The following is a 144,179-nucleotide window of genomic DNA, read 5'->3' as shown; positions in this document are numbered from 1 at the left end:
TTAGTCTTTTCAGCCTGTTATAACAAAATACCATAAACTTGGTGGCTTATAAACAACAGAAATTTATCTCTCACAATTCTGGAGGCTGGGAAGTCCAGGATAAGAGTGCCAGCAGATTTGGTGCCTGGTGAGGGCCTGCTTCCTTGTTCGTCGACAGCCATCTCTCTACTGTAACCTCACACGACGGAAGGGACAAACAAGCTCCCTTGGGACTCTTTTATAAGGGCATTAATCTCATTCACGAGGCCTCATGGCACCTAATCACCATCATGACCCAATCGTCTCCCAAAGGCCCCACGTCCAATTGTCATTACATGGGGGATTAGATTTCACATATTAATGTGGGGGGGCACAAACATTGAGACCATAGCAGGGCTTCCATAAACCAAAGCTCTGCCTTAAACTGCCTTTCTCTCAAAGGAAATGTTTTCCTTGCTAAAAATGCAAGACTAGAATTGGGGTAAACTCCAGGCACATTGTATTAGTTCGAGGATTCCTAGCAGCAAGCAAAAGCAAACTCACAGATGATTAAATACTGAGCTCCAAACACAACCGAGATTTATTTCTTACTCATGTGAAGCCTAATTCAGGGTTCTGATTAGCAGGTGTCCCGTCTCCAAGGGGTGATTGAGAGGTCTAGGCTGCTTCCCTCTTATGGCTCCCCTATCTTCAACATGTGGCTCCCAATGTCACCATGGAAACTGCATCAAATATACAGAAAGGGAAAAAGCACAGAGGATGGGCTGGGGGCTGCAGATGAGGAAAAAGTGTCCATCACCTCCACCTACAATTTATTGCCTAGAACCCATTCACAGGTCTGCACCTAACCACAAAAAGAGGCTGGAAAGCAGTCTGATGGCACACCCAGGAGAAAGGGAAAGGGGCTTGGTGAGGAGCTAGCCAGCATCTGCCCATAGGAAGGAATGTCAGAGGCTCAGCGGCTCATTATGTCCTCAAGTGCCTGGGCTCTCTCCCTTTCTGCCCACAGAGACCACTCTGCCAGTGGTCCAGTCCACCCCTGGACTCACCCTGAACCCTTCAAGCTTTAGACCCTATAGCAAATCCATTAGCAAATCCCTCTGGTTCTGCCTTGGCATCTCCAGACCCTGGCCTCCTCTCCATCACTCTGGTCCATGTCACCATCATCTCTTACCCGGGTAATCCTGGTTGCCTCCTCACTGGGACTGCAGCTGCTACCTGCTCCTCCTCCAGCCCTTTCTCATCACAGCAGCTTGAATAATCCTTTCAAAACGAAATTGGAGATCTGGTCTATGCCAAAACTGCCCATTAGCAACACATCTCACTCAGGCCAGCATCTTCGAAGTGACCTAGGGGTCCCTGCACAACCCATGTTCTCTTAGACCTCATCTCCTCTCCATCCCCCTTCCCCATTCACTCTGCCCCAGCCCCACCGGCCCCCTCACCATCCCTCCAGCATGACAGGCGCAGTCCTGCCTCAGCCTTTCCATGAGCTGTTCCCTCTCCCTCCAGCACACAGCTACATCCCTCTCACTTCCTTCAACAGTCATTTCCTCAGCAAGGCCCATCCTAGCAACACCATCTGAAACTTCAGTGTCCTTTCACTGATTTAACTTTTCTCCTCGACGCTTATCACCAGCCAGCAAACTACAATCTCACTTACTTTCTGCTTCCCCTACAAGAATGTAAACTCATAAGGGCAGAAAGTTCTGTCTATTTTCTTCCTTGATGTATTGCCAATGTCACAAACATCGTGGACTCTCAGTGAAGTCTTGGCTGGATGAAGGAACAAAAAGGCTGCAAGGGCAATTGAGGCTGTATGCCTCCTGACTCATGCCCACAGGGCAGGGAGAGGGGGTGTATTAGTCCATTTTCATGCTTCTCATAAAGACATACCTGAGAGTGGGCAATTTACAAAAGAAAGAGGTTTAATGGACTCACAGTTCCACGTGGCTGGGGAGGCCTCACAATCATGGTGGAAGGCAAGGAGGAGCAAAGTCACATCTTACATAGATGGCGGCAGGCAAAGAGAGAGCTTGTGTGGGGTAACTCCTTGGAAAACCATCAGGTCTCATGAGACATATTCACTATCATGAGAACGACATAGGAAAGACCTTCCCTCATGATTCAAATACCTCCCACTGGGTCCCTCCCACAACACGTGGGAATTCAAGATGAGATTTTGGTGGGGACACAGCCAAACCATATCAGGGAGTTTTTAGAAATATTCCTTTGGCCATGAAATATAGACCCTCCTTTTCCAGTTCTTGAATCTGGGCCCATTTGGGAAGCATGTCTACCACAAAACTAAAAGCCACCATCCTCAGTGAGGTTGCTCTTGTTTTCATGATTCTCCCCATGGTTGCAAGATGGCTGCCATGACCCCAAGAATAGCATCACACTGCAGCCCCCAAAGCAAGAGGCAAGAAGGGGCACTCCCCATATCTACCTCTTTATTCTCATCAGAGAAGGAAATCCTTCCCAGAAGCTTTTCTATGAGTTTCATCATCCAAACACAGCACACACGACCACCCTTAGTTTCAAGGGAGCCTGGGAAAGGGCATGTTAGAGTCTTTGGGCCTCTAGAGTAGAAGGTAGGTGAGGTTGAGGTGAGTTTTGAAGGGATGCTACCTAGGCAACTAGTAAGATTTGCCAACAGCCTTGCTTAAGCAGTCTCAGAAGTAGAGCACTGCAGAGCCTGCACAGTGGAGGCATCCAGGCCAGCCTGTGAGGGGGGCCAGGCAAGGCCAGAGTTGGCATGGTCTGCCCAAGTTTCCCTATTTAACTAAGGGAGAGGCAGCCTGTACTAAAGTCTCTCATGGCCCAGTCTAGCAACCTCAATCCAGTTCCCATAAGTCCTACTCCATGAGAAGTAAGTGGGGAAGTTCTGGAAACAGGCCATGAGGCAAACATCATAGGTCACAGCTGCTCCTCCTTCAACAGAAGTGCAACAGAAGTGCAAAGACAGAGATAGAACACTTGGCTGTGAATAACAATCGCGCCTTTGATCAAGCCCTGCATGTTTTGCAATGCTTGTGGTCCTCTCTGAAGTCAGCAGCACATTGACTGAGGCAGGAAGGCTGCGGTGCCAATCACCCACCCACAATATCCACCCGGAGTGATTTTCTCCCTAGTTCATTTCCCCTCCTTTTGCCACATGATAAAATATAGTACAATATTTTTTCCTGGAAAAGACAGCTGTTTTATCAGTATTACAAAGCACCTTCAATTTGAACTCAACTTGTAACCACAGCCGAAGACTATTTTGCTTTTAGTCACTATTATGTGGAATGTTATTCATTACTTTTTTTTATTTCCAGCAATATGTTTTCTATCAATGTGTATCTTTGATAACTTTTTTTTTAACATGAATGAATTTCTCTCTACCACAATATTATGTGAGTAGACAACAGGCATGCTAAACTCGAGTGTCTTTGACTTCTTGGGAAAGAAAAAGCAAAAGAGAATTGAATTAACTCTCTTTTCCCTGGGCCCTTCCCTAAGACTTGCAGAAGCCCGACCTTCTCCACTCTTTCCCACCCTCACGTGCCTAATGAGAATGAAATTCCACAGGCTCAACAGGGCAGGGTGGATCTTTGTGGGCATCCCAAGCTTTGGGTGGCTGGGGTCTGGGATGGAGAAGAGTCTGTAACTCTGGACAACAGCACCAAGTATCACCCCTGCTCCTGCCATGAGACTGGTTACAAGCATGAGGAACACATGGGGTCAGGCTCTAGATGCAGGCTTACATTTTTAGAATGGGTGACCTTGGAAAAGTCACATAGCCTCAGAGATCCTGGGTGAGCCCTAGTGCCTATCTCTGCAGAGTGAAATCACCCTGCAGGCTTGAGTGAGAGCTGCAGTCTCTCCTTTTCAGTGTGCTTACCCAACTCTGAAGGCTCTCTACATAGGAGCTGTGGTTGTTCTTCAACAGAAGCAGAGTCCCCCAACTTGATCACTGCTCTCAGGACCTTACAGTTTGGGAAGGAAGGCCAGAAATCCTTCTCATCCACAAGGCCCTGGTCTCATGCCGTCTCCTCCAGGAAGCCTTCCTTGTCCCTTCACACCTGCTCTGTACTCAGGCAGCACCTGGGTCTCATGCTGCCTCCTCCAGGAAGCCTTCTTTGTCCCTCCATACCTGTTCTGTGCCTGGGCAGCACCTGGCAAGTTGCTCCCTGTTGCCCCTTTCACATTACACTTGGTGCTAGTCTGAGTGCCTCTGCCATGTCTGAGCTTCCCCCAATCGTCTCTGGAAGCCCAGAGCCTAAAAGCAACTCTGTGCTCAGAAAATACTAGCTGGCTTGATGGAGACACCTGGGGCACAGACACAGGGAGCTGTTACTAAACAAGAATGCAAAGTTAAACATGCCAGCCTGGTGCATGGAAACTGCAGAGCTGAAAGTGGGTCTCCTGAGTGGCATGAGCACTCTTTCAAAATGCAGCTCCTTCAGGAACTGCTTTAGGGGAAGGCACAGCACACTAAGGGGCCAGGTCATGGCAGGGTGCTCTTTTGGCAAAGCTAAATCTTCCCATATCCACATCACACTGAGAACCTGTAATTAACCAGTGCCCAGAAGGCACGTGGCAGTTTACAAAGAGCTCTGGGGGATAGAAAAGAAAAACATATTTGAAACATCTAAGTCAGCAGTGGAATAGATCTAGAATGTGCAAGAAACTCTTGCAAATAGATAAGAAAAAGTAGGCCTAATGGGAAAATGGGCAAAAGAAAAGAACAGGCAACTTACAGAGGAAGAAAACAAAAGAACCAGCAAGTACATGAAGAGACACTCAAATGTATTAGCAATTAGAGAAATGCTATTTAAAACAAAGATCACTGTACACATATTAGACTCACAAAAATTAGAAAGATGAGTTGTGCCAAGTGCTGGTGAAGATACACCCTGGCACAACTTAGCCAAACCAGATACCTTGTGCCACAAACAATTCCACGTCCGGGTTTACAGTCCACAGGAATTCCCACAGTGGGCTACATGGTGACTTAGAAGGCCATTCTGCAGGTGACTGTATTCCCTTCAAACCAAGGCTCATTCCATTGTGAGACACACCAGTATATTATGTAACACTAAGAAAGGAAAAACAATGAAAAAATACTCTCTTGTCAGAGACTTTTTATACAATTGGAATTCAAAATGCTTATTTTGAATCTTTTAACCTTATTGATTTTTTTTCAAATCATTTTTCACCCTTAGGCATATAGAGAAAGAAAAATAGAAGTAAAACAAATTGAGTCTTCTTAGCTCTCCCTCACATCCCAAGCCCAGCTCTCTAAACCACCTTCTGACCCAGAGTTGTCAGTGTCCATCTTTACCCACACAGTGCTGCCTTCAAGAGTGTGATCATGAAGCATTTCTTCAGCATGCTGCACTATCACCTCCTGATATGCTTCCAGGTTACAGTTGCCCCTTAAGCCAGTTCCAACATTAATACTGATAATATTTGTGCAGGGCAGATAGTGGTAACTGTCACAACTGAAGATAGCGAGCACAAGAAGCCACCCAGTGTGAAATGTTAAAATAACCAACAATGTGCATCTTCGAATCTCTAAGACATGGTGTTTGTGGATTTGGCAGCCATCTGGGAATGACAGTGATATAGTTTTGATTTGTGTCCCCACCCAAATCTCATGTTGAGTTGTAATGCAATGTCGGAAATGGGGCCTTGTGGGGAATGACTGGATTATGAGGGCTGATATGGTTTGGCCGTGTCCCTACCCAAATCTCATCTTGAATTGTAGCTGCCATAATATCCATGTGTCATTGGAGGTACTTGGTAGGAAGTAATTGAATCATGTGGGCAGGTTTTCCCAAACTGTTCTCATGAGAGTGAATAAGTCTCACGAGATCTGATTGTTTTATAAAGGGCAGTTCCCCTGCATGTGTTCTGTTGCCTGATGCCATGTGATGAAGGACATATTTGCTTCCCCTCACGCCATAATTGTAAGTTTCCTGAGGCCTCCCCAGCCCTGTGGAACTGTGAGTCAATTGAAACTCTTTCCTTCATAAATTACCCAGTCTCAGGTATGACCTTATAACAGTGTGAGAATGGACTAATACAAGGGTGGTTTTCTCCCTTTTGTGTTGCTCTGGTGATAGAGTTCTCATGAGATTTGGTTGTTTAAAAGTGTGTGGCGCCTCCCCCTTGCTCTTTGTCTTCCTCCTGCTCCAGCCATGTGAAGACATGCCTCCTTCCCCTTTACCTCCCACCATGATTGTAAGTTTCCTGAGGCTTCCCCAGCCCCCATAATTCCTGTACAGCCTGCAGAACTATGAAAGAAATTAAACCCCTTTTATTTATAAATTACCCAGCCTCAGGTATTTCTTTACAGTAGGGTGAGAACAGACTAATATAGATGAGGAAATGAAGTGGAGACACGCCATGGAGCTCTGTGTAGCAGCTAGAAGCACTGGACAGAGGGCACACACACACACAACTGTTCACGTAAATCAAAACAGTAATTTCCACAAAACTTACTAGACCAGTCGCTTATATGGAGGGAAGATAAAAGGAGAAGAGAGTGGAGAGAAAGTGGAGTAACTACATGAGTAATTAACAAGAACGACAATGACAAAAACAAGAAAGGGGTCTTGCAAAAGTTGAGAGATCACATGTTACACTCTTAATACTCACAACTCCTACATCTGCAGTGCAAAGATGAGGAAACCAAGGATCTGAGAGAGTGGAATAAGGAACTGAGTCCAGGAGAGGGAGACCTACCATTTATGAGCACCTACTGTGTACGGGATTAACCTCATGATATGCTTAGCCTCACGACATTCTGCCAAGGCAGAGAGATTGCCCTCACTTCACAAGGGCAGACACTAAGGTTCAGAAAGGTGAACTCTCTTGCCTGGGGACCCACAGCTCATAAGAACCAGCTGAACTGTGAGCCCAGGTGTGAGGCTACAAAACTTACGGTCTTTCCACGATGAGCCTTTTTCTCCGTGTACCTATCAAAAGTTCAGGACAGAAAAGGGCAGCAGAAGAAATACCAAGGAACTGGAACCCAAGGCCATGCCTACAAGAAGTAGAGAGGCTCTGTATATTGGGAGAACATGGGAGGGGGTGCAGCAACCAGTGGGGACAGGGGAAATCCCATCTCATGCCGTGAAGCTACATGGCAGTCACGTGGCCTCACTGGCTGGGGGTAAATGTGTGGATGAGCAGGCATGGCTGAGGAGAGCTCAGCATAGGGGCAGGCTTGCTGGAAAGACCATCACAGGCATCTCTGCCACACCCTCATTCTGTCTGACCTCTAGGTAAGGCACAGAGCTTCTGTCCCCGAGCCACTGTCCATCTGCCCTTCCTTCCAGCCACTCTCCTAACAAACTGATTATTTTGCTTATTTACTTGTTGTCTCTTTCTGCCACCAAAGACTGTAGAATCTATGAGGGCAGGGATTTTTGTGTGCTTTCTCCTTTGCCACGTTCCCAGTGCCTGCGCATAGTAGACCTCAGTAAAAGCTTTGTTGAATGAATGAAATCATGAAAGTCCTTATATCCCATACCAAGGATATATCCCATGCCAAGCTTGCTTCCTGAGGCACTGGCTGGCCACTGGAGGGTCTGGGCAGACCTGTGACATTCCAGACCTGCCTGACAGCAGCAGTGGGTACAATGGTTAGGAGTGTAGACTTCATAGCCAGGCTGCCAGGTGCGACCCCTGTCCCCACACAAGCCTTGTAACCTTTTGCAAGTCCCTCAATCTCAGCTTCCTCATCTGCAAAATGGGGATGAAAATAGTACCTCCTTCATAAGGTTTTGAGAAGATGAAATGAGTTCATGCGTGTGGTGTTTAGGGCAGTACGTGGTACGATAGTAACATAACAGTCATGTATCAGTTTTTGCTGCATAACAAGCCCACCAAAATTAGTGACTTAAAACAGCAATCTTTTATTTAACTCATGACTCAGTAGTCTGGCAATTTGGGTTCATCTTGATCAACTATGAGGTTCTTCTGCTGGTCTTGGCTGGGCTCACTCCTGCTCAAGTTGGCAATCAATGACCTCACTCGCATGTTGTATGGTTATCTGGCTGTAGCTGGGGTTACAGGGTACCTGGGCCATATGTCTCTCTTAATGTCCAGCAGACCATTTCAAGCTTGTTCATGTGGTGACAGTTGCAGTGTTTCCAAGTGCAAAAAGATAAAGCAAATCCCAGTGTACAAGCACTATACAAGCTTCTGCTTGCATCATTTTGCAAATATGTCACATTGGCCAAAACATATCACATGGCCAACCCAACTTCAAGGAGTAGAGAAACAGGCTCCACCCCTTAATAGGAGGGGAAGAATTTGTGACCATTTTTGCCATTTTTGACTGCCCTTGCTATTTCAGAAATGGCAAAGGCATCTAAAGAGAACTCAGGAGGCCTCTGCTAAAGACCAGATTTGACAAAAGACTGGAAGCCCTACTGGGTGTGAGAAATAGGAAACCAGCCTGTCCCATCCCATATCCCTACTTGCCAGCCCTCTGTGATAAGAACTAATTATTTTGAGTGGCAAGTGGGCTATGCCAGAAGTAGTTTCTGCTGTGTCTCAAATGGCCCTTGAACTCTTGGGGATGAAGGATGGAGTGCAGGCTTAGGGCAGATCTTCTTTCAGAGAGTGGTCAGAGCTGTCCGCCTGTAGCACCGTCTGAGGGTGGCATCCCCAAGCCTCAGCCTCCGCAATCCAGTCTGTAAAAGCCTGATCTCACTTAGCTCCTTCTCAAACAATAATTTGAAATCAACGAATCCTGTGCTGACATACTCCTCCCCTATGATTACTGAGCTCTAGACATGAGGAAACAGGCATTTCTCAACCAAGCCCTCCATCAGTGATTACCATTATTGCATAATTGGGGACCTCGGAAGCAACAGAGTGCCGTGAGCTGCCAGGCCCAAGCTCCTACTCAAATGACACTCTGAGTTCAGCTGCTAGAAGACAGGAAAATGTGGCTAATTGAGACTAAAGACTGCTCTGAGTAGCTGTCTAATTTTCCACAGTTAGTTCCTTTTTATTCTGCAGTGGTATCCTTTTGGTAATTGACTTTCAAATAATACTTGTTACATATCACACTTAAACAGGAGTATTTCTGGCAGGGTTGAGCTATACAATGGATCTAGAAGTGGATTTCATTAAAGGAACCAGCTCTACAGATCTGAGGCACTCCCACAGTGCCAGCCACACACTAATGTTCAAGAAACATGGTCCATGAGATACGTCCACGCAGTTATCAGTGTACGGAAATCGCAGCATAATTTGAGTGTGCATGCAGCAACCACGCAGATGATCACAGAATTCTCACATCTTTTCTCTCATTTTTCAAGACCCTGTGAGTTTAAAAGAACAAGGAACACATGAGGACACTGACGTTCATCAAAATTGGATCACAAAGCATGTTACTACACATCTACTATATGCCAAGCATTGGAAATGCAGACATGAATATGGCAACACCTGCCTTCAAGATGTTCATAACATGGGGGTATGGATGGGGAAAACCAAAAAGCAAACAAATTATAATAATGGAGCAGGAAAGTCAACATTACAGAGATGTATACACATGCAAGATGGAGCACAGAGGACAGTAACTCTCTGAGGATTGAGAAACTGAAAGTCAAGTTGAGTCCTGAAGGATGCCTAGAAGTCAACCTGGTGAGGAGGAGGCTAAGACATCCCAGTTAGAGCAGTAAACAAATGCTGCCTATTGCAGGAAAGGAAGAGGTTTTCCAGGACCCATGTGCCAAGGGTATATAGCAGAGTGTGGTCTAACCTCAGGTTCCCAGCCTTGACTCAGCATCCATAGTTTTCATGCTTGTGTGTTGTCCAATTGTTTGGCAAATATGTCCACTTCCATGCTTCCACGGAAGCTTTCATGACCTCTTCTTGGGAAACCACATACTCATTTCACTGGGGCTGTCATTGCTCCAACCTCACTTGGATTCTTATTTTAGAATTGCCACTGGAGTCCATTTGTAAGCCATATAATGCTTCTGTTTTTACAGCAATACATTGTTTTTGATCCCAGGTGCTATATTCCTTGGCACAACTATCCATTTTGTTGCTAAATTTGGCTCTAAAGAATTTGGAACCATTTCCAAACATTAAACGTACCCTCAAAGGTTGATGATGGCCACTGCACTGAGCGTATTCGAAGAAATGTGCTCTTGTAGGAAGAGGGTACATCTCAGTCTGCCATCTTTCTCACCCCTGCCCAGGGGAAAGGAATCTCCATCTTCAGCTACTCTGGGCAGGGTGCCTGGTGCTGGAAGGATAAGGACTATGTCTGTGGGTGACACTTGACCTCCATTCAGTGGGATTATTAAGCTGATCCTGTCACCACCTCTGCCTTGAGGACTCAGCCAACATATTCACTCTCATCTCAACATGCTCATTTTCACTTCAGATTCTTGTAGCGTAAGGCCTGCCAGAGGAGCCTAAAATCCCACAGTTTGGATTGGGAGTTAGGGAGCAATAGAAGACTCTGTTTACTTTGACAGACCCCATACTGATTAAGATGCAAGCAATGTGGAATATTTGTTTTGAAAAGTCTGATCATTCATTAAAAGCCACACCTTGTATATGGTCAGTACCAGGGAGAGGAACAAAGCACTTTCCATTAAAAATGTGTGCAAAATCCTTTTTAAGAAGGGAGCAAGATTCTGAACCCAGATAGACAATGGGGACCAAGAGCCCATTTCTAAACCAGCATACTAGTCACAAGCTTCTCCTCCTTCAATGCATTTAGCACCTGCCTTCATGTACAGAGGAGCCTCTCCTACCCCCACGCTACCTCTCTGATACTGGTCTGTAAGCCCCAGTCCAGAACCGTCACCTCAAGGAGGAAACGATGGTTCTACAATGTCCACTTCGGCTCTCAAAATTACATGCTGTGAACTATTGAAAACAAAACCCCAGAATCACACAGGGCATCACAGAAAAAGACTGGCATTTCCAAGCTGGGGACTGCAGATCGAGGCGCCTTGGTGAGGTCTACAGTTCCTGCTCCCGAGGGCAACCAGGGCGGCTGGCTGCCCTGCTTTCCACAGGAGCCGGCGAGCACTGTGACACTGTCACTCACCAAGAAAAGTCACTTCCCAAAATACCACACGCTGCAGGTAAACGGAAGAAAGGTCAGAATGATGTAGGTGTGCGTGCTATAAACCATCTCGTACATAAAAATTGCCTAATTACTGGGGAGATATGAAAAAGCATATATTACTCCTCAGATCGGCTAACCCTCGGGGAAGGAATAGGAAGCGGGGCACCTCTCGGAGCAGCTCAAATACATCAGACCTCAGGCCTCCTCTAGTTGCAGAGAAAATACCAAAATTTTTTATGCCCCCACCCCTGCCAGATGACTACATATGAAGCAATCTGTGAAAACAGCATGAAAACGTCATATCAACTTGAATCTTTGTATTCATTTCATACTTAAAGAATGTGACTAATCATTGTTTTTTTACCCTTGGTCCTTGAATTTTCATTACAGAGATTGAAAAGATATAAATTTCATCCATTAGATTTGGAAGCATACATAGTATGCTATTTGAATGAATTAAATTTTGTTGACTTCTGTCTGTTCAGTCAGATTTTGAAATAAGGTGAGTGAAAATCACTTCCTCCATTGTCTCTTGTTCTTGCTCTTTTGCTTGGTATCTAATCTATGCCTCCGCCCCGACTCTGCAAATATGGGTGCTTTGTCATTCAAAGATCAAATCCATTTTGAAGTGATACAGTTCTTTTAAAATCATTTGGTTATTCATTTGTACCGCCCTCCAAAAAAAACCATTTGTTGAGTGTCCACTATGTTCTAGCCATTGAGCATCGAAGACTAAGCCAGCAGACAATTATTGTTCCAGTATTTCCATGAGTTTGTTGGGGCAAAATAATATATATCATTATAAAAACAGTTGTAAAAGAGGGAGCAGGTAGGAGAGACTCCTCACCCAGAGTGATAGGATTGGGTAAGGCTTCCCAGAGGAAGTGATACCAGACTCTTAAGGAATTAGTAGGAATTAGTTAAATGAAAAAGAGGAGAAAGGGATTTGGGGACAAAGATTGTGCCACGTGCAAGGACTCGGAGGCTTGAGAGAGAGAGCAGCTCATTTGAAAACCGCAATTCGTATCTTTAAGATGCATCACATCGATATGAACTATGAGTGGCAAGTCCCTTATTTCTAGTTGGTTTTCTGTGCAATAAATAGAGGACTTCCTTGAAATCTTCCTCCTTTTTCCCCTTAAGTTATGTGTGTAAACCAATGTCCCTAAGTTTATTGTATCTTTGTTTTGGAAGATAGGCAATATTAGAAAGAACACATATGCCAGGGTAACAGAGGCTTCTAGAGAGATGAATGGGAGTTAAAGGACTTATGGGAGCAGAGAAGCTCCTGGAAGAACCTGGCAAAAGAAGGATCAAAGGCCTTAGGAAGTGACTCTGACTATCACAGAGAAAACAGTAGATGCCAAATCCATCAGAGGGCTTGAATTCTACAGTCCCATCTCCCTGAACGCGTGTTTGTGTGTGTGCAAACACACACAACTAGGGGACACTGGGGGAGGCTCTTGGGTCATTTATGCAGGCAGAGGGCTCACTAGACCAGTGACAGTTGTTGCATGGCCTGGGAAGAAAGCCCAGGAATAAGGGCCACTTGATCAAAACCAAGTAATTGCAGACTGGAGGCTGAGTTGTCTACATCACAAGCATTGCCAGGATGCTGGTCACAGAAGCAAGGGCATCCCCACGATTCCACCTGCCCCCTCAGGAGAGGAAGTGTCTGTAACTGTGGGGGAGGGGAGTGACTTTGCCCTCTTGAGGTCTTCCAGAAGTGTTGCTTCTTTGTGGTGCCCACCCACATAATGTGTAATACAACTATCATCTAGCACTTTCCATTCACTGGAATTTTTTTTTCTTTTTTCTTTTCTTTTTTTTTTTTTTTTTTTGAGACACAGTCTCACTCTGTTGCCCAGGCTGGAGCACAGTGGCACAATCTCGGCTCACTGCAACCTCCACCTCCAGGGTTCAAGCAATTCTCCTGTCTCAGCATCCTGAGTAGCTGGGACTATAGGCACATGCTGCCTCGCCCAGCTAATTTGTTGTATTTTAGTAGAGACGGGGTTTCACCATGTTGCCCAGGCTGGTCTCGAACTCCTGAGCACAGGCAATCCGCCTGCCTCAGCCTCCCAAAGTGCTGGGATTACAGGCGTGAGCCACCGTGCCTGGCCCTGGAATTTCTAAATCTGTAGTAACTGCATTGTTTTCTTAATTTCTTGATTTCCAGTATTTCCACTTCCCCAAAGAAAAAGGAAATACAGCAACTGGAACGCTTCCAAACTCTTCCAAAAAGTCAATTACCCAAGGAAATTCCTTATCAAATTTATTGATTATGCCAACGCACTAGTTCTACACTCAACCAGTCTCTCTTAAAAATGAGTGAGCTAGGCTAGCTGCTTTGTGATCACAGAAGAAATGGAAGGCATGGGCCCTGTGCAAATGAACTCTTGGTCCCAGGTGGGAAAATGAGATTTCACAAAGGAAATAAGACCACACAACAGAATATAGCCAAAAGCCTGAAATGTACGAATTGAACTAGAGATCTAGTCACCAGATCTTTATTGAGCATTTATTTAATCACTGGTTCATCCATCTCTCTCTCTGCCAATGTTTACCAAGTGCCTTCTAGGTTCCAAAAAAACATGGGGAATACAAAGGTGAAAGAGAAGCAAAGTGTTTCTTGCTTAGGAAGAGCAAGAAGTGGAGACATGACTGCAATGTTAGAGTGGCACTACAGAGGGCTGCACGTACGGTGCTATGGGAATTTAGAGGAAGGAGAGCACCACCCGCTCTCACCTTAAACAGGGTAGATGTTATGTGGGTGAAGTATTCCTTCCAGACCTTGAAGGATAGGGAGGAACTGCAGAGACCCCTGATTCTCAGGACAAATCCTGGAATCTTACCAGTCCCCGATCTAGGCATACATGGTCCTATGGCAGCTTCACACTGGAGACGTCCATGACATGCTTGGCAATGACTCAAACATCTATGGGATCTGTGTGTGTAGTGAGAATAGCAGTCTTGGACTTGCTCAGGAGGACCTGGTTGGATTCCAGACCTACTGCTGGCTTCCAGTAGTAGGTGATACAGTGATGTATCACCCCAATGCCCCTGCAGGACTGACGTGTCTTCCTCCAGCTGTTGGGAATATAGGCACTGACTGCTGAGAGTTGCTCAAGAACTGCCCTTGGTGGAAGAGAGCTGCTTTACCTTGGGGCAGCCCATATCTTAATAACAGTCCATATGGGGAAAGGGGGCATAAAGGTTCTATCCTTTGCCTCAATTTGGGACTTCGCTGAAGGACCATCACAGTTCAAGCTTCCTGGGATTGGCCAAGGCCTTTCTTGTGACTGCCCTATGATTTAATTTCTCCCTCTGCACCGCCCGGCTTCCCTCACCCACCCCACAGGCAGTGGTGTGCTGGTACTGATGGCACCAGCTGGTGACAGCTGATTCCGTGCACCTCTTCCCAACACCCATTCAGTGACATCGAGTTGGTAGCTTAGAAATAGGCCATGGTGGGAGAATTTACACTAAAATTGATGAACTCCACAAATCAAGACCCCCAATCCCCATGCCAGAGGATTGTTAATCATTCAGCAGCACACAGCTGTCCACACTGTGAATCCCAAGGCTCCTCAGCCAACTCCAACGCGAGACTCCTTCCCATCTCAGGGTCTATTTCTTGGGGACCCAACTTAAGACACCAGATGACCTTAAGTGAGATGTATCTGCAAATCAATGTCGTCACAACCACTGTGACTTTGGACATTTTACCTCATCTCGATGAGCCTCAGTTTTCTCATCTCAAAGTGAGAGACGGGGCCTGGATCTATGTGTTTAGGGGCTATGCTAAGTGGATGTTGAGTGTTCAGGGCATCTCGAAGTTTATGGAAAGGATAATGAATCTCCATGTGGCCTGAGAAGAAAGCATTAGAGGCCACATCTATCAAACAGGGATAAACCTCTTAGGTGGCTCTGAGGAGTAAATGAGACCCGGGAACAGAAAGCTCCTACTTCAGTGCCTAGCCCAGTAAACCCTCCCTACAAATGAATGCAAAATACTGTGATACATCAAATGCTCCTGGACTGTGGTCCCAAGAGGGGAGGATTCATTACTCACCCAGAACCTAATGCCTCAAAAATATGTCAAATGATTCGATGAAACAGCTCAGGTCTGTCTCTTTGCATAGCAGAACACAGCGCGGAGAGAAACGATGACCAACCAATTCAAACGTAAGATTTTTCACTCCCATTTTTAATCTGTTGCCCCCAGAAACACAAGGACAGGTTTTAATGGGCAAAGAGTTGAATGAAACCACCTCTTTAGAAGCATTCTGTTTTGCCTCCCACCGTTAGGTTACTGGCTCGTGTACAGAAAAGGCTCTGCCTTGGGTTTTGGCATCATTCTCTTGCTTCACGGAGCAGATTAGTCTTACCCCTATCTACCTTCATCCAGCTACAGTTGAGGGCTAATTGTTACCTTGGAGTGTGTTTGCTGCTGCGGTTCTCTCCTTGTGGAGGGTAATGAAGAGGATTTCTAGTAACCCAAGACGCAGAATCATGCCTTTCTTGGAAGCAGATGAAAGGCATTGGTCTTTAGTATTCTGTTGTGCACCTTACTGATTCCCAAATTACGTGTTCGGGAATACAATCTGAGACATTGCAACCATGTCGCTGTTTGGCGTGCACTTTCCTGAGCTCTGTCTCCTATCATTTGAAAATTAGAAGCAGTTGCATTTTAGGTGGGGCTTGGCAAGCAGAAATATAGGACGCCCAGTTAAATCCGAATTTCGGATGAATAATGAACACTGGTCTTAGTATAAGGATGTCCTAGGCAATATTGGGGACATATTTATACTAAAAAATTCTTCGTTGTTTATCTGAAATTCAGATTTAGCCAGGCATCTGCTATGGTTTGAATGTTTGTGTCCCCTCCAAAATTCATGTTGAAACTTAACCCCCATTGTGGCGGTATGAAGAGGAGGGGCCTTTTGGGACGTGATTGAGACAAGAGGGCAGAGCTCTTGTGAATGGAATTACACGCCCTTATAAAGAGGCTTCAGAGAGCTCTCTGGCCCTTTTGCCCTCCTGCCACGTGAGGACAACACAGGTGCCCCCTGCCATGTGAGCACACCAGGGAGGAGGCACCATCTTGGAAGCAGAGGATGAGTCCTCACCAGACACCAAATCTGCTGGCACCTTGGTCTTGAGCTTCCCACTCTCCATCATTGTGAGAAATAAATTTCTATTATTTATAAACTACCCAGTGTGAGGTATTTTGCGGCAGAAATCAACTAAGACAGCGTTCTGTATTTTATCTGGCAACCCTAACTGTAGCAAAATTCGAGAAATCAAAAAGAGTAAGAGAAATTTGTGAGGTTCCACTTGAAGCAGCTCTGGCCATGTTCCTTATTTTGGGTTCAGAGGGATGGGCATCACTGTCAATCATGCACCCTTGCCAACCCTTCTGGCTGGTGGGGAGGGGCATATACAAGAGCAGATGAACAATGGCAACATTTTAATGACTTGAAATTACAACATCTTACCTTTGAAACATCATGAATTTTAGAGGTATTCCTATATCCTGTAGTAGGAAAGAAAGTGGAGAAAAAAGTCCCCCTAAGCTTCACATACATAGAACACAACTTCTGCCATCTGGAATGTCTCCTAACTGACTTCAATTACTGCCCCATCAGTAGTTCCTGCCACTTTATCCACCATATCTATGTTCTGAAAATGGCAGGGATCTATCAGTCAAGGTAAGAACCTCTGCCCTTTTACACATTGGTTTATTTCTGGATTTGGTGCCTAACTTTCCAAACAAGGATGGAGAATTATTTTATGAGTAAGAGTGGAGGAAAGGAGAGAGAGGATCTGAGACTGTGTAGACACAGGACTTATCCCCTCTGCTATAGACAGAAAATGCTTGATGGATGCCCACCTATGTTCCCATATCAAATGCCAGACGCCAGAAGAGAGGCATGGAGAGGACCCCAAAGTTCCTACATCTCAGTTGACTATAGCAGCAGTGATAGCACAGCCCACCCTTCTACCACCAAGGCTTATTGTCCAAGGGAGCTACAAAATGAGAAAGTCCATGGTAATTATAAAACAAGAAGACATCGTTCCATAAGCCACAAGGGAATTCAAATCTTATTACTTAACATGCATGCCATTTAGGCCATGATCTGACACCAATAATTTATTACTTTACCTTCCTATTTCATAGGTGTGAAAGCCACTCGTTGGTCATCACGTATATCTGCTCTGGGAACAGAGCAGCCTAGGTCATGGGACATGGAAAAGAGACAAATCCTTGTGACTTTTCCCCCCAAAGATGTTATTTTTCCTTTTAGGGTAGTTTTAGGTTCACAGCAAAATTAAGAGAGAGGTGCCTGCCCCTCACCTCCTGCCCCCATATGTGCTAGCCTCCCCCTCCCCCGCTGTTATCCACTTCGCCATCAGAGTGGTGCATTCATTACAATTGACAAATCTCACTGACACATCATTATCACTCGAGGTCCACAGCGTACATTAGGGTTCACTGTCAGCATTGTATATTTCGATGGGTTTGGACAAGTGTATAATGACATGTATTGTTCATTATAGTATCAGTCTTGTGTTTTTTTTTTTTTTTTGAGACGGAGTCTTGCTCTGTCACCCAGGCTGGAGTGCGGTGGCGCGATCTCCACTCACTGCAAGCTCCGCCTCCCAGGTTCACGCCATTCTCCTGCCTCAGCCTCCCAAGTAGCTGGGACTACAGGTGCCCACCACCACGCCTGGTCAATTTTTTGTATTTTTTAGTAGAGATGGGGTTGCACCGTGTTTGCCAGGATGGTCTCAATATCCTGACCTCATGATCCACCCACCTCGGCCTCCCAAAGTGCTGGGATTATAGGTGTGAGCCACTGCGCCTGGCCAGCCTTGTGATTTTTAAGCCACAGGTTTTGGAATTGTTTGTTATTGCAGTAGGACTTAGCTCACACTCACTAATACAATCAGGGTCGAAAATATTTGGGGGTTACAAGGGCCACACTGCAATGGCTGTACATGGTATCAAGTCGGAGATTATGGCCACAGGGATAGCTGTGAAGAGGGTGGCTCTGGAGTCATATGAGTTTGGGCTCAGATGCTACTGTACAACTTATTAGCTATGACTTCAGGCAAGTCACTTGACCTCTTTAAGCATCAGATTCCTAGAAAATCTTAGCACTCCTGTCACAGGGTTGCTAATGGAGATTAAATGACATAATGTATATAAAATAGCACAGTGCCTGGAACATAGCAAGCTCCCCATAATAGTTAATATTAATGCTTCATAATTTGATTATTAAAAGATGGAGGCTCTAATATAATAACCCCCACAGCAATACATACAGCAATCTCTGCTTGAAGTTTCCAAAGGTGTGTTCACAGCATCTTAGGTCTTCTGGTTCCACTAGAACTTAACTACCTATCAGTGACACTTCTGTACTGAGACATCTCCCTTTACCTTGCACCTCACTGGGCCTAGTTCTGCCTTCTTCAGTGACTCTGAAGAGTCGTACTCTTCTCTCCTGTAACAGACTTTTGAATATCTGTAGACAATGGCCTTCTCCACCACATTCCCCATGACCACCTCTGTGTGCCTCTCTCGAGGTCTCAGTTTTTCCATTTCCTTGTGTAACGGGTTTCTTAACCATTCTCCATGCTGCCTGCCCTCATTTGGAGCCACCTCAATTCTTCCAGGTCCATGCAAATCAGGGCACCAAGATGTGGTCCACTGGGTACAGAGAGAGCACATGGGCTAAGCAGCCTCCACCCAGCCTAGGAGGCCGCGATCAACACAAGCCTCCCTGGCCGGGCGCGGTGGCTCAAGCCTGTAATCCCAGCACTTTGGGAGGCCGAGGCGGGTGGATCACGAGGTCAGGAGATCGAGACCATCCTGGCTAACATGGTGAAACCCCGTCTCTACTAAAAAATACAAAAAACTAGCCGGGCGTGGTGGCGGGCGCCTGTAGTCCCAGCTACTCGGAGGCTGAGGCAGGAGAATGGCGTGAACCTGAGAGGCGGAGCTTGCAGTGAGCCGAGATCGCGCCACTGCACTCCAGCCTGGGTGACACAGCGCGAGACTCTGTCTCAAAAAAAAAAAAAAAAAAAACACAAGCCTCCTGCTCTTTCCCACACCATCTGCCGTTAGGCCACACCTCCTTCAGCCTATTCTTGGGTAATTGCTATTCTTTTTTCTTAATATAAATGTTTGGCAGATTGATTTCATTTTCTAGTTTTCCTCATCTCCCAACCATTCATTCATTTATTCAACAAATATTTCTCCTGCACAGTCACGTGTAGGAGCCAGACACTGTGCTTGGTACAGAGGCTAAAAAGATCAAGAAACAAGAGGTTCACAGGTTGCTGAGGGAAACTGATTTGGAAACAGAAACATCCTCCAGAATCTTCTGACTCTTGATATCATGCAAAGTACAAACCGTTTCATTGGCAAGCATGAGCCTGACTTCAGTGTTGATATGGTTTGGTTGTGTCCCCACCCAAATCTCATCTGGAATTGTAGCTCCCATAATCCCCACGTGTTGTGGGACGGACCCAGTGGGAGATAACTGAATCATGGGGGTGGTTTCCCCAGTACTGCTCTCGTGGTAGTGAATAAGTCCCATGAGATCTGACGGTTTTACAAGGGGAAACCCCTTTCACTTTCTCATTCCCTGTTTTCCAAGCCATGTAAGATGTGTCTTTTGCCTTCCTCCATGATTGTGAGGCCTCCCCAGCCACGTGGAACTGTGAGTCCATTAAACCTCTTTTTCTGTATTAATTACCCAGTCCAGTCTTGGGTATGTCTTTATCAGCAGCGTGAGAACAGACTAATGCAGGTGTCTTCACATAGAAATGTGATGAAAGTGTGAAAATAAGGACTGAGCGCCCACAGCGGAACAGCGACTCCTCTGGATGACTGTGTCCTAGCTACAACTCCGCCTGAAGCTACCACGCCAAGATTTTGCACTTTTTCCAGGCCCCTTGGTCTCATTAAAAATAAACTTTCACTCCTTTTATTCCTCCTAAGTACTAGCAAAGTAAATAAACTTTCACTCTTTTTATTCTCTCCTAAGGGAGAGAAGGAAGGAGGAAGAAAGAAAGAAAACTTAACAGAGAAGAAGAAAAGACTTAGGTTACCATCATATATTTAAATACGTATACCCAGAATATTATAGGGCATTGACGCTTGAAAACGAGTAGAATATTTTCCCATTTCAGGTCTCTGACACTGTTTACATTTTCTGTGATTACTCAGAAATCCCTAACAGTGTTTCGGCCATCACACACCAGCACACTCTAGCTGTCCCTGGTGTGCAACAGGCCAATGCTTGGACACTTGGGTTCTTTTCAACTGCATAACTATCCTCCTGACATCATACTTCTCTTGAGCTTTCAGCATCCCTTAAGGAAGTATTTTCCTTTTAAGAAAACAGAAACAAATTAGCAGGCAAATAGTTCTGCTGGTCTTTTCATCTATCAACGTTTACACAGTGCCTGGCAGAGTTTGAAAACCCAGTAAATGTTAGATAAGTGCATTGTGATCGATAAGTAAATATGTTAAATAAATACATATTTGAGGAGAGGATGGAAGAGGAGTAATGGATCTAACACAGCAGAAGCAGCCCTTGCAGGGCTCTCCTGAGTGACACGGCCCTCCAGGTTCCTCTGGGAGCTGGGGACAGGGCACAGGGTTGAACATAAGGGGGCTCACTTGGACCCTAGCCTTCCTTCCCCACTCTGCAAGACCTAACCCTCCAAAATCTTATTAAAACATCTCTAAAAATGTCGAAGGATAAAACGAAAATGTCTCAAAAAAATAGAATGAAAAAATAAAGAGAAAAAAACAGGAGAGAAGTGCAACAAATAATTGCTGAGAGTTCTAGGAACATAGAACAGAGAAGCTGGAGGGAAGGAAATCATCAAAGAAGTAATACAAGAGTATTTCCCAGAACTGAAAAGCACAGTACGCTGGTCTGAAAGGGCCACTGAGTCAAAACCCACCATAGGAAAGTCTGAAACAGCCTCCTCTGCGGTCACGCTCCTACAACGCATATTCCTCTCCAGTCTGTCCTCCCAGAGCCGTGTCAAGCAGAGCCTCTCGCCCCTGTGAGTGTCACTTTCCAAGGGTTTTTCACTTCAAATAGGATAAAATCCAAACTCCTTTCAGTAGCCCTGTGTGATACGGCTTCTGCTGGACTCTCAGACTTCCTGCCTGGCACTCCTTCCTTACCCACTCCAGGCACACGGTGCTCTCTGTTCCTCCTGCACACCAACCAGTCCTTTCCACCTGCTTCTGCCTCCATCCTCTATCTTCCCCAGGAGCTTCTTCTTTCTCGCCTCTAGGCCTCAGCACTCACATCGCCTCCTCAGACAGATCTTCCCTGGTCACCCTAACATAGCACCTACAGTCCAAAAAACATTCCTCAACTTCCCTTTTCTGTTTTATATTCATCGTATTTGTCACTGACTGAAATGATTATATATTTCTTCTCTTTTTTCCCCTACCAGATTATAAGCTCCATAAGGTGAAAACCTTGTCTTATTCACTGCAATATCTCTGGAGTTCAGAATAGTGCCAAAGTAAACATTCAATATTTGACAAATAATTGAGTTACCAACACAACAAATGACAGGAAGCCTCATGAAGGTGCATGGCCATGAAATGTTGTCACAGAAGGACAAAGAGAAGATCCTAAGAGTTTCAAAGTGGAAAGGGCATCAGAATGCACTAAGCTTCCCCCTAGGCAACATCAAATGCTAAAACACAATGAGTGGTGCAACATCTTTCAAAAATCTGAAGGAAAACAATTTTCAAACCAGGTTGCTATACCTAGCCAAACTATCTAACAGATGTGAAGGTAACTCAAATATTTTCCGACATGCAAGGATTAAAAATAATAGCCTCCCATACATCTTTTTAAAGAAGCTTCCGCAGGATGTACTAGTGCAAAGCAAGAGACAAAATCAGGAAAGAAGCTACAGAAATCAGGAACGGGAGATACAATACAGCAAAGTGGTAAAGAGAAGTCCAAAATTATGGTGAGGAGAAGCTTTAGGTGAAGCTCTGCACAGGATCCCCAAGACAACTTGGTATCACGTGGAGCAAAAAGAAATACTCCAGAAGGGAGGCATCCAATTTAAAAAGAAATTGATAAATGTTCTGATATGACTGAACATGTGAAATAAAAAAGCTACTGGCGGGTGTTATAATAGATCTGATGGAATAACTGTAAATAGTCAAAAATATGTAGAAAACTTAGAAAAAAATTAATGAGGCCATTTTTAATTCCAAGAGAAGCAAAAAGTTTTACCAAAAAAGGAAACGATATCACCATACACTGAAGTAAGTAATATCTACTTAATCGAAACAATGTAAACACTGACTACCAATTTATCTAAAAATACCTAATTGTACGAAAGGATAGGGGAGGGGCAAGAGTACAAGAGAGCCAAGATCTCATCTACCATAATAAAAACTCAATACTTAAGTTTTAAAATTGATAAATAGTAAATTCATCAGTGTGACAGCATGCAAGTTCAAAAACACAAAATTCAAAAATTGTATTTCTTTACACTAACAATGAATCTGTGGAAACTAAAATCAAAAACAATACCTGCCAGGCTCGGTGGCTCACACATGTAATCCCAGCACTTTGGGAGGCCAAGGTGGGTAGATCACGAGGTCAAGAGTTTGAGACCAGCCTGGCCAACATGGTGAAACCCCATCTCTACTAAAAATACAAAAATTAGCTGGGTCTAGTGGCGCATGCCTGTAATCCCAGCTACTTGGGAGGCTGAGACAGGAGAATTGCTTGAACCCGGAAGGCAGAGGTTGCAGTGAGCTGAGATCGTGCCATTGCAACCCAGCCTGGGTGACAGAGTGAGACTTGGTCTCAGAAAAAATAATAATAATTGTTCTGAAACAATTGGATATCCATAGGCAAAAAGCAGAATCTTGACTCAAAACTTACAGCTTATTAAAAAAAAAAAAAAAAAAAACCCACCCTCAAAATAGATCAAAGCCTTAGATGTAGAACACAAAACTATAGAACTTTAAGGGAAAATTGAAAAATCTTCAGAATCTAGGGCTAGGCCAAGTTCTTAGACCAGACACCAAAAGCATAATCCCGAAAAGGCAAAGCTGATGAACTGGATGGTGCTCTCTTAACTATGGTCTTCAAAATTCAGCCCTCTGGGCAACAGACAGGACCTTCTCTAGGGAAATAGACCAGTCCGAGAGAAAAGACCTTAAGGGAATCATACGGTGGCACAAGAGGTGCCTCCTGTACTGTGTGCGGTGTCAAATCCTCACTCATTCCAGACCAAGTGACGTCAGCCAACTCTGCCCAGGCTTCTACCAGGTTCCTGAAGGCCCCTCTCCTTTCCTTCTCTAGGGCTTGTATGCGATGCCTGCCAGAACATTGCACTCCACATGTGCAATTCAGGAGCATGGGAAAGTTAGCACCCAAAAGCAGGTTGTGAGACGCATTTCATGGGCTCCTTGGAAGGTTCTGCAGGATTTCAGTCGTTTGGCTGACTTAATGATGCCTCCCCATGCTGGCTCTCCCTTCTTACTCCTTTGTCCTTCATTTCTCCTCCCCAGGATCACATTCACAAATAAACTAACTGCACGTAAGCCTTTGTCTCAGGCTCAGCTCTCTGAAGATCCCAGGTGAAAAGAGAAGTCCTTCTAAAAATGGCCCACCTGAGAAGTTAAAAAGAAAAAAAAAAAGACAGCTCCAAAGCCCCACCCCACCACATGTGCACACTCTTGCAACTCCCAATCACCTGTTTAATGGCTGACTCATATACAGACAGACAGCTAGAGGGTCCTCTTACAAATCACACAGGAGGCAGAGGTTGCAGTGAGGTGAGATTGCACCACTGTACTCCAGCCTGGGCGACAGAGACTCCATCTCAAAAATAAAATAAAATAAAAATAAAATAAAATCACAGCAGGGCTGTTCCTGCTTTGTCTTCCATAGGAGAAGCCATCAAACTCATTTCTTAGAGAGTTTCTGACATGATTTTCAAAGCCAGTTTTATTTTTATTAAAGCCCAATTAGTTACATATACAATATTAATTTTACTGCATTATAATCTTAACATGGATAAAATGACCTCTCTTGTCCTTTTCTATCAGCTTCTGGTATAGAACAAAAATCACCAGAGACCATCCAGCATTGCTGTTGCTTTGCTAAGACATGTGAAGCTTTCACCTAGTCAGTGAGGCCATACTTTCACTGACGTTGCCTCAGCCATCTAGCCAGAGACTGAAAAAGTAAACCTGGTTGAAAAATCCCATGTGAATGTGGGCTACTAAAATGGACATGTAATTTTAGTAGAATCATCTCTACCCAGATTTTGTCTGCCACGTGGCTTTCAGTAAGGAAGACAGCATCATCAAAGACAAAGCTTGATCACAGTCCTGGGGGTGATAGAGAAAGCTATCTGTGGAAGAACAGTCAAATAGAGGGAGATGGAAAGTATTTGACCCCTCTTGTGACTTTAAAAAATGTAAGATTAAATACAATTTCTAATAGCTTCTGAATGAGGCAATAGAAAAAGCCATCATTTGGTGTCTTAAAAAATCTGTAGATTTTTGAAATAGAAAAATTATTCTTTTCAAAATAGGACATTGGCAAAATGGGGCAGGGTGGGGGTGGGGAGCAGTTTCAGTTGCACTCGACTGAGTAAAGGTGACAGGATGTATTTGCCCACTAGTTTCTCTCCATGTCTTCATTCCCAGGGTACTCACGATTCAGAGATGAATGTATACTGAATGCACCCTGTACCAGTCTAATTTCTTTTGACAGCCTGCATTACAAATTATTAAAATTTTTTTAATTAAGTATCTTTGAAAATGGAAAACTGAACTAATGTTCCAATTTGGAGGAAGGGGGACTCAATGTAGAAATTAAAATCATGGTAAACTAATTTGCCAAGGGTGGGGGAGTGTTAGAAATGGTCTTCTGACTTTAACCATAATAACAACAAGGACTATCAATTAGGCAAAGAGTGCTCTGAGCCTATGTGCTGGCTCCACTACAATTTTTTTTTTTAATGTCTGGCAGCGTGTTTTACAAACTAAACCCAGCGAGACTACAATTCTACCAGAAGGTGCCTCAGATGGTTTTGCTAATAATTTTGATAAGCTAAAATGGAGAAAAACATCATTTCAATTATTCACTTTTCAAAAACCATCAATTTTAAGTTACAATATTAAATGTCTCTTTCTTCCTCTCTTCATCGCCATCAACCAAATGAAACCAAACCCTGGAGAAACCCTCACCAAAAGTTGAAGGGGGTAGGTAGTGACATTTTTGAATATGTTAGCATGCTAAAAATCTTGTCATTAATTTCTTGCCACTCAGAACTTGTGTCCAGTTTACGTGTAACTTTGTTCGAGGAGAGTAAGTTCCTTTAGAGAACTCGGGGGAAGCCAGCATTGCTACTGCCGCGAAGATGTAAGTGCGAACCACCATATATTGGCTTTTGTTTTAATAGCCTTTTAACCAACTTTGTTAATGGACTGAATGCAATTTAGATATGGAACTTGGCTAAAACGTAGCTTCAATTGGCTATTAAAATTTAAGAGCCAACTAAGATAGCTAATTACAAAAAAAGCTCCAGTGATAATGCTAAGCAGAATTAGTAATAGCAAATGACAGTCTGTCTAGTCTTATTCCCATAGGGAAAGAAACTCTTAACTGAGAAGTCAACCAGACAATGTGCAGCAAACCTAATTGCATTCCTGGTATTATGGCATACGAATCTGGCAGCTCCCTGGGACAAAACAGGGAATAAAATCTGCCGAACTCGAGGCAGAAGGCGACTGACCCTCTTTTACATGCCAGTTAGAGAAGATTCCAGGAAATGTTATTTCTATTCAGAGTTGATGAGTAAATGCTCTTTTACTAAGGAACATTCCTATAAAACCCTAGTGAGGACTGAATAGTAAGGAAACAGACCTTCCAAAAAACACAGTTTCAAAGAAATAGATCCGTGACCTATGCAGAATTAGATTTTTCCTTTAGATATTTAGGTCTTTAAAAAGGCAACAATAAATATCTGACTGCTAAAAAGTTGAGTTTAGAGGAGAAAAATGTTCTGCTTTTTGCTTCATTACAGATACCCTCATTATGGCATCAGCTGAAGTGCAGACTGGCTCTCCTGCGAAGATTTATCATGTGTGGTGGCCACTTTGAATTGGAGGTACTGTAGTCTTTAACATTCCCTAGTCAAGTGTCTCCCTGCTGTGCCTGTAAATGTCAGTCCAGTTTTTTCACGGCTGTGCGCACAGATTAGAAACAGCAGGAGAGCTTGGGAGTATGACTACAATACCAGTAAGGACACTTGTCTTCGTGGCACTGCTCAAGTGATTCTTGGAATGCAGGACCCTGCTGTTTTCTAATATTTACACACAACTGGAGTCATCAAGAGCAGTAAATGCAGTCTAAAGGAAGCTTGCTTCTTTGTGTTAGGGACTTTACATTCAAATAGGGATATCAACAATCACATCAAAAAAAAATTTTTTTTAACTTTCATATTTCCCCTCAATTTTGTTGCTACAAGACCAACCAGGTATTATCATGACTGTTCACTTAGCTTGACCCTCCCTTCCAAACACGTTCTGTGTGCATCACACAGTTCATTGGGAACAGCAGGTGTTTTAGATTCTTGACCTCAAATTGTGTTTTTGCAGGCTGTGGTTTCTCTGACCTCTACAGGAACAGACAGGGCCTTGGAAACCATTCTGATGTCATTTCAACCACCTTTGCTTTCTGAACACTTTGCAGGACATATCAAAGACTTATTTTGGAGCTGCAGCACCTAGAATACAGACGGCTTCTCTTTCAAAAGTCTAGTTAGAAACAAAAAAAAAGGAAAAAAACCCATTGCAACTGTATGCATATCTTAAGAAATGTCTAAATAGCCCTACTTAAAATTATGAATGCTAGGGCACACTGTATTAAAAAAAAAATGACAAAAACTACAACTACTTTTGCACCAACCTAATACTTCGCCATAACTGTTTAGTTATCTGTCAAGGATTTCTGGACTAGAAACTTGGGGTAGGGAGGTACAAAGGGACTAGATATATACTTCTGCAATTACAATGTCAAGCAGATTGGAATGTACATATTACTTACAGTTAAACTGACTCACATGTTTGCACCAAAATGTTCTATAATAGTTAATGAAATAAATGAAGACATGAGAACAACTAGGATGTCTGTGTTGGGGCGGGAGAAGGAGTAGGGAAGAACTAAAATGTCCACATCAAAAGTCTTCCTAAGAACCTTAAAGGCATATTTCTCGACCTAGAAAAGTTCAAGAAGTAAATGTACTCTTTTCTCTTCACCAGGCAATCTAATAGAATCACTTCCCAATTGTAACTTTCCCTGCAATATACTGTCCTAGAACTTTCCAGTCTTCAGGTTTAGCAGACCCTTCAGTGGCTCTACTTTGACTTTTAAGTACTAACACATATTGGTTCCTTATGGGGAAAGTCTACACAAGTGTGTAGGGACCCTTCTCACATCTGAGAATTTTACCAACCACCACCACCATGAACTTCTGAACTACGATTTTTGTGTCAAGGCCAGAGAGAATACTGAATACAGCAATTTTTCCACTTTTAAAGAAACTGTTGCCCAGGTATTATACAGTGTTCATTTTAAATAACTGTGATGGGTTTTCACTGGTTTCTATAGGATATCAGAAGCAGACAGCCAACACACAGGAAAGTGGAAATAGCATTCAGACGACTGTTCCACCCTCTCCCCAAACTCTGGATTCACTCCTCCCTGCTGCACCCCAGGCACAAATATTATATTATCATCTCCACTCACATGGCTGCCATCTCAGAACAACGTTCTAACATTGGACTTAACTTAGTGTAAGAACACGGGTTTTTGAAGATCATCTACAGTGGTTTACAAATGAAACTGAATTTTCTCCATGCAGAAGTTTTACAGGGAACTTCATGACAAGCCAAACTACAAAAATTCAAGAATGCTATTCTTAAGTTGCAAAATGCTATGCCATCATAAACTCACCATTGTATGTACAAACGCATCCTCAATACAGTGGAAATGGTAAGCATTTTATTTGTGTAACACGCAAGTGATAAAGAGTCCTCTAAGGCCGGGCGCAGTGGCTCAAGCCTGTAATCCCAGCACTTTGGGAGGCCGAGACGGGCGGATCACGAGGTCCGGAGATCGAGATCATCCTGGCTAACACGGTGAAACCCCGTCTCTACTAAAAAATACAAAAAACTAGTCGGGCGAGGTGGCGGGTGCCTGTAGTCCCAGCTACTCGGGAGGCTGAGGCAGGAGAATGGTGTGAACCCAGGAGGCGGAGCTTGCAGTGAGCTGAGATCTGGCCACTGTGCTCCAGCCTGGGGGACAGAGCGAGACTACGTCTCAAAAAAACAAAAAACAAAAAACAAAAAACAAAAAAACAAAAACAAAAACAAAAAAACCAGTTGTCTAAACTATCTGGTCAGCAGTAGACTGCATACAATTACTAATATAGTGTATAAGGCTATCTGCATGTCAAGACCCTTTTATAATATTAATCCTTTAATGTGACTTGTACTTTCTCTATCCGTAGAACTAAGTTACAAGATTACAGAATAACCTGTGGAACTTTTAAAAAAACTAAAAATTTTTATCCATGCAACTGTTATGACTAAAAAATTAAGCAGGCATGAAATAGGACTAAGAGTAACACAGCTAAAGGACAAGAGTTGGATTTCTGTAGTGGCGGTGGGATCGTAAGTGAATTCTGATTTCTATGAATGCGGTGTGGGCACTAAATTAGAATTAATAAGTAAAACGGCATTAACTAAGTCAGTGTGGTGCTGGGTAAGAACAGACACATCAATGAAATCGAACATAGTCTAGAAACAAGAGCATGTAATCAAGCAAGCATCCCAAACCAGGGTGGAGACAAGGTGGAGGAGGTCATTTATTTAACAAATGGTACTGAAGCTACTGGCTAGTTGCTTAGGAAAAAAATCTTTGTGTTCCTCACCTCATGGCATACATTTACCAAAATAAATCCCATACGGATTGAAAATTTAGAAGCATTAAAACAAAAAAGCCTAGAAAAAGTCATGGTGAATATTTCTAATTTTTGGATGAAAAACATTTTAAAACAGTGACAGAAATTACAATGAAAGATCAACAGATTAAAGCGATAAAAGCTAAACTTCATAAAAATTAAAAACATATCATACACAAAAAATAAACAGGAAAAAGTCAGCAACAAAAATGGCAAAGAGTTAAGGTCATTACTGTATAAACAGTACTTATCAACACACCAAAAAGAAAAGAGTGATTAGTTTACAAATAAAGGTTTGGGTGCACTAGCGATTAAAAAAAAAAATTACCTAATCAAATTATAAAAATAAAATTTAATGTGTTAGTCTGGGTGGCCTAAATAGCAAACATTTATTTCCCACAGTTCTGGAGGCTGGTTTGCAGATGGTCACATGACAGAGACAGACATCATCTCTCCCCTTTCCCTTATAAAGCCATTAATCCCATTCATGAAGCCTTCACCCTCATGACCTAATCACCTCCCAAAGGTCCACCTCCAAAGACCATCATCTTAGGGGTTAAACACAGGAACAATGCGGGCCACACCAACTTTCAGTCTATAACCCTCAAGGATGACAAAAATGCAGGTTGGGCACTCAGATCTACTGGGCAAAGTGTTAACTGATAGATTTTTGCAAAGCAATTTGGTAAGTATCCACAACTTTTCATTTCATAGTCTTTGACCCAGTGGCTCCCTTTTGAAAATCTAAGAATACTCACATGTCAACGAAGATTACTGCCCAATTTTGTTCAAAAACATTGTTTATAATATCCCAATACTGAAAACAACTTAAATGCCCAATAATACAAAAATGGTAAATTCATTTTAAAAAGTTAAGAAAACATAGAAGTTATATTCATGAAGGATTTATAATAATGTAAAAAGTATTTAATGTTAACTTTAAAAAGAAGAATGTAAAGCTGTATATGAAGTGTAACTGTTTGAAAATAAAAGCGCATAGAAATGACTGAAGAAAATGTGTCAAAACATTAATAGTGGTTGCCTGTGGGTAGTAGTATTATGGCTGGTTTGTCTGTTGACACTTTTCTGTATGTTCTAAATTATATAAAATGGCCATGTATTATTAATACACCCTTATAATCCAAAGAATATAAAGCACATTAAAACAGAAATTTAAAGAATTAACGAAAATATAATGTTCAACTGTGGACATATATATCTCCCCACACAAATACAAATAAATTGTTTATATTTCCACCACTACTTTATTGCTATGCAACTTGGGTCTTTATATGCCTACTTAATTTAGTAATTCAAAGCAATAATCAGGGTTTTATAACTGGCTTATTAGTGTTTGATTTGTCTTAGATCACTACTGAAGAACACCTAGAAGCTATTTAACTTCAGGGCTTAGTTACCAAAGACTTATCAGTTGCTTTCTAAAAAATGTAGAGCACATATACATCCTCTTGTGTGAAGGAAAAGAGCCTGGCAGTGGTGTTTATCCTCAACAGACTAGAAAACCTCAGCTCAATGAGGACCTAAGGAAAATGGCAGAGAAGGCAAGAGAAAATGGAACCAAGAACATGTTAAAATATGGAAGCTGGATTGTGAAAGGAGAACCAAAAATGGCAAATCTACTCCATTCGGGCATTGGAAAGAAAATAAAAACAATGCAAGATAAAAATACTAAATATAGAACTGAAAAGGACAAGAAAAAAAATTACTCTGAATGACGAGGTTGCTTAATCATTTCTTAAAAGGGGAGTAGAAAAAAAAACAGTACAAGATAGGGAATAAAACAACGAGGGATGCAGCAAATGAATCAAACTGGATACTATGGCCAGTAGTTTTTCATTAATTTCTGTAGCCTTGCCAATACAGTAACATTTAAGAAAATGCCAGCACTTACTTAAAACAATATGTGAGGAAATATTTGTTTTCTTATTATTTAACCAAGTTTTCCATGTTTCTATATTGTGAAAAATAAGGAGGCTAAGGCATATACAGAAAAACACATCGCACACAGTTTACTCTATTTTAAGCATTAATGTGTTTAAAACAGAACTTGAGAGTTGATTTAGGTGTTACAAATGAACTTGGGGGCATTAACACAGATAAGTACTAAAACCTAACATTCTACAGAAAGCAGGAGGAGCCTCTGCCCAAAGTCAGATTTTCTAATCTGTAAAGACACGTTGCTCTAGAACTTCAGGAGGCATTAAAAGGTTAATCTTCAAAGGAAAGCCTGTAGATGTTTTGCATTTTTCAGTATCTAACCATTGCAGTGATAAATGCTTCACATGATCACTAAATATCCACATAAGAAAGCCACAAGTTATAGTCTTTGTACTGGTTCATAGTTTCTCAAACTTGGTACAACCTTGACAATTTCTGGTATGTCCATATCCCACCTGTACATTTACTTCTTTCCTCAAACCGACTTGCTTTTAAAAATTGAAATACCTACTTTAGGTTTGTCCTAAGTAGTAGACAAATCACCAGTTTAATGTGATAACTGTATTTTGAATACATATTAAAATACTTAAATATTTAAGTGAAACTATGTCCATATACCTTCTAAACACACTGTGCATGTTATTAAGTGGTAAAGCACACCATCCGTCAGAAAATAGAGTCCAATCCCGATTTCTCTGACCAAGAAAACTTTGAGGAATGAATCACGAAATTGTTCATAAACGTGTTAAAATTACAAGCTTTTGTTCCCAAGGCAACTAAAAAAATTTCAGATCTTAAACTTTCTGATTACTGAAACTCTGAAGTGCCTGGTTTACTGTATAAATATTACATGCTATGAAAGTGAAACTTTTAAGAAAAATAAACTGTGAATGAATAGGATCTATTAATATCTAGTTCATAGGTCTTCCATAGACAAAGCCAGTCTTTATGCAATCTTTAATTACACCACCACTTCATCATTTGCCACTTGTTTTCTTGTCATACAGCTTGCACACTGACATAATTCTTATGTAATCTTTCATTTATGTAGATTTTCTCTCTCATGGATACACTTCCTCCACTTTTTATTTCATATTCCTTTCCCATCTTTGTACCTCCTGTCTCATACAGCAGGTGCTTAATAAAAGATTTTGGAACAGAACAAAATCAATACAAATCAAACCAAACCTTACAGCCACAACATACTGTGCGTTTGTATCAAACAAAAGAGATTTTTATTTTAAGCTTTGCATTTCCTAAAAAGTGAGGACTCTGTCAAACATTTTTATCCACTCTGAGAAATGCACAATGATTAGAAAAGTGCATATCATAATAATTTTCATATATATGTACTCCAAAACATCACAAACACACGGCTTTGGAATAACTTAAGGAGTATAATCTGAAGATTTTGAAATTTCATAAATTAGCCTTTAATGAATTGTACAAAATATTTATTTTTATAAAAAAATTGGTTTTCTGAACACATGGGTATTTAATTATTACTTCCACCTCGCAAGACTCACATGAAAATAAAACACTTCAAATAGAAAAGGAGAAAAAAGTCAAAAGAAAACAAAGAGAAGGAAAGCTGGTTCACAGCATCTGAATTACTTCTGGACTCTCTTTCTGGTTCTTGAACCTTGAAGATAAATCAAAGAAACTGAAATCATTAATCAATAATTGACAAAAGCAAAAGAACAGAAATATAAATATCTCTAAATATAGTACATTTTAAAATCGAATTGACTCTGGTGATTTGCAAAGATAAAATTGACATACAAAAGTAAGACTGCTAAAACTCTGAAAATCTTTAAAAATTGGGTCATTTTTTAATATGTCAAAAAATATGCTGACAAAACCTACCTTCTAATCTTAAGCCATATAAAAATGCTTTGACTGATAAAACATATCTAATTTTTACTAATACTGAAATATTTCTCTCCAAAATTTAAATTTATTGTAAAATTTAAAACATTATCTCCAAATATAAACCTTAGCAATATAGATAAGCATTCATTCCTTAGGGGGAAGCGATGAGGTCATGCATGTTATGAAAAGCAAAGGAATGAGTTGCTTTTTAAAGCCTATTACCTACACCCTTTAGGCAGGAGAGCACTGGGATATACTGAAATGGAAAGTCTTTTCTGCTAGGAGTTATACAGGTCCCAGATGAGTAGCCTCCCACAAAAGGATCATATGTGATACTGGTCTTAGTCCCTTATGACAGCTCCTATCTAACTCTTCTTGGTTTGGAATAAATCAGTGACTCTCTGCTGGGGGCATGGGAATTCTGCCTCACCACGGAGACATTTCACCCCACCTACTACTCCTACTCCACCTCTGGGCGCAGCAGTCAGCCTGATTACGGCTGCCTAGTGCTGGCAAAAGAAGCAGGGCCATTTCTTTCCCACTGCCGCATGCTATGCTTTGCCAGGAAAGAGCAGGGGCACCAGAGTGAGGGACAGAATGGTGCTCATAATTAATCAATGACTGCACCAAAAAAAAACACAAAAGATCAATACTTCTTTTCTGAAAAGTACAAAACATTCTTTGAATGTGAACAAAATTCCACCATATGCATCTACAGGTTTTCTCATCATGGGTTATTTAGTTACTTAACATGAAAGTTAGTTTCAAAACTAGCATTTTTAATGTTTCCAAGTTATAGTTTCTGTTCAATCACGATACAGTTCAATGAATGCAAATTTCAAGTTTACATGAATATCCTTTTGTCTGCCACTCATAATACACACCTTATATACTGTACTATGACTGATTCTAAAATTTGAGTTTTTTCTTAAATTTCTGTAACACAGCCATCTATTACAAATATCCCACAGTAGATTTTTAGGTTTTTATTTCAAGAAATTTTATTTTTATGATTTTTTGAGAGGGAGTCTCGCTTTGTTGCCAGGCTAGAGTGCAGTGACACGATCTTGGCTCACTGCAACCTCTGCCTCCTGGGTTCGAGTGATTCTCCTGCCTCAGCCTCCAGAGTAGATGAGATTACAGGTGCCTGTCACCACTCCCGGCTAATTTTTGTATTTTAGTAGGACTTAGACTTTCACCATGTTGGTCAGGCTGGTGTTGAACTCCTGACCTCAAATGATGCACCCGCCTCGGCCTCCCAAACTGCTGGGATTACAGGCATGAGTCACTGCGCCCGGCCTATTTCAAGAAATTTGAAATTAATTCTGCACAGAAAACTGAAAATGTTGTGATAGTGAGATTTGGATAAAGGGTATTACAAAATCAAGGTAAATAATCAATACTGTATCTCCCTTTCAATACATTTTAAATCTTTAACCACACTACAAAGAATGCTAAACTAACAACTATAAAGCTATATTCAAATAGCATTCTTCTCATTAATGTCTTAATTTGCCATTTTACTCTGAAATTAAATATCATTGCTGCTTATCTCCTTCAATCCAAAGTTTCTCACTGCAACTAAAAGGGCTACTACTGCCTGGAATTTATTACATAATCAGTCCTACGCAACTTGTTGACTTTGCTGCATAAATCAATTCAATATTTTCCCTAATAATCAATTCTAATTGTTACAAAAAAATCTATCTTCTTATCTCTTTAATTTAAAATATAACCATTTTCATAATATACACTACTGGCAAAGGGTCCAATCATAAGTCTAATGTATGTAATTTGATATTTGGAAAATAACATACGAGTTTGGGATGCTTTTCTATGATTTTATAATGCAGTAGGAAAAAAAGTAGGACATTTCTTTGTAGGGTTCCCTTAAAAATATCTACTTTTTGACTAGTCATGCTTTCTCCAAAGATTCCTCAGGAATGGTCCAAAATCCAAGGTTCTTAAAAATAATACCAACAAAAGTAGCCTCCATTTTATGAAAAGGAGGGGGGAAAGTACACCAGCCATAAATATCATGACTATATTAGCTAATTTTTAGCACAATTCTGAAATACTGGCATAATTTTGAAATGCCAGAATATGCATGATTTTTAAAGGCTTATTTTGTGAGGGGAAAAATTACTTGCAGCAAATAACCAAATTTTCTCAACTGGTAAAAATTATGCCTTGCATAAAAATAAAAGGATTAGAGGCCTCTGTTCTTCTTGAAAACCATCCCATCACCTCCTCTCTTTATCTGAGAAAACCTACACAATACACATTTTGAAAGCTTTCAGAATGTGTTCTTACACAATAGACCCCCAACTATTCAAAATGAGTTTAGGTGTATCAAGAAAATTATACACGTTTTTAAAATGGTCTAAATAGATATTAAAGGAAAGTTGCTCCCATTTTGCTAGGCACAGCATTCTGAAAGATCACACAGTGAGAAAAATCTCTTACCATACTGTAAATCATAAATTGTGTTTGAAAATAAAATTGTTAATGAAGAAACTGACATTTCTAAAGCTGCTGTTAGAGGTAACCATTCTTGAAACATGTTTGACACAAAATCTTAAAGCCCTAAAACACAGTATTCACTGAATTGCACTATATATCTTAAAAATCAAAAAAACAAACGTAATAATGTTTCTTTTCCTTCAAGTTACTTTTACACTGATAAATTTAAAAATATACATTTACACAAACTCTTGGCTTTTTCTTTTTGCTGGAAGCAATAACATTTTACCATCAGATAATATTTCCTCTCACTTATGATTATTTTGATAGTAAAATACCTTAACTCGCCTTGTACTTTAGGGAGAAAAAGTGAACTGTAATGGGGGAAATAAACAGCATTTTAAGAAAAGTAATTCTGAGTTTATATGAATAAGGGTGAATCTGATTATTCTTTATCTTCTTAAAAAGTTATGTCAAAAAAACTGAATTGTTCTCCTTAAATTATTTATGACTACTTTACTCTTTTGTCATTAATAAAATAACAAAAATACTAATATATTTTCTCATGGGAAAAACCATCAGTAGAAGACCTTACACTAAAAATTTAGGTTAAAAACATTTCATAATTATACTAGAATTTAAAGGCATTTATTTATCAAGACAAAAACCCTTGATGCTCATTAAGCAAAGTTCAGGTAACAAATGATGTCCAGGCAGTCAAGAGAGGGATGAGTCTTCCCGACGCACAGCTGAGACTCTGCCTTAGACTTAATGAGTGTCAATCTCACTAGAACAATGCAGGCTCTTTCTGAAACTAAAATTGCCAGTTTTAAAATTTAAGGGATTGTTTTTAAAGAATACTGCTGTATCTTTATAAATACTCCTTAATTTTGTTCCCACTCACTGTCATAGCTGCTGCTGCTAGCCTCTGGCTGAGACATGGTTCGATGTATTGCTCCTTGGGACTCCTCACTTCCTAATAACAAAATGAACAAGACACGGGAAAAGGGAAAAAAAGACAGTAGCGAATGGAAGACAGCAGCGGATAAAAGAGAGGGACTACTTCAAAACCTTTCACCTTCAGTATGAAGTTTTATATTCCCTCTTTAGGTATCTCAAGTATTCTTTGGGTTAAAGCAGATTAAACCAAAGGATGTTCTAACCATAATATGAACACAGTATTTGTTCATATTATGAACAACATAGTAATGAAGAACATAGTAATAAAATCAGGGCAAAAATGATTCTCTTTGAAAGTTGAATACTTTGCTTTCCACAAACATGCACTGATGCCACTAGCAAAAGGAAGGAAAAATAAATTGGTGGTATTACTCAATATGGCACCTATGCTTTAAAAAAAATTTTTTTAACCAAAAATAAGCCTTTTCTGTTAGAAACCAAGAAATATTTCAGGACAAACAAAATAATTTTTTTAAAAAAGGCAGACAGGAAAAATCTTTTTAAAAAAATGTATTGTAGGCCACACTGAATAGCTCTCTTTATTAAGCCAAGTACATCATCCTATCATATGAATCCTGGAACACATTGGCTGGCAGTTTATTAAACACATCAGACCAAAGTCCAGCCTAGTTCTGCCATTTGCAGATGCTGCCTTTGCTCATGCCATTTCTGGAACTATTAGAAGTGCCTTCAGTGCCAGTTTATAAGCCATCTCAGAAATGACTTCATATCTTGTTTTTGTTTTTTTTTTTTTGGTTCAAGAACTGTGAAAAGTGATCAGCCATAAAGCTTTAATTCTTTTCCTCTTAACTTGTTCAGAAAAAAAGAAGAGGTTGACAAACTTTATAAGAAACAATTAGGCAGCTTAGTTACAACAGACCCATGTCTGACCCCTGACACTCACTATCATACCCAGAGTTATGTGGGATCAGTGTGAGGAAGTGGAAAGATATTGTCCTGACAGTTAAGAATTCTGGTCTCTACCACCCTTTCACAACAGCTCAGTCATTTATTTTATTTATTTTAGAGATGGGGTTTCTATGTTGCCCAGACTGGACTCAAACTCCTGGGCTCCAGTGATCCTCCTGCCTCAGCCTCCTGAGTAGCTGAGACTACAGGCACACGTCAGTCACCACGCCTGGCAGCTCTGCCATTTAATCATTCAGTGTCTCGGGCTCCAAATCTGCAAAATGAAGGAAGCCTCCCAGTCTCAACTTTATAATTATTGTGGAGAGTAAATAACCTAACATATGTACAAAAGACACCGTGATACATACTATACAAAAATCTTGTGGCATTTTATTATAAAATCAAAAGGTCATGACCCAAATAGTTGACCCCTCATGTAATGGGAGGAAATGAAATTTGTGTTTACGTATGGAAGCAGCTAGGCAAACCTGTTCAACTTACGGGTCTGTATGGCCTCCTCTGTCTGTGTGTCTGACCATTCCATATCTTCAACACCAGGTTCTTTGCTTTCTTCCATTTCTTTCTTTCGCTTCTTACATATAAAAATTAAAGAGAGAGAGAGAAAGAGAGATGTCTGACAGTCAAGTAAACTACAAACTCATCACGTATTTGTGTGTGTGTGTGTCTGTGCGTAACTGTATATAGGTGTGGGTGTGTCAAAACACACAGGAAGAATATTCTCAACTTCAGGATAGTGGTTACCTAAAGGAATGGATGAGGGATGGAAGAAAGGGGGAGTACGAGAACTTTCAACTAGACAGTTAACCCAGATGGTAGGTATATTTGTTATATCCACCTCTAACTTTTCATGTTTTATATACTTCATTATTGAAAGCTATGGTTTAACCATCAGGATTGATCATACAGAAACTCTTTTAAAATAAAATGTTTTACAAACTCACGATCACCACTCAGGCCAATGATACTCTCCACATAGTACAATGCGGGTAGGATGGAGAGAGGATAATTTATTTGATAAATGGAAAAAATGTATGTCTTGTCCCATATATTACATCAGTGTTTATACCACATAACACTGGTGGTAAAATTCTATTTATGAATCAATAATGGAAAACTTGTAATAAATGTTTCTCTTTTAGCATACTTTTTATTAAAAGTTTAAGAGGGCCATAAACCTTACTGTAAACGAATAGTCTTAAAAGTACAAAGCTCTCCTAAAATCTCAAAAACCATCTGGATTTCCCACATTCTCTTGGGCCTGTCCTATTTTTCTAGTGAAGTGTTATTTAGAAGTCAGTGCTTATATTCTGTCACTATCCATTCTTCCCCAAATGTTCCTTCAATTTCATTTTATTACTTTCTACCACTACAACATTTTTTAACAGGTCCAGTCCTGCGTTAAGTTTCTAAATTCTCTAACATCTCTATACATAGGTAAAATTATAGAGGGACATGAGTGATAAATATGAAACTTTGAATTTAGTATATAACTTTATCTTGTGTAGTTTCAAATTTAAACTGGTTAAAATCCAAATTTTAATCCAAAGCTTCTTTTGGTTGCCTAAAATAAGTCTGTATCATTTAGAAAACCATCTGATATGCCCCAAATCTCACAGGTTCACAATGCAACAGAATGTCCTCATTTATATTTTCTAACAATTAACAATAAGTTAAACTTCATCTGAGAATGTTCCTTGCTGCAGGCCATTTTGTGTACAGCTAGAAAAGAGGATAATGCCTGCTGACAGCACATTGTTAATTTTCCTAATGGCAACCATGGGTTCTGTTCCAAAGAGAACTACATGGGAAAGCCGAACTCTATTCAAGCCACATTATCTTAAAACCTCCAAATGGTCAGAACTGTTATTATCTATGTATTACAATTAATCCCACTGTTTCAAAACATTCTTAAGGTGGCTGTGGAAAATTAGAACTCAGAGGTACCCACCATGTTCCTAAAGAAAATGCTTCACATATACAAAAGTAACAACTTGACTGAACCTTGAGAAACTTTCAAAGGCATTCATTTAGCAGATTTGTATATGGAGGTATTGCCTCTCAAAAATAGCTGTAAGAGTGGCTATAACTTCATATAACTGATGAGAAAAGGGGAGAATGCCTTACATCTTTCTTTTCCAAAGTGTTGCTTCATGATTACCATCTAAACCCTGCTGGGCGGAACAGATTGGTTCGATAATTACATACAATAACTGCAGTGGGCAGGTAACCCTCAGCTGGCACAGGGCAGCTCCCCTGTGAGAACTTCCATATGCAAACTGCACTGATGGAGTGCATTAGGTACATCTTTCCTGCCTGTGCACAGGCCTGATTAACGCCAGCCAAGACTCCAAGGTTAGCATGTCAGCAGATTTGTGATGCATTAGGCAGGAATAAACACAGACACTTTTGTTCGTTCAGACCAAAATTAAGGAGGAATATTTCAGTACTATATTGCTTTCCATACAGCAGAGAATACATTTTCCAGTTTTTGGAGAGCAGATTTTTAAATGCTCATTATAAAGGCAGCTAGCTATCCAATACATTCTACCCAAGAACCTAAGTGCATTCATCTAGTTTTCAAGCTTATTTAATAAAAGGGGGCTTTCTTAATCTCCATGCAGGTAAATTACATAGGAAGGAAAATCAGACAGTATTCAACCAACAAAAAACAACACCTGTGCTTTAAGCAGTATGCATTAGGTAAAGCACTCTACTGCATGAATCCACACTTCAGCCAGGTAACTCCTGCCCAACTTTTCTAACAATGTACGTAGTCTGGATACAAAGGGCCAGTGGTCTACAGATGAATTAAAAAACCAAAATAAAACCCTTCAAGTTTAGTAGTATCTAAGTATGTTATCAATTTTATAAGGCAATGAGTAAAATTCTAAGCAATCTGCTGCCAGCTTCTTCCTTCTGAATATTTCCAAATGCTTCATTTTGTTATTTGTCAACATCCTTAGGCTTCAGATAGTGCATATTTTGGTTCCTTTTGAAGAGAAAAATGGCTTCACAAAGTGACTATGCTAATCTCTGATTTTTGTCACATTCTGTATGAGGTCTCACAGGTGCCTTTGTGTTTAATATGAAACCAAAATATTGTATGATATACTAACTTATAAAATAAACGAGTATTCTTTTAATTCAGCACAGCTAAAATATCTTCAGAAATTAGATTTCAAAGGGCACTAGAATATATATTACACATTATATTTTTGAAGTGTTCAGATATGCTAAAGTTTAGTTAATTAGCAGCTTCTCACTTCCAATTTAGAAACAGGAAGACAAATAGGCTACATGCATTTGAACTGATAATTTACTAATAGTCTAGTCTAAACACCGACTGGAGACCTGCTATTGACTTAAAGTTGTTTTAATAGAAAAGAGAAAAAAAATCTTCAGAAGCAAAAACCAAAGACCAATTCTTTGCTTCCCAAGTCAAGCATCAAAAGATCACCTCTAGATGCTTTCAACAGCTTCTAAGAAAAGCCAATCAGATTCATGGCTATCTCCAAGAGATGAGTACTCAGGCAGAGTTATTTGGGTTTTGCCCATCCCTTATGACAGAAGTCTACATGTTTACTTTAGAAACTTAAATTATACAGCCTAAAAGTTTTAAAATGCTTCATACAGCACATATGTCACAGAACAAAGAACTTTAAACACTGCACGAATCAGTCCATGTGACTGCACTAATCAGTTAACCTTATTTTATTTATTTGATTAAATTATTACATTCCCTAACAGTGGTTGAAAACAGAATATTAGTAGTAACTAAAAAGATATGACATATCTTCTATGAAGGTAAAGCTAACATGTTACTATACCACAATATTTCTGAAACTAATAGAGTTAGTTAAAATCTACTATATACACAGAAAAAACTGAAGCTAGGGATGGAAAAAAGCCAGAGAATGTGCTCAGTATTTCTCAGCTGATGGTGATGAAAAGACTAGAACTCGGAGTTCTTTATCCTTATTGCAATTTCCTTTCCACAGCACTACGCTGTCTCCCTATGCGAGCTTTCAGTAGGAAGCAGTAGTTTCTAGTTGCTGTGTTCTTAATGTATTTTTTCTAGAGTTATAGTACACAAATTTGTGTATTTCATGTAAACTATTTCCATAACCTCCTCTATTTCTCTCCTACTATGTATGCCCCCTGAGGGCAAGGACTATGGTTTTCCTCATTTTTCTAACCCTTAATGAGCTTGGCACAGTGTTTTGCACATATACAGATGTGCACCTGTAGAGGAACTATTAAACTATTCTCATAATAAAGCAATAATTTCATATCTTCCTCTAAGTCTCTCAAAAACTGTAATATTTGAATGGACATTAATTACAGATATGTTTCAAGAAAATGCAGGAAAAGGTGAAACATAATTACAGGGAGAAGAAATAAAAAGGTGGAGAGTTAGGAAATGAACAAATGACTTGAAAAGAGACAGACAAATCTGAGGAATAATCTAAAAATATCCTGCTAGAGGCCTGGCGCAGTAGCTCACACCTACAATCCCAGCACTTTGGGAGGCCTAGGTGGGCAGATCACTTGAGGTCAGGAGTTTGAGACTAGGTTGGCCACATGGTGAAACCCCGTCTCTACTAAAAATACAAAAATTAGCCAGGTGTGGTGGCAGGCACCAGTCCCAGCTGAGGCAGAAGAATTGCTTGAACCCAGGAGGTCGAGGTTGCAGTGAGCCAAGATCACACCAACGCACTCCAGCCTGGGTGACACAGCGAGACTCCGTCTCAAAAAAAGAATAAAAATAAAAATAAAAATTTGCTAGAATTTATTAAAGTGATTTACTATTTTCAATGAGTTTCAGAGATGAAGACTGTAATAAAAATAATGACTATTGCAATTTCCTTCCACAACAGCATTGACCTCCATCTGAACAGAGGTGAAGATCACCACCACATACTTACTAAGCATCTACTGTGTGCCTGGCACTGTCATTTTCAAGCTGAAAAATAGACACTATAAAATAGTTAAAGCAAAAAAGAACCATCATCTTTTATAAAAACATTAAATACACACACGTTTTATTTCTGCAACTATTTGTTTTGATGTAAGCACTGTAAGAAATCCTTTTAGGGTTCCATAAATGAGGTTCTTATATAAGTGTCCGGTGTAATCCCACTAACATGGAAATTCATTCTATGAAATATCAATCCATATGTACATGTAACACACACATTACCTCACAGTCCACCCTGGATTTTGTTGTTGTTGTCTACTTGTTTAAATTTAGATCTCTCTCCTGTCAACATTTTTAGTCATCTACTCTGGAGACAGGAAGTACAACTCAAGCAATTTTGCTAATTATTATTAACAGGTCTGAAGGAACGAGGTTAGCAAAATAATATGATTAAATATATGGCAGACAAAGTTTGGAATATCTATGTTCTTCACTAGTTCAAGCTATCCCACCCTTACTTACAAAACCATGAAAAATTAAGAATTTACTGTAACTATCCAAAAATAGCACACCAAAAATTGCAGGTAATTTATATGAATGTGCCAGAAAATACTGATACAATCGTAGACTTTGTCAGAATAAATGGGGGAAAAAAACTATCTGGTTGGCTATCAGGGTTGATTGCTCCATGCGCAACACATTTTTTTCAGCAAAAGCACTGCTTTCATAAAGTCAGCATAATTTGTCTATTCACTTATTTTAGAGCACATGTATGTCCCTTCAGCTTGGCTTACTACCGAACTAGGGAAAGCTGCCTTCAAGCTCTACTGTCACCCTTTCTCCTAGAAAAAACACTCAGCAGACAAGCTGTGGAACAAGCTAACCCTTGATTACATGATCTACAGGAGGACTACATGCTTCAGAACTTTCATCAAAATGTCGCACAATAACAGCAAGCACAACCTAGAAAAATCTCCCCATGACACTTTTGAAAACAGTAAATTCAACTTCCAACTTGTTGGCAGCAATGGCTTTTCATGATCCTAACATCATTCATATTACAAGGAGATCATGAAACTTTAATATGATCAAACATATAGTCACTTAACAAGATGAAAGCTGTTTCCAGAGATTCAATGAACTACAGTCTAGAACACTAATATGTCAGTGTATTCTATTCTGGATTAAAGTCAACGCGACACCACTTCACTCATGCTTTCCTTTGACGGTTCCATGACATGCACCATTAAGGTCGAAAACTTTTGGCAAAGTTAAGATGTTTCAAAAGTACAATTTATGGGTAAAGGCAAATGAGTGGCCAGGTCATGCTTTGCCTTTAACATTTTATGCCTAAAATCACTAGGATGCCTTGACCTTTCTGTATAAATGCATAATAATAATGATTTCATGGCCCTGAACAAGTCACCTAGCCTCTTCTGAGTTTTAGTCCCATCATTTATGAACAAATGAATTTCACAGGCATGCTGCAAAAGTTATAAAAAATAATTTAAAAGTCCTGAAAGAATATAGAAACTACATAAATGCTCAGTGATAACCTAAAATTTAAAGGGTCAATATCCTATTACCTGTACTGAGCACAATCAAGTCTTCTGAGGAATTCTCAATAATTAAAAATGTAAGATTTTAAAAACTACTTAATATAATACTATAAACTAAGGAGGCTAATCTTTATAAATACATCAATGAAAACCAAAACCTATATATATATACTGGTGGGGAGTTAACTAATCTCAAGGCAACACATGAACAAGTGTATTACAGAACAAACTGGGCTACATTAGAGTTACTATTAAAAACATACTACCTGATCTTCCCTTAATAAACTTATGTCCACAAAACACCTAATTCCTAAACACACAGGAAGAAAATAGCAGACACAGAATTCTCTGGTGGTAAGGAATCCTCTGCTCTACGTCAACTACCTATTATCCTTTAGTATCAATTATTTAGCTTAAGAAAAAAAAGGTTAACTACAAACTGATTAATTTGACTTATATGTTCTTAATAAAAGTTATGGAGCTACATTTTACTTATTTTAAAATTTTGTTTATATTCTGCCTTAACAAAATGGAGTTACATTTTAGTCTTCATTTCACAGTAATTAACATCTTGTCTTTCACTGCAAAATCAACTTTTACCAATTCATACTCATTCACTATTCCAAACAATCTATTTTAACACACATACTAAGTGAAATATAACCGAGTCTTCATTCACACGTGCCTAATAACCTGTTTAATAAACTGAACTTTTAAAGATATAAGATCTTAGTTTATTAGAAGGTTCAAATGAAAATGTTCCATGTTATTTTCTTATCATCAATAAACTAGAAAGATGGGAAAAGTTAAATAGCGGATGAAATAACAGCATTAACAATAATATTGTAGTTAACATTTACTGGTCACTTGCTATGTGCCTGCCACTGTTCTAAGCACTTTATATCTTTTAATTCTCACAACAATCTTATAAGCAAGACAGATAACATTCTTATTTCAACAGAGAGAATTTTTTTAAAAAATTCATCCATTATTAAAAAGAAATGCACACAGGCCCGGCATGGTGGTTCATGCCTGTAATCCCAGCACTTAGGGAGGCGGACGATCACCTGAGGTCAGGAGTTTGAGATCAGCCTGACCAACACGGAGAAACCCTGTCTCTACTAAAAATACAAAATTAGCCAGGCGTTGTGGTGCATGCCTGTAATCCCAGCTACTTGGGAGGCTGAGGCTGGAGAATTGCTTGAACTCGGAGGTTGCAGTGAGTCAAGATGGTCCCACTGCACTTCAGCCTGGGCAACAAGAGCAAAACTCTGTCTCTCAAAAACAAACGAACAAACAAACAAAACAAAACAAAAAACAAAACAAAACAAAAAAACATGCACAGAAATGTTTAACATTTCCAAAGAACTGGTCATTATATCAGAAAAATAAATCTAATAGTATCCTTTGAGATCTCAATTTTGGGTACTTCTTGTAAGCATGTCCTTTCATTACTTCAAGAAATTCTTCTGGGCACCATTCAAGACATTTATATGATACCAAATTTCCTTCTGTATCACTTATAGTAAGGTACTTACATATACAGAGATCAAAAAATAGTAAGTGTGCATCACTGCCCACATGCAAAAGCTGGTCATGGGGTTGACAGATGCTACAATGCAAAGTCTAAAATGCCCGATATTTGCTATGCCTATTTGCAAAAGGGCTGTTTTCTGCATAGAGCCTATTCAGACACGCAAATTTTAATATGCAGTGGTTCTTAACTATGTCTGCACAATGAAATCACCCTACGAAATTTTTTTAAAATCCTGACGGTCCCACCCTTACAGCTTTTGATTTACTTGGTCTAGGGTACAGCCCAGATAGTGGGATACTTAAAAGCTCCCAGGCAAATCTATTATAATATGCAACTAAGGATGCCACCCACAGCCTCACAAGCACCTCCATTAAAATGATCTGAGGTACTTGTGTGTTAATGGACCCTCCCAGACCAGAAAAAGAAACTGGAGAAGCAGGGAGTCCTGGCACCCAAAAAACAAGCTATCTGGTCACAAATTTCACTCATTTCTGAAATCACTGGAAGTAGATGTCTGTAATGAAAATTCTATTAAACTAACAGGAAAACAGGTATTACAACTTGGACTGAGGTATACACTATTAAAATCAGTCAAACAACAACAAAAAAAATGACTAGACAATAAACATTGAAAAAAATCTAAGCAATATCACAGAACCAAAACAGAAAGACATTAAACTCAAAAAGAACAATCCCTCTGCCAAAACAGTTAATATAAAAAAGTCTCATAATTACTATTCTCAAAGGATTTAAGAGGCTATCTTACCAATAAAACAAGAATATGCTGGCATATTAAAAAAAGAACTAGTACCCCTAAAATATGACCAAAAAACAAAACAGATGTAACAAATGAGCAACAAGAAGCCCACAGATCTATACAGAACAGTGTTAAGGACAGAAAATGAACATGTGATCGAAGAGTTAGGAGACATGGAGAAAAGAAGCCAGCTTCCAGAGTTCCCAGATTCATGTGGTAGGAGTTCCAGAGGGACAGAATAGAGAAGGGAAGAAAAGGAAATCCTCACATACACAGAAAATAAATTTTCCAAGTGTTTAATACAGGCATTAAGCCTTTAGATGAAAAAGGTCCACCAAATACCAAGAAAGAAAACCAAACAAAGTGTAAGAACAAACCAGAACACACACACACTTGTGCACAGATACCTGCAGAATGCCAGGACAAAGAGAAAGGCAAGAAGCTTTAAAGCAAGAGTGGAAAAAACAGAAATCTAGTAAAAAACAAACATCAGGAAAATCAGATGTTAGAAGGCAAAAAAGCAATGTCTTCTATTAAAAACTATATAGCCACATTAGTTTTCAACTAGGGAAAGACAGATATTTTTGGACTTCTCAAGGTTTACAAGTTTATCATTCAGAAGCTTTCTTTAAAAAAAAATTTAGCATATACTCTGAAACATAAAGCCAAGAGAAAGGACATGGATAACAAACAAAAAACACAAAATATGTTAGACTCATGATGAACTCTAAATAATAATACATACTATACAAATGACACAAAAAACTACAACTAAAAATTCCAGATGATTGTAGTGTGAGAGATGGTTTGTGGAGGGCTCAGAGGGTAAAAGTAAAAACAAGCTCTGTTTACTCTTGTGAGAAAAGGATATAAATTCTAATTAACTCTAAATGTTCACACACATAAACAAATTAAAATGTGTTAAAAAATGAGTGGAGACATTTTGGAGGTTAAGATTTCACAACTTCCCTCCACCTAAAATCTGAAGTAATGAACCCAAAATAACAATTAAGAAGTATTTCAGCAGCAAACAGAAGCAGCATAGCTTCGCAGCATAGCCTTTGAAAAGTGACGACCATGAAGTCTGTCAGACACTTCAGGAATGTGAGCAAACATCATTCTGAAATTTTTCACCAGTAGTCTCCAATTTAGAAGATGTAAGTCAGGCAGCTTGGGGGAGAAAAGACTTCAGCCCGTTGAAAAGAGGAAACCCTCCCTACTCCCACAGTGACTCCCCAAAAGCAGGACCTGCAATTTTGTTTCTTCCCCGGCTGGGAAGAAACCTGGAGAAAGAGGGTAGAATAATAAAAATCACTAATTATCTTCAACTGTAAACAGGGGACTACCACAACCAGTGAGAAAAGAGAACATAAATAAGAAACATAAAGAACTAAAGCCATGGAGAAGAGATCGCCAATATAGTCTTTCTTTCACTGTGGATTCACTAAGAACATCCCAAATTAATAAACTCACATTTTTGCTTCTTCTGGGTAGGCAGAGAACGGAAGCAAATACTGGAAAATGACTGATAAATTTGGCCTATGGCTCACCAGACCCCACCCCCAAACATGTATTCATAGGCAAAGAAAATGAATTGACAATATATCAAGCCCTAAAATCCAAACTATAAAGAATAACATTCTCAAAGATGGGAAAGTCAAAGATTCACAAATACAATAATCTAGTAAATTCAAATAAAGCTATCCTTATCCAATGTGAAAAAGATAGAATAAGCATGCCAACAAAGAATACCAGGAGACAAGAAAAGAAACTGAAAAAGAAGCTCATAACATGCAAAAGATAGCTGAAGACTCTACCTCTGAAAGAAAACAGTCCTCCCCCAAGGAAGAAAATTTTATAAAATGCATCAGAGGCTTAAAAAAAGGCTTAAAAAATAGATTAAAAAATACTTTTTTAAAAAAATAGAGTAAATGATTTTTTAAAAGACAAAAAGATAGCAAGGAAACCGCACAGCTAAACAAAACAATCATTATAGAACGTATATATATTAGGAATAGTAAAAAACAGAGCAAACATTGCTGACAACCAGATGACATAAAGGACTTTGTATAATCACAGATAATCCAATAAAAAAAAACAGAATAAGAATTAAGCAGTTAGAAGAAAATAGACATGGATGTTGTATATTATCTCTACAGACACAGAAAACTACAAACACGACTGAGATAAATGGAAGAACATCTGAGTAACTATAGGTGCCTACTATGTCTATGGAAGAGAAGATGTCAGTTCCTTCCAAATTGCTCTATAGAGTAAACGCAATTTTAGTCAAAATCCCGGAAGTATTTATAAGGAAACTAATAAGCCAATTCTAAAATTTATATGTAAATTCAAAGAGCCAAGAAGAGCAAAGACAATGCTAAAGAAATGGAAGTTGGAGAATATATGCTATCAGATAGCATTATGAAGCCAATAGTTCAAACAATGTGGCACTGGCACAAAGATGGACAAGCAGGCCAATGGTACAGAATAGGGTATCTAGAAAAAGACTCAAATACCTATGGTTACCACTGCAATGCTGTAAGGACAGGATCGTCTTTTCTTTTTTTTTTTTTTTTTTTTTGAGACGGAGTCTCGCTCTGTCACCCAGGCCAGAGTGCTGTGGCCGGATCTCAGCTCACTGCAAGCTCCGCTTCCCGGGTTCACGCCATTCTCCTGCCTCAGCCTCCCGAGTAGCTGGGACTATAGGGGCCTGCCACCTCGCCTGGCTAGTTTTTTTGTATTTTTTAGTAGAGATGGGGTTTCACCATGTTAGCCAGGATGGTCTCCATCTCCTGACCTCGTGATCCACCCGTCTCGGCCTCCCAAAGTGCTGGGATTACAGGCTTGAGCCACCACGCCCGGCAAGATCGTCTTTTCAACAAATGGTTTACATCAACTAGATATCAAAAGAAGAAAAACAAATACTGACTCACACCATGCACAAAATCAATTTCTGTTAAACTGCAGACTTAAATGTGATGGATAGGATAAAATTTCTTGAAAATAACGTATCTTCATGATCCTAAGTAGACAAAATATTCCTTAATAGAATATAAAAAGCACTAACCATAAACAAAAAGACTGATAAACTGAGTTTCATTAAAATGAAGAGATTCCATTCATCAAAAGATACCATATTAAGAGTAAAAAGATTAAACACCAACTGGAAGATAATATGTGTAACACATACATTGCATACATACAAAGTATTCAACTCTGGCAAATCAAAAGAAAGCTGACAACCCCAACCTTTTTTTTTTTTTTTTTTTTTTTTTTTTAATAAAGATTTGAAATGTACTTCACCAAAAACAGGATTATCAAGGCTGGCAGGCATACAAAAATGTTTCAAATCAGTATTTTTCAAGGAGATTAAGTTAAAACCATAAACAAATCAGTGCACATCCACCAAAATAGCTGAAATTAAATATAATGCAATAGCTAGTGTCAGTGAGCTACTGGAACTCCCCTATGCTACTGATAAGAATTAAACTGAGAGAGCAGCTTTGGAAAATTGACTGGCATATCTACAAACCCTCAACATAAGTAAGCCTTATGCTGCAGCAACCCCAGTATGTACAGACCCAATCTCAAATAAATGTATATGCTTCCCCCCAAAAATTAAAATAACGTTCTTAACAGCATTATCACAACTGCCAAAAACTGGAACAATCTGAAAGTCCATCAATAAATTATGGTATAGTCATATGGGATACTACATAGCAATGAAAAACAAATTTTTGTTACGTGCAACAGCATGGAAATTCAGAGATACAATTAAATGAAATAAACAAAAGAGTATGTAATATATGATACCATTACTATAATTTCCCCAAATATGGCAAAACTAATTCTGGCAATGATTCATATCTTGATCTGGGTGATGTTTAAGTGAATATTGTGTAAAAGTGTACTTATTCATGCACTTTTCTATACATATGTAACAACTTCACTTAACAATTTAGGGCGAAAAAGTCCACTTGACAAAATTCAGCTAAATGAGAAGTTGAAAATAAAGAACTCAATAACAGACCTAAAGAAAAAAATTGTTAGCAAATGCTGACTCTACTTAACTACAGTACTATGATCAAACCATTAGAAAACAGGAATGTACCAACTTCAACAATCTAAATTTATATAATTACAATACAGTTTATCTTTATTACTGTATCAGGCTAAAACAGTTAGATAGATTTTCACCAAATTTAGAGAGTACGTTCAGGGCAACCTTACTGAAACTACAGACTACATGGTGTAAAGGCTGTATGAGGTCAATCCCCTCGGAAAGAAAGGAAGAAAGCTGTCCACCAGAGCAGCTGCAGGCTACTGATTTGCAATGGAAGGGCTTTGCTCTTATTCAACTCTTTGTACCCTGCTCCAGGCTAAGTGCCAGCAAGGGTTTATTTAACAATGGTTAAATAAGAGAAACTCTAGAAAGACCAATTAGCATAATGCAGCCAGAAAAATAAAATTAAAAAATTAGGAGGTAAAATAGAGAAGGAAAGAAAGGTATGTGAATATCATTCATAGGGAGCAACAATATAGGCTGTCTGAAAATGAAAAAATAAAATACAAATTGCAAGGCCATGATCTAGACCTTACTCAACGACTTTCCAGGGATGAGATTCCAGTCAACAACCCTTTTTGTTGACTTAGGCAGGCAACTTAAAACTCTAAAATAGTTCATGGAGGTGTTAATGTCCTTTTAACTTGCTGAGCTCTTTCCAGTAAATTAAGCTGTTCTTAACCCAGATGGAACAAGAAGAATTCGTTAAGGATGGGATCACATGTCACTGATCTTCGTAGCCCTAGAGACCTAGCCTAGATCAGGTACATAAATTAGACCTTTTACATAATTGTTGAATGTTAACTTATGAGTATACACTGAATCCAGTAACTGTTGCACTGTACTGCCAGATTCTAAAAACTGAAAATGTTTAGTTCTAATCAACAATAAAAATATTTGACTTTGTACTTTTTAAGGGCAGATATATACTTGATCTCTCTGTTCTCCTTCAGGATTATGTCATCCCAAAATTCTACGCTTTAAATAAAGCTCCTTGATTATTAAGCAGAAAACATTTCCAAGTGGGCAAATTCATGTTTCACTCTAGTTTCCAAATATACTGCACCATAATCAAGCATGGCTGCAAAAAAAATAGACAAGAAACCTTGCTTCATTCCACTGTTCATCAATTCCTGTAAGTTTTTACCAAAAAGAGTATCTCTTAGGAACCTAAAGACAAACATATATTAAACTGATTAAACCTATCCCTTTCCAAAACAGATCTCAGTCTGATACTCACACAGAAAATACACTTTACACTTTTAAAAATTATGACAAAGGAAAAGAGAGGAAACAAATGTACTAATTATAAAAATCAACAAAGTAGTAGAATTAGGCATTATATGTTTAGTTTTGAGCCTCCTGACATCCAGAGCAAAAAAAGACATGTGGGTTATAGATCTTGCTGCAAAACAGAAGCAGCAAGCTAGTTTCTCAAAGGAGAAAGCTTTTCATTGTAGGGAGCCCCCAACTTCTCATCCAGCAGAGCTCTGCTTTTATCTGTTTTCAATGAAAGCATTTACAATTTATATGAAGAAAATGTTCTGCAGTTTAAAAGAAAAGCAAAGCTTGAAAAAAACTGGTCTGGTCCAATCCTTTCACTTTACAAAAAAAAAAAAAGCCAACAAAATTAATAACTCACTTCAGTTAAAACATGGCTATCGAGCAGCTCATGATCTTACCTAACTTCATCTTAACTTTTATTAATTTCCTTTTAATACAGACAACAATCCTGTGTCAGCAATGAGTGTACAAAAAGCAGTAAACTAATGAAGTAAACCTCCTAATAGTTCAACTTGTTCAACTCAGTATTCTTTTTTTTTCCCTAAATGAAGCTTTATACATGTCAGGGATGATCCAACAGGAAATTTCCAGCCTTCTGAACCATCCAAGGACACAACAGAATTATAAGGTCACAGATGTTAGCTCTGCAGCAGACTGACCTACTCAGCTGTAAAGTCAGCCAACCTGCAGAAACTAAATTTTCTCCAGCACGTAGGTCCAAACAACAGGGATTTGCAAAGGAAGGTAGGGGCGGGGGCAGGGGGATGGGGGTTGGGACGGGGGAGGTGGTTGCTCTGGACAAGTTCTCACATAACAGCAGAGATCTTTACTTCTCAATCAACAAAACAAAATTTTAGAGAAAAACACTATACAAGCTCGCTATAAATATTAACGCAGAGAAATCTATCCTGAGCAATAAGAAACACTCTGCTTGTTTATGCATGTATGCGAAAAGTAAGTTTACTACAATACCTTACTAAAAAATTCCACTCAGGCTTCCATTTTACCCTCTTCATTTCAAACATGGATGCAGCGTTCAGCATACTTGTTGACCACAAAACTGGAGCAGATGTAATTAAGACAAAACTTATCAAAGAAAAAAAAGTGTATGTAGATGCATGTATATAATTTCAGATTCTATGATGAAATTACAGAGACCTGCTATTTGGCACAGAAAGTCAAATTTTTGGTACAATTTCAAAATTCCTATCTCCTTTGTTAAGTGAAATGATAAAAACTTTTAAATATGCTGCTTCTGATTTTAAAGAGAGAAAATTCTGTTTTAACCCTTTTTGTCAGTTCGGAATATGAGATTTCCAAAGAAATCTATTAGAATTTGTAAAGTTAATGACAGTAAAAATAGTTAATAATGTAAAAAAATTTTTTCTTCTAAAAGTTGTTTTCCTTCCTCATATAAAAATAGCTAACACATTGTATTAAATAATTTCAGATTATAAGGGAAATCAGTAAGTTTATCAATAAGTTAATTACCAAAAATAACCAATAGCAAATCAGTAAGTTAATGCCTACCTGTAAAATCTAAAGTGATGCCAGAAGTTCTTTACATGCTTGTATAATACTTCTATCATAAAGTTCATTATTTAACATTTCTCTCCAAACAATTAATGCCCTTATATGCTGATACAAGCTTTATATAATGATATTTCCTCACAGAGCAAAATAATGTTCAAATGGTAAAATGTACCACACCAACAAACAAGGAAATTTTCAAATAGTAATTTTTCAAATACCCGTTTTCGACTGGTAAAACTATGACCATATCCACAAATAAGAAACAACCCAGACAGTATGAACCCTAAGGGGTGACTTGGGAGAAAAGAACATATAAATTATGAATTCAGTGCACCATCAAAATTTCTCTGTCAGGTATCAGTATTTCAAGTTAAAATCATTTCAGAAATTTAGTAACTTGCTACCAAACATAAGAAATATATAAATAACTATTTTTCTACAACCCTCTACACATTGTTCTGTATTATAAAAAGTTTGCCTTAATTGCCATGCAATCTGTTCTTTTTCTTCATTGAACTACTGCTATACTTTCTTATAGTATTTGTTGCAATTATAAACACAAGACCAAAGAATAATTTGATAACAAAATTCACCTTTGTTATTGTTTTTGCTTTCAAACCTCCATTCTCCACAACACTGAGGTCCAATTTTCCATCATCCTTACTTCCTATAGCTTTTAGTCCTTGCAAAAGAATATCACGTAAATTTTGATAAAGAGGTTTTTCAGTGTAGTCTAGTAATTTCACTGTTTCCATGTATTTGGCAATTTCACCTAAAAGAATAACACAATCATTTTATAACTTTCAATCACAAATCTAAGATATTTCGCTCTTACCTCTAAAAAAACAATTCATGGTTATAGTAAAGTTAGAATGCAAACACACATCTTGTTAAGATACCTATTTTTTTCAATCACTTCAATGAAAAGTATGCTTTTGAACTCAGAAATTGTCAGATAACTGAAATTAAAAAAGTATTTTGAGATATAATATAAAACACACTTTTGTAATTGTAAGAAACAAGGCAGAACTTAAAATTTAAATATTCATAAAAATAACTATTTTAGTATTAAAGTTATAATACAAAGGGATCTAAAGATTATGAAAGTAAAATGTCCTTAAATACAATGAATATCACAGCCAATTTGTTTTTGCCATCAAAGCCATTAGCTCTATAGCAGATAGAGAAATAAAACACACCAAAAAGAGGTCAAAGAAAGAAGGAAGAAATAAGGTCTGGCTTTCCTATAAAAGAGAAAAATCAGCTTCCAAATGATAAAGGTTTACCGTACACTTAGACAGAACCACACCATAAAAAAGAAATCCTACTAGTCAAGATCAACACTTCTCAACATTAAAAATCCATTTTTGAGCTAATGACTCACACACAGACCTTTCCCCCAACCTCCAGACTTGTATATCTACCATTCATATATTGGTCCTTGGATGTGTAAATATCACCATTAATTCCAACAAACCCACATCTAAACTCTTGACCTATCCCTAAAACTTGAGGTTTTCTCTGTCTCAGTTACTGAGAATTTCATCCTTCTAGCTCCTCAAGCTAAAATCTGAGTTAGTCATCCTTGAATCATTTCCTCTCACACCAGTCCTTCAAGAGATCTTATCAGTTCTATACACACACACACACACACGCACGTGCACACACACATTCATTAACTCAAATATTTATTAAGCACTTCCTATGTGCCAGGCACTATTCCTAAATACTTGGAATATACCGAGAAAAAAACAGACAACAGTACGTAACTTCCAATTTCTTCATCTGATAAAGGAGATGTACAAAAAAAAACTAAAACAATTATCACCATATATGATAAAACATTGAAAATGCTCCCCCTGGGAGAGAACAATGTCCATTTTTGCCATGTCCCTTCAGTATAATAGAATAGTTATGTGTACTTTTAGCTAATACAATAAGAAAATAAATAGAAGGCATAAAGAGTGGAACAGAAGATGTAAATCAGACTTTAGTCACAAACAACATAATACTACATGTGGAAAATCCTACAGAATCTACAAATAACTAGTAGAACTAGTACATAAATGTAGCAAGGTCATAAGATGCAAGGTAAATATATAAAAATCTATCCTATTTCTATAGACTAGCAAAAAGCAATTGGAAAATAAACTATTTAGAAAAGACTTAAAATAGCATCAAATGCTTCGCAACAAATACAATGAAAGATGAGCAAGATTTTCCTAAAGAAGACTATAAAACACAGTTGAGAGAAATTGAGACAGACCAAATTTAATAAAAGATATACCATACAAGTGGACTGGAAAACTCAACAGTATAAAGATGTCAGTGCTCCCCAAATTGGTCTACAGAGTCAAATTCAATCCCAAGGTTCCAGCAAACTTGGGGGCGGGTGAGTGTGTGTGTAACTGACAAGGTGATTCTAAAATTTAAATAGAAATGCAAAGGGCAAAGAATAGCAAACTAGCAAAGTCTAGTTAAAGAAAAGCAGTGCTAAAGAATTTCAACTACCAGATACCAAGCTTAAAATAAAGCTACAGTAACTAAGACAGCGTGGTCCAAGAATAGGCAAAAAGAACAATTGAAAAAAGAGAGTCCAGAAACAGATGCACAGATCCACAAATCCACACTTGATTGATGACAAATATGACAACAAAGGAAAAGAATGGTCTTTTCATGGAAGGTTGCTGGGTCGACTAGATATAAATATGGGGATAGGAAAGATACATGACCCCTCCTCAAATAATACCCAAAAATCAACTGCAGGTAGACTATACATCTGTATGTATAATTGGCAAGCTGCAACTGCCAAAAATTAGAGATGAACTAAGAGCAGAATAAATAATGGTATGTAACTACAGTAGAATACCTTATAGAAATGATAATGAAGAAACTACTGTTAAACATATACAATAATAGGGCCAAGTGCAGTGGCTCATGCCTACAATTCCAATACTGGGAGTCTGAGGTAGGAGGACTGCTTGAGCCCAGGAATTCAAGACTAGCCTGGGCAACATAGTGAGATCACATCTCTACAAAAAAAATTTTTTTAATTAGCCAGGTGTGGTGGCGTGTGCCTGTAGTCCCAGCTACTTCAGAGACTGAGGTGGGAAGATCTCTTAAGCTCAGGAGGTCAAGGCTGCAATGAGCTGTGACTGTGCCACTGCGCTCTAGCCTGGGCAACAGAGTGAGACCCCATCTCAAAAAACCATAACAACAACAATAACAAAAAAAAACCATGCGATAATGGGGATGAATTTCACAAATACATTACTGAGTGAAAGAAAAGGACACTAACAGAAGTAAACCATAATTTCATGAGGACAGGGATTTTTACCTATTTCATTCACTGTATTATTCCATTTCTATAAATTTTAAACACAAATATTTGGTACTGGAAATTAAGGTAAGTGACTCATTCGGCCACGAGGGAGAGGCTACTGATCGCTATGAGGTCCAAGGCATAATTCTGAGAAATCCACATTGTATTTATTGATATGGGGAGTAGGCTGCAATTTTAAATAGCATAAGGTCAGGGTAGATAGACCTTCCTGAAAAGGAGACAACTGAGCAAAGGCTTAGAAAGACTTCTGAATATATGCAAACTGACCAATTGTCACTCTTTGGCTGCTACTTCTCTTGCACGGGTTACTGCAGTGGCCTCTTAACCTGCTTTCTGCCTAGGCCCATCCTTGCTCCTTTGGCAGTCCATCCCTACGCCAGAAGCAGGAGACCTTTCCCCTCAGGATAAACAGTTCATATCACTCTTCTAATCCAAACCTTACACTCTTCCTTGAAGTAAAAGCCAAAGCCCTCATGATTACCTATAAAAACAGTCCTCACATCTCCTGGGCACTAGTGTCCCTTCTGCCTAGAACTCTCTTCCCCAGACTTCTACAGAGCTCACTCCCTCCCTCACCTCCTTCCTACAACTGCTCAAATATCACCTCCTAAGTGAGGCTGTCCCTGGACAGCCTACTTAAAATTACAGTCCTCCTCGCTACTTTACTACCCACCCCAACTCCATCCCCCTAATTCTATACCCTGTTTTCTTCTAGTTCCACAGTACTAACCAGGGGAACATACAAATTTTGCTCATGTGTTTACTATCTAACTCCTCCAACTAGAATGTTAGCTTCATGAGGGCAGGGATATTTGTTTTGTTCCCTGATGTACCCCCAGTCCCTGGTGCACAATAAAGCCTCAATACTTACTAGCTTAATGGATGAATGAAATTTGCTTCCTTTGCTAAAAGCACTGAATAAAATTGAATAAGGCTCAAGTATTCATTTAACAAACCATCTAATATCCTTTTTTTTTTTTTTTTGAGACAGAGTCTCGCTCCGTCACCCAGGCTGGAGTGCAATGGTGCGATCTCAGCTCACTGCAACCTCTGCCTCCTGGGTTCAAGTGATTCTCCTGCCTCAGCCTCCTGAGCAGCTGGGACTACAGGTGCATGCCACCACGCGTGGCTAATTTTTGTATTTTTAGCAGAGATGAGGTTTCACCTGTTAGCCAGGATGGTCTCAATCTCCTGGCCTCGTGATCCACCCACCTCAGCATCCCAAAGTGCTGGGATTACAGGAGTGAGCCACCATGCCTGGTCACCACCTAACATCTTACATTAAGGGCTATTCCATGGATACCATGCCTTTTTATCCCCAGAAAACAAAATCCCTATTAACACTGAAGAAGTGTTTTCCTACCTGGTTTGTTTTTCTCAGGAAAACATTTGTCCATCAAACTTGCAATATTTTCTCTATATCTGTTAAAAATTAAAGAATGAGTCACTGTTTGAAGCTTGATGTCATGTTATTAATATGAAATAAAAATACATAGCACATTAAGCAATATTGTGCTACATCCTAAATATGCTTACAGACATTTTTCTAAATTAAACAAAGGACCAAGGAACCTTACTGTTTAACAAGTACTTTCTTATTTCTATATCAGTATCAGTTGAAACTATAGTTCCTGTCAAGAAACTGTGACTAAAAACATTTGGCTTATCATGATTTTGCTAGAAATAACTTAAGTTTTCCTTTACCTAATTTTGGAATCTCTAACATATTTAGGATCTTTCAAATTATCCTCCCAAGGAAGATGGCCAGTAAGCCATTGGATCATGCAATAACCAAGTATTTCCAAATCACCACGTCTTGATGGGGCTACAAATGCAAGAGAAGAACATTAGGTAGACTGAAATAATTTTTAATATATAATTTAAAGTATATATAAAGTAATAAGGTAAAACAAGTCAACTCCACAGTCTGTTTTCCATCATAAAATTTTGACTGCATTTCACCTAGGTATTGGACAGTATAAAAGAAATAGCTTACCTCCCAATTTACTTCCAATTAATAATTTCTACTTTAAAACTCAAACTGGTAAATTTTAGGGTTTCAAGCAGAGACTGTTACTCTAGAAATAAAACAATGATAGACTCAATACTGCCTTTGGAAAACTTGAAGATATTCTTAAAATTTTTATATGCTATTAAGAGGCCCAGAGAACTGGGTGTTTGAGTTCTTCCACAGCTTTGAGCACAGAAGAAATGACTGCTGAGGAAATAAACTAACTTAACAGGTAGTAAAATAAAAGTGAGCTGTTACAAAGTTGTAGATACATAAGAAACTTGAGAAAAAATACAAAAACAAACAAACACTCCAATTAAACTAAATAAAACCAAAAAGAAATCCTCATTGCAGTTGAATGAACCACTACCACCTTCTTGGTTATCTTTGAAGGTTGCAAGGAAAAGGCAAGAGAGAAGAACACAAATGGCCCTGGAATACAATTGTAGGAGTCTCACCTCTGCCTTCTTTCCTCATGCCCCTGTGCCTCTTCAATTCTTATTTATGTATCTATTTATTTATTTATGCATAATTAAGAACTATGTAGGAATCTGGGTGAAAACATTAGCAGTCTATTTCTCACTCAAGTACTACTGACATACCCACACCATTGTGTGCATCGATGCTCGTGAATTCAATAGTGCCATCATGACATCTTTTGGGGTCTTCTTTGTATTCTTTATGAACTCCTTCTGGGCAGTACCGATAAGCAAGGCCATAATCTACCAAGTACACCTATAAATTTCCAAGCACCAATACAAACTAAAGTCAAAATCACTGCACAAATACCCCTTTAAAGCATAGAAACAAAATACTGTCATCTGAAGGTGGGTTCATCTACAAGGTCATTCCATAACACTCCAAACAATGTAGATCCAAAATGCAAACAACAGCAAATACTTAATTCTGAAAGGCTTTTTATTTTTAATAAAAATGCTAAATGACCACACAGCTATAGTGTAACCACTTGACTTTATATACTTTTTTAAGATAAGTATATGTTATACTTGTAATTAATCTTGTCTCTTCAATTTGAATGAAAATTATACATTTTATACTTTATCTTACAGACTCTAAAATTGAGCACAGAGCAAACCATCAATACTTGTTGCGATACAACTGCTACTTCCCACACAGAAAAGCACACCCAGTAGAAGACTGCTAATGATGTTGACACAGGATATGTTAGTTACCTTCTATTCCTCTGTTTCTTCACTTGTAAAATAATCAAATCTCAATTTACTTTATAAAAATATTTCATACATCATAATAATGATCTAAAGAACTGTTAGATCAGGCTCTTACCTATATTTAAATACTATATTCTAAAGCCAAGTCTTCATGATTAAAAGTAAATTTTAATATTATATACATACTTATTCATAGGCATATACATGTGGGTCTGATTAGCATACAAAGCTAATAAACTTGGCTTTCTTCTATTTCATAGCCACACATTACATCTCTAATTCTGAGTAAATGTCACAAATGCATGCATCTGGGCACAAGAGGAAACTGAAGCAAAAATATGTAGCTAGATCTAGCACATACATCTAACACTGGAAAAATAATCCCATCCAAAGCATATGTCTGAAGGATAACAGAGCTGCAAAAATATTTCCATATAAACAAAGGCAGCATGTTTTAGTCACCTGCAAAGTGATATAAGTTGTATTTTATTATACTGTACAAGTCCAGCCTATTTCAATTAATGGAACCCTTATTGTTCAGGTTGTTAGCTGCATTTTCTTTGTTCTTGGCCTAGAAACATCTAAAAAGAAATGGCTAGAAACAGCGGAGATGAATTTGATGATTGCCTTTTTAAGACTTCTCCATTAGCACACTGTATTAACAGTATAGTAACTTTCTTCTTTTATACTTATATAGATTCCCTTATATCCACCATAACTGACATTGGAGGAAGGGAAGCAAACATGAGACAACAGAAAAAGAAAAGGGACCCAAAGGAAAAAGGAAAAACTAAGCAAAGGTAAAGGTACATTTGAGAGAAAGAATGAAGTACAGAGTACTGACAAATAATTATAACAATCAAAGCACCCAAACACACTTAAAATGTTTAAATCTTCCTTTTTATTTAAGATCAAGAAAGAAGTGAGAACATACATTAAGTATGAATGTCAACTAAACCTTACTTTCACCGAAATCACAGAAACAGCTATACAGGAAAATAGTATAGATCCCTCTACTTCAACTAAACTCACCTAAATAAAGGTATAATAACATTAGCTTTTCTCCTTTCATTAGAAAGTAAAAATTACAAGGGAATGTAATAAGCAAAAAAAAAAAAATGCACATTTGAATTCCAAACACTAAGGGTATACAAATTTAGACAGCTAAGATATTTCTGTAAACCAATTGATTTGAATAATCAACATGTTAAAGACCAAATTTTCCAAGTAATAGAACACTTACATTTGATGGATTTCTTGAACAAAGGAATAAAAAAAGTGACAAAGCAGACAGGCAAACATAATTCATTGGTGTACTATATAATTTTAAGCTTCCACCCCTAAATAGCTATTTGAAATTCATTTTGTATCACAAGCACTTCTTCTGAATCTTATTTAGGGCAAAATAGCCAACTTGATAAAGTGCCAACAAATCACATCAAAAATGTAGAATGTTAACTAGATCAAAGTGTCAAGAAGAAATATTATTACCAAATCTACTTCAAAAAGTAAAACTTCTACATAGGTTCAAAAGTTCAAAGCAACCATATTTATTTTCTAACAACACGTTTTAAATAGTAGAAATTAAAGTTATAAAACTACCTGGTCAGGATTCTTGTAGCTCAGAAGAAGATTTGAGGCCTTGATATCTCCATGCACATACTCATGCTCGTGAATATATTCCAGAATATCCAGCTATGAAAATACATACAGAATAAGTTAATGCAGTACCTAACACCAGCCAGCAGAGGACCAAGCTTCAACATAAACTAGCCTTTACTGTACTAAAAACAATTTTTTAAAAACAAGAAGAATATAGCTCACATACAATTCTTAAGCTTAGCTGCAAGACAGTTTTCCGAGAAAACCTTTTGGCATTTGCTTCATATATTTTCTGAAGGTCACTCCCAAAGCGATCCATTATCATAAACCTATAACTGAAGACAAATATGAAAAGCCAATGAACAAAATACAATTCAAGAAAACCAACTTTGCAATGAGTACTCTCAAAGTAATCTTTTCAAGACAATGTTTAGTAAATACGTTTTTTTAAAAAAAGAAATACAAACATTTGCAACAATTTCTCCCAACTAGAAATCTCAAGAGTTCAGAGTGCTTTCAGGTCCTGCTTTTTACCTGGAGGGCCTCTTCCTGGTCTCAGCTAGTTTTAGGAGACTATTCAATTTAAGATAATGCTCACAGAGAGAACCCAACAGGTTTATTCACAGTAAAAATAAAACAAGCTAAATAAAAATGACAGCATTGATTTTTCTCATAGTTAAAATTAATTAATGTTTCTGGATATCAGCTTCCTTCCTGTGACTGTTTCTCTGTATTTTTAAGGTATATTCAGCAGTAACAACATTCTGCTAAAATCAAGATTCTTGTCAGATGCTTTAACAAGAGCCAGATTCAATACCATTGTTTAAATGGCGCAGAAGGATTGTACATTAAACACTCAATGGCCAAGATTTGGGGAAAAACAAATATCCTGGAAAAATGTGAAGATAATTGGTTTGGCCGTAAAGCAGCTATGTCACCTTGGCTGAGTCACATTACTTCCTTGGGCCTCAATTTCCACAGAAGTAAAATGAGAGAGTAGGGACTCACCCTTTCTAAGGTCACTTCCAGCACCCAAAACTCAGATTCAATAATCATGTTGTATTTCAGTATGTACAGAAAAGCATCACCTATTTGCAATAACACTGCTCAGCTTCTGCTCTGAGGACCACTTTTACCTTCAACAGTTTTCCAGATTCTAATTTGTCTGGTGAAATCATTCAGTAAATCAATAAAAACCAAAACCACACTCAGAATGTTTCAGGACATCTCCAACAAGGAAGATTATGACTCATCAACACTCTAACATCTAGCATTTACTGAACACCTGGTATAAGCACAGCACTACTGTAAGTACTTAAAATGTTATTAATGCATTTAAACCTCACATCACTCTATAAGGTAGGTAATTCCTATCATCCCCATTTTACAGCAGAAGAAAACTGATAATTTGTACTCTAGTATGTGGCAAAATCATGCTTTTAACCACTGCACTACATATACTGAAATAAATGTCAGTAGGATACAAAAACCCCATTTATATGTTGTAGGCTTCTATGATAACAATATGACAAGTTCAATAGGGAAGGAAGAGTTGACTAACATTAAAAGACAAGATGCTGAACAAGTAACTCAGAATTCTATTCATTTTTGAATTGGAAGAAAATTAGAAAATCATCTTGTCTAAACATCTTTTAATAAATAAAATAACTAAGGTCTTCAGAGGTAAAGTGATTTGTCCAAGGTTATAAAATTAGTCAGTGGTGGTCGGGCGCAGTAGTTCACGCCTGTAATCCTAGCACTCTGGGAGGCCAAGGCTGGTGGATCACCTGAGGTCAGCAATTCAAGACCAGCCTGGCCAACATGGTGAAACCCCGTCTCTACTAAAAATACAAGAATTAGCCGGGCATGGTGGCAGATGCCTGTAATCCCAGCAACTCAGGAGGCTAAGGCAGGAGAATTGCTTGAACCTGGGAAGCAGAGATTGTAGTGAGCCGAGACTGAGCCACTGCACTCCAGCTGGGCAACAAGAGTGAAACTCCATCTCGGCGGGGGGGGAGTGACAAAATGTATTCATTCATGTAGGATTTCCTAGCACCCTGGCTTGTAAGATAATAAAGTGAAAATGGTAACTTTGACTTCCTGGTTTCCTCTGTATAACAGGTTTTGAAAGGTTGAGATGAAACCAGGGCACATATACATGTTGGCTTTTACTAAATAGGTGATGTGTGTAATGATTATAATATAGGATGAGCATCTCAAATCTGAAAATCTGAAATCAGAAGTGCTCCAAAATTAGAAAGTTTTTTTTAGTGCCAACATGATGCTCAAAGGAAATGCTCATTGGAGCATTTTGGATTTCCCATTTTCGGATTTGGGATGCTCAACCAGTAGGTATTAATGCAAATATTCCAAAATCCTTAAGAAATCCCAAATCTAAAATACTTCTGGTGCCAACATTTCAGATAAGGGATACTTAAGGCCTGTAATACACAGGTAACAAAAATACAACCTCTGTAACAGCCTGAAAGATGGCTAAAACACAACTGCTTAATTCAACATGGGGTCTATCAATAAATTCTATTACATAGGTCTTTGTTTTTATTCACAAATCACCCTACCACCATTCTTATTAAGCCCTTAATCTTGTCACCATACCTAAATCATAAACATCAACTGAAACATGATTCCACAAATTTCATAGAAACCATTACCACATTCTTCTGGAAAGACAGCTCTATCATTGAGTAGTAAAATGGAAGTTATTTCTAAGTAACTTCTCTAAAGTAAAACCTTTGATGTAGACTTTTCTGGAGACTTGAATAAAAATGTGCAAGTAAAAGAAAAATATACATCAGTATAAATAATTTAATAATGGTAGCAGCTAACATTGTTCTAAGCCCTACATACATATTAATTCAAATGAGTTACAAGAAAAACTAAGGATGTCTGGTACGGGAGGGGGCTGGAAGAATAATCTACTTTCTATTTCTTTACTTTCTAAGACCTACGATGATTCTTTTTAAGAGCTTCAACCTAAAAAGCAAATCAATGCCTGATATATGACTAACGCCATCTTTTAAAGGAGACATTTCTAGCAACCTCATTTTATAGAAGAAATGGGCTAAGAGGTAAAGTCATCACTAGTAAGTGGTGAGTTAAGACTTAGACTGTGTTCTCGTGTGTCACCACATTCTAAGGCACTTCTGATCCACACCAGGGAAGTTCTTTCCAGCAGTACCCTCGTCAGTCAGCTTACAGTGTCAACCTTGGACCTAGTTAGCCCCCGGTCACCTCACAGGAGTTATACAAACAAAAGCCCTGTTTAACTGGTTCCAAACTTTATCATAAAATGGGTGATAAGAATGTATATGGTAAAATGTGATATGACAGTTTGGGCTACTTTTAAAAAGACCATCATTCTTAAGCAAAATATCACCACTGACAAACAAAAATCATAGACAAACAAATGAAACCAATTATGATAATCACAGTGATGATGACTGCAAGAAATATTTCCTGGGCACTTACTATGTGCCCCTTATAATTTACATGTTTTCATTTCATCTTCACAGTAATTCATAAAGTACTATTATCCTCATCTCACAGACAGGGAAACAAGAGAGACAGAAAGTTAACTAGCCCATGACCACACCTGATGCAGTCAAGTACAATCAATCTAGTGCTAGATTTGTTTGGTGTTTAGGTTTTGCTGCAATATACTGTACTTGGTGTTTGTTTTTGTTTTTGTTTTTGTTTTTTTGACGTTTATATTGAAATTATGGAAAGAGGAAAAGGCTGTTATTCCAAGTGGAAAAATGCTCTAGCCCCAGGCACACTTCTCTTCCAATCATCTCTATGAAATGTGGTTTCCATAACGTACTGTTCCTTCGAAATATAACTATTGTATACTGGAGCACACAGTCAAACAGATTTGCTTCCTAGCAAGTCATCACTAAGGGTTTTTCTTGTCTTACTCCCCTTTAGACAGTCTTTAATTCACCATGTAAACCATTTCCCAAATGCCACCTTCACCACCGTGTCACCTCATCCCTTGCTCAAGAGCAAGTGATAGCTTCTGACTACCTACTAGACATTGGTTCCAAACTGTTCCTTCCTCTATGGGTCTTCATTATCTGCCACCGACTTTTTCTCCAAGTTTACTTCCTTCTCTCTTACACGCATGCCCTCTTCCTCTGCTAGAGGAAGACGGCCATTGAGTCATACAGTAGAACAGAAGTCTATCCTTGTGCTCACGTTAATCTCTCGCTAAGGATGCTATTCCGCCTCCTCAATGATTTTCTAAACCAGTAGGTTTTAACATTTAAGCGATTAAAGACCCCTTTGAGAGCAAAAGCTAACATCTATGTTCTACATATACTCTTGTAGCATTATACTTAATCATCATTAAGTGGTTAGCTGTTACTCCATTTCACAGATAAGGAAATTAAAGCAAAAAATTGCCCAAAGTCACACACATTTTAAAGGGCAAAACAAGGTTTTAAAACTAGGCAGTCTAGCTCTAGAATCCTTGCTCTAAACTAATCCTTGCTCTATAGTATTTCTCAAGAAAATATTATAAAAACTATAACATATTTTGCTATCCCAGCAAAATCATATAAAATAAAACGTTCAACGTGACTTCAGGAATCCCCACACTCCCTAAGAGAGGCATGGTTCCCACGTAAACAACACTGGCTGCCTACCCAACTACTACCCCTCCTCTTAATCCTTTCTAACGGAGCACCAATTTGGTTCTGGCATTCCATCCTTTTCCACATGGATCACTGTGATCACTTTGTCCTTGCCAGTGAATAGTTTAAGAATAAGTATTGATAAAATTCTGACCAAGAAAACATGAGAGGAAGTCTGCCACAGGGCTCCTGGGAAAGCTTTCTTTGCCAGGAAAGTGAAACTCACAACACATGATAGATACCATTTTCTGCCCTTGGGTACTGTGCCTGCATGTGAAGCCTAGAAATGGAGCAGCCACCTGGCGACCACACAATGGAGAACTAACAGAGAACAAAACTAAGATGAGGAGGGCAAAGGTGCAAGATAAGGAACCTGGGCCCTTGATGACTGCCTGAGTCAAAGTTTTCCTTTACTTGCAGCTGAAATCATCCTAAGCAATGTATCTCCAGTTCCAAACTAAATCTACCCTTCACGTCTCAGCTACCAAAGCCTTACTCCATGAAGTTCCATTGATTCATTCAAATATGTATCAAGTGCTGCTTATGCACCAAAGTATTAGAGGTTTTCTCCAAATAAACTATCCCAAAGAATTCGTTCTCTCTATTCTCTGAACTCCTAAGACACACAAATCAGTATCATACAATTTTGCACTTAATTGTTCTCTAATTGTTTCATACATATTTGCTTTCACTCACCAGCTACACTAAATCCCTCATAAAGGGTGAGCCTGATCTGGTGTGGGCAGATTACGTATCCAACATGAAATACCAAATGGAATCCTGAAGGGGTTCCCTTTTGCATAAAGAACATAGTTTGTTTATTTTTAAGGGCAAAGGAAAAAATGCAGGGTCTGTTTGGCTTTGTTCCTCCCTGTCAGTTGATATTGCTCTGTAGAAGTCCCCTTACTAGAGAGGCACCCCTATTCTAATAGGGCATTATAGCCTGCTGCTATGGAAAGCAGAGGACAGAGATAACATCTTATTCCTCTCTGTCACATACATTCCACATAGTCTAGAGGGAGGCCTAGTAATATTGTAAGTGATCAGAAAATAATTACTGACTAAACCAACTAAATAGCGAATGTTGCAAAAGGGAAGGAGAAAGACAAATCACACATATTTTTACCTTTTTCCATTTTTGTCATGTAGACCAGACCCCCAATACTTAGGAACACCCAGGTACTTCAGCTTATGGGTACGAATCCATTTCTGAACTACAAATTCAAACAGATCTTCGTGATTTCAATTGTTATACATAAATGATAATTTTTTTAAAAATCATTAAGAGCAAAATGTATTTAAACATGCAATAAGAATTCGCCTGTATTCATAAAAAAGAAAATGAAGAATACAGTAATGAAAAGCATTTTACAATGAAAACATTTTTATTAACCTACAAAACTGTTATCCTGCCCTTAAAATTGTCTTTAAAATGAAAAATCTATAAAAAGCATTTTTTTAAAAAAATCACAACCACAGTACAGTCATTCCTTTGTTCTAGGGGCTTGGTTCCAGGAACCGCCACCCCTCAAGATACCAAAATCCAGATGCTCAAGTCCCTCATATAAAATGGTGTAATAGCTGCATATAATCTCCACACATCCTCCTATATACTTTATCTCATCTCTAGGTTACTAATAATACGTAATACAACGAAAATGCTGTATCAATAGTTGTTACACTGTACTAGTTTTTTATTTGTATTATTTTTTACTATTGTTATTTTTTATTGTTTTTTTTTTTTTTTTTTTTCTGGAATATTTTTGATCCCTGGTTGGTTGAGTCTGAGGATGTGGAATCTGAGAACACAGGGGTGGACTATCCTGAAGTTGCAGTTTATCTCTCTAATTACATAATGTTTACTTGCTTCTATAGGAAGACCTATTTTTCATACCAATCTAAGAGGTTTTTCTTCCTCAATATAAAAGTCCTCAACCAGGAAATCAAGATCTAGGAGAGATGGAAAAAGGACAGAAGGGACTAAAGTAACTAGGAGAGGTTCTGGCTCTCTACCTTGATATCTTGTTCTAGTTCAACAATAATTCTCAATGTTTAACAATATTTCCTAAATCATAGGTCATTTATTATTAACTTTATTCTACATATCAATACAGATAAAATCTTGATGCAACAAACCCATTAAAAGACCAGAATTCTTTCATACAAATCTCATGTAAGTGGAATTTGTAAAGCAAAAAAATAACAAAGAGTCATAAAAAATAAGATATAATGCTCTAGGTCTTGGCTTAAAAAAAAAGTTGGTCATTTTAAAAGTGTAAACGTATGTGTACTGTACTTCTTACTTTGCTCCGGTTTTGCAGCTCGTTGGTAGAACTTTAATTCAGTAAAAAGAGGTCCATTGTCACTGGGTTCCTTAAAATATAAGAGTTAATTAGTACTAGCAGTAGTTAAAATTACTGAGATATTTTCAACGAACCTTCAAAGAAGACCAACAAATCTATTTTTCTGTCCAATGTAATTTTGATACTTAAGTTTATAACTGTGTTAAGTCAAACTCCTTAGAAATGTTCAGAGAAATATTAGTCTATATTTCTTACATTGCTCAAGTTCCATTTCTATAAGTGATATATTATATAAAACCAGATATATAGCTCAGCCCACAGAAGTTTAAGAAAAATGTTTAAACTAATTTTCATCTTTATTAAGCTTTCCCTTAAGCAAAGATGAGCAACCATCTTAACTGTATCACCAAGGGGCTACAAGATATTTCTCAGATTTAATAAAATTTCAATACCTGATTTAACCAATTAATGCCAAAATCCCATTCCTTTCCTGTTTTCATTACAGTTATATCTACTTTATCAGGACTGGCAAAAACAGACCTTACCACAAAGAAGAGTGCATATTCTGCATCTCCTTAACAAGCATGCACTGTCCACTAACCTGCATCCTTCCTTTCTGCCACGGATTCCTACGTTTGTCAAACCAAAGAGCCATTCAACTTATTTCCCACATGATTTAAAGTCAAGAAAAACATGGGGCTCATTAACAATTGTCTTCTACCAACGTTATGGACTACATTCATTTTATATTTTTAGAGATACTAACAATTAAAATTATTACTACAGAAACATACATTCACAAAAAGGTATTTGCACAAACAAGAAATGACAGCCTGTCAGCAGTTTTGTCTTAAGTAAATATATGAGTGGAAAAGATCTTATAATTCTGTGGACTTTTTAAATAGTAAATTTCATCTGATTAAAATTAGTATTTATTTAATGTTTGGTATTTTGTGTTGGTCATTATTTATCGGGAATCAGAAAGAAGTATTTAAAGCAGTGAAAACTTCAAATGAGGAAACCAACATTTTTAAACTAATTTTGGGGTTGCTTTTCTTTTTAGGAGGTATGAGAAAAAAATTATTTTGGGCAGAATATCTTGTGTAGCTGGAGTTCAAAGTTAAATAGAGCATTGGGGGAAGTGAGTAATGAGGCCTACTATCTTAAATGAGAGATAATTTATAGTTTTGGGTTACTAGAGATGACTTTTGCAAGCACTTAAAATATGTTCACCTTTTCTTCACTGAAGACATCCTCAACTGTAGAAAACCACTCCACACTCTCTGCTCTAATTATCTCAGATTTCTTATAATTCAGAAAATAGGAATCCCCAATTAAAGTACTTAGAGGAAGGTGGGCATGGTGGCTCATGCCTGTCATCCCAGCGTTTGGGAGGCCAAGGCGGGTGAATTACTTGAGGTCAGGAGTTCAAGACAAGCCTGGCCAACATGCTGAAATCCCATCTCTACTAAAAATACAAAACTTAGCTGGCTGTGGTGGCGGCAGGCACCTGTAATCCCAGCTACTTAGGAGGCTGAGGGAGGAGAATCACTTGAACCCAAGAGGTAGAGGTTGCAGTAAGCTGAGACTGTGCCACTGCACTCCACCCTAGGAGACAAACCAAGACTCCGTCTCAAAAATAAAGTACTTAGAGGAAAACTGATTAGCCAATCTGCAGAGTCAGGCAGTTATGAATGAGCATTTAACAGCAAATGGGCAACACACGTTAACACTTGGATCACAACCTGAAAATAAGCTTGCCTTATTTGTTACAGGTAAGTACACTTTTCACCCTAACCTTGGAAGACAGTAGTATCATGGCTTGGCATGCATCAACTCCTTAAGAAGTAGGAACTAACCAACATACTGAAAAAGTATGAGTGCTGATTCCTTAATTTATGGACTCAGCACCCAAGTTTCTCTATAACCTGTGGCTCCTTTCCTAGCAGCAACAATAGTTTGACACTTGCAAGCATCTGCAAGAGAAACTTGCAATGTTTCCAGCCAATGGCTAAGAATAGGTCTTCGGTAGGAATCACAGAATCAGTGTAAGAAACAGAAATTCAAAAAGAGGAATTCTGGTAAAGTTCCTCTCCAAAGCTTACCTTTGGAATAGCTCATTTATATAATTCAGGTTTGAAAGAGGTTTTCCTAAGACAAATCAATATAAAATTCTGATTTATTCAGTTTCAGCCTACGTCATATCAACTTTAACTTTCAAGTTTTCCTTCAGGCAATAATTTATTAAACTTATAATAATGAGAATCAACCATATAAATCAGGCTATTATAATGAAAGCCCACTACAAGAAGGCTCTCCGGGCTCATTTCATACTTCTTCTAATCCAATAAACTTCCATTATCACAAAATAAAGGAGCTACTTCCTTGGCATTGCACTCTAGCCAAAGCTAGCTATTCCTGTTGAAGAAAATACCTTAACTCATAACTAAAATTTTATTAACATATTTCAAATCTAAAATACTCTGCCAACTCTATAATAGCCAAGATTTAGAAAAGAAATTGGGACTGACATTTTAACTAGAATATCACTAAACGTTTCTTTAAGACTTCTAAGTGTCAAAATGAAGATGACAACAGAAAAAAAATTAAAATGTGATACATTTCAATGGCACCAGCTAAAAGCAACTGGCTGCCATTTAAAAATGAAGCTGTACAAAATTTCTCCTTCCTACCAAAAAATTATGATATATGAATTAAAAATTCAGGTCACTTCTCATAACATCAGTGAGGAAAATGAAACATCAGTCTGCAAACTTCTTTCCAAGGACCTGTGAAATACAGATTCGTATCAGTTCACATCAGAAAAAGACGACGATACAATGACCTGTTAGGATACCAACCAAAAGCCTGACCTCTGCCTCTAGTTCTGCTATTGAAATGACTAAGGGTAAGTGCAATTCAAAGAACTACTAATTTCGCCAGGCGCGGTGGCTCAAGCCTGTAATCCCAGCACTTTGGGAGGCTGAGGCGGGCAGATCACGAGGTCAGGAGATCAAGACCATCCTGGCTAACCCGGTGAAACCCCGTCTCTACTAAAAAATACAAAAAAAAAACTAGCCGGGCGAGGTGGCGGGCGCCTGTAGTCCCAGCTACTCAGGAGGCTGAGGCAGGAGAATGGCGGGAACCCGGGAGGCGGAGCTTGCAGTGAGCTGAGATCATGCCACTCAGATCTCACTCACTCCAGCCTGGGTGACAGAGCAAGACTCTGTCTCAAAAAAAAAAAACAAAAGAAAACCCAAAGAACTACTAATTTCATATTAAGCCTGTCAGCAAGAGAACACAAAAGAAAATTTCTTTCTCCTTGCATTATCCAACTTATTATCAATTTAACATTTCTCTCTGCACAGTTACTTTCAGAAAATAAAATAATGTTTCTCCTGCAGGTCAAGAATTAAGGCCCCAAACAAAACCAGAGACCATCATTTGGTACATGGGAGAACATTTTTAATATGTGCCTAACATCTACCTTGAATGGGTATGTCTTAACTTCACTCCAATGCCAAATAAGAAAGTTGTGGGTTAACTATCTGGAGCTGTTTCATAAGGCAGATACATGTATTATCAGCAATAACCAATTTCTTGACAAAGCGTCCACATTAAGTTAGAAACCCTTACCAGCAGCACAGGGTACCTGCAAACCCCTACTGAAAACAAGGATAAAAATGTGCCTGCACACATGATTCCATTTAAAATAATTAAGGTGCTCTGTGTGCCAGATTCTACCAGTGGCTCTCAATCTTGATGCACAAAAGAATCACCTGGGAAGCTTTACTAAAAATACCAATAACCAGGCCCTGCACCCAGAGATTCTGATTATACTCTACAACCAAGATTGAGAATCACTGTTTGATATGCTAGTCCATTATTAAGTAAAATTTCACATTAGAAAATCAATTTACCTTTATTTCTTAAGTAACATTTGCAAGTTTTTTCTCTAATGATAAAATACATGCTCATTTTAGAAAATATGGAAATTCTGATATATTTTCTTCATAAATAGCCATTTTATAAAACCTTCATACTACATATAGAACTTTGTATCCTGCTTTTTTAGAAACAATTATAAAACTTCCCCAAAGAGTAGTACATGTTCTTTGAAAACATGATCTTTAATAGCCCATAATGTTTTAAATGACAAATGTTCATAAACAGTTCTGATTTTAATACCAGGAAGAACTGATACTCATTTTACATGTTTGCTATTTGGTGAAACATTTCAACTATTAATATTATAAAGTTGTGAGAAGGCAAATTATGAGTGGGCCTACTCTCTATGGTACAGACAAGACAGGAAAGTGAAGGCCATCAGGAAGTTGAGAGTAAATGAAGAGAGTAGTAAAAAGGCAATGGGCAATTAATGGCTAAAAAGTATTCAAAAGAATAAATAAAACAAGCATCTAAAGACCGCATAGGGAAAACAAACTTCATTGACAAGGTCCTTATCAGATAATTTAAAATTTAGTTAGAGAGACAGAATAAACACATTCAAAAAAACTAAAAACAACTAGTGGCATAAGAAGAATAAAATTCTAAAATAAATGTTAATACAATGAGTGCTATAGGTGTTTATTCAGGAGAGAGTGTTAGGGGAAAAGAAGCAAATAGAAGTTACAAATTTCCCCTTCAAAGGAAAGAGAAAGTCAATAATATTATGTTTTGTTTTATTTTTGGGGTTTTTTTTTTTTTTTTTTTTGAGATAAGAGTCTCACTCTGTAGCTTAGGCTGGAGTGCAGCGGCACCATCTCAGCTCACTGCAACCTCCACCTCCCAGTTTCAAGTGATTCTCCTGCCTCAGCCTCCCGAGTAGTTGGGATTACAGGCATGCACCACCATGTCCGGCTAATTTTTGTATTTTTAGTAGAGATGGGGTTTCACCATGTTGGCCAGGCTGGTCTTGAACTCCTGACCTCAAGTGATTCACCCGCCTCAGCCTCTCAAAGTGTTGGGTTTACAAGCGTGAGCCACTGCGCCTGGTCAGTAACATTGTTTTGTGTATGACATTCTTCTAGGATAACTACAATATCCAAAAAGTTACTAAAATATTAAATGCAAAAGAAAAATCAACTGAGTATTTATCACTGTCCTAATTACAAAGAGAAGAAATAATAAAGGATAATGGAAACAGAACTAAATCAGGAGACAGGAGATACACAGTCCTAAACTAGGTACTTGTTCTTAAACTTAAAAATATAATTCATTACCTTAAGCATATAGAAAATACCTGTTCCTGGCCATGTTTTTTCTTAACCGTGTAACTTAAAAAGGCAGTAAAAGTCAAGTTACACTGACTAACAACAGAAATACTTCTAATCACAACAGAAATATTTGTGATTAGAACAACAGAAATATTTCTAAGTACAATAAGAAAGCACATCATTCTAAGATAAAATACAACTTAAGTTCAGAGGCCATGTGCCATGGCTCACGCCTGTAACCCCAGCACTTTAGGAGGCTGAGAGGGAAGGATCACTTGAGCTTGAGTTTGACACCAGCCTGGGCAACAAAGCAAGACCTCATCTCCACCAAAAAAATCAAAAAGATTAGCCAGGCATGATGATGCATGCTGGTAGTCCCAGCTACTAGAGAGGCTGAAGCAAGAGGATCACTTGAAACCAGGAGATCAAGGCTGCAATGAGCTATAATTGCACCAATGCACTTCAGCCCAGGCAACAGGGTGAGACCCTTTTTCAAAAAAAAAAAAAAAGTTCAGGCTATACAGAACAAAAAAGACATGATTATACACCATTCCACCTACAAGATATGACACTGGCACACTTTCCTTCCAAGACACAGAAACGGCTATGCCAACTAACTGCAAGGGGTCAGAGGTAACCACATCATTTGAACCTCAACATTATGAGACGTCATAAGGAGACTTGCTTTCTTCTCACAACAGAACTCTTAATGAACCTAAGAAGAAACTCATCTTACCCATATATTTTAATATTTTAATTTGTATTATCAAAAACAAATGGACACAATATTCTGCAATTAAATACAAATGACCCAATTTAATAGTAAGAACTTAGTTCCTCTGATTTAGCAGCAGGCTGAATATTCCCAAAAAAATGTTATTCCATAAATGAAAAAGAAGAGAAATCCACAATGAAAGGCCATCATGAAAAGGGGCAGGAGAAATAAAGCACTGACACAACTTGAAAGGCATCACTTTGCTTCCGCTTCCCTGCACGAGGGAATAACTGGGATCCAGCCCTCCCGCTGCAAACAAAGATAAAAACAGACTTTAAAAAAACAAAATTTCTGTTTTCAGAAATTAGATAATGGGCAGGACAGGAGGACTGTGACCCCTAAAAGACAGAAAACAAAGTGAGTCCACGGCAGCCCTGGTTTTTTCTCCTAGAGGCCCTAGGAGTAAAAAGGAGGAGACTTAAGAGACCTACAGGGCAAAAGGGGGAAGACCAAACAGAGTGCCAGGTAGGGAACTCTGCTACCAAAATCAACAATGAGATTGGAAACTTTAAATTAAGAAACAGTGGGGAAAAAAACGAAAGACTACTATCTTTCATGAACAAAGACAGAAGAATGCTTAACGAAGTATTCACAAATCAGTTCTAGCAGTATGTAAAAAGTGTAATACACCATGACTAAGTGGAGTGTATGTTAAGAATACAAAGTTTGGTTAATACTCAAATATCAATCAATGTAACTGCCACATTAACAGAATAAAGGAGAAAAATCCTGTGATTCATCTCAGATGTAGAAAAAGCATTCAAAAAATGAATAGGCAAACTACAGTAGAAAATGTTTAAAACACATATCTGAAAAAGGAACTGCATCCAGAAAAAAACTCTCTTACTACTCAATTATAAAAAGCAAAACAACCCAGTTATTTTTAAAAGATAAAAATAAGAGGAAAGGGGCAAAAACGATGGAAGAGGCACTCCACAAAGGAAAATACATGAATGGCCAATAAGCACAACAAAAAACTGCCCAAAATCATTAGACATCAAAGTAAATGCAAACTGAAACTATAACTCACATCTACACGCTAACTGTAATGGCTAAAAAACAAATACACACACCTGACAATGCCAAATGTTGAAGAGGAAACAAACAGAACTGTCATATATTATTGGCCAATGTGTAAAAGAGCACAGCCATTTTGGAAATCTGCCTAGTACTTTCTTATAAGTTTAAATAGACATCTTCCCTATAAACCAGCAACTCTAAGTATTTATCCAAGAAAAAAACCTATGTCCATAAAAACACTTGTACAAGAATGTTTATAGAAGCTTTACTCATAATACCAAAAACTGGAAACAACCCCAATGTCTATCAAGAGAGCAATAAAATCAAATGATTGATACACCAACAATATGGATGAACCATTAAAACATTATGCTGAGCATAAGAAGTTACAAAACAATATATACCGTTTAATACCATTTACACAACCTTCTGGAACAGGAATAACTCATTCACGGCAAAAAAAGAAAAAAAAAACAACTCAAGACAAGTGGTTGCCTCCAACGGTGCAAGGGAGTAGGGTTTTGACTGATAAAGAACATAAGGAATGTTTTTAGTGTGATGGAAATGTTCTACATTTTAAGAGGTGAGGGATACACAGGTATATGTGCTTGTCAAAAGCCTTCAAATTGTTCATTTTACATCTATGTACTTCCCTGTAAAAATTATGCCTCAATTTTTTTAAAAAAGTTTAAAAATCACTAAAAAGGTCCAAAAAAGCTGACTCCTAACTCCTAAGAGATAAAATATAAAAGGGAGTAAAATGAAACAAAATGAAAACCTTCAGAGTAATCCTAATTCCTGAGTTCTGGCTGATATGGTTTGGCTGTGTCCCCACCCAAATCTCATCTTGGATTGTAGCTCCCATAATCCCCATGAGGTTGTGGGAGGGATCTGGTGGGAGGTAATTAAATCGTGGGGGTGTTCCCTTCATATGTACATCTATCCCGTTAGTTCTGTCCCCTTAGAGAACCCTAATACATGTATCCTGTAGGAGAAAAAGTAAGGGAGGAGTTATATGTTAATTTGCCCAGATAATACATCCTGTTGGTTCTTCTATTTAACCAAAACATATTCTTCATATGTATCAAATAACTTTGAAGAAGGGGAGTAACAAATGTTGGTAAGCAAAAAGGTACATAATTGACTTAAAAAATAGTTAAAATGTCTTCTAGTTTGCCAACATATAAATTGATCTGGCTGTTAGAAGTATGCTTATGTCAGACAGGATGTCGCCAATCTTTACTCATTACAAACTAATTTCAACATTATTATAGCAAAAAAGGCCCAACAATCACAACTAAATAATTTAATTTACAAAAATGGAAGGGGAAGAAAACTGGGAATAAACAGAAAAAAACTGACCAAGTGGAAGTCCAGAAGCAAATGCAAAATAAAATACAATAAAATTATATTAAATTAGTATACTTATAGGAGATAAATATAAAAAGTATCTGTAAAAGGAGCTGAAATTTCTTAAATGAGCTGAATATTTTTATTCCACATCTGCATGCCTCTATGCTTTCATTCATTTACCCCCAAATACCAGGACCACTTTACTTCAAGAGAGGAAATTTTCACACTCAAGTGATTTAAAACTATAAAGCTACTTTTGTGTCTTATTACATATTTTTTAAATTATTAAAAATTTGGTATCTTATGGTTTAATCAATTCTAGCTCATCAAAAAAGGCATTTTACAAAACAAATACTACACCAAATCAACAGAAAAGAAACAAATTAGCTAAAATATTTCTTACCACTTTTACAACACAAGGTGCATCACTGCCAACTGACTCTGAAGAATTCATATCAGCTGTTTAAAAAAGTAAAATATTTAACATCAGAACAAGTAATGTTATAAATATATTAATATTTAGGTTTGTGTATCTGTAACCCTTGATAGAATACACTTCAGTTCCCAAATATGTTTCTCAGAATATTACAGTACATTTCACATATTTTAAGACTTTTGTTCATGTTTTACCATATCTGAATTTAGAATACATCTTACAATTTCTGGTTTCTTCCATAAGATTATCAATTACATATGGGAAACTGAGTTAAATAAGTTAAAGATTTCTTTATTCAAAAGTACTAATGGCCTTTGATATGCTAAAGGATATTGTGAATTCTTCAGAGGGTACGTGATACATTTCTTTAATAAAGTATGAAATTCTTTTAAGAGGAGCATCTGAAGAGTAAAAAATGAGGAAGCTAAAGTTCTAAAAAGCACTAGTTTAGGAAAAACTTATCTGGACCAATAGTTCAGGATGTTGGCACTAGAACTTTCAACTGCCATCAGAATAATTTTAATGTGGCTGTCATTTTATTTCAAGCAAATAAAGAAGTACAGTTGCCCCAGAATACTGAGTTAGAAAAATAAGGTTGCCTATATTCATTAAACAAATATTTACCAAGTACATACTAAATGTCAGTTTCTAGGAAATAGAGATTTAGCAATGAACAGGAAAAAATCCTCACTTACGAAAAAAAAAAGAAAATCCTTACTCTTACAAAGCCATCATTTCAGTGGTAGGATGCAGACCAGAAATAAAATATGAAGTACATCTGACAGTGTGAAGTGCTGTAGAGGACAAATTAAGCAGGAAAGAGAGGTAAGCAGTGTGGCCACAAGTAACACTGACCTGGTGTTACCCGAGCAGTGGCCTGAGAGCAGGGAGGGAATAAGCCATGTACGCACCTAAGTGAAGAGCACCCCAGGGAAAGCAGCACCAAGACCCTGATGTGGGCGGGCACAGTGGCTCACACCTGCAATCCCAGCACTTTGGGAGGCCAAGGTAGGTGGATTACCAAGGTCAAGAGTTCGAGAGCAGCCTGGCCAACATGGCAAAACCCTGTCTCTACTAAAAATACAAAAATTAGCGGGCATGGTGGTGGCACACACCTGTAATCCCAGCTACTTGGGAGGCTAAGGTGGGAGAATCACTTGAACCTGAAAGGCAGAGGTTGCAGTGAGCCAAGATCATGCCACTCCACTCCAGTCTGGGCAAAAGAGTGAGACTCCATCTCTAAATAAACAAATAAATAAATAAGACCCTGATGCAGGAGTATGCTTGACATGTTTGGAAAACAAGCAGACAAAAGAGCTGGGGAGAACTAAGTGAGGCAGAAGAAGAGAGATCAGAAAGCGAAAGCAGCAGGGAACAAACACGATGGGTTTAACAGGTCACATATAGGTTTTGGCTGTCACTATGAATGAGATGGGGAGCCACTAGCAGAGGATCAGCAAAATCAGACTGTGGTAACAAAGACTTCTTTCGGCTGCTTTGTGGAGAATGGAGTATAGAGGCAAGGGGCAGAGGCAGGTAGATCAGTCAAGAGGCTAAACCAATAGTCTAAGTATATGGATTATACCTCAGGAAAGCTACTAAAAATTTTTCACAGGTTTGGTACAAAAATAATGTAAAATAAAATATATTTAAAAAATTTTAAAGCATCATATACAAAGATCAAGAGTCAAAGGGCAGCAAGATGGCTGAAGCACAGACTTTGAGGAGATAAAACGGATGAAGATAAATGTTGTATATGAAGGGTCTTGTATGTCACTCTTTAAAAGTCTGGCACCTTATTTGAAGGGCACTGGGGAGCCATCAGAGAGGTTTAAACAGGATGATCATATTATCTGATCAGTGTACTTGGTCATAAAAGCCATACTGATAACAATGGTGTGCAAGGCAGCAAGACTGGGACAGAGAAGATTCAGTGCTACAGTCAGAGTCCAGACAAGACATAATAATGACCTGACCAGGACAGTGGCTGCAAAGGTGGAGAGAAATGAATGGATCTGAGAAGTCACCCAGGTAAAACAACAGGACTAGAAAAGGAACTAGGATATTAGTGAAGGAATGCTCAAGAATGCCTTCCCAGTTTCTGGCTTCAAGGCTGTCATTCATTGAGACAATCCTCATGACAGGATCAGGAGATAAAAGATGATGATACGAGTTTTAGAAATGCCTGTAGAATATCTAAGTAGAGATTCCTTACAGGACAGTGGCTACGGACCTGGACTCAGGAAATTGTGTCCTAGGCTACAGAAAAAAACAGAGAAATCAACAGTAAAGAGACAGTAAGAGAAGCTTGACATCACTCAGATAGAATATATAGAATAAAAAGTGAACAGAAGAAGAAAAGCTGGAACACACAGAAGTGCCTATAAAGATGACGAAGCACAGCCAGAAAAGCAGAAAGAAAACCAGGGGAAAGGTACGTTATCATAAACGATAATGGAAGCAACTGTTATGAGAAACAAAGATAGTATCAAATGCTATAGAAAAAAATGCAAAGAAAATTCAAAAGCAATCTTTTTAATTCAGCAACTGCTGATGATCTTGAATCTGGCTGTTTCAGTGTATCACAGAGGGAGAGACTGGAGGCGACAATACTCAAGCAAGTGCTTCCTTTTACAGATTAGTCATCCCAACCTTATAAAAGTAAAGTTTTATTACAGAGGTCAAATCATTGCCTATTAAAAATACTATTAGATGGCATCTTTTGATGATAAATACAGATAAAACAGAGACACATACAAGGCAAGTTTTAAATTTGCAAACGGTTACAAAAGTAAATTAATATAAAATGAAGAACTATTTTTTTAGAGACAGGTTTCTATTATTATAGGATGGCATAAATCCACATATCCTGTAGTAAAGACAGCTTATATAATCTACCATCTCCCCTAAATCACAAGATCAAAAATATATACCTGGCTAATATAGCCACTACTCTTTCATGATTTATAAGGATTTTTGCCATAAATCAGAGATACAGCCTAGTTCACTGGAATGGGTTTGGCTCTCAACAAAACGAGAGAATCAACACATATTTCACAAAAAGGGTGTCACTGACCGACAGGAATCATATGTATAAAATATGATAAAGCACTAGATTTCAAGCTATGTTTCATAAAGATAGCTACAGAAACTGCAACTCACCAACGGCAGCCCACTGGTCCTGGAGCAGGTGAAGTGTTTACTCCTCTTGAGTAAGGGCAATGGTCATTCACCTACGTCAGTGGTTCTCAAACTTTAGCATGCATCAGAATCACCTTGATCAAACACTGCTGGGCCCTCCCCCTACGGTTTCTGATTGGTAGTCTGAGGTAAGGCTCAAAAATCTGCAGTCTAACAAGTTCCCAGGTGACACTAATCTGTCATATTATTAGTATTCTGAGTAAGATATTGCTAAAAATAAAATTTTATAAACCTCCATTCCAGAAATTAATTAATCTGAGATTAGAAGTAGAGTGACAATATAGAATAGAAAAGTTAGAAAAATCAGAAGCAAATATGAATTGCATTGTATCACTACTAATATTTATTGGGGAAACAGCTTTAGAAGCAATCAGGTAAAATATTTTTTAAGTCCATAATTTAGTTAATATAACAGAATTTCAGGATTCCACAAGGGGTCCCCAAAAATTTCAGAATAAGTATGTTAGTTATCTGCACATTTAATCAGGCCTAATATGCAGTTTCTGGGTAATTCTCCTAGTTCCAGTATGATGGCTAAGAGCGTTGCACAGAAAGAAACAAGAAACCCACACTTGTAAAAGATTTGCAAACCTCCAAATTAGACAGAGGGAATAAATCCCACATAGGTGGAGGTGGGAGGGGAAAGATATGTACATGGGTTTCTTTGGGTCTCAAAAGAGATTAAGATTACATAAAGTATCTTAAAAATCTAAAGTCCTAGTGCTCACTAATGATAGTATTACAACTATTTTACCCTCTTTTTCTGTTGTGACTGCATTAGCAATTTCCACTCCTACGTCAGAGATGCATTTTTGCTTAATCAGAAACTATTAAGTTGACTGCAGATTATTAGGAACATCCTATAATAGCTCATAATTGAGAAACCATTTTCATAAGCATATACATCTTTGGATTGACCATTAGAAGCAGTCACACACTTACCAAGATATATACAGCCAAAGCCTCCTTGGCCAATAGGTAATCCTACTTTCCATTCCTTTTTTGCCATGTCAGTTATTATCTCCCCAACTGCAAATTGTTCTGCAAGATGTCTCTTTGCGGGGCCCTGTCTTCCAGCTTGAGCTGCTTTTACACGAGGCATTTTCACTATAACATAAAACAAGGAAACGGTCAGAATTATAATCTTAGAAGTGTTCAAAACATTTTTCCCTAAGGAAAACTTCTATATGGAGATGCTGTTCAAATTCCTACTTACTCCAAAACTTAAAGGATATCTGTTAATTCTGACTTATAATGGCTCAAATCCTATTTGATTATCTCTTAACTTTGGAGAAGAGACAATAAAATCATACATGCAATTATTTTCAAGGAAATAATTAGGTTTAAGTTCCAATGGCATAATGATCAACTACAACTAAAAATGCTATTTAACAAAGAATTGCTCTATGAAGTTCAGAAGGAAAGGTGCATGCAATCAGAATGCATATTTTATAGGAACAAAATGAAGAGTTTATTAAGGTCAATACCGATATGACAAAACATAGTACAGAGATTGAAAACATAAGGCAATTGAGCACAAGGGGAAAGGGCAAAGGTTCCTGGAACATGCTAGTAAATGCTTTACACAGGTTCCCATCCATCCTCATGACTCTGTGAAGATTACATCATCATCCCCATTTCGAGGAAATTAAGGCTTAGCAAGCTGGTAAGTGGTGGAATAACAGAAATTTGCACTGATGACTACCTGGCTCCAAGACCTCACCAACATGCTCCACAATTATGGAAGTCACTGTAACAAAGGAGCACAACTTTCAAGACAGGAGAAACTGTGGCTTAGTCATCTGGGCAAAGCTGGTGACACCCAGCATTCCTAAGTTTCCTTTCTCATTAACCGTCCTTTAGGAGATGGATCATGACTCACTTTTCTCAGTAACACATGAGTTTATCATAACATTCAGAGAAAGCAGTGTTTTATTGTGAAAAGAGCACTGACTGAAATCAAAAGGCCTGGATTGCAGGTAAGACACCGGCTGGTTGGGTAATCTTGATCAAGTCACTCCACGCTGGGCTTCAAGTGCCCTCAGGTGTAACTCACTTCGTTGATTGAAGGAACTCAATTTGTACTAGTATGCATGTGTACATGTATGTGTTGTGTGATTTCAAACTCTCGGTTCTACAAATACTAATCAAAAAAGATTTAAGACAAGTATTTGTTAGGTTCCATAGTTCCCTAAAAACATACTGGAGATACATAAAAGAAAGAAGGTTAATAAGAATCATTAAGATAGTATGCAATACTTGAAATGGTTATTTACATGAAAGAAGTCTATAGCTCAGTTTTGAGCCTAGATACGCTACATACATACACAGTACATTTAACTGGAATTTTTCAGCAACTCACCCAGTATCTCTTCAAATATACAAACTCCTTATCTGCAAGTGTTCCTTATTAATTTAGTGGGGATTTTTAAATTGAATTTTTCCCATAGAATACTAATGCATCTTTGCTGTCTAAATCTTCTCTAAGCAAAAACATCTTCAAAATAAATAAATGTACCTCTGTTATTTCTTCGTATCAATTAGTTCTCTTAATAAATGTGTTTTCAGTCATGGTAAAATCTTGCAAAATGGAATTTCAGTGCCAACCAAGCTAGCCTAGACTCAAACACAAAAAAAGGTTATTTTTACACCTATGGTAGTAAACCAAATAAGAGAAACAACTAAAACACATAGTACTTCCAAATATTAAAACAGATGCCCTTCTGAATTTTAACCAACTTTATCAAATCATCAATCTCTTATTTGACTGGTTCCTTATAGTAATCAAAATAGTTTAAAATGAGTGGACAACATGTTTTTTATCTTTATATATCTCAAAATAGTGACTGCACAATCTTTTGTGTTTTTCTGAAATTCCTTTCCAGAAGTGACAAAAATATCATATTTTAAATGAAATATTCTGGCTCAGCATCTACTCAATGTAAATTGTGGTCAATAAAAAGTGATTTTCCTCCAAATAAAGCTGTTTGCTTTTATTTTTAGTTTTATTTCTGTGGCCAACTAATTGAAACTAATTGTAATAATTAATTAAGGCTTGGAATGACTTTCTTTCCTAAAAATAGTCCCACAGAACAGCGTCATCACTGTCAGTCTCTTCAATACGCTTCTAAATCACAGCTCCTGAAGGTTAACGCTGCACGTGGTGGAGGCAGCAGCACAGCTGTTTCATCTCCCTGAATTCCCCCATAAACCTGGACAGGACAACTGGAGAGCGAAACTCAAAACCCATGGATAACCTCTCCAACCAACCAGAGGAACAATATCCCCTTATCTCTACAAATCCCAAAATTTGAGCAGGTGAAGACAGACCATGAAAAACAGCAACAAGTTGTGTGTGGTATCAGCAACTGTAAAGAAGGAAACAGAAGAAAGTGTGGTGCCTCTGATAAATCTGAGAATCCCAAAATTATCTATCAGGAGCTACTTGTTTTAGAAGCACACAAGACCCTGTGAGAAAAGCAACTGAAACAAGAAGGGCTCTGCCACTCCTACAGCCAGGAAGTGCAAGTGGTCCTTGGTGAGGTCTCAAGAGGGTGAAGCCTGTTGCCTCTACAAACTCTCAAAACTAACCAGTCAAGGCCCCTTCTAGGTCAAAGCCTCAGGCTGAGGAGAAACTGCTAGGGATGAAGCCAAAGTGAGCATCACAAGGATAACACAAAGAAAGGAAAAAGAAAGCTCAAATGAAAGTGGATCTATAAGTTAGCCTCAGTATTTTGGAATACTACACAAAAACAAGTGAAGAGTGGGATCTAGAGAATGACATACACTCTCCCTGAACCATACCATCTAAAACTAATTGCAAATAAGGGAAAACTGGCTGCATACAAAACTCAGCAACAAAAAGAGATCAAAGCTCAGTCCCACACTAAGTTCGTATTTTTAAAGAGAAAAAAAAAATCCCTTTAGAAAAGTACATAAGAAAACATGCCTCCCAAAAGGTGGATAGCTATAAATTAGTATTTCAAAACAAGCTAAAAAACACTTTATATACAGACTAACATCAATCAGAATTAGAAAAATTCAGAAATCAGATGACAGAATAATTGAAAATGAAAGACAAAAATCATTTCAGAAATAAAAACTAAATTAGAAGGAACATAATAAATAAAACTTTTCAACGACAAGAGAAATAGTGAAAAGGAAAGAAACAAAAAATCAAAGAAGACAAAAAAAAATTTAAGAAAACATACACAAAAAAACCAACATACATACAACAAAGAAAATCAAAGCAAGGGAACAGAATATTAAAAATCCTTTAATTCAAGAAAACTTTCCTGAACTTAATTTAAAAAAACATAAAACTACACTTTGAAAGGTCATATCACATACATTTGAAAGATCACCCCAGAATGACCATCACCAAGATACAATTTAGTTAATAGTAAATGAAAATATTTTTTGAGCATCTGCAGATATTTTATAAGGAAAATAAAATCAAATTGTCATCACTTTAACAGCAACATTTGACGCCAGGGGGGAAAAAAATAACATATTTAAGACTCAAGGAAAGAAAACATGAACCAAAGATTTTATACCCAGCTAAATTTCGAGTATAAAGACTGCTAAGTGTTATCAATATAGAAAACAGCAATAAGAATCTACTAGAGAAGAAGTCCAGTAGAAGGGGTCGGCCACTCCCACAGCAATATCCAAAATGACTAAAGAAATGTCAGCAACAGTGAGCAGAAAATATATACTTGTAGAACTGAAACTCAACGAGGGTTATAAAAGAGAGAAAAGAGTATATAATGGGCAAATGTACTGACACTGTAGATATAGTACAGCTATCAAAAAATGGGATAACATATGCACAAAGGGCAACTTTCCAAAACTCATATTGTGATACTTGGTTTTGTTAACTAAGACTGTTGTGTGCATACATGTGGAATGATGCAAATGACTAAGTATGTGATATTATTATTCTATCATTCCCTTGTGTCCCTAAAAATCAGGATTTAGATATGGAAGAAAAAGATGGAGACAAAAGACAGAAGAGGTAAAGTTCAAAATGCTGTACTTGGAAATATTTTTAGTTCAGAAAGTATCTTTAAAATAATCACATACACAGAAACACATCTTTGTATTTCCTAGCCCCATTCACTAAAAAGCTTAGAAACAATAATCAACCCAGCAGCAAAGAGCATCCCTAGCACACAAATTGTATTCTTGAAATACCACTTCCCATGAAAAGAAACCAGGTTCCTTAACAAAATGATTATTGCTCCTATAATTAATAATCACCAAGGGATCAAAACTGGAAATTTTCTCATACTCAACGAGCCTGCCCAGGGCATTCCCACCTCCCTCTCAAAAAAAAAATCAAAAGAAAACACTCCTAAGCAAAATCTGTATTTCATTTCCTGTAAACTATTAGTAACCTCTGCCCATTTTTCTTTCAAATTATTAGTCTTGCTTTTTATTTCCAGGCACATCTTATATGTTGCATATTAAATAGAGTACCTCTGTGTCTTGCAAAGAGTCTTCCCAATATATATATTAGTAACTATTTATTTTGGGGCACTGTTTATTTTTTGCTTTGGATTTCATGTTACCCTTAGAAAGACCTCCTCCAGTCAAATTATATTTTTTTAATATCCCATGTTTTCTTTGGGTTATTTTACGGTTCATATTTTGCTGGTTAACATTTTGATCTGTTTACACCTATTTTGGTATAAGATATGAAGGAGAAGTCCAGCTTTTTCCAAATGGATATCCAGCTTTGTTTTCTTTCTTTTCCTCAGTCAATATACATTAAAGAAATCCAGTGTTTAAAGAACTTAAATATAACACATCATACCAACTCAACTAAACCAAGTACAAAAAATATTCATATAAAGTTGTTCACACGTACATTCTAGATTACCAGTTTCTTTGCAAAAAAGAAAAATAGAAAAAAAATCAGATTTATGAACTAGCATTTGAAACTAACTTTGTGCTTAGGTTAAAACTTCCCTCACATCTAAATCTCCGCATAAACGTTAAGAAGTCACTAAAATATATTCAGTTGCTCTGCACGATGCCACTATGACAGAAATACTTCTTCAAAATGTATCTAAATGAAACTCCCTCCTGTGACTTCTAATGGAAAAAGATGTGAAGGATTCCCTCTTGCTCTTGCTGGCCCCTATAATCTCAGGTGGCCTCAGGCAACCAATGGCCCTGTCAGTCCTCGGGGGCTGCTTCAGTCAGGTATAAGCAGGGCCAATGGTAGTGTATTAATAAATATTTGTTCAATACTTATCTTTTAACATCTTGAGAAACACAGAAGACTTAAATACAGCTGGTATACCACATACTCATATAGAGCTATTTAACACAACCTTCCTAGAAAAAAAAAATTATACTTGGTGGCAGTTATAATTTTTTTAGTGTGCTGCTGAATTCTATTTGATATTTTATTTAGGAACAAGACTCATATTCAGATGAGATTGGGCACATTCAGGGTGGTACAGCTGTAGACAAGACTGATATTAATAAGACTGGTCTGTAGTTTACTTTTTCTGCTACATTTATCTGTTTTAGTACCAATATTATGCTCACTTCATAACAAGATTTTGGAAGCTTTTCTTCCTTTACCACAATCTAAGGAGTTTAACCAGCATTTGATCTATTCCTTAAGGTTTTGAAGACTTCAACTGTGAAAGTCTGACACTACAAAGTGCTGGTAAGGAGGTGGAATAAGCAGAATTCTACACTGTATACTGTTTCAATCATTTTGAAAATTCGTTTGGCAGTACCTGCTAACTGATCCAGCAATTCAACTTCTATGCATGTACATGTCCACCCAAAGACAGGTACAAGAATGATAGTAACAGCTTTATTCACAACAGCCACAAACTGGAAACCTGTATGTCCATCAACAGGAAAATGAATATAGTAAGACGGATGAACATACCAAACACTGTGTTAAGAAAAAGCAGCACCAGACAGAAGAGTACATACTATATTCCATTTATATGAATTTCAATAATAAAACAAATCAATAGTGATACAAGTCAAACAGCAGATATCACTTTGGGGACTAAGAGTCAGAAGAAATGGCTGGAGGTGGAAGGTTCCTAGGGATCTGGTAGCATTCTATATCCCAATCTTGGTGTTTTAAACAATTGGTTCATGTTATAGAAAGTAATCAAAAAGTATACTTATTATTTCATCCTGTTTATTTATGTAAAATTAAAACAGTAAGTAAGGTACACAAATCACAAGTGTGTTATAACAGTGTCCATTCAGGAGCTAGAAAACACACAATCAATTAAAACAAGAAAATGTAACATAAAAAATTATTAATCTGTAAAAAGTTGTCAAGTGCTAACAGACGTAAAAGAAAACTTGAAGGAATATGGAACTAGCAAATGTAGGGAGCAGTTACTGTCTCCAAGGTTAAGGGAGAGTGCCCAAGAAAGGAAAACTTCACTGGACAGACAGTGGCAGTGACCCACTGCGTGGTAGGGTAGTTCTCTGCAGGGCCAGTGGGCTAGAGCTGATCCACAGGAATCTGCTGCCCACGAGATACTGTTAGGAGCAACAAGCTGCCTAGCAGGGTGCTAATGAAGCTTACAGGAGAGTAAGCAGAGCTGACAGCCACACCTTAAGAGAGTAAGAAAAACAAACAAATGAACAAAAAAACAAGCACACTGCAACAAGAGAAGCCCTTCCTCTGCTAAGTGTTGCAGTATCCCTTCCTCACCTTCTACTGACAAAATCTAACACTGTCCAGGAAAAGAAAAAATATTTAAAAGATCTAGCTCAAGTATATAAACAGAGAAAAAAAGGGGTGAATTTGGAGGTGAGAGGCAATAAATTACTAACTTGCACAAGTGTAAAATGATAAAATTTTACAAATGTACATACACTTGTGCGACCACCAGACAGAGAACATTTTCATCACACCATAAAGTTCCCTAGTGCCCCTGCCTGCCAACACCTATTCCTGTTCTCCCAGACAAAGGCTTATTAACGTGCCACTTTCAGGGTGTGCTACTTTCTTTCGAGAACACAATTCTGCCAGCTTTTCTGACATCTGTGTCTCAGGTTCCCTTTCAGCATCCTCCCATACCCTATTTGACCTTCACTGCATTTGGCAGCTCCTTATTTTCTGGTTAAGGGCTACAGAAGCTTCTCAGTTTCTGAGAATATGAAATCACTGTGTTTCAATCTCCTTGTTGCTTTCGGGCAATTTCTTAAAAGAAGAGGAATTATTTAAAACCAGAAGTCCCTGCTCAAAGAAATAACATAATCACAAGTATTTGCTTCAGTAAGTTAGTGAGTTTTCTGAAGAACTTAAAATACTAATTCGAATTAAACAATTGCTTTAGTACATTATAGGTTTCTTCTAATAATGAAACCAATGCTTGCATTAAGGTTTCTATTAATGAATACATTGAAAGGCACAAACTTTAACAAAATTAAATCTTCCCACATAATTTCAGCCCCTCTGACTCTATGCAAATCTACTTTTATAGTAGCCAATGCAACAGAGAGGTTTCAAAGAAAAAAAAAGTTTAGCATTACATAATCTGACCACTTCTTTTCCTTTGATATTAAATGAAATGCAGATGCAACTGAAAAGCACATCAAGATGCAAATCAATACTGCCCTTTGCTGAAATCACTCATTGGTATATTCCATATTAGCATATTCACCAAAATTTAATTGTAAACAGAGTAATTATGGTACTAAAGTTATTAAATACACAAAGCAAGCTTGGAACTATACATATTCAAATAGAATTTCAGTGGCAGATCAACTTTTATATCTGCAACAATACCCTAATTAATAGTCAGCTCTGATGATAAAATGGTCCTCTGTTTTTCAGATAACATTCCAAAAAAAGTTCTGCTATGAATATTAAAACAAAGTTTTGTGAATAGATTTTTTAAAATTTCAATAGCTATATTTATCACAATATGGTACTGTATTTAGACAACTGGCATTCTTCAAGTCCTGGATTCAAATTTGGAATTTTTTTTTAACCTTCTGCTGAAGAGAGGAAAAAGGCTTGAATGAATCACAACAATGACACTTACACTTAATGAGCTCTATGAATTTATCATACCCAAACTGGAAAATTACAATGCTGAATAAAGCTCGTTATACACTGAATGACTACTCATAAATTTTCCCTAAAATAGTTATGCATGTAAACTCCTTTAGGGGGTCATATATTTTTATGAAATTTTCTTTAAAGTCATAAACTTCTTTAATATGTTTTATATTGTATAGAGACATTCTGATTCAAGGATAATTCTGGACAAACTGGACCTCACCATTCCATTAATATAGAACCAACATATTTTTATCTCTATTCTTCCCAGCACAAAGCCTTTTCTCTCATATAACCTCTCCTTATACACTGATTGACAGTTTCCCCATACCTAAAGACCTATCTCTTCTGAAGTCAAATATGACCTCTGAAGTTTCAGTACTGTTTGTACCTCTTAATGAATGTGATAAATAACTGTTCCCTATAAGCTTATCAGCTCCTGGTATATGAGAAATGTCTTAGTCACAATACACTGTAGTTAGGAATTCACTAAATTCATAAAAGTAAACAGCAAAAAAGTTAAGTTAGTATTTTTCCCCTACTACTGGATGTCTAACTTTATGCTTAATATACATCACCCAACTGCAAAGGACAATGTCATTCCTCAAAAGTCCAGCAACCACCCTCTACAATGACTATGTCGAACTCTATTCTTCCTCAAAACTCTAATTCCCCATCCTCAGCCATAATTATCAACAGATGACCTACTCCAGTTTAGACAGAAAACAGAAACTTCAGATGGGAATTCCCTATCTTTCTAAGAGTCACTCCTACAAACCACCTGCACCCACTTCAAGCCAATCCTAGCTTCCTTATCTCCTATCACATTGAAAGAAATTATCCTCCTCCCATCAAACATCAAGTCCTTCACCTTTGCTTTGGATCCCATCCCCTAAAACCTTGTCAAGACTTACGCTATTCATTAATCCTTCTCTCATATATTCAATGTCTCCGTCAACTAGATCTTTCCCATCAGCTTTTAAAAATGCTTATGGCTCTGTCATTTTAAAAAATTAATGTTTTTAATCCCCCTCTGCTATCATCCTTTCTTTTCCCTTTCAATGCTAAATGTTTCAATAATCGTCTGTACGTGCCAATACCTCCCTTCTCCTACTCATCCAACTCACTCCATCTGAGATCCACCTTCATGATTCCTCTCTAACCCTTGATAAGGTCACCAGTGACCTCCATGTTATGAAATCTAGCTGACACTGAATCATCTCATTTGCCTGCCCAGAAGTACTCAACACTGTTCATTCTTTCTTTCTTGAAACATTCTCTTCCCTTTGCTTTCAAAATACAGTAGTATCCTGGATTCCAGCCTACCATTTAGGTTACTCACAGTCCTAGGCAATTTGAGGAATACAGTAAATTCTTCTTTCAAGATGAAACGAGCTTTTTCGTTCAGGTAGCTTGTTCCACTTTATCATATACAGTTTTCCAGGGTTTTATCATGTTACAAAAGCAGACCACCTACATTTCCACAGCTTATACCAAAATACAAATTTTATTATGTGAAAACGAATTATATATTTAAAAATGTGCTACTAAATAAAATTAAGATCTTTGGAAATTCAGGACATTTATTTGAAAAAATAATTGATGTTTATTCCTTTAAGTTAACAGATCTCTAGGAAAAAGTCTGTAGTCTCAAAGAGGTATCTGTACACCCATGTGCACAGCAGCACTATTCACAATAATAGCAAGAGGTGGAAGCAACCTGAGTGTCCATTAATAGATGAATGAATAAATATGGCATGTATATACAATGGAACATTATTCAGTCTTGAAAAACAGAAGTAAATTCTGACACGCACTACACCGCAGATGAATCTTGAGGACAGTTATGCTAAGTGAAATAAGCCAGGCACAAAAAGAGAAATACTGTATGATTCCATTTATACAAAGTACCTAAAGTAGTGCAATTCACAGAAACAGAAGGTAGAATGGGTGCCAGAGGCTGGAGGGAGGGAGAAATGAGAGTTGTTGTTTAGTGGTATATAGAGTTTCGAATTTGCAAAATTAAGTTCTGGAGATCTGCTTCACAACAATATGAATACACTTAACACTACTGAACTGTATACACTTACTTAAAAATGGTTAAGATGGGAAATCTGTTTCTTATCACAATTTTTAAAAACACAGTTTCTAGATGCAGCAGATAAAAAAGGCAGAAATTAAGTTGAATCAAGATAATACCAACATGTTCCTGGTGACTACAGAGTCATTCCTCCTCCCATACACACACAATTGGAAAAGCATTACAATTGGTATTTTTTTCAGAGGTTATTCTTATAGATGCTAATTACATAAATGTACTAGTTATCACAGCAATAAATGTTAACTGTGGATCATGTAAATTCATGAAGAAGGGTAATGACATAGTCTGTTCATTCATTCACTCTACAAATAGTCACTGATAATCTACAATGTGCCAAGCACTGTTCTAGGCACTTGCTATACCTCAAGGAACAAAACAAAAGTCCTGCTCTTTTGACACATTATTTCAGGAAGAGACAGATAAAAAGAACAAATAATGCATGTTACCTAATATTTCAGAAAATGCAGTCATGTTTTAAAAACATAAAGCAGGTAAAGGGAGATAGAGGATAGCGAGTAGAAGGTGGAAGGGGAAAGCTTGCAGTGTTAAACAGAGTGGTCATGTTCAGCCTCCTCTGAAAGGACTTTGCTCATCGGAACAAGGACTTGAAGGAGTTGAGGGAGAGGACCATGTGAGTATCTGGGCAGAGAGTATAAGCGGAGGGATGAGTTGTGCAAAGACCCTAAGGTAAGAGCATACCTGGCAACCAAAGAGTAAGAATGCCAGTGTGGCTGGTGTGGCGTGAGTAAGGGGGAAGCAGGAGATCAAGTCCCAAAAGTTAGCACAGGAGCAAGAGATCAAGTAGGGTCCTGAAGGCCACTGTCAGGACTCTGAATTTCACCACAGGGTAAACATTTGGAACTTGCTGTATATTTGCATTGTAATTCACAACACTTCAACCAAATTAAAAATCATACGCTGAACACCTGAGTCAAGAAAAATTCTCCTGCTGACTTAATTCTCACCAAAGTTTTTACATTTGTTATATTTTTTGCTAATATACTTTTGCTAAGTCCATTCTTAAAATACATTCCATCTATAAACTATATAAGCTTGATACAAATCCAAAATGTTAAGTGCTTCTGTAGTGCCTCTGTCACAAGTCACCTCAAGATAGGAATGGTTTTGCAATGAATCAAATTCTGTTTCTAAAAAGTAGAGAATAGGACTAGACCCTACTCTCCCTTTAATGTAAATATCAGTAATTTAGTAGTGCTATTAGAGTGAATGGTTTGCAAAAAAAATTTTTGACGATACAATAAAAACTTTTACCATGCTACACCCTTCTTAAAGTTTAAAATAAAAACAATACTGAGTACCATTGGAATTCTACATTATTACAACATATACTGCCTAATTTGTTTACTCAACAAATAATTATTGACTGCATACTCTGTGCAGGAACTGTTCTACAAGACAAGAATAAAGAGTGAACAAAGCAGACAAAAACCCCTGCCTTCATGGAGCTTATATTTTATTCAGTAGAGAAAAATAATTTTAAAAAAATTAAAATATGTCATATGTCCAATGGTATAAGGGCTAAGGACAAAAAAAAAAAAAAGCAGGGACAGGGAGTTGGGGGCGGAAGGGAATGAAATTTAAAAAGATGGTCTGGTAAAGCCTCACAAGAAAGTGACATTTAAGCAAAAACTTGTTTAAAAAAAAAAAAAAAAAAGTGAGAGAATCTAGCCACACACATGCTCTATAGGAAGAGCATCCCACATGGAGGGAGGAGCGACTACAAAGGTGTTAAGGCAAGAACATGCCCAGCTTGTTCTAGAAACAGCAAGGGGACTGGTGCAGCTAAGGAAGAATTAGCCAGGGGAGAGCAATGGCTGGGGTCAGATGTAAAGCAGCACAGAGGTGAAGAACATGTCCAACACTCAGGCTATTGTAAGGACTTCGACTTCAACTCTGAGTGGGGAAATCTTGGAAGGTCTTGAGCAGAGGAGTGACATGTTCTGACTTGCACTTTGAATGGATCACTCCGGTTGATGTATCAAGAATAGATTGTAAGGGGGCAAGGCAGAAACAGCTACCAGTTACAATTGTATTGCTATTGGAAAAAGCAATAATTGCATTTATCTTTACTGAATAATAAGAATGTCAATGTGTTTTAGAAGACAGCAATGACTTTTTAGCCACTAAACAGAGGGGTACAGAATAACCTAAGGGTTCCGGTACTTTGTTTTGTTTTTTTTTTAACTTTACACAAGCTGCCCTCCCCCTCAAAAAACACGTCTGCAGTGCCAAGTAGAAACAATTGGTATTAGTGACAGATGGTCTAGGAAGCAGGCTAATCATCTCTTACTCTAGACTTTCTAAGCTCTCTCTTTATAGCAATTTAGTTCGCCAGGAAATTAAACACTTGAACTCCTTTTTTCCAAAGACATTTGTAAAATACCTCCAAAATATGTGCCAGGAACTGTGCTAGGGGCTGGAAATTCAAACCTTTAGTCTCAAAAAGCTGCATTCACCTATATGCAGAAAGAGCATCACACAGTTATGATATATCAGTTTCAAACAAGGATCAATAAAAAACTTCCCAGAGAAAGAATGTTTCTGAAGCCTTTAATAAAAGTATTTATTAAAGATAGTGAACAGTTGTAGACATCTACAAAATCAAACCCTCTCAGGTTCATGGTAGGGAAAAAAGTCTCTTCCAATGATGCAAGTGTTTAAGATATCAAGAGCTATGAAACTCCCGTTACCTCTTTTGCAATGAATGCCAGGAAGTTCAGAACAAAATTATAAAGCCAAATGCATAACGCTCCATCATCTAAGGCAGTAACATCTATCTTAACTATACATTAAAATTATTAGGTTAGTGCAAAAATAATTATGGTTTTTGCATTGTTGGAATTTGCTGTTTAATATTGGAATACATTCTTAAACAAACGTAGTTATGTTATACACCCTTTTAATGGGCATTTCTCGCTTTATGTTTTTTGGCTAATGACTTATTGCTTGCTGTTTATTTTAGACTATGGAAATGATGTTAGACAAAAAGCAAATTTAAGTGATTTTCTTATTCGAGTCCAAAATGGGTTGTAAAGCAGCAGAGACAACTCACAACATCAACAACGCATTTGGCCCAGGAACTGGTAACGAACATACAGTGCAGTGTGGTTCAAGAAGTTTTTCAAAGGAAATGAGAGGCATGAAGATGAGGAGTGTAGTGGCTGGCCATTGGAAGTTGACAATGATCAATTGAGAGCAATCATCGATGCTGATCCTCTTACAACTACATGAGAAGTTGTGGAAGAACTCAACATTGACCATTCTACAGTCATTCAGCATTTGAAGCAAATTGGAAAGGTGAAAAAGCTCCAAAAGTGGATGCCTCATGAGCTGAGCAAAAATCAAAAAAAAATCATCATTTTGAAGTGTCATCCTGTCTTATTCTACAAACAATGAACCACTTCTCGATCACAGAGTGATGAAGAGTGAATTTTATACAACAATCAGTGACAACAAGCTTAGTGGTTGGACTGAGAAGACGCTCCAAAGCACTTCCCAAAGCCAAACTTGCACCAAAAAGTCATGGTCACTGTTTGATGGTCTGCTGCCAGTCTAATCTGGTACAGCTTTGTGAATGCTGGTGAAACCATTACATCGGAGAAGTATGCTCAGCAAATCAATGAGATGCACCAAACGCTGCAACACCTGCAGCCAGCATTTGTCAACAGAAAGGGCCCAATTCTTCTCCAGGACAACGTCCGACCACATGTCACACAACCAACACTCCAAAAGTTGAATGAATTGGGCTACAAAGTTTTGTCTCATTCGCTACATTCACCTGACCTCTCACCAGCCAACTACCACTTCTTCAAGCATATCAACAACTTTTTGCAGGGAAAACACTTGCACAACCAGCAGGATGCAGAAAATGCTTTCCAAGAGTTCATCAAATCCCAAAACATGGATTTTTACACTACAGGAATAAACTAACTTATTTCTCACTGGCAAAATGTGTTGACTGTAATGGTTCCTATTTTTGATAAATAAAGATGTGTTTGAGCCTAGTTATAATGATTTAAAATTCATAGTCCAAAACTGCAATTATTTCTGCACCAAGCTAATTATCAGTGGAACTTTGGAACAATAAAGGCCCTACTCCGCAACAGCCCCAGCACCTTTATATTTTCATGCTACACGGGGTACTGTGATGCACAGACTGACCCACTGACCTAGATATTCTAGTACATCTTACTTTCTTCTTAAGTCATTCATTTTTACTTTAATTGCTCTATTACATACAAGTCTATTACATTTGAGGATTTTAATAGAAGACCTTTCCAGGTCATTTTAGAAGCTGGGTAAAAAATAAATTCATGAGTAACTCAGGAGGAGCCAAAAACACCGCTTTTTTCCCATCCCATCATATCCCTGAGACAAAATGACTCTTTATATTTCAAACTTATTTGGAATTAAGAAGTAATTACATATTTTGGTATAACTGGCCTCCTGCCAAACTACAGTAAGTCAGAGTAAAATCAAACGAAAGATAATCGGTCAACAAAGAACTCCATCACCTCCTTTGCTAAATTACATCAGGAACAATTTGAAAGCAATACATCTAAAGACAATCCTCTTATAAATGAGCCAGCTAATCAGAAGTTGATTAATGCATTTGATTAGTGCTAAGAAATCATCTGAAAAATAAAATACAGAATCTTGAGTTTATAAAGCCGCTTCCCAGTGACACGGAGGGTCCTCATACATTTTCTTCATTTTGATCCCACAAATCCTATGATTGAGACAGAACTGTAAGGATATTCATTAGATATTAAAATTCACTTATGACCAAAACCACTAAACATAAAAAACTTACGGACACTGCCCCGGGTTCCTGTTAGGAACACCCAATCAGTCCCCAGGTTTCACTCAGAGGAGAATTATGCATATCAATAAAAGTATAAAAAAAATTCATGGCTATATGGTGCCTTTATAACATTAAAAAAAAGTAAGTGTCAAAATATAACACAACAAACCATGAGAATATAGAAGTGAACCTCCAGAGATAATGATCCCATAAATTCATAGATTTATCCCTGAAAAACGTTAAGCTAAACTCAAACTGTGATACAATCTTTAGCAGCAATTGTCACACTAGTCATGTTTTCACACCTAAGCTGGAAAGAACTAGGTGAAGACTCACGTTTCTAACTCTGAAAAAGAAAGTGGCTATCTTCAGAGAAGAAAAAATTTCTTCCCAGTCAGAAATTTTTTTTACTTGTATTAGAAAAGCGATTAATGTTAGGTTACAAAACGTTTTGGTATAGTGAGCAAAATGCTTAAAATATAGTATCAAATGCACTTTCTCAACTTTTATTCCTTAAAAAAAGAGAAACACTAACTGGAGAGTTAGTTTTCAACTGAGAATGCACAGTGTGGTACATTTGCAAACACAAGCCCAAGATACCTCACTGCTACCACTTTCCCCTACAAGGGAAGGATTCCATGAAGCCTTAGCTGTATTTCTGTTTCTGACTTTTGAGACAGTAGGTGGAAGGATCCATTCCTGGGTCTCAACAGGTCTCCGAGAAACAAAAGTGATGAAGACACTACAGTAACATCCATTCCTACAGAGATTAGAAAACAGAATCACTGTTCTGCCTATCCAAGAGTCAGACCTAGGAGAGGAGCAAGCCAAAAGATGTCAACTTCAAACAGGGGTGACACCTGGCTTCTTGACCCTATGGCCTATGAGAAGAGCTCAAATGAATGCTTCTTTATATAAAGCAAACACTGAAACTCTTCTAAAATTAGAAACTGTGAACTATATAGCTAATACTTTTACATAACACTTAGCATATTTTCAAAATTTGGTAAATAGATTTCTCATTCATTCTATTTAGGGAACAAAATTAATGAGCAAACTTTTACAATTAATTCTCTGGATGTTCACTATATAAATAATCTATCAATAGATCTGATAGAACAGCTACTGAACAACATTTTTCCCTATATAGTCTTGGGGCAGGGCTCTATGGGAGAATATTTCCAAATACTCTAAGAGGAAATTAAGGTGACTAAATAAAGTATAACAGAAATGTACTGTGGTCATTTAAAAAATTCATGGAAACATGAAAGAGCTTTTCAGAATCTCAGAGGCAAGAAAATTTTTCCAAACAACACACAAAACACTCAAGCCATAAAGAAAACCGATAAATTTAACAAAATAAAAATAGAAATTCTCCACAGGTTAAAAAAAATGCCAAACACAAGTTCAAAAGACAAATTAAAATTATCTGCAAAACATATGACTAAAGGCAAATCTTCTTAGTCTTTAAAGAACCCTTTAAATTATAAGACTGAAGCCCAACAGAAAAATGGAAGAAAAGGAAGAGGCACACTCACAGAAAAAGAAAGAAATATGACTTTAAAGAAAAAAACTTCTCCTTAGAAGAATTTTCAAATACATACAAAGTAGAGAAGCGATATAATGAGTGCCCACCAAAACATCAGCTATTTTCAACAACTATCAACAACACATGGCCAATTTGTTTGTTTCTACTAACCCCTTCCAAGATTATTTTAAAGCAAGCCTCAGACAACACATCATTTCATATGTAAATACTTTTAACAGGTACTTTTTAAAAATAAAGCCACTACACATTATTGCCACACCTAACAAAATTAACCGTAATTCCTTAATGTCATCCAGTAAGAAGTGTTCAAATTTATCCAATTGTCTCAAAGGATGTCTTCCTACAGTTTACTTTGACTCAGGACCCAAATACTAGTCAATGCATCTGGCTGATATGTCTTTGAGTCTCTTTGAGTGCCACTGTCCTCTTTTTTGTCCTTCCTCTTGTCATCTGTCCTGTAAAATTTCCCATTTTGAATTTTACTGATTGACCCTATACTGTCACTTAATCTGTTCCCTTGTATTTTTTGTTACTGATATTGTTGCTCAAATTACTCTACCTATTATCAATGACCTTCAGCCAAGACCACCAGGAATATACTTATAATTAAACAAGACAGGCGTATTACTCATTGCAGTGAGTGAGAACACACACCACAGGGCACCATGGGGCATCTCAGTTAGAAGCTGTTAAAATCTATTACACACTTTGGCCCTCAGTTTGGTAATTTGGGGGAGGGTCTTCCCCCAAATTCCCCTCTACATCCAATGTAGAGAGAGGAGGAGTTTCTCTACATTGGATGCTGTGAGGAAGTAGGGTAATTCTGTGGTTATGTATCTCAATAAATCTTACCTAAGGGAGGGGAGCTGAGAATGAAGATAAAACTGTAATGGGTAAAGAAGCAGCAGTCATTCATTTTGGCTAAGTATTTTACAAGTGGCACAGTGGCCTTGGTTTTTGTCTGTGTTTTGCCTCATTTTATCATGATCTCGGAGAAACTTTATTGAAAGTATTCTGTGAGACCGCTCATGTTTAGTAGGAGAACATGGCCTAGCCTTGAGGCTTCTGAATGTCAGGGGCTGCTCATTTTTTTCTTTCCCAATGGGCGCCCCTTCAATTTGGCCACTGTTTCCTGATACAACCCTACCAGTCGTGGAGCTTTTCCTTGCTTTCCTAGTACAAAATGTTCCAGGTTCCTTCTGTACATTTTCCTGTCCCAAGCCTACAATCAGCCACTTCTACAAGGGGCCCTATTATTCCCTTTTAGTTGAAAATGGTATTCAGAGACCAAAATTTGGGCTCTAAGATATTATTTCTAGGTTTTTTGAGTGGACAGAGCAACAAGATTTTTTTTTTCTTTCTTTTCGGACAGGGTCTCACTCTGTCACCCAGGCTGAGTGCAATAGCAGAATCACCGCTCACTGCAGCCTCGGCCCTAAGCGATCCTCCCACCTCAACCTTCCAAGCAGCTGGGACTACAGACCAGTGCCACCATGCCCACTAATTTGTTTTATTCTGTTCTTTTTTCTGGTACAGCGAGGTCTGGCTATGTTGCCCAGGTTGGTCTCAAACTCCTGAGCTCAAGTGATCCTCCCACCTCAGCCTCCCAAAGCGTTGGGATTAAGGCACGAACCACTGCACCTGGCTTTTTTTCTCATTTGTTAAAAACCTTGGTTCCTAACAATGTCAACCTAAATATTTAACTGATATATTTTCCTCTTTAACTTCTTTAAATGTATAAAACATTTACATTTCCAAAGCCCAAACAATATAAGGTATTTTCAGAGAATCCTAGATTCTATCCCTCCCTCTTTATTATTTTTCCCCTCAAATAACTGGTTTCATTCGTTTTGGGGTTATCCTTCCTGTTTTCTCCTTTTAAATAACAAATAAAATACATTTATCTGCATCCCTCATTTCAGATAAGAGACAGATGAGAGACAGAATATTATACAGCTTGTTCTTCACCATGATTTCTTTCACTAACAATATATCCTGGAAATCAATAACAAATAGACTCAGCTTCATTCATTAATAAAATGCAAATTAAAATTACAATGAGAATTAATCTACAATTAAAATGACTTTTTAGTTATCATATTAGTCAAATTCAAAAAATAAGAAAATGCACTGGGTTGGTAAGAGTATGAGGAAAAAGGCGTAACAATTTGGCATTACCAAAATTTTAAATGCGTACTCCCTTTTGCTCACAAAGTGCACTTCCAGTAATTTATCATGTAGGTATACTCACATACTGTCAAATATACATGGACAGTTACTGCAACATTATATACAATAAAAGACTAGAAAGATCCTTAATTACCATCAAGAGGGGACTTTTAGGTTAGACCGCAATTACTTTTGCACCAACATAATATTAAATGAAGTATGGCATACACACAGAATGGAATATTATGTAGTTTTAAAAATAAGGTAGATCTACATACATTGGCATGGAATATTCACCAAGACATATCATTAAGTGAAAAATACAAGGAAAGAACTTTGTATTAGAACATTCCTATTTATATAAAAGGACCATTACATATATGCTGCATATACGCTTGAATATGTATGACCACACCCCTGGGAGCTGTGCAACAATGTATCCCCAAGCGTGTACATACAGCACATTACTAGGAGGCTATATAATCAATTAGTAGCAGAGGATGCCTTAAGGGTGTGAAGCTTAATTTTCATTCTTGGCTCTTTTATACCGTTTAAATTTATTGTTGTGTACATGTATTAATTTTTCAATTGAGGTATTTTTTAAGAATTCTTCATGAATAACAAAAAGAACTTTAGTAAATAAAATGCCAAGTAATTCTTTCCAATATTAGTCTGGAATTTACCAGTGCTTCTAAAGCATCAGGATCAACACAGTCAGCCCTATCAACTGCCACAAGTTAAAACACTGCAATTGACTACATAGAAAAATAACTCTCAATACCGTAATCTGCAGACAGGATCATACCTTCATGTTTTAAAGATAAAGACAGGTTAAACAGCAATAGTCTCTAGTCTTTAACGTACTACAGTCTCTAAAAGACAACTAACTGAAAATGAATATTGACATCAAGTTCTTACATTAATATGATCACTTATTTTTGCTCAATTAATCCTAAATGAGTAATCCATACCACGAAGAATCAATTAACCATTAACTAGAATTTATAGCTCTTATGTATAAATGAACTAATATATTACAATTAATACCATCAATATTCAAGCATCTATGTGGCAAGCTATATGCTGGGTAATTTAAACACATCATCTCTAATTCTTACGATAACCATAAAACAAAGGTGTAATGATATTGACTGTATCATTACATAAGGAAACCAAGGATAAGGGAAATTAAATAATTTGTCCATGGCCTTACAACCAGTAAGTTGCAAGGAAAGTGTAATTTTTGTAAAAATGCCTTTTTGCTAATTAAAAGACAGCACATACTGCAGAATAAATCATGTGCAAAACAAGAAGTCTTAAGGGGGGAAAACATTTGCTTTAATGACTAATAACATAGCCATAAATATAAATGCCATGAAAATAGTATAAAAGATCAAACCGAAACATACTTACATCTTACTATAAATACATATCCCATGGCCTAACTCTGTCAAGTGAAAAGAAATATGACTTCCAAAAATCCAAAGGACAAAAGTAATGAAATAAATCACTGATGTAAATAAAACGTCTTCAGAAAAGTTTTTAGTTTTTTTTAATATACTAACACAAATTCAGTTGAAAAAAACTCGATGTATAAGCCACTGAAGAATATATGAAAAAAGCTAAGAAAATAATACATATATAATAATGGTGCACTTAATGAGACTATCTTCTAGATTCTAGTCCAAAACCCTGAAGATTCTAAAGTCTGTTTCTTTTGTAATCTCAGGGTTTGAATGATGGCATTTGTGTTATCATTTCTTACTAAATGACCCAAACAAAATCAACTACTCAAGAATCTAATTCTGCCTATATGCAAAAGAAAGTAAGGTAAAAATCCCAGTCAGCACCGAGCACTGTTAAGAGCACTGGACTGACTATACATCCTTGTACACAACTCACAGCAATTGTGATACTGTATAACCATTAGTTGTGTATATGTCAATCTCTTGTGACACAGTTTGTGAGGATCTCCAAATCAGGGACCCTGTCTTACCATGGTATCCCTTCATTCTGACATATCTGCCACATGATGTGAAACCAACTGATAGTTCTTAAGAATGGGCTGAATTAAAGTCATGGTCCAGGTCTACCTGTTGGGAACTTAAGACCTTGAGACCTAACTTCTCCAGGTTTTTCTTTTTCCTTACCTGTAAAATGAAAGGCTTGGATTAAAGTCAAAGCCAGGCATTTTACCCCCTGGTTTGTAGGGAAAAGAGCAGAGTTCAGTTTATTAATATAACCAGTATGAACCACAAATGATCTATTCCAATAACCAGTAGATGTACATTTTCCAGTCTAAGGTAATCCACATGTATGTATGCTGCTAATGGAACCTGTTGCCAAGAAAATGTAAAAGGGCTTGAAAACCCTCTTAACCATCCTGCTTAATACAGAAGGAAGAGTCTCTGAACAAAATGGAAGACAAAGAAAAAACATTTTGAGTTAAAAGTAAATCACAGTGAACATTAAAGGTTAATGAACTCAAAAAGACAACTAAGTCAATTTAAAAATGGGTAAAGGATTTGGTCAGACATTTCTCCAAAACAGATAAACAAATGGCCAACAAGCAAACAAAAAGATGTGCAACATCATTAGCTGTTAGGGAAATGAAAGTCAAGACCACAACGAGATACCACTTCCTACCCACTAGGACGATATAAACAAAAAGACAGTAACAAGTTTTGGTAGGATCTAGAGATCTGAATCCTTACATATTGTTACTAAGAACATAAAACAGTACAGCCACTTTGGGAAAGTTTGGTAGTCCCTAAAAAACTTAAAGAATTACCTAGGCAAACTTAAGAGAAATGAAAACACATATTCACACAGCTTGTACATAAATGTCCACAGCAGCACTATTCATAACAGTCAAAGAGTAAAAGCAACCCCAAAGTCCTTCAACTGATGAACGGATAAATCAAATTTGGTACATCTACACAACGGAATATTATCCAGCAATAAAAAGAAATAAAGTATTAACACATGTACAACAGGGATGAACCCTGAACATATGTTAAGAAACCAGTCACAAAAGACTACATATTGTATGATTCCAATTATGTAAAATTTCCAGAATTGATCAATTTATAGACAAAACAATTCGTGGTTTCTTAGGGATTGAGTAGGGAATGGAGAATGACTGTTAATGAGTAGGGGGTTTCTTTTAGCACTGATGAAAGCATTCTAAAATTAGATTATGGTGATGGTTACAGTCCTGTGCATACACTAAAAACTACTGAATTATACCTTTTAATGAATGAATTGTATGGTACGTAAATTACATCTCACTAAAGCTGTTTGATTTTTAAAAAGGGGGTTAATGAGAGGAACAATGTGATAGCAAGGATAACAAAGAATAGCTACAATTGATTATAGCATTCTGTGGAAACCAAACTAGATCTTTTCAAAGAAGGGTTAAAAACACCTCAAAGCAGGCCACTAAGAACACAAAGAAACCAGCAAATGATAGATTTTCTGTTCTGTCATCCAGGGTAGTTCCTGACTCACTCTTCTTAGAGACACAAACATATTACATAAACCTGATATAGTAATTTGGAATGTATGCCACTTTCCAAGATGGAAGACAGAATTTGCCAAGACTACAACTCACTGATCTTGAATGACTTCTGCTGATTCATGAAACTCTATGCTGTGTATGTGATTCTTAAAAGTTCAAGTACGAAACTGAAGGGACAAGTAAGATGAATAGTATGTGCAGATGACTTTCAAAAATGGAATTTGATCCTTTCTGTAGGAGACAGCTAATTTTTTTTTTAATGGAATTGGTGTCCTGTACCATGACTTACTAAAGAAAGCATGATGAGCTCCTGGCAAGGGACAGAGTATACTATACTAGTAAGATCAGAGGCTGGGCACGGTGGCTCACGCCTGTAATCCCAGCACTTTGGGAGGCCGAGGTGGGTGGATCACATGAGGTCAGGAGTTCAAGACCAGCCTGACCAACATGATGAGACCCCATCTCTACTAAAAATACAAAAAATTAGCTGGGCGTGGTGGCATGCGCCTGTAATCCCAGCTACTTGCGAGGCTGAGGTGGGAGAACTGCTTGAACCCAGGAGGCAGAGGTTGCAGTGAGCTGAGATAGCGCCACTGCACTCCAGCCTGGGCAACAGTGAGACTCCATCTCAAAAAAAATAAAAACTAAAATCAGAAGAACAGGTTATCTTGGACTTGCCTATGTGATCAACAAAACTATCTTTCATCAGCAGCTAAGCTCTAGACAGCATATTCGAACTGGGGACAACATAAAGCTGGGAGATGTTATTAATATTTTAGATAACAGAATCCAGATATAAAAAGATTCTAACAAGCCTCAATACAACTACAACAGTAGGTAGAGATCTAGCAAACCATAGTTAGAATGAAAATCAGAAAACATTCCATTCAAATCCTTCATTTCACAAATGAAGCTGAGTCAAGAGGGATTTAAGAATATGCCCAAGTGCAGAAGGCTCATTAAAGATAATCTAAGGTGGAGAATAGTGGAATCCTAACTCCCAGGCTCGTGCCCACCAGACCCAATGCCACCGGCTACTACTTGTATAGATTACCATATGAAAAAAGAAAAAGAAGCCTTGATCCCTACCTCAAAACACACAAACAAATTCCTGGGGACTTTGACCTAAATCTGAAAGGCAAAATACTAAAGCTTCCAGAAGATAACACAAGAAAATAGCTTCATTGCCCTGGAGTAGCGAAAACTTCTTAAACACAAAAAAACACTACCCATAAAGGAAAAGATGGATACACTGGAATTGATTAAAATTTAGAATTCCAGTTCATCAAAAACACATTACGAGAGTGAAATGACAAGCCATAAGACAGGAAGATATTTTTATAATTCACATATTCAACAAAGGATTCAAATCCAGATACCTTATAAACTCCACATTTCAATAAGAAAAAAGACAATCCAATCTGTTTAAAATGGACAAAAGACTTGAAGAGGAACTTTATAACAGAGGGTATCCAAATGGCCAACAAGCATATGAAGAAGTACTCAAATTATCAGTCATTAGAGAAATGCCCATGAAAACCACACTGAGATCTTCTATACAGCCACTAGTGATTAATTTTTTGTAATATTTAACTGACAATATCAAGGGAAGCAAGGCTGCAGAGTAACTGGAACTTTCATATGTTGGTAAAAGTATACATAGGTACGACAAGGATGAAAAACAGTTTGGCAGTGTCCATTAAAATCAGACACGTGGCTGGGTGCAGCGGTTTACGCCTGTAACCCCAGCACTTAGGGAGGCCAAAGTAGGTGGATCACTTGAGGTCAGGAGTTGGAGACCAGTCTGGCCAACATGGAGAAACCCCATCTCTACTAAAAGTACAAAAATGAGCCAGGCCTGGTGGCAGGCACCTGTAATTCCAGCTATTCGTGAGACTGAGGCAGGAGAATCACTTGAACCTGGGAGGCAGAGGCTGCAGTGAGCCAAGATCACACCACTGCACTCCAGCCTGGGTGACAAAGTGAGACTTCGTTTCAGAAAAAGAAAAAGAAATAAAGCTAGATGCATATACATTTTGACCAGGAATTCTACTCCTACATATATACCCAACCAAAATGAATATACAAGTATGCCAAAGGATACATACATATACATATGTATATGATTATAGCAACGTTGTTCATAATTGCCTCAAAACAGAAACTATTCAAATACCTAAAATAGAATGAATAAATGAATTTTGCTATGTAATGTGTGGTAGTTTTAAAAAATGACCACAAATACTTTGACACACCTCTCATAAAGATATGAGGTCTATGTCCCCTCCCCTTCAATCCAGGCAGGCTGTGTCTTTGTCAACCAATAGAATATGGTGGAGGTGAGATTATATGACTTCTGAAGATAAGCCACTCTCAGGAAGCTTCCTCTGGACACGCAGCCAACATGCTGTGAAAATCCAAAACCTCCTGACCCCACATGTAGGTTTGGTCAATAGTATCAGATGATCCTAGCCTTCTAGACTTTCCAGTCAAGGTACCATACACATGAGTGGAGAAGCCTCTAAATGATTCTAGACCCCAACCATTGTAGGGCAGTGATAAGCCATAACCACCAAATTCCCAATCCACAGAATCCATGAGCATAATAAAATGGTTGTTATTTTATACTACTAAGTTTGGAGTGGTGTGTTATGCAATAACCAATAATCAAAACTAGTGTATTATGTAGGGATGGATAACCACAACTATAGAGCTATTTTAAATATAACAAACTACATGCAACAACATGAATGAATCTCAGACACAACATTGAGTAAAAGAAGTCAGGCAAAAAAAAAAAAAAAGTCCAGAGGGCATTATTCCATTTACATATGATTTCAAAACCAGGTAAAACTATAGTTATGTAATTCAGAATCGTGGTTACCTTGGGTGGGAGTAACTACTGTCTGCAAGATATCCCCACATAATCTGGGCTTCTGGGGTGCTAGAAAATGAATACCTTGATCTGGGTAGTGGTGATTACAGGGTGTTCACTTTGTAAAACTTTAAAAATCATTGAGCTTCATGCTTGTGCACCTTTTTGTTACACTTCAAAAAAATTTTTTTAATCAGTGGAACTTGGTAACCCAAAGAGGCAAGGGTATGAGGGAGAAATAAAGGATGACTTCCAAGTCTCGAGGAACGACTGACCAGGCAGTTACGCAAACTGAACAATTAAACAAAAACAGGGCAGAAAGCAGGGACCATGTCCCATTCATTTTTTATTCAAGTATCTACCACAGTACTTAACACAGAGTCACTCCAGCATTACAAGACACTCCTACTATTTTCATTCTAACTTTTTGACCACCACTTCTTGGTCTCCTTTCTTACTTCCTTTCTGCCCGGCTGCCTCTTAATATTGGTATTACCCAGGCTTCCATACTCAATCTCTTTTCAATCACACACACACACACACACACACACAGAGAGAGAGAGAGAGAGAGATGGATGGAGGGAGAGAGAGCGGGAGGGAGCGAGAGAGGGGGAGGGTGGGGGGGGGAAGAGAGAGAGAGAGAGAGAAATGACTTCTTTCTCTTGTATTTCCAGTCTCAGTGCATAGCATCATCACATACATGTTCTTTTAGGCTAGAAGCTTCCAATTAAACCAAGAATTAGGATTGCAAAATATCTTTAAAAGTTGCAGTTAGCTAAATTCAATAAAATTTAATGAGACAAACATAAGCTCCCATGGTTGGACCCCAAAACTAATGCATACAAACAGGATGAAAAGACATAGCTCAGATAGATGCAGGGATTTTATTCAACTTTATGTTCAATGTATGATGTGGTCACAAAATGATATAGCCAATATTAATAAAAATATAGTATGTAGAAGGAAGGTGATATCTTCCCTTAACTCACAGAAAGAAAAGTGTTATATCTAGAACAAGAGATACAACTCTATTTCTCACGTATCAAGCCATGTCTGGAGCACAGAATTCAATTCAAAGCACTACAGTTTAAAATGAAATTTCTTTAAAAAGAGGAAAGCCACCAATGTGGTAAACTGACATGAAACCATGCCATGTAAGGAATAGCTAATGAACTGGAGATGTTTCAAATCAAAAAGACTGAGAATACTTGATGACTATTTTCACATATTTGAAAGGATGTGACGTGGAAGAGGGATTCAGCCTGTTCTACATTTCTCCAAAAGGCAGAAGTGAGTAGAAGAAACAAGTAGACTTCCACTCAGTGTAAGAAAGAACCTTCTAACGGTCAGTACTTTAATAAAAATAGGATAGGCTGTCTCTAGAGCAGTGGTTCTCAACCAGAGATGATTCTGTCTCTGTAGCCAGAGATGCTACTAAACATCCCACAGTGCAGAGAACAAACAATGACCCATGTAAAATGTCAATAGTCCCATGGATGAGAAATTCTGCCCTAGAGCGACGTAGTGAGTTCTCTGTCATTGGAAGCATTTCATCATAGACCAGACCATGTGATGATGTCACAAGAATGGTGGGCCAGAAATGGTGGCTTGTCATTCCAGCTACTCAGGAGGAGGATCATTTGCACCCAGGAAATCAAGGTGGCAGTGAGCTATGATCACACCACTGCACTCCAGCCTGGTTGACAGAGCGAGGAAGGAAGGAAGGAAGGAGGGAGGGAGGGAGCGAGGGAAGGAAGGAAGGAAGGAAGGAAAGAAGGGAGGGAGGGAGGGAGGGAGGGAAAGAGGGAAGGAGGGAAGGAAGGAGGGAAGGAAGGAAGGAGAATGATGGGAAGTGAGAGTGAATTGAAAAAAGTTTTGTTTCAGATACCTCTCCAGAGAAAAACATCTTCAGGTATATCAAAGTGAAAATGATGATGATGACAAACATTTATTGAACACTTACTGTGGGCCAGACATTACACCAAATGACTCATGCATACATTTTGCAGTTAATTCTCTCAACAACTCTAAGTATTACTTTACCTTGATTTGATGCTAAATTGAATTGCTCTAATGTCACACAGCAGTCAATATTTGAACTAGATCTACCTGATCCAATTTTATATGTCACTGTCCAAAGCATAAACATCAAATGACTTTCAAAGCTTTCAAACTCTGGAAAAGAAATGAGCAAGCACATACTCCACAAGTATCAGTATAATGTCTGAACAGGTTTGTACTCACTGTAAACCTAGCTGGCTAGGAGAAAGAGGAAAGGATTATTTGAAGTAGTCCTGTGATGAAGAAGAGAACAATTATCCTGATTGTCCCCAATTGCCTACTTCTGTAAGAGCCAAGAAGCTCTTATATACCCATGGAAGCTGGGATTAATGATGACATCCCTTTATCCACAGGCGTGAAAGCTCAGGATGGACAGACGTTTGAACATCCCCGACTGGGAATCCTGCCCTTAACAAATACACTAGATGCAGATACATGGTTTCTTGGCTGCCTATACTCACGCCCATCTGTCAGGATGGCAGTATGCCTGCTCACATGTTGGTCAAACTGTCACTAGGGCATAGGTGCCAAGCAATGATAGTTTTAAATGGGCAGCTTGCACAGCACTATAAGAGCTTGCTCTTCTGCAGAAAAAAAAAAAAAAAATCTCGGTGATAATACTGAAGGGCTGCAATCACAAGTTAAATATTCTTGGTCAATCTCAACATTTCAGTGGAAAAAAAGATCTAAACAAGTAGAAAAGAATCAGACTAAGGAAGTTAAATCAAACACAAAAGGTACTTTAAAAACATTTGAGTCGTTGCATGAAAGCTTTTAATATTGCCCTTCTTTCATTAACATGTGTCAATGGTAACCTCTTATACTGTAAAATCCTTGGCCCAACAAGTCAGCAATGATTTTTTTCTTAATGGGATGATACATTTTTCCATCTTCTAAATAGGAACAGAAAGGCATTGATTTCTAGTAGTTCGACACTATACAGGTTCTATTTGTTGACTGATTATTTTTTAAATGACTTAAGTCCAATCTACAGCCATGATAATCTTTTAAATGCACAAAAGAAAGCAGAAACCAAATGAGATCCCCACAGATAAATGGTGGGGGAGGGGAAGGGTATAATTTGCCTGGAGAAACCAAGAACTGAAGTAGGCACTAACAAAATGGAAAGTGAGTACTTTCGCTCATCAATTTAACAGGACTCAAGGGCCAAAACACAGATATGTTATCTTTCACATCCCCCTGACTATAAGTAAAATGTTCCTATACTACATCTAGGTTTCTAGTGTATCCTTTGATATCTCACATGAAATACATAATGTCCTTACTGTCTGGAAATTCTTCCCTAAGACCAAAACCTTAAAGCTGCAATTTGAGCCACTTGTTCTTACATAGTCCTCAGGATTCTGAAGAACAGCTGGTCATCATCATTTTCTGTATAGTTCTTCACATACAAGTATCAGGACATACTGATCTAATAACCCCTGAGTCTCCTCTTTGCCATGATAAATAAATATGATCCCAATAACTTTTCCTCATTGGACCGATTTATGAACTCTTTATGTTTTTATCATTTCAGTTGCTCAATTCTTGGACTGTTTTCAGGCCTGGTAAGAAATGTCACCCACATCAACAATAAGCCAATGGAAACTACTCTTTTTCCCACATGTATAACTTAATAACAGTAGCATAAATATGAAACAGTTTGGAAGTCCTGCAGACTTCTCCATATCCATCACTGAGGACAGTAGCAAACTTTGAAATCTACCACTGCCTTCTAGAAAATACTAGGAATTTATAACATTCTGAAATAACACCACTTTTTTAGCTTTCTGGCAGATATTTGTATTACAAAGTAGTAAGTCAAGGGTCATGATTATATCCCGTTCTTCCTACCAACGTATCACTGCCAAAAATCGTCCCAAAACAACTTCTCTTTAATACAATTTCTATTATACCATTTTCCTGCTTAAGAATATACAGCACCTTCCTAATGGCCAATGAAACTGACTACAAATGCTTCAATCTAGCCAGAAGTTTATATACTCTTTCTTTTTCATGAACCAATGATTCTTCCTTTACTTCTCTACTTCGCTTCACTTGCATAACTCCCCAAAACGGCCAGTTCTTACTTATTTTCTCTAGAACAGATCTTTGCCCATGTTATTCTCTAAAATGTTTTCCCACTTTTTCCAGACTCCAGCCATGTTATGCCTTCAATAAACCTGTATTTATTCATACTTAATTGCTCATTCATTTCTTCCTGTCTTTGTTTTGATATCTAATTTACAGTATATGGCCAAGTGATTTTTGATTTTTAAAACTTATTCAATGGAGAAAGGGTAGGCTTTTCAACAAATGGTTCTGGAACAACTGGACATCCATAGACAAAAGGAAAAGAAAAATGTACCAAGATCTAAATCTCACATCCTGTGCAAAAATGAAACGAAAAAGGATCTAAATGTAAGACATATACGGGTAAGACACTTAGAAGAAAAAAATGAGAACATCCTCCTGACCTAGAGTTAGGCAGAGAGTTCTAAGAAAGGCACTAAAAACACGATCCGTATATTGAGAAGTTGGACTTTATCAAAATTTAAAACTTTTTAGATGCTAAAGACACTAGAAGAAAATGAAAAGACAAGCCAGAGACCGAGAGAGTATATTTACAAATCATATACTTGGCAAAGGATTTGTATACACAACATATAAAGAATGCTCTAAAATCAATAAGAAAACAAACCAATCACAAAACAGGTAAAAGATTTGAACAGACAAATCACCAAAAAAAAAAAAAACATGAATGGCAAATAAGCACATGAAATCATCAGCCATTAGGATGAAAATTAAAGCCATGAGGAGATACCAGTACACACAAAAAATATCACCAATACCAAATGGTAGTTAGGATGTGGAGAAACTCTCTCTCAAATACAGCAGCCCCCGCTTCATCTGTGAGGGATACATTCCAAAGCCCTCAGTGGATACCTTAAACGATGGAGAGTATGGAGAGTATCAAACCCTACATAAATATGCTTTTTCCTATATATACATTAGATATACATACGATAAAGTTTAATTTATAAACTAGAGGCAGTTAAGAGATTGACAACAATACTTAAAGTAATTATAACAATAGGCCAGCAGCCGGGCACGGTGGCTCACTCCTGCAATCCTAGCACTTTGGGAGGCCGAGGCAGGCGGATCACCCAAGGTCAGGAGTTCGAGACTAGCCTGGCCAACATGGTGAAACCCTGTCTCTCCTAAAAATACAAAAATTAGCCAGGCATGGCAGCAGGTGCCTGTGATCCCAGTTACTAGGAAGGCTGAGGCAAGAGAATCGCTTGAGCCTGGGAGGCGGAGGTTGCAGTGAGCTGAGATTACACCATTGCACTCCAGCCTGGGGGACAAGATCAAGACTTGTCTCAAAAAAAAAAAAAAAAAAAAATGCCAGCATCACTAGTCTTGCACTTCGGGTCATTACTAAGTAAAATAAGAGATTCTTGAACACAAGCACCAAGATACCAGACAGTCAATCTGATAACCAAGAGTGACTAACTAGCTGGTGGGTGGTGTATACAGTGTGGATACGGTGGACAAAGGGATGATTCACATCCCACCTGGGACAGAATAAGAGGGCTCAAGATTTCATCATTATATGACCCAACAGTTGCACTTCTCGGCATTTATTCTAGAACAATTAAAACTTACAGTCACACACAAACCTGTACATTAATGTTCATAGCAGCTTTATCTGTAATCACCAAAAACCAGAAACAACCCACATGGCCTTCCATGGGTAAATGGTTAAACGTGATACAGTCAAAAAAATGGACAAGCACTGTACAATTATCAAAAGCAGGAAAGTGGCCGGGCGCGGTGGCTCAAGCCTGTAATCCCAGCACTTTGGGAGGCCGAGACGGGCGGATCACGAGGTCAGGAGATCGAGACCATCCTGGCTGACACGGTGAAACCCCGTCTCTACTAAAAAATACAAAAACTTAGCCGGGCGAGGTGGCGGGCGCCTGTAGTCCCAGCTACTCAGGAGGCTGAGGCAGGAGAATGGCGTAAACCCAGGAGGTGGAGCTTGCAGTGAGCTGAGATCCGGCCACTGCACTCCAGCCTGGGCGACAGAGCGAGACTCCGTCTCAAAAAAAAAAAAAAGCAGGAAAGTGACACTAATACAATATTCATCATTGAACTACTTATTGAAATGTCAACTTTTACATTCTTTTGTGTGTCTAATTCTAGGACATTGTGTCATGTGTACAGATTCATGTAACCATCACCACAAACAAGACACTGAACTGTTGTATCATCTCAAAGAAAGTCAGCCCTAACCCCAGCAAAACTGGTCTGTTCTCCATTTCTGTAATTCGGTCATTTTGAGCATGCTATATAAATGGAATCATACCACCTCTGAGACTGGCTTTTTTCACTCAATACAATGCCCTTAAACTCCATCCAAGTTGTTGCATGTACCAACAGTTTGTTTCTTTTTTTGATGGTGGTGTTCAACTGCAAGACTATCACATTTTACTTAACCATTCACCCATTGAAAGACATGTGAGTTGTTTCTGGTTTTTAGCTACTATAAACAAGGCTGCTACGAGCATTCATGTACAGGTTTTTTTGTGAATGTAAGTTTTCATTTCTCTAGGATAAAGGCTCAGGAGTGCAACTGCTGGATTGTGTGTCAAGTGTATGTTTAACTTTTCGAGAAATTGCCAAACTAATTTCCAGCAATCATTTTAGATTCCTACCAGCAACATATGAAAGATAAATTTTACAATCAGCATTTCTAAAGTATTTTCTGCAAGTCTGAAAAAACAAGATTAAACTTCTTAAATGTTACAATCTGAACTTATTTTTAAAAAATGAATCTTAGAACTTTTTTCCTGATTCCCAAATAACAGATTTGTTTTATTACCTCTAAGAAAAAAATGTATACAGCTGACCCTTGAACAACATGAGTGTGAACTGTGCAGGTCCACTTACACAGATTTTCTTCTGCCTCTGCCATTCCAAGACAGTAAGACCAACTTCTCCTCTTGTTCTTCCTCCTGAACTTACTCAACACCAAGACAATGACAATGAAGACCTTTAAGATGGCCCACTTCCACTTCATCAACCAGAAATATATTTTCTCTTTCTTAGGGTTTTCTTAATAACATTTTCTTTTCTCTAGCTTATTGTATTGTAAGAATATAGCATATAGTATATATAACATACAAATACGTGTTAATCAATTGTTTATGCTATTGATAGGGCTTCTGGTCAACAGGCTGAGTGGTTATGCTTTTGAGGAGTCAAAGCTTATACCTGGATTTTCAACTGCGTGGGGGTCAGCACTTCCAACCCCTGAGTTGTTCAAGGGTACACTGTAATTACATATAATCTCTATGTTGATAGCTGTTGCCAAATTATATAGTAAACTGCAATAAAGTGTGAAAAAAGCAACTCTAAAGACTACAGTAGAAACAGTAAACATTTCTTTCCCTATGTTTTCCAGACACAATCTATAAAGACTTAAGGTCTAACAGTTCTAACACTTAATATTGTGAAATGCAATCACAATGCATTAATACTTAGTGTCATCAAATGATGACTTTTCTTTAGCTGTTACTTGATAAACAGTTTAAGAAAAGCAATTAACCTGAAATAAAGCTATGGTTATCTCAGCTATGTCTAAAGTCATGGTTTGTTTAATTTTAGATACAAATGACAATTAGATAATGCAATCTCTTTTGCATTCTTAAAGCAAGTATCTAAGTCTAGAGCAGACATATCTGCCGACATACAAACAGTCAGACAGACGGTCCTCAAAAAGAAAAGAAAATACACAGAAAGAAATTATAAGGTCCTCGAAACAGTAGAATGGGGCTGCTGGTGTTTCTAATGACTTTCAGTTCTCATGTTTAGTCCCCTAGAGGACCAACTATATTGTTCCTGATACTGAGCTCCACAAGACATGTGTCCTTCCATTATCAGTATAATATTTGCTTTAAAAGTGTATGACAGAACATTCCCAAATCTCAAATTACCTTGCAATTTAATTATTACTTCGTCTAGTATATCTTCCCATTTAATGAGTAAGACTTACCAATAAACATTTCAGTATACAAGTTTAATATTCATCTTCAATATTTGCCAGTGTGAACAGTATCTACCTTAATTTTCAAATCCTAGAGCACTGGTTCCCATCCTATGGGCAAGAGACCCATAGAGAGATAGGAGTAACTGCAAAGAATCATCAAAATCCTGTACTTACCTAAAGACTAAATAAACATGATTCACAAACATATATTTTTCCAAGCTGACAAAGATGCTGTGGCTAATAAAATTCTTAATAAATTTCCCGAAGAATGTTGGTAAAAGTAGAGCAGTTTCTTCTCATTAGTATTTATTGATGAATACTAAAAATCTAACTCCTAATATGGGAGAAGGGCCCCTGCTTATACCTCTCTAGATTTTCTAGAGAGCTTTTCTTTTTCAAAGTGTTGCCCATATGTCACTCAGAACAAGAGTAGTAGGATGTGCTTGAATTTGAGTGCAAAGATTTAAGACAACATTGGGAGAGATGGAGCAGGAGTTTTTCCAATTGGGAAAGTGCATGAAATTACTTCAAAATAGCAACTTCGGAATGCTGGATGCTTAAATATCATTCAAGCACCAAAGGGAAAAAAATTCAAAGGACACAGCCCTCTGCAACTTTATAATGGCAATGAGAAATAGATTCACAGGAATTTTGATCAAAGGAGCCAAACTTATCCTACAGTAAAATTACATCTTGGTTACAACACCTACCTAAATGTTTTATTAGGGTTCTATCACCCTTTTAAATTAATCTTGCACCTTTATTAAACATTTTCTACATTTTAACATTAATAGTACAGTTTTTCAAATGTGCTCTACACATTTATTGGATTATTCTGTGCTGGATGCTAGATAAAGTTTAAAAAAAAAAAAACAAAACAGACGCACATTAATTTAAAACAAAGAAAACTTGCTTCAGCAAAACACTACAATAGCAAGAACAGACTTTGCACCTAGCACAATTCCTTGCAAATAGGGGGCACGTGATCCCTGGTGAATAAATGAGTCCATTTCTTCTCCGAAAAATAACCCTGGCAAGCATGTAAAATATCCTACCAGTCTGAAAAATATTCTCCAGTCCTATTCAGTTACCAATCCATTCTCAGAACCCATCAAGAGCAATTTTCATGAAAGCCTCACTCACACGCACAAAGAGGGAGCATTTAATTCCCATTAGGCTCACTGCCTGATCTATGGAGATATAAGCATTTGCACATTTGCATAAATTCAGGAGACATCCTTCATTTGATATAAGGTAAATCTTAAAGCTTCGCTTCATTTCCAAATAAGTTTTATTTTTCAAATCAAAAATATTTTTAAAGTTTTATTTTTCAAATCATAATCCTAATCATAGTACATTATATCTTATTAGGGATGCTTTTAAGAAAAAAAAAAAATATAGCTGTCAAAATTAAAATCTTGTTTTTTCATTTCTAGACATCTGGGACATTTCACTTATATATTTATTATTATTTCACATTAGTTCTCAAAGTTAAAAAAAAAAGCTGGCCTATTTCCTTTAAGAAATTTAATTTTAGGGTCTGTCAACATTTTGAATGCATTACTGATATTTTTAAAATATACACTTGCATACTGGAATAAAACTTAGCATAAGCTTTCCATATAACCATTTCCTGGGCACTTACTAACTTACTATATGCCAGGCTCTATGCTTAACACATTACTCCATTATCTCATTTGTTTAACAAATATCCTCTCATAATTTTTGCAGCACTGAGCATAACAAGAAGCCATTGCACTATAAAGCTGGTATTTGTACTAGATACCAGAACTAAATTGACAGTAACGCCTAACACAAGTTTATTGTTATTAAATTCAAGTTGTGTTACTGTATTAACACAGAATCTGATCAGCAATGTTGAGATGTAGAGAATACCATCTGTGGTAGCATCAACAGAGAAAGCTATTATTAAGTGACTAAGTTATATTCCTTTCTATAGGTAACAGATGAACATAATAATATCCACCCAGAAATGTAATTCCAATCACTACATGCCATTTTGAAGAACATAAACGTAACCTACATAAAATGACTATATAAAGAACCCTTGCTTCCTTCTGAAAATGCTTCAAAATTCTAGATTAAATTCTCCCCCAAAGTATCATGCTCAGCATGTCATAAAGAAAGGTGCCTTTATTGCGAACTCTTGAAAATAAATGCTGCCCTACATTTTTTTTACTCTTTTGAATTTCAGATTCAACAGATGGGCAATTCCAATTTAAAAAAAAAAAAGAAAGAAAAGAAAAACACACACACAGTAATTAATGAGGTTCTTCAACTGTTCCCTAAAACATCCTCCCAATAGCAAAACTGGTGTTTCCAAGTTGTTCCAAGAAAGGGACACAGGAGAGGGAAGGCAAGAGCCTATACAAAGGAAAACAAAAATGGGTGACTTGAAAGAAAGGACATCAGAAAAATGGGTGGCCTCAACAGGAACCTATAGTGTCTGACTCCGCTGCTGTCTGTCGAATTTAATTCAATCACCTAAGAGTTTTGAGACGAGAACCAAAATACTATTTCGGTGGCAGGAAAAACTACGCGTTGCCCTTGAATGGAGCTGCAACAGTAAAAGATGCCACCCTGCCAGGTAGGGACAGAACAGAGGAGGAACTGTCAAACGGGATACGAAAGTCCTTTGCAAAACCCACAAGCGGCTCTAACGGCCTTGCACCAGACAGACCCTCAAGTACAAGACCACGGGGCCTCCCCGCGACGTGACAGGGAAATAACGGGCGGCCTCGCGGTCCCCAGGCCTGGCTGCTATCCTCAGGGGTCAGCCTCCCTCTTCCCTCTCAGGTCTCAAGTCAAAGGTCACATCCTCTGAGATGACCTCCCGGATCACCTAACCTAAAGAGCCTCGCGCCCATTCCTCTAGCCCGCAACTGCCTGTCCCGTTTCTAAGAAAGCATGTCCGTATCCGCAAAGCATCGCAGCTGCGTGTGTTGTTTCCCTAGTAGACAGCGAGCTCCGCGGGGCAGGGGCCCCGCCTGACAGACCCAGCTTCCCGGCGAGGCCCGAGGCGGCGTTTGCGAGTTCGGCCGCGACACCACGCGCGTCCAGAACGTGGAGCTCAGATGGGGGCCGGCCTGGCCAGTCCAGGAATCCCCGGGATCGCCAGCGGGGCCTGAGCGAGACAAGCAAAGAGTGAACGCCCGCGCAGGCGGAAGCCACGCGGCGGAGCGCGGTCCCGCGGGGCGGCCAGGGCTGACGGCGCCTTCCGCACCCCGGCGGACCCACAGACCGCCCGGAAGGCCCAGTGCCGGCCCAGCCCCCGGCCGCCCTCCTCCGCGCCCCCAGCTAGGCGCGCGAGTCCTCGAGCAGTGTCGCCTGCGGCCTCCCTACCCTAAGTCGCAGAGCCGTCACCTTCTGCCCAGTACGAACTTCCCGCCGCTTTCGCCGACTCGCAACTCGGCAGCGGCGCCGGCCCCTTCGCACCCTGCAGTATGGAGCCTTCCCATTGGCTCGGAGGCGACGGGAGGGGCGGGACGAGCGGGAACGCGGCGGGGCGGGACGGAGGCTACGCTAGCTCCGCGCCTCCCCGGGAATGCCGGGAGCTGTGGTCCAGCGCTCCCAAGGCATCCTGGGAGTTGGAGTCTCTTAGCGGCAAAGGGAGATCCCCGTCCTTCTGCTCCCTAGCCTTCTAGGAAATATGGTTTACAGCCCTGTTCTTAGTAGCTTGATTTATTGTGTTGGCAGAGAGTTGGATGTAAAATAAGTTTCCTGTTTCTGTTAGGATTAAATGAAATAATCTATAGACAGTACTTTAAACTTAGCTGGTGCTCAATAAATAGCAGATAGTATTAGTATTATTCTGCCCAATCATTGACATGTGTCTAAATCCTACTGTTTTTCGAAGCCTATTTCAAAGCCTATCTCAATGTCTACCTAATCCTCTGCAGTGTTTCACCTGTAATCAACGTATGCCACAGTTTGCGTTGTGTTTATTATAATCAGCTAAGTCTCCATCATCCATGAGACTGAAAGCTTATTGGGCACTGGGTCATTGTTCTAGGTCAAAATCACTGAAGTCACAGGCAGAGGGAGATTAACAATGAAGCCAGTGAAGCATAAGCTTCAGGACCTCACTTGCGCAGGTCCTTCAATGAGTTTACATAGCTTTTTGGTTTTTTATTTGTCAATTTTACTTTTCTTTTTTTTTTTTTTTTAAGATAGAATCTCACTTTGTCACCCAGGCTGCAGTGCTTTGGTGCAATCTCCGTCACTGCAGCCTCGACCCCCTGGGCTCAAGCAATCCTCCCACCTCAACCCCCCAAGTAGCTGGGATTACAGGCACAGGCCACCACTCCTGGCTAATTTTTGTATTTTTTGTAGACACAGGGTTTGACCATGTTGCCCAGGCTGGTCTTGCCCTCCTGAGCTCAAGCAATCCACCCCACCTCAGCCTCCCAAAGCGCTAGAGTTACAGGCATGAGCCGCCACACCCAGCTGATTTTTCTTAAAGTAGATCCTCCAAAATTATGTGAACTTCAGTCCCTACAAAACCTGAAATCACTCTGTCCATTAGACAGTTCAGTATAGTGCCTGATGTCTTACATTTTCCCCTCCAGATACCCTCGTCTGCGTATGCTCCAAATACTTCTCCTGCCTGCCCTCTGCCCCGGGAGGCTGACCTCTACAAATTGCTTCACGCTCCCTGGGCTCCCTGGCTTTAGGGTGTGCTCAGTGGAGAACCCCACAGAAGACTGGAGGAAAAAGAAAGGTCGGTTAGAGTAGGTTAGGCCCCTGGATCCTTACTGGCAAGGTCACCTCCAGTTGGCAGGTCCCTCAGCTGAAGGTCACTGCTCCCTGGCCCTCCCTCCAGTTTGCGGTAATAGCCCTTCCTTTGTGCCTCAGGTCTGGAAGTGATAACATCACGGCTGTTGCTGACCCACAAGTTACTGCTCCCTCTGTCGTGGTTCCTACCCCCAACACCATTGTAAATAGTCTCATTGCAAATAACCTTCCTCAGATTATCCTATTTTGAATTATGTCATCTGCTTTCTGTTGAGACCCTAACAGAAACACATGGGCAAGGTGAACACTTGATAAAATTTGTCGGCAAAAAAGTCTCAAGATTTGCACATCTCATGGGTGTGGAATCCCCCAGCAAGACTCTGTGGCCAGGATCCACTGAGAGAAAGACACACACACCCACACACACACACATACAAACACATACATGCTAAGAAAACCTGGAACAGGACTTATCTGTCACAGTGTGACCGTATTCCCCTAACCTCACAATAGACATGCGAAGAAATGTCCCTGCTTCCACACTGGGTTGACAATTGGCTGGCCTTAAAGCACAGTTAAATCAGCAACAGTGTAAGGTGAGAATAGAATGTATTTATTCTGGAGCTCTTGGCCCTGGCACCCTTCATCTGATGGCTCACTGTTAAACACTCCTTACGTGCAACCATGTTCCAAGGCAGTTGCCAGCACCTACAACATCATCCACACATGCTGAGATGTCTTCCCAGTGCAGAGTATGGCAGGACACCAGTCCAAGCTGCTGTCACAGAAACAACACGTCTGAAATGCTGTAGATGGGGATACAACTCTCGAAGCTAGGAGACCCTCGATACATTTTTATGAGTTGATAGCTTGGTATCAAGATCAGGGTCATATATAAGATTGACCAGTGAGGACTTGCCATTGGTGGGCTTTAGAAATTAAGAATTGATGGCTCATGCCTGTAATCCCAGCACTTGGGGAGGCTGAGGCTGGCAGATCACAAGGTCAGGAGTTTGAGACCAACCTGGCCAACCTAGTGAAACCCTGTCTCTACTAAAGATACAAAATATTAGCTGGGCATGGTAGCACCTGTAATCCCAGCTGCTCAGGAGGCTGAGGCAGGAGAATCTCTTGAACCCAGGAGGCAGAAGTTGCAGTGAGCCGCGATCGTGCCACTGCACTCCAGCCTGGTGACAGAGTGAGACTCTGTCTCAAATTAAAAAAAAAAAAATTAAGAATTAAACTAGGCAGAAAATGCTCATAAAAATAATCCTGCCATATATTCAAATACCTATACAGTCCAAACAAATGTTTACAGAGCACTTACTGTGAGCCAGGGATTGAACCAAATTCCAGGGATTCTGGTTTAACTAATGTTTAACGAGTCCCTACTATTTGTCAGGCACTGTGATTTTTCACACACATTACTTCCCCAATTCCTAGAGGGGAAAAAATCTCAAAGAATTTAGACGATGATTCTTGGTCCCCTGAATCTACTTCCAAATGTTCTTTTTACTGCCCCTTTATGCCCAGCATCAATACATGAGGACAATTCTTATAAAGAAATAATTTTAGCACAGTAGTGAAGACTTGTACAGAATGCTGTCATAGGCTAGTACTGAGATTCCTGGTTAAGGCGTCATCATGGATGAAGCAGGGTGACTTCATGAATAAAAATTTTCCAGCTTCCCAGTAAAGGCAAACCAACTAAAAATTTATACATGGGATCTGTATTGATTTGCTACATAGTCAGACCCCAGAGTTCCTTTTTTCTTTTTTTTTTTTCATCTATGGGATCCCTAACACAAAGGTATAGAGAAATAAAAATAATCCAGGCACTCTGGGAAAGTGTGAGGAGGTTGGTCTTGGCTCCACCGTGGCAGAAACTCAATCTATAAACTTCAAACAAACGCCATAGTCATTAGGAAGCAACACTGTCCTGGCGGGCTGCCCAGCAGGCACTGATTCAACTTGTGAGTCAGTGTATGCATCCTTGTCCTTGTTGTTTTCACCTGTAGAATGGGAACAATCATTCTGGGCCAACCAGCTCTCTGCCACCCCAGGCTGATGGGAGGCAGATGAGGTAATGTTTGAAAAGGGCTTTGATCTATCCAGAACAAAGTCACTAGGGTGTCCTTACTCAGTGTAAATGGCCTAAGAAAAGCCCAAGGAAATATCACTTCCTGGGAGAAAGGAAAGGAGAGAGGAGTGAGGGGCAGAATGTGATCAGGGTCTGCTGAGTACCCTGACCCTGGTTTGTACTCCCCCACCGGCTCTTGATGCTTTATCTCATCCCAAGTGCCCAGAACCCTTATTTCCCTTTTAGCAAGGACTTTTGAGGATCTACCGTGTGTCAGGCAGAGTGTCTGATATGGACTGGCTGTGTCCCCACCCAAATCTCATCTTGAATTATAGTTCCCATAATCCCCACGTGTCATGGGTAGGAGTGAGTTCTCATAAGATCTGATGGTTTTATAAGGTGCTTTTCCCCCTCTCACTCATACTTCTCCTTGTTGCCACCCTGTGAAGAAGGACATGCTTGCTTCTCCTTCTGCCATGACTGTAAGTTTCCTGAGGCCTCCCCAGCCATTCTGAATTGTGAGTCAATTAAATCTCCTTCCTTTATAAATTATCCAGTCTCAGGTACGTCTTTATTAGCAGCGTAAGAGCAGACTAATATAGTCCTTAACACATTTATAATACAGTGGGAGAACCAGACATGTCCATGAATTCTAGTAACTATGATGTTTATGCGAACCTATTACATGCTGGGAAAACCATCTCATGTAATCTTGTGAGGTGGGTAATATGACCCCAGTGTCCAGATGAAGAGACAAAGCCCCAGTGAAATTAACTGATTTGCTCAAGGTCACACTGCTGGTGGCCAATAAAGCTGCCTGACTTTGAATCCATCCTGATATCAGTCACAGCTATTGACACAGGAAAGGGTAATGAGGAAAGAGCTAACTGGAGGTACACAGACTCCACACAGTGAGAATGCAGGAAGAAGAAGAAAGTGTTCTACTAGGCCTCACAGAGAAGCCTGAGAAGGTAGAGAAGGCAGCATGAACCCAGTTACTCTGCTGAATTAATATGGTTCCTCCCACAATGGTACAGATAGGTTCTTTTAGATATTATGACACAGTAATAGATTATTGTAATTATTCTGAGGTCAGAAGTGGATGAAAGAAGTTTTAAAAGCCTACAAAATGTTTCCTTCTTCTTTTCTTCCTCCTGATGACATCAGTGGTGGTGATGATGGTAACGATGATGATGATGACACTGACGATGGCAGCTTCCATTTATTGAGTTTGAAGCATTTGCCAGGAACCGCACTAATACTTTATAAACACCATTTCCAGAAATCTTCACAATATTTTAGGAGGTTGGTAACTTTACCCCCAGTGTAGAGATAAGGATATCGGAGCTCAGAGAAGGTAAGTCACTTGCCGAAGGTCACACAGTTAGTAAATGATGCAGTTGGGCTTTAAGCCAAAGTTTCTACTGACTCAGAAGACCAAATGCTTAACCATTCTACCGTGGGGTTCACCAAACACTCACCATTTGATATGCTTATATCTTCTGAAATGGTTTTCAAAATGCCATGACTATTTTATCTTCCTGAAATCTTGAGCAATTAATAATAGAGGGAAATAAAATGTGTGGGCCTCCAAGAATGACTGAATTGTTTCACAGTGCCCTGGTGAAATTCTCTGAGCTGAGGATGATGTAAGCTGCCTGCAGGTGGGTTGGTTTCTGCCTTCTTGTTGGGAGGTGTGCTCAATATGATCTGTCAACACTCAGCATCTATTTCTACTGCCTTCTTTTGTACCTTCCTACTGCACAGGCTGCAAAACTAAAATTGCACTTCCCAGAAACCCTAGTACTTAGGGCTCTGGATGCAAAAAGTTCCACCAGTTAGAGTCCTCAAAGAAGATTTGGAGGGCAGGGTGAGGTGGCAACATGGTCATGGTGTTGTCTTGGGATTCTTCCACAGCCGTGTTCCACTGCCTTGTCCCTAATGTAGTGACTCAGAAGACGCTCATATGTTGGGTTGGTAGCAGTATCAGCTTCCTGATATAGTTGTGAGTGTATGTAGTAGAGATATGGACCTTGCCCAAAGAGAGGTCTGGACTTCATTCTCCGCAGTTGGAAGCCCTTGGAATATCATGCTTGATAGAAGTGTCTTTGTTTGCCTGGGGGCCTTGGGTCATCAGATAGCCTGAATATAATTTAGGGTGGGGGCTGGTCACACCAGATGGTCTTAGGATGCTGGTTGCTCATGCCAGAAACACCAGCAATGCAATTTAGGGTGAGTGCTTTGGGTCACACTGTGTCAGTGTGGTCCATAGGGACCAGAGACTGAGATCAGTCATATGGACAACCATACCTTGGTGACAGAGCCCCAGTAAAAACTCTGGACACCAAGACTTGGATGTGCCTCCCTGGTCCACAGCACTCCATGTGTATTTTCACAAAGTGATAGTGGGAAGAAACGCCATCCTAACTCCATGAAAAGAAGACCACACAACTGTGAATTTGGAACCCTCTCTAGCCTCTGCTGCTTCTCTTGGCTGATTTTAACCTGCAACCTTTCCCTGTAATAAACCATACCCATGAGTATAACAGCTTTTAATGAGTTCTAGGAATCTTTCTAGCAAATTATCCAAACTGAAGAAGGTTTAGGGAGCCCCTCAAATTTTGCAATTAATTTCAGAAGTGAGGAAAGTCTTATGGGTTATATTCTCTCCAACAGTACAGTTGGCTAAAACTCCTGCAGAGTTCTTAAATTCTCTAGCGCCAGTGGCAGCCTCTTCATTCTTCCCCTTTAGATTGTTGCAGAGCTGGTGGCTCCCCTGACAAGGCAGTTCTGCAGTGCTTGAACTAGTGCCTACCAGCCTGGCCCTTCAATATTTTAATCCCTATATTAAGTCCCTTTGTGCTTTAAACATCTAGCAGGTTAACAGGTTAACAGGATACAGTTAACTATGTCCTGTGTTAAACATTGACTAACACAGGAGAGAAAAGAGACACCAATAAGTGCAATCTATCATCAATTCTATGATGCATGCTTTTCCTATTTGAATACCTCTGAAATCTGGATGTATGTTTCAATCAATGCCAATTATAATTGGCAGTGTTTTTTTCTTTATTAATAATACATAAAATAATGGGGTATCTAACACTTGACGGAGTCTTAGATTTGTTGAAATTCTAGGATACTTGGTGTTTGCTTCATCAGAAAGTCTCTCCAGATCATTTCTCCTCTTCATTTTACTTCTCACATTGCACACTGGATCCAATGCCCCCAAACCGACGGGTGTGGATTTCCTCCTTTCTTTCACTTCACACTCTTTGACAGTGAAGACAAATACCGTTAGAGAAAGAGAGAAGCAATGTGTTAATGCAATAGGATGTGGGTTTCATGATTGAGAGAGGCCTGAATCTGAAACTTTCCTCTACCACTTAATTGCTGTGTGACCTTGTATAAATTATTAATCTTGCTGAGCCTCCTTTTCATCTATGAATGACGGTGGCTGTTGGGATTAAATGAGATAGCCTCTATACAATTCTTGGCCCTAGTAGGCACTCAGTAAGGGCTTTCCCTCCTCCTTCTGCTCATCCTTCTCTTATTGCTCTCCTTCTGAACATCATGAGGTCTGCCTCTCATATCACTCCATGTGCCAGAGCCAAGCTGCAAGCAGCTGTTATCATTTATTGTCCGTGGCTAGACATAGACTCAAGTCAAATATACATACATGTTCATATCCAGTCGCCAACTTGCAAACTGGGAAAGGAAGGAGAGTTTTGTCAAAAACAAAAGCAAATTGTTGCTTTTATTTTTGCAACCATCCAACTCTTGTCGTGTTTTGATTTCAGGGCTGCTCCAAGATTCTGGGACAAAAGGCACTATATATAAGCATTATTATGAGACTCAAAGGGGGCTCTGAGCAAAACAAAATCCTTTTATTACAGAGAATTGGAAAGACTTGTTGCCAAATATAGTTACTGCATGGAAAATGCATTTTTCCCCTTTTTCCCCAAATCATCACCATTGCCACCACTGTGCTGTAGCTAAACCCACACCCTATCAATTAATCTATCTACAAATATTTTAAATAATAATGACTAACATATTTTGGCAGTTACCATGTGCCAACCATGGTCCTAAGTATTTTATATCTCATATTTCATTCAGTCTTCTCAGCAGCTCTTCCCAGAGATAGGTATCATTATTAGCACATTTGACAGGTGAGGAAATTAAGCCTTGGAGAACTTAGGCAACTTGCTCAAAGTCATATAGCTAAAAAGAGGTAGAGTCAGGATTTGAATGCAGCTGTATGATGTCAATGATTATGTTCCTCCTCTATGTCAAAGGGAATATGGGATTGCACAGCAAAGATGGGTACATGTCCCTGGTCCTCAGAAATCTGTAATCTGATTATCAAGATAAATGTCAAGTGACTGGCACATTAGCAGCTGTCCCAGCAGTTGAGGTGTCACAGAAATCTTAGTGAGCCAGGGTTCTTCGAGAAGACAAAGTTCAGAGGCTATAGTCTATTTATATGAATTATCATGTCCCCTTCTCTGCTCCCCGACCAATTTCTCTGACCTCGTGGTTTCCTCCTTGCTCAGGCAACAAGGGCTTTCCAGCCCCATGCCTCAAGGAATGCCACAAGAAAGGGAACAAAGATGATGGCAATTCTTGGCTTCCGAATTTTAAAATACAATCTTGAAACTCATGGTAGAAGCAGTGTATTTCAGAGAAGATTTTCAGAGTTTCAGAAATGTGTGCTTTGGAGTATCAAACGTCAAGGCCTTGGAGGAAAGGCCGGAGCATAGCAGAAGTTTCAGAAAACCTTTTTCCAGTGCAACAGTGGATATGTTTCCTAAAATGAGGAACAGAGAGAAGAAGGAAGGGAGAAAGGGTATCATTGCCAAGGTGTCTTTGAGAAGGGCCCTCTCTGTAGCTTGCCCCAAGACCAAATCCCAGACAGTGGAGGAGGTAGAATCTCACATGGGATGCATTTGATGGGTCTCAGAGCATCAGGTCTCACCTGTGTCCTGGACTCTCTCCCTCAGGCACTGATTTGGTGGTGTTACAGGCTAAACTCCATCCCCTCTCATTCCTGTGCTGAAGTCCTAACCCCTAAAACGTCAGAATGTGACTGCATTTGGAGACAGGGCCTATAAAAAGGTGATCACTCAGAAATGAGGTCATTGGGGTGGGCCTTCATGCAGTCTCACTGGTGTCCTTATACAAAGAGGAAATTCAGACCCAGAGACATGAAGAGGGAAGACTCTGAAGATGCAAGGAGAAGACGGCCGTCCACACTCTGTGAGGGGCCTCAGGAGAAACCAATTCTACTAACACCTTGGTGTTGGACTGTGAGAACAGGAGTAAACTGTGAGAAAATAAGCTTCTCTTGTTCAAGTCACTCATTGTCTGGTATTTTGCTATGACTGCCCTAGCATACTAACACACGACCACAGAGCTGCAGAGCTGCGCGGCTCTGATCTGGGCCAATCCCCGCACCCCAGAGGTTGGCTCCCCCTGCCCCTCCTGAGGTCTGGGCTGTGGCTCCGGGCTCAGTGCTCCATTTCTATCTTGCACCAGCATCTTGCAGCCACCTATGTGTGAGTTCCATCAGGAGTCCTTTCTTCTTCTATCACTCAGATTAGAGGGAAACTTCTAAGAGGCCAGAGCGTGAACCGAGAGAGAGAGAGAGAGAGAGAGAGAGAAAGAGAGAGAGAGAGGGAGAGAGAGATGTTGATGCAACTACTTTTAAATGTTAAATAGATTGACGGAATTCCTAGGAAAATAGCAGAATGGGACAGGAATGAAACTATGTTCCACATTGAATTCCTAAAAGGAAAAAAATATTAAATAATAAAGAAAAAATTCCACATTGAATTTCTCATAAGAAAATAAGAATAATAATAAAGGAATTGTGTTGCACTCCTATTATGGGAGGCCTGCAGACAATGCTGATTGTTTAACCTTCACTCTCAACTCTGAAAGACAGGTATGATTACCGCGACCTAACAGAGGAGAAACAGGATCTTTAGTTGTGCTCATGGCTAGTTAGTGACAGTGGGGTTTTATAGCCGAGGCTGTCTGACTCCAAAGCCATGATAACTCCACGCTGCCTACTAAAACGAGGTAAGTGGGCATTTTCCTCTCTCTCTTTCTGCACAAATGTCTCTAGCTAATACATCAAGAGAGAGAATAAATAATCAAGTTGATACATTATACTCACTTCAAGCAAACAAGCCAATTGTTGTTTGTTTCTCACAGGTGTGGCTTGATTGCTGACCATTAGTGACCGTTAATAAAAGACACCAGGCTACCACACACAAGTATGTTTCAATTTCCCGGGACTTGCATTTCACACCAGGGAGCTGAGCTCAGCCAATATTTTCATAAGCTAACACTTGCAAAAGAGACAGAAAGCATGATCTAACTGAAGTACCATTTATCTTTGGGAATTAAAATATAAACCAAAGGAAAATTTGTGAACTTGATCATTCTTTCCCCTCACTGTCACTGGTCTCAGCTTAACACAGAGATAGGCCTCAGGTGTTTTGCAAATCTGTTAAGCAGCTTTAAGAGGAGTCAGGACATATTGCAGGGCCTTTGGGTGCCTCCGTTGGTTTAATCTGACATTTATTCATTTACCATTGAACAAATAAAGACTGAGCACCTAGTGTGTCTCAGACACTGTGCTAGGCTCTCAGGCTAGGAATGAGCAAGAAAAGATTGCTGTCCTCAAGTGGCCACACTCTGTGGGGGCAGACGGACACAAACTTATGGTGATAGGACAAGGGGGCAGTGGCATTATGAGGGGAGTTTCTGCTCCCACTGGCCAGTTTTCATGAGGAAAGTTCGATTCCACACCCCAGGAGATGTACTCTTGGGAAGAAATTGTAGCCTCTCTCTCACTCACTCCTCCCAAGTAAAGAGAAGTGACTTGCCAGATTAGTAAGACTTGGAGAAAGAATCCAACATGAGGCTGGGTTCCCCTGACCCACCCACTCTCTCACTGTCTCTCTTTATCTGCTTGCCTGCCCCTGCCTCCAAGGTGTAAGAAAGCTTGGGCCAGCTGTGGTGGCTCACGCCTGTAATCCCAGCACTTTGGGAGGTCGAGGCAGGCGGATCACGAGGTCAGGAGATCGAGACCATCCTGGCTAACACAGTGAAAACCCGTCTCTACTAAAAATACAAAAAATTAGCCAGGTGTGGTGGCGGGCGCCTGTGGTCCCAGCTACTCGGGAGGCTGAGGCAGGAGAATGGCGTGAACCTGGGAGGCGGAGCTTGCAGTGAGCCGAGATTGCGCCACTGCACTCCAGCCTGGGCAACAGAGCGAGACTCTGTCTCAAAAAAAAAAAAAAAAAGAAAAGAAAGGTTGGGTCAGGCCCAAGACCTGCCTTCCTAACTCAGATCTGGAAGGACAAATAACTCTCTGGAGGCTCACAGGTGTGGGGCAGGGACTCCTTGCATTTGGCTGTGAATGGCTGGCCTCAGCAGAGCTGCCCCAAACTTTAGATCAGGAGCCAAAGTCTAAGGAAGCTCAATCGGCCACAGGTCAACCCATATTCTCCAATCAAGCTTTACCTATAATAAGGCTAGCATTTTGATATCATCTGTGTGGTTCTATGCCTATACTTCCATTTATTGCAAAACTCATAGGGAAAGAAAGAATGTTATTTAATCACCAGTAGTTATGACAGTGGTGAGAGGGAGGAAACGAATGAGCAATGAGGAGAAATAGCCAACCCAGTGGAGGGAAGGGGCTGGTGGGTAAGGCTGGACCCTCCAGTGAGGTTCTGAAAAAGAAGTAGATATGACTCAAGTAAATAGGGATGGGAAGGGCATTCCTGGCAGGGAGAAGGGCATGTGCAAAGGCATGGAAGTATAAAAAAGACTCAGTGCATTTGAGAAATTGCTACCCTCATCTCTTGACTCTCCAGGGACCGCACCTCCTTAGCTCCAGCCCCTCTCTTTGGATGGATCTCTGTCTTCACTTCCTCATCTCCAGCCGTACGTTAACCTTCTCTAATGCAGCATCTACCTCCTTCACACCACCAAAAGCCTTCTTGCTAAGGCCACCCATGACCACGTGGTACTAATTACAATTACCATTTTTCAGTTTTTATCTCACCAGGGCTCTTTCGACATTCACCACAATTGACCATTCTCTTTTTCTTCAAGTACTTTCTTCTCTTGCCTTCTATAACACTGCTTTGTCCTGATTTCTGTTTTTCTCTATGAAAGCTCCTTATGCTAACATTTCTTCTTTGGCTCCAGTTTCTAAGTCTTCAAGGCCTTTTTCTCTGTCTATAAATTAGAATTTTTTTAAAGAGATGGAATCTTGTTCTATTGCCCAGGCTGGTTTCGAACTCCTAGACTCAAGTGATCCTCCAGCCTCTGCCTCCCAAATAACAGAGACGATAGGTGTCAGCCACTGCACCCAGCTTATGTTTGGATCTTTATGTTCAAATCTAATGGATATCAGGGAGTGGAGATGAAAACTTGGGAATTGTTAACGTCTGTTTGCATGCTGCAGATGGGAGTGGATCACCCTAAGAAGTGAGTGTAGATTTTTAAAATAATCAGAGTCAGTGGTAATGGTGAAGTAGCTTCCATCATACTAACCTCCCACTGGACAGCAGCCAAAAGCAGGCAGAAACCAAAAGGGATTTGACCCTTGAAAGAAGGAGCCACACTGGGGACAGCCTTGTTTATTTGACTTTTCTACTGAGGACACTTCCCACTCTGCATGCCACAGCGTAGCTAGAACTCAAGAAGGAAACTAGCCAGGTGTGGTGGCTCACACCTGTAATCCCAGCACTTTGGGAGGCTGAGGCAGGCAGATCATGAGGTCAGGAATTCAAGACTAGCCTGGCCAACATGGTGAAACCCCGTCTCTACTAAAGATACAAAAACTTGGCCCAAGCGTGGTGGCGCGAGCCTCCGATCCCAGCTACTTGGGAGGCCGAGGCAGCAGAATAGCTTGAACCCAGGAGGCAGAGGTTGCAGTGAGCTGAGATCATGCCATTGCACTCCAGCCTGGGCAACAGGGCGAGACTCTTTCTCAAAAAAAAAAAGAGGAAAACCACAGTTTTATTACCCTGAGGAGTCAGGGGATGGGGTTCTGAACTGCAAGAACAACTGGAAACGAGGGAAGGCAGACATCCCAGAATGGGGGTAGCCACAAGGGGCAGCCTTAAAACCCCCATATATACAGCGCTGAAATCACTGGCTGATTAGTGAATTGCACATGCATGAGCAAGATTTCAAGGAGCCCAAGGGGGAAACAATAATTGGAAGGCTAAAAGAACAATGCACAGATTTCAACAACTGCCCACTGTGGGGAAGACCAAGTTTGGGGTTTGAGTCCCGCCGAGTTAGAGGAGCTTAATAAACATTTCAGGCTGTCCGCTGAAAACCCACAAAAAGACCATGACTGAAGATGAAAGGCTATGTCCAAGTTCTAAGGAACTAAGAAACAGAGATGCAATGATGTCAAGTAGTTGTTTTAGGCACACAGTCATTGAGTTTAAGGCTGGGATTCAAATCCCCCTGGTCTGGCTTGTCACAGTTGTCAGAATCAAAATGAAGTCACGGATATTAAGGAAATCCTAACAAAGACAGCTGGGGAAGGCCATAAAGAGAAGTTCCTCATGCTTGTATGTCTCTGACTAAAAACTATCATGAAAGACTGCAAAAACCACAATCTTGCACAAAGGCCATTGCGGAAAAAAATCTTTCTGCAAGGACATCTTCCCAGCAACCGCCTGTCTAACCTCAGACTGGCATCACCCTTGTTACTAATCTTTGTAGCCAAGGATAGTTATTTCCAAACAATTGTGTAATCCTCTTCATTTCTCTTCTTTAAAAACCTTTGTCTTCCTTTACCTTCCTGAGTATGCACGTAGTTTACCAGAGCATGCATTTCCCCATTCCAATGCTCTGTTCCCAAATAAACTGCTTTTCTTTTAGCAAGCCTCCCTCTGCTTGTGATTTAGGATAATAGACCCTATAGCCCATGCCCTTGCCACTGCCCTCCACGGCCTCTCTGTCTGTGCCCTGCATTTTTCCTTTAAAGCACCCATCACCAAATTCAATATCCAAATGTAATTGCATATATGGTGGTTTGTCTTCTGCTCTAGGCGAAGATTCTTGGGTAGAGAGCTTACCTAGCCCCTGGCACATGGTCCACACCCACCAAATATTTGTTGAATGAATAAATGAATCATTTGGTATGGCTGATTTACCAATGCCTGAGCGCGTATAATGTATTAATATCTCTCCTGGTAGCAAAAATATATCATTGAAAACGCATCCATGCCATATGATTTCACCCCCTTGTGATCCTGGAGTGAATTAAATCACCAATAATCACTCTCATTTATAGCTGGGTTTATTTGTACATATCTGTTACTGACTATTTTTAAGCATGATCAGGAATTCCTAAGTGTAGTATGAATGGCTCGGTATTTTGATTAATCAGCTCAGTAGGGAAAATTTCTATGGGTAATCAGACTGAACATAAAGATAGGGCACATGCTGAGAATGAATGAAGGGAGGGAAAAGAGGGAGAGAGAAGGACAGAGATAAGAATTCTTTTGTAGCCAGAAAAGCAGTTTGAGTCAGTGCTACTGAATGTGTAAAGTTTCTTTTTCTTTTTTTCTTTTTTTTTTTTTTTGAGACGGCGTTTCGCTCTTGTTGCCCAGGCTGCAGGCTGCAGTGCAATGGCACGATCTTGGCTCACTACAACCGCCAACTCCCAGATTTTCAAGCAATTTTCCTGCCTCAGCCTCCCAAGTAGCTGGGACTACAGGCATGCACCACCATGCCCAGCTGATTGTTTGTATTTTTATTAGAGACGGCGTTTCACCATGTTGGCCAGGCTGGTCTCGAACTCCTGACCTCAGGTGATCCACCCACCTTGGCTTCCCAAAGTGCTGGGATTACAAGTGTGAGCCACCACGCCGGGCCATTAAAGTTTCTGTTTCATTGTGTGTTAGGCTGGCAGCTGTATTAATTTCCTGGGACTGCTGCAACAAATGACCACCAACATGGAGACCTATAACAGAAGTGCACGGTTCTGGAGGCCAAAGTCCTAAAGCAAGGTGCCCTCAGAGCTGTGCTGCCTCCGAATGCTCTAGGAGAGAATCTTTTGCAGCTGCTGGTGGCTCCTGGCTTTCCTTGGCTACTGCCTGCATCTCTCCAATCCCCACTCCGTCTGCACATGGCCTTCTCCCCTGTATGTCTCAGATCTCTCTTTCCTTCCTCTTTTAATTAAACCAGTCACTGGATTTAGGGCCTGCTGTAAATCCAGGATGATCTCATCGCCACATCCTTTAACACCTTGTTTCCAAATAAGATCACGTTCACAGGTACCCAGAGTTAGAACTTGGACGTACCCTTTTGGGAGACACAATTCAACCCACTGCAGCCAATGTTGCTACATAATTCCCTTTAATGGAGGTAAAATGTGGAGACTGCCCTGACAGTCAACTTTCCCTGTCCCCGAGTGAAGCTGGGCATGTCTCCACGGCTACATGTTCTCTCCAAATTGGAGCCTGCTCTGGCCCAAGCCCAGTGCTGGGTGTCGTTTTATTCTCACAAGTACTCCGGAAGGTCCCCACTTTCCAGAGAAGGAAATACATACCCAAAGAGGTTAAATCAGCCGCTCAGGGTCACATACATGGAGGTACAAGGTTTGAATTCAGGGGTATCTTCTCCAAAGCCAGAGATATGGCCGTCCCACACTGCCTGAAACACTTCTATTAGAGAGACACTGTATTCTCAAAACTCATTTGTTAAAATACAGACACTTTCTGAGAGAGGTTACCCAAGCCTTCCTAGAAACCCAGATTGTGGAAGACTATATTAGATCATCTTCTTCTAGAACCTGAGAAACCCCAGGGGCACGCACGGAGGGAGAGACACCAAGATGGAGCTTTGGTATGAGGGTAAACTCACACATTGAGAAACGGATGCCCAGAGAGGTTAAGTGACTGCAGCAGGAGTACATAGCAAATCAGAAATCAGACCTGGGAATCCTGATTCCGCATCAGAAAACTTGGAAGGCATCAGTCAATTGAGAGATCCTAAACCGGCTGTGTTGAAGGACTGCTATCAATGGAATCAGTTTAAACAGCAAAGTCCCAGCCACATTCCCCATGGTCAGCTCTTTCCGGGAGGCATCCGTAACCGAACAGTTCAGATAGGAGAGTTTTAGCATGGAGTGAGTGTTAGTGACCTGAGCTTCAGTAGTTTCAGTAGCCACTTCTCCCCTCTGAGCAGCAGTTTCCTCAACTTTCAGCAAAAACGTGGATTTAATAATCTCAAAAGTGTCTCTAGCACTAAATATGTATTATTCCGAAGCTCCTAGAGCTTGGGCAAGCCTCAGTGCCAACTAGAGCTAGTTCAAACCCCAAATAGACATTGGTTGCTTCCATTGCCTGCCACCGTTTCCCCCTTCCTCTATTACCTGCACTTCACCATTCCAGTGGGGAACCATCATCTATAACTTTTACCTTGCAGTTGAAAAGAGCTGACCGCTTCTGCTCTGTAGTGAGCATGTGACTGAGGCCTAACCAATCAGAGCAGTTTGTACCTTGAAGATGGTGATTGGTTCAGGAATAGACATCCATCCAATCTGAGCCAATGAGATTCAGTCCAGAGGCTTTTGTTGCAAATATTGGGAGAAAGAAGTTCTCTGTCTGCTGGTATTGCCAAGCAGTGAGAATCCCACTATGTGAGCCAGGGAGGTCAGTGTGAAGGGGAGCTTGAGTATAGTAAACCGAGTCCTGGTAATACTGACATTGCTGGAGTGTCTAGATGCAACCTTGCCTGAGCTCCAAACACTCTTGCTCTAAACACTCTTGCCCAAGCTCTAGTTTTAGTTACATGAGCCAGAGTAATTATATTCCTTTTTTTAATTTCACCTTTTTTTCTTTTTCTTTTTTTTGCTTAAACCACTTTAACTTATCACTTGCAACTAAGTTTCCTGATTGATTAAAAAAAAAAAAAAAAAAAAAAAAAAAACCTCATTTTAAGGATGAGAAAATGGAAACCCAGAATGAAAAAATAGCTTTTCCATAAAATCTGACAGCAGAAAGCATCTTGAAGCCCATCAAGTCCAATTCCCACTATTTACAGATAAAGAAACTGGTGTACAGAGATGAGAAGTGGTTTGTTATGTGTATACAACACACACACACACACACACACTCTCACGTTGCAATGTGAGTTGTCTTATTACAATACTGAGAAACTCTGTTTATCATCAAACATTTCATACCTCCTATTACACGTGAGAGAATTATTATCTAGCCTGGTGCCGTGAAATGCTTTTTCCCATAATGGAATTTTACTCTGGAAGTGTATTTCGGTATTAAAAGGTTCCACTTTATAATGTCGATGGTTCAATCTGTGATCTAAAAGGCACTTAAATGCTTTGAACAAGAAGCATAAAAAGCTTTTATTGCAAAAGCCTTGCTAGATCTACCAATTTTGCCATTGATCCTTTTCCCCTGAAGACTGCTCTTGGAAGCAGCCATTGCAGAAGCAAATCCCATGGCGGGGTTGGGTCTCCTGCGGGTTAGTAAGACACATTTCAGAGGGCTGAGCTTTTCTGCAGGCCCGTATGCAGATACCAAAGCATTCTGGATGGACTTCAACAAAATGCTTTAAGTACATCACTCCAAGCAAAGACATCTGAGCCATCCAGAAAGGCCATGAAGCTTGAGTTTAACTCTCCTCATTAATCTCAGTGTGTTTCCTCCATTAGGTCACTTCATTGTAAAATAGGTTCAATAATACCAGTATCCAGGCTGGGAGTGGTGGCTCATGCTTGTAATCCCAGCACTGTGGGAGGCTGAGGGAAGGGCAGATCACTTGAGGCCAGGAGTTCAAGACCAGCCAAGCCAATATGGTGAAACCCCATCTCGACTAAAAAGAAAATACAAAAATCAGCTGGGTGCAGTGGCATATGCCTGTGGTCCCAGCTACTTGGGAGGCTGAGGCATGTGAGTGCCTTGAGCTTGGGAGACAAAGTTGCACTCCAGCCTGGGTGACAGAGCAAGATTCTGTCTCAAAAATTATTATTAATAATAATAAAACCGGTATCCAATGTTCTTATAGGGATCAGTCAGTTACAGTTTCTAAGAAACCTGATACATATTGGTGCTTGGTGAATGCAGGTTCCCTGTTCCTGGTTGGTGTGCTTCCTTCATAACTGAGGGATTCAGGTCCCACAGAGAACAGTGATGTGGTGGAAAAAAACCCACGCTTAGCGCAGGGAGACCCCTGACATCCTAGCTTTACCCTGGTCAGTTCATTCACTTCTCTAAGCCTCCATTTCCTAATTGTAAAGGGGCATTTTAATATGTCACAGAACTGTCATTGTCACTCATGTTGGGCCAATATGGCTGCCTCCAACCTCAATTCCACATGGCCTTTCAGCTCAGTTGCCTGCCATGGAAAAGGGAATATGATCGGCACCTCCTAGTCATTGATTCACCCTTTACCAATACCTGGGGGCCAGGGAAATTTGGTCCACTGCCAAGTTAGCAGGGGCTATAGGAAGGAGTATCCCACGAAGGGGCTGTGGGCAGAGAGGCAATGAAAAGCTGAAGTAATAGAGCATTTCCCAGAGAGTGCACCATGGACCAGTGGCCCTATCGGAGTTCCAAAGTGAAATAAGTATAGGAAATATTGCATCCAGCACTTTCTGCAAGATTTCCAATGCCCATGATTGTGTTTAATTTCTACGGTCAGAGGGGGAAAATAATTTTGTTCAATCTTAGACTTCTCAAACATATTTCACCATGCAACACCTTTTCCCAAGCACCATTTCATAGCACTGATGGAGGGCAGAGCACACTTGAGGGAGCAGGGCTCCAAGATTCCAGAAGCTCAAGTGGAATTTTTGAGCTATTTCCTACATTGGGTATTCCTACTGACACTTCAATGCTTGCACTTGGGTATTCCAATGCCAAGCTATTCTTTGGCCACACCAATGACTGTTCTCAAAGCATTCATTGATCTGCGCATGTAGTCACATTGACAAAATGCACTCCACTTCCCATGTACTCTCCTAGGCAAAGAGAACACCTCCAAAAATATGACTCCTGGCTAAAGGGAAGGTAGACACCAGCAAACAAGAGTGAAAAGGCTCATAAGATAAATGTGTGCCTGGTGGAGGCGCAGAGGGTTTGGGGAGAAGCCTTGTTTGAAGGATGAGTTGCTGCCCCTAGGAAATAGTCAAGGAAGGCAGGATGCAGCACAGGCTATGCATGCAAAGGCCCAGAAGGAAGATGGCAGAGGGGATTTCTGGAATTACAAGGAATTAAATTGGGATAGAGAGCCAGGGATAAGAGGAGAGGAGTGGAAAGGTAAGTAGGGGTCAGGCCATGAAGAATGTACTGAGCCGTGCATGCCAAGGGTATCCTTAAGTATCCTCCAGAGGCAATGGAATAGTCAAATACTTTTTAGTGTGGAGGTAAGGTGAAATGGTTAGATTTGTGGCTAACAACAGTCCTAAAACCCTATGGAGGTGGGCTTGGAGAGACCACCCAGAAGATTTGATAACGGCTGATAGGCAAGATGTGCTTAGAAGGTTAAAGATGGCTGCAAATTCCTTGTCCATCTCCTGATTGAAAGATGAAGTTGATTTCCCCTCCCCTTTCCTCTGGGCTGGACTTAGTGGCTTGCTTGGCCGATAGAATGTGGGAGAAGGGACCTCCAAGCCTAGTCATAAGAATCCTTGCAGTTTCTACCTAGGCTTCTTGGAATACTCACTCTAGAGCAGTAGTGTCCAACCCTTTGAATGCGAGGACATTTCGTGGTGTGTCCTAATTTCCTCTTGTATTAAGCATATCAGTTACGATGTATTAGGGGCCCACCTAATGATGGTTTTTTAGACTGGTTTTTTTTCCACCACATCACTGTTCTCTGTGGGACCTGAATCCCTCTGTCATGAAGGAAGCACACCAACCAGGAACAGGGAACCTGCATTCACCAATCACCAATATGTATCAGGTTTCTTAGAAACCGGAACTGACTGATCCCTACAAGAACACTGGATACTGGTTTTATTATTATTAATTATTCACAGATTTTTTTTTTAATTAGCTAAAAAATCTGTGATCCGCTATCATTAGTGTTAGTGTAGTTCATGTGTGGCTCAAGACAATTCTTCCAGTGTGGTCCAGGGAAGCCAAAAGTTTGGACACCCATGCCCTAGAGAGAGTCAACTGTCCAATCCCCCTAGGAAAGACCACACTGCTCTAAGGTTAGCCTGAGCTAGCCACATGGAAAGATGTATATTCAAAGAGACCCACTGTGCTAGCCATCCCAGTCAAGTCATCAGACATGTCAGTGCAAATGCTATCTTGGGTAATCCAGCCCTAGAAAACACAACATGGAGACAAATTAAATTCAACCAGCAGCCAGAACCAAGGCCCCAGTAACACAGCTCCAGCGGGGTCCCTCAGCCGTCTCTTATTGTTCAGGCCATCCTAGCTGAGGTGGAGCCATTGTGAATCAGAGACCAGCTATCTTGCATGCCCTGCCCCAATTCCTAACCTACAAAATTGTGCATATAATACAATGGGGCTATTGTTTTATGCCACTCACTTTTGGGGTGGTTTGTGACACAGCAAGAGATAGACATGATACTGGACAAATTCAAGTTGAAGTTCATCTGGTGAAACCATCCTGTGAACAGAAGTTACTGTTTGATAGCTACAGAGTTTCCCTTTGGAAAATGAAGAATTCTGAAGACGGATGGCACTGACGGTTTCACAACAGTGAGAATATGCTTAATGCCACTGAACTATGTGCACTTAAAAATGGTTAGGATGGGAAATTTTGTGTTATGTGTATTTTACACAATGAAAAATTTCTCTGTCTTGTGAAAAGATTGGGAGTAGTGCATAGGCATGCACACACACTTCTCAGACACATTTCCTATTTCACAGCACAATCTTACCATGTCCTCTTCCCTAGTGTATGTCACTTCATAGCCACAATTCTGAAGCACCGGGGGCAGGGTCCCTTGAGAAGGAACATGGCCATAAATATGGAGAACCTCATTAGTAGGTGGGCTTCATTAATTAATGAGATTTAATACAATTCCAGGAGCCAAGCAACACCACCACATTAGTCGTTTTGTTCCCATGGCAAGACCATCTCTGCAGCGATTTCTTATGTTCCTGGGTCAAATACAAGACCTCACTGCAAAGCCAGCCAAAGCCTCCTTTCAAGGAAGGCACTTTTGGGCACTTCAAGACATTCGTCTTCTCCCAAGGCTCAAAGTCTGCCTAGGCACTGCCGAAGATGAAGCATAGCCTCCCACTGCCTTTCGTATTGGAAGTGCAGGCGAGGTGCTGCAGGGCCTTGGGGAGGGGAAGCCATTCTGCAGGAAAGAGAAAGGGTTTGGGGAGGGTCCTAGAGTGAGCATCCTCACCAAGATGCTGCCAGAGAGGAGCCAAGCACAGGTCTCTGATCATATTTCACTCATGTTTCAGAGTGTTTTGTTATGTGTCACTCACATTTCAGAGTGAAATATAATCAGAGACCTGTGCTCAGCTCCCGGTTCGGAACCTAACAGTCTCTGTGACATTATGAGGGTTTCTCTGTGTCACGATGGGGGCTTCTCTGTCTCAGCGGCAGGCATCACAGGGTCACACTGAGGTATTAAACTTGCAAACTATCTATCAGGTCTGGGAGAAAGGGCCTTACCATGAGCCTAAAGGATTGTTGTGGTTGAATTTTGTCTCCCCAAAATTCATATGTTCAAGTCCTAACCCCCAGTACCTAAAATCGGAGCTTACCGATTGTAATATAATTTAAGATAAAGCCATACTGTAGTAGGGTGGGCCCCTAATACATCACAACTGATATGCTTAGTACAAGAGGAAATTAGGACACAGGTACACACCCAGGGAGCATACTGTGTGAACATCAGAGTCTGCGGCCACAAACCAAGGAGCTACCAGAAGCTCCAAAAGAGGCCTGGAACAGAGCCTCCCCTAGCACCTTCAGAGGGAACATGGCCCTTCCCACACTTTGATCTTGGGCTTCTAGCCTCCAGAACTGTGAGACAATAAATTTTTGTTGTTCTAAGCCAAGCAGTTTGTGGTACTTTGTTACAGCAGCCCTGGGAAACTAATACAAGGTTGATTTGTTTTGCAAACATGTCTTCCCGGAACTCCTCCCATGTCCTGGGCCCCATGTACTGAGATGGGTAGGACACATGTCTCTTTGTGCTCAAGTGTCCACTTGAGGGAAAAACTTATCACAAAGTGTTATGAGCAAATTGTGTCCCCCCTAGATTCAATATGTTGAAGTCCTAACCCTCAGACTGTGACGGTTGATTTGGAAAAGGCCTTAAGTTAAAATGAGTCCTTGGGGTGAGCCCCGATCCAATAGGACGGGTGTCCTTATAAGAAGGGGCAATTAGGACGCAGATACACACAGGAGGAAGACAACTTGAATACACAGCAAGATGTCAACCGTCTAGCTGGGCGCGATGGCTCACGCCTGTAATCCCAACACTTTGGGAGCCCAAGGCAGGTGGATCACAAGGTCAGAAGATCGAGACCAGCCTGGCTAACACGGTGAAACCCCGTCTCTACTGAAAATACAAAAAATTAGGTGGGTGTGGTGGCATGCACCTGTAGTCCCAGTTACTTGGGAAGCTGAGGCAGGAGAATGGCTTGAACCCAGGAGGCGGAGGTTGCTGAGCTGAGACTGCGCCACTGCACTCCAGCCTAGGTGACAGAGTGAGGTTCTATATCAAAAAAAAAAAAAAAAAAAAAAAAAAAGATGTCAACCGTGTATAAGCTGAGGAGAGAGGTCTCAGGAGAAACCAGTCCTGCTGACGCCCTGATCTTGGACTTCTAGCCTCCAGGGCCATGAGAAAATAAATTTCTGTTGTGTAATTCCCCAATCTGTGGTACTTTGTTATGGCAACCCGACCAAACCAATGTGAATAGCAACATGTTAAGTTCAAAATGAACACAATGCAGAGAAGAGGCTCCCAACCTGACCGAGGGAATCTGGAAGGGTTTATGAGAATAAGTGACATCTAAAATTTGGATAATCCCCAGGACTGTGAGGGACAAGTTCTCCATTCCAGAAGCATCCCTGTTCCATTTCACTTTGGGGATTCTGGCACTGGGCTTACTCTCTCCTATCTGAAGACAAAACCCAGAATGTCTGGATGTGACCAAGACAAGAATCTCCTTTCCACAGAGGGGTTCTCATTAGCAGAAGAGCAGCCAGGTTGCTGGGGAGGGTCAGCCAGTCCTCTTACGATTCCACAATTCCACATGAACTCCATTGGGCAGGGAGGGATGTCATTTCCCTGACTCTACCCCCTTCAGGATCCATATTATCTAGCAGGCTCTCCGAAATTGTTCATTGAACAGAAGTGAGAGAAGAGCTGGACTCCAGCCCAGCCTATTCCTGGGGTCCAGTTGCCACTGTGGCCTTGAAGTGTTTGCACAGCGTCTGCAGACAACTGGGACACATGCTCCTTCACATTGGGGCATGGACCTACTCATCAAGTCAACCCATCTGTGACCAATGCAATGGGTCACGAGACAGGAAGTTACACTGTGCAAGATGGCAATACACTGGGCATCTCATGCAAGCTGAGCCAATCGGCCCCTTCTTTGAGGATACTGAATTGAAGGGATGGGGAAAAAAGATGGTGAAAGAGAGACAGACACAAACAGAACCTGGGACAAAGTGACACACACGCGCGCACGTGCACACACACACACACACATACAATCCACACAGCCTTTGTCCCTGGTTTGAGTCCCTTCCTCCCTTCCAGAGGCTGACAAAGCTCACCTCGCAGTGATGGGAGTTGAAGATTCCTATTATCCCTGCCTCCAACCCCATTGGTTCTTCCCAGGAAGAATACTTAAATATGCCTACCACCAGGTGCCTTGAAGGGTTATTTCACAACAACACAATGAAAAAATAAGAGAAATCTTGGCAAACTTTAAAGAAAATACAGTTAATTGCCACTGACATTCTCTCTTAGGTTGCATAAGCAAGCCCTGGGCTTAATCACATGCATTATTGCAATCAGCCTGCCAATCACATTTTGAAATATTTCATTTTTGACATAATTACAGTAGAATACCCACAACCCATCAATAATATGGATAAGGCAAGATTGATATTGTGTTTCCAAGAGGGGCCTGACAAAGGCATCGTAGCTTTTGTTCAGGGAAGAAAGACAGGAGGGAGAGCATCTCCCTCTCCCTTTACGACTGGTTTAGCCAGACTGTCTAGAACGTCACTCACAAGACGCTGGAAAACCCCGCTCGCCAGAACCGTGATTGGGAATTTTCAATTATTCAAGCCTCATGTAGGTTATTCTTATGGAGTAACAAATTCAAAATGAATGCTATAACCTGGGGCCTTTGTGCTTACATGTTATTGAGAAATGGAAGCCTATTGTGAATTGCTCTTTTATGTTAATTTACCTCATTTTACTTATTAGATCCTTGCTGTAGATCAGTTGATTCGTGTGTACGATTCTCAAAAGTAAAATGTGCAGAGAGAAATTGTAAAATTCAGACTTCCAACATACCCAGTAGCTTGGCCATGGGCCCCCTACCATCCCCTACACCTTTTGTCTTTTCATCAAGGTAGGGCTTTGCCTTTATTCCCAACAGCGGGGATTAGAAACCTCAGACAAACCCTCAGACAAGGTTGTTCAAAGGATGACTTTTTTTTTGCATACAGAGTTCAGTTCTTTCAGGAGAACCCGTTATCCACTTAGTTGAAGTGCAGAAGTTGAGAGAAGGAGAAGGAAGCTCAGATCTAAGGAGAGCATTTCCCTACTCAAACCTTTGTTCTAGAAGTTTTGCTTATGATGGACAAACCACTGGGCGTGTTTGACCAACAAAAGGGGGCATGAAACCTCTCACAAGCACACCCCGGGGGTCTGGCATGGAGATGGGGGTAGAGTCCTGTGGGTCTGCAGCGTGGCTTTGAAGCTATTGCGCCCATCCTGGGCTCTCCCTTTTCAGAAAGGCCCTGGCACCTGCCAACTGGCCCTGCCCACAGGGCTGACTTCCCCACCAGGCAGCACAGGCCCAGAGCCAGGCCTCTGATACTTTCCAGGGCCTACGAACACGTCTGATTTTCTTTCAGAATTAGAGGGGGGGAAAAAAAAGAAGTTTTAGATCACAGAAAACGTTTTAATATGCAATGTTAATATATTTGTCTTTATACTCATGCATTCATAAAATATAGTTTAACACATTTAAATTTTTATTGTGATAAAATATACATAAAATTTACCATCTTAACAATTTTTAGTGTACAGTTCAGTTGTGTTAAATTCATTTACATTGATGTGCAACCGATCTCCAGAACTCTTTTCACTTGCCAAACCGAAGTTCTATACCCGTTATATAATTCTCTATTCTCCTCTCCCCCAGTCCCTGGCAACTACCATTCTCTTCTCTGTCTCTATGAATTTGACTAGTATTGGTACTTTATATAAGTGGAATCATACAGTATTTTTTGTTTGTTTGTTTTAAAGAGACAGGGTCTCAATCTGTAGCCCAGGCTGGTGTGCAGCGGCATGATCATAGTTCACTGCAGTCAGGAACTCTTGGACTCAATCAATCCTCCTGCCTTAGCCTCCCAAGAAACTGAGACTATAGGCATGCACGCCTACACCTAGCGAATTTTTAAATTTTTTGTAGACAGAGGAATCTCGTGTTGCTCAGGCTTGTCTTGAACTCCTGGCCCCGGTAGTATTTGTCCTTTTGTGTTGGGCTTATTTCACTCAGCAAAATGAACTCCAGGTCCATGCATGTTGCAGCATGTGTCAGAATCATCTTCCTCTTTAAGGCTGGATAATATCCCATTGTATGGATGGACCACATTTGCTTTCCAGTCGTCTACTGGTGGACACTTGGGTTGCTGCCACCTTTTGATTATTATCAATAATGCTGCTGTGAACATGGGCATATAAATATCCGTGAGTCCCTACTTGAAACTCTTTTGAGTATATACCCAGAAGTGGAATTGCTGGGGATCATATGAGAATTATATTTTTAATTTTTTGAGGAACCACCATATTGTTTTCCCCATCAGTTGCAGCATTTTACATTCCTATCAATAGTAGACAAAGATTCCAACTTCTCCACATCCTCATCAACACTGTCAATTTCTGGTTTTGGTTTGACTTGGTTTTTTGATAGTGGCCATCCCAATGGGTGAGAGGTAGTATGTTTAATATTTTTTATTGGAGGAAGAGACCCACAAAGGCAATAGTGTCTCAGACTCATGACATTCAGAGTATGGCCCTGCTGGCCTCCATCAGCCTCTTGGGGGTCTCCTGGCCTCTTGGTGCCGCAGCCAGAGTGGCCTTTCCCATTCCTGCCTGGAGATTTCACTCCTCTGCTTCCTACTCTTTTATGGTGTTCTGCATCCAGAATGTTCCGATCCCCTGCTTCTGTGCCTGTCATGCTGCCTGAAAGCACCAGGAGACAGGGGCTGACTCGTGAACAGTACTTGGAAAATACGGACTGAAGAACAGATAGCATTGCCCTGTCATGCATTCAAGAATGCACAGTAGCCCCCACTGAGGTTGTCTGCAATCCACAGCAACCATTCATGGGTGGGCCCTCAGCACTCCACGGAGGTTGCCTCAATTAGTTCTGTGTTGATTCCTGTGGCTGTTATAACAAATCACAGCACACTGGGTGCCTTTAAGCAACAGAAGGGGAACCTCTCACAGTTCCAGTGGCCAGACCTCTGAAGTCAGCGTCACTGTGCTGAAAATTAAGGCTCTAGAGGAGAATCTGCTGCGTCTCCTGGCGGCTCTTCCACATGGCTGCCCCCATCCCTTGGGCTATGGCCGCATCCCTCTAATCTCTGCCTCCATGGTCACATTGCCTTCTCCTTTGTGTGTGTGTCACATCTCCTCCCTACTCTCTCTTACAAGGATATAGGTGATAGCATTTAGGGACCGCCAGATAATCCAGGATGATCTCCCCACTTTAAGGGAGTAACTCTATCACATCTGCAAAGAGGCTTTTCCAAATCAGGTAATGTTTACAAGTTTC

The 144,179-nt window shown here is 39.3% G+C and overlaps 1 protein-coding gene across 2 annotated transcripts; it reads right to left on the bottom strand.

Moving 5' to 3' along the window:
- Positions 1 to 32,302: 32,302 nt before the first annotated feature.
- On the bottom strand, positions 32,303 to 118,009 carry VRK1 (vaccinia related kinase 1). 2 transcript variants are annotated; one of them, XM_025392687.1, is made up of 14 exons: positions 117,660 to 118,009; positions 81,020 to 81,184; positions 76,844 to 76,899; positions 68,077 to 68,146; positions 66,900 to 66,987; positions 61,348 to 61,456; positions 61,122 to 61,214; positions 58,932 to 59,064; positions 58,023 to 58,143; positions 57,682 to 57,740; positions 53,569 to 53,747; positions 37,802 to 37,892; positions 36,336 to 36,407; positions 32,303 to 32,738 (listed from the first exon to the last, which is right to left on the bottom strand). In XM_025392687.1, exons 2-14 carry the CDS (start codon positions 81,177 to 81,179, stop codon positions 32,707 to 32,709), a joined length of 1,263 nt encoding a protein of 420 aa, XP_025248472.1. In that variant the 5' UTR covers positions 81,180 to 81,184; positions 117,660 to 118,009; the 3' UTR covers positions 32,303 to 32,706. The 2 variants fall into 2 exon arrangements, with proteins under 2 accessions (XP_025248472.1, XP_025248473.1); XM_025392688.1 differs by lacking the exon at positions 36,336 to 36,407 and having other exon boundaries at positions 117,660 to 117,760.
- Between the last annotated feature and the right edge of the window lie 26,170 nt (positions 118,010 to 144,179).

Source organism: Theropithecus gelada, chromosome 7b, assembly GCF_003255815.1.
Source record: "Theropithecus gelada isolate Dixy chromosome 7b, Tgel_1.0, whole genome shotgun sequence".
NCBI lineage: Eukaryota > Metazoa > Chordata > Mammalia > Primates > Cercopithecidae > Theropithecus > Theropithecus gelada.
Note: the sequence above shows the minus strand (reverse complement) of the source record. Positions and strands in the feature narration are given on the sequence as shown.

What these genes read in the sequence shown, in the direction of transcription:
- VRK1 (XM_025392687.1), bottom strand. Translation starts at nt 81,179, where the DNA reads ATGCCTCGTGTAAAAGCAGCTCAAGCTGGAAGACAGGGCCCCGCAAAG. An exon ending in CACCTTGTGTTGTAAAAGTG is followed by an intron (nt 68,147 to 76,843) that starts GTAAGAAATATT and finishes TTATATTTTAAG; the next exon opens with GAACCCAGTGACAATGGACC. An exon ending in CATGACAAAAATGGAAAAAG is followed by an intron (nt 61,457 to 66,899) that starts GTAAAAATATGT and finishes ATTTGTCTTCAG; the next exon opens with TTATAGGTTTATGATAATGG.